Source organism: Diceros bicornis, chromosome 25, assembly GCF_020826845.1.
Source record: "Diceros bicornis minor isolate mBicDic1 chromosome 25, mDicBic1.mat.cur, whole genome shotgun sequence".
Lineage (NCBI taxonomy): Eukaryota > Metazoa > Chordata > Mammalia > Perissodactyla > Rhinocerotidae > Diceros > Diceros bicornis.
In genome coordinates this window covers 49,186,077-49,330,255 of record NC_080764.1, presented here as the reverse complement: position 1 = coordinate 49,330,255, position 144,179 = coordinate 49,186,077, and positions in this window count along the sequence as shown.

The following is a 144,179-nucleotide window of genomic DNA, read 5'->3' as shown; positions in this document are numbered from 1 at the left end:
GGAGCATGAAGTTATTTCTTGGAGTTGGACACATACCAAGTTTAGCTCAGTTCTGGGCATCTTTGAAATACCTATACAAACTTGTTCCTACCTAGTAACTTGCATCTTTGAATGAGAATGTGCTTGCTTGCAGCAACGTGCTATATGTTCTGAATGCCCGAATAGGGAATCTGTGTCAAAACTTTGTTAGGATTTATGTGATCCTTACTAGCTGGAAGTAAGGGAGATGGGGCATGAAGTTATTTCTAGGAGTTGGACACATACCAAGTTTAGCTCAGTTCTGGGCATCTTTGAAATACCTATACAAACTTGTTCCTACCTAGTAACTTGCAACTTTGAATGAGAATGTGCTTGCTTACAGCAACGTGCTATATGTTCTGAATGCCCGAATAGGGAATCTGTGTCAAAACTTTGTTAGGAATTATGTCATCCTTACTAGCTGGAAGTAAGGGAGATGGGGCATGAAGTTATTTCTAGGAGTTGGACACATACCAAGTTTAGCTCAGTTCTGGGCATCTTTGAAATACCTATACAAACTTGTTCCTACCTAGTAACTTGCATCTTTGAATGAAAATGTGCTTGCTTGCAGCAACGTGCTATATGTTCTGAATGCCCGAATAGGGAATCTGTGTCAAAACTTTGTTAGGAATTATGTGATCCTTACTAGCTGGAAGTAAGGGAGATGGGGCATGAAGTTATTTCTAGGAGTTGGACACATACCAAGTTTAGCTCAGTTCTGGGCATCTTTGAAATACCTATACAAACTTGTTCCTACCTAGTAACTTGCATCTTTGAAGGAGAATCTGCTTGCTTACTGCAACGTGCTATATGTTCTGAATGCCCGAATAGGGAATCTGTGTCAAAACTTTGTTAGGAATTATGTGATCCTTACTAGCTGGAAGTAAGGGAGATGGGGCATGAAGTTATTTCTAGGAGTTGGACACATACCAAGTTTAGCTCAGTTCTGGGCATCTTTGAAATACCTATACAAACTTGTTCCTACCTAGTAACTTGCAACTTTGAATGAAAATGTGCTTGCTTACAGCAACGTGCTATATGTTCTGAATGCCCGAATAGGGAATCTGTGTAAAAACTTTGTTAGGAATTATGTGATCCTTACTAGCTGGAAGTAAGGGAGATGGGGCATGAAGTTATTTCTAGGAGTTGGACACATACCAAGTTTAGCTCAGTTCTGGGCATCTTTGAAATACCTATACAAACTTGTTCCTACCTAGTAACTTGCATCTTTGAATGAGAATGTGCTTGCTTACAGCAACGTGCTATATGTTCTGAATGCCCGAATTGGGAATCTGTGTCAAAACTTTGTTAGGAATTATGTGATCCTTACTAGCTGGAAGTAAGGGAGATGGGGCATGAAGTTATTTCTAGGAGTTGGACAGATACCAAGTTTAGCTCAGTTCTGGGCATCTTTGAAATACCTATACAAACTTGTTCCTACCTAGTAACTTGCATCTTTGAATGAGAATCTGCTTGCTTACAGCAACGTGCTATATGTTCTGAATGCCCGAATAGGGAATCTGTGTCAAAACTTTGTTAGGAATTATGTGATCCTTACTAGCTGGAAGTAAGGGAGATGGGGCATGAAGTTATTTCTAGGAGTTGGACACATACCAAGTTTAGCTCAGTTCTGGGCATCTTTGAAATACCTATACAAACTTGTTCCTACATAGTAACTTGCATCTTTGAATGAGAATGTGCTTGCTTACAGCAACGTGCTATATGTTCTGAATGCCCGAATTGGGAATCTGTGTCTAAACTTTGTTACGAATTATGTGATCCTTACTAGCTGGAAGTAAGGGAGATGGGGCATGAAGTTATTTCTTGGAGTTGGACACATACCAAGTTTAGCTCAGTTCTGGGCATCTTTGAAATACCTATACAAACTTGTTCCTACATAGTAACTTGCAACTTTGAATGAGAATGTGCTTGCTTGCAGCAACGTGCTATATGTTCTGAATGCCCGAATAGGGAATCTGTGTCAAAACTTTGTTAGGAATTATGTGATCCTTACTAGCTGGAAGTAAGGGAGATGGGGCATGAAGTTATTTCTAGGAGTTGGACACATACCAAGTTTAGCTCAGTTCTGGGCATCTTTGAAATACCTATACAAACTTGTTCCTACATAGTAACTTGCATCTTTGAATGAGAATGTGCTTGCTTACAGCAACGTGCTATATGTTCTGAATGCCCGAATTGGCAATCTGTGTCAAAACTTTGTTAGGAATTATGTGATCCTTACTAGCTGGAAGTAAGGGAGATGGGGCATGAAGTTATTTCTAGGAGTTGGACACATACCAAGGTTAGCTCAGTTCTGGGCATCTTTGAAATACCTATACAAACTTGTTCCTACCTAGTAACTTGCATCTTTGAATGAGAATGTGCTTGCTTGCAGCAACGTGCTATATGTTCTGAATGCCCGAATAGGGAATCTGTGTCAAAACTTTGTTAGGAATTATGTGATCCTTACAAGCTGGAAGTAAGGGAAATGGGGCATGAAGTTATTTCTAGGAGTTGGACACATACCAAGTTTAGCTCAGTTCTGGGCATCTTTGAAATACCTATACAAACTTGTTCCTACCTAGTAACTTGCATCTTTGAATGAGAATGTGCTTGCTTGCAGCAACGTGCTATATGTTCTGAAGGCCCGAATAGGGAATCTGTGTCAAAACTTTGTTAGGAATTATGTGATCCTTACTAGCTGGAAGTAAGGGAGATGGGGCATGAAGTTATTTCTAGGAGTTGGACACATACCAAGTTTAGCTCAGTTCTGGGCATCTTTGAAATACCTATACAAACTTGTTCCTACATAGTAACTTGCAACTTTGAATGAGAATGTGCTTGCTTACAGCAACGTGCTATATGTTCTGAATGCCCGAATTGGCAATCTGTGTCAAAACTTTGTTAGGAATTATGTGATCCTTACTAGCTGGAAGTAAGGGAGATGGGGCATGAAGTTATTTCTAGGAGTTGGACACATACCAAGTTTAGCTCAGTTCTGGGCATCTTTGAAATACCTATACAAACTTGTTCCTACCTAGTAACTTGCATCTTTGAATGAGAATCTGCTTGCTTACTGCAACGTGCTATATGTTCTGAATGCCCGAATAGGGAATCTGTGTCAAAACTTTGTTAGGAATTATGTGATCCTTACTAGCTGGAAGTAAGGGAGATGGGGCATGAAGTTATTTCTAGGAGTTGGACACATACCAAGTTTAGCTCAGTTCTGGGCATCTTTGAAATACCTATACAAACTTGTTCCTACATAGTAACTTGCATCTTTGAATGAGAATGTGCTTGCTTACAGCAACGTGCTATATGTTCTGAATGCCCGAATTGGGAATCTGTGTCTAAACTTTGTTACGAATTATGTGATCCTTACTAGCTGGAAGTAAGGGAGATGGGGCATGAAGTTATTTCTTGGAGTTGGACACATACCAAGTTTAGCTCAGTTCTGGGCATCTTTGAAATACCTATACAAACTTGTTCCTACATAGTAACTTGCAACTTTGAATGAGAATGTGCTTGCTTGCAGCAACGTGCTATATGTTCTGAATGCCCGAATAGGGAATCTGTGTCAAAACTTTGTTAGGAATTATGTGATCCTTACTAGCTGGAAGTAAGGGAGATGGGGCATGAAGTTATTTCTAGGAGTTGGACACATACCAAGTTTAGCTCAGTTCTGGGCATCTTTGAAATACCTATACAAACTTGTTCCTACATAGTAACTTGCATCTTTGAATGAGAAAGTGCTTGCTTACAGCAACGTGCTATATGTTCTGAATGCCCGAATTGGCAATCTGTGTCAAAACTTTGTTAGGAATTATGTGATCCTTACTAGCTGGAAGTAAGGGAGATGGGGCATGAAGTTATTTCTAGGAGTTGGACACATACCAAGTTTAGCTCAGTTCTGGGCATCTTTGAAATACCTATACAAACTTGTTCCTACCTAGTAACTTGCATCTTTGAGTGAGAATGTGCTTGCTTGCAGCAACGTGCTATATGTTCTGAATGCCCGAATAGGGAATCTGTGTCAAAACTTTGTTAGGAATTATGTGATCCTTACAAGCTGGAAGTAAGGGAAATGGGGCATGAAGTTATTTCTAGGAGTTGGACACATACCAAGTTTAGCTCAGTTCTGGGCATCTTTGAAATACCTATACAAACTTGTTCCTACCTAGTAACTTGCATCTTTGAATGAGAATGTGCTTGCTTGCAGCAACGTGCTATATGTTCTGAAGGCCCGAATAGGGAATCTGTGTCAAAACTTTGTTAGGAATTATGTGATCCTTACTAGCTGGAAGTAAGGGAGATGGGGCATGAAGTTATTTCTAGGAGTTGGACACATACCAAGTTTAGCTCAGTTCTGGGCATCTTTGAAATACCTATACAAACTTGTTCCTACATAGTAACTTGCAACTTTGAATGAGAATGTGCTTGCTTACAGCAACGTGCTATATGTTCTGAATGCCCGAATTGGCAATCTGTGTCAAAACTTTGTTAGGAATTATGTGATCCTTACTAGCTGGAAGTAAGGGAGATGGGGCATGAAGTTATTTCTAGGAGTTGGACACATACCAAGTTTAGCTCAGTTCTGGGCATCTTTGAAATACCTATACAAACTTGTTCCTACCTAGTAACTTGCATCTTTGAATGAGAATCTGCTTGCTTACTGCAACGTGCTATATGTTCTGAATGCCCGAATAGGGAATCTGTGTCAAAACTTTGTTAGGAATTATGTGATCCTTACTAGCTGGAAGTAAGGGAGATGGGGCATGAAGTTATTTCTAGGAGTTGGACACATACCAAGTTTAGCTCAGTTCTGGGCATCTTTGAAATACCTATACAAACTTGTTCCTACATAGTAACTTGCATCTTTGAATGAGAATGTGCTTGCTTACAGCAACGTGCTATATGTTCTGAATGCCCGAATTGGGAATCTGTGTCTAAACTTTGTTACGAATTATGTGATCCTTACTAGCTGGAAGTAAGGGAGATGGGGCATGAAGTTATTTCTTGGAGTTGGACACATACCAAGTTTAGCTCAGTTCTGGGCATCTTTGAAATACCTATACAAACTTGTTCCTACATAGTAACTTGCAACTTTGAATGAGAATGTGCTTGCTTGCAGCAACGTGCTATATGTTCTGAATGCCCGAATAGGGAATCTGTGTCAAAACTTTGTTAGGAATTATGTGATCCTTACTAGCTGGAAGTAAGGGAGATGGGGCATGAAGTTATTTCTAGGAGTTGGACACATACCAAGTTTAGCTCAGTTCTGGGCATCTTTGAAATACCTATACAAACTTGTTCCTACATAGTAACTTGCATCTTTGAATGAGAAAGTGCTTGCTTACAGCAACGTGCTATATGTTCTGAATGCCCGAATTGGCAATCTGTGTCAAAACTTTGTTAGGAATTATGTGATCCTTACTAGCTGGAAGTAAGGGAGATGGGGCATGAAGTTATTTCTAGGAGTTGGACACATACCAAGTTTAGCTCAGTTCTGGGCATCTTTGAAATACCTATACAAACTTGTTCCTACCTAGTAACTTGCATCTTTGAGTGAGAATGTGCTTGCTTGCAGCAACGTGCTATATGTTCTGAATGCCCGAATAGGGAATCTGTGTCAAAACTTTGTTAGGAATTATGTGATCCTTACAAGCTGGAAGTAAGGGAAATGGGGCATGAAGTTATTTCTAGGAGTTGGACACATACCAAGTTTAGCTCAGTTCTGGGCATCTTTGAAATACCTATACAAACTTGTTCCTACCTAGTAACTTGCATCTTTGAATGAGAATGTGCTTGCTTGCAGCAACGTGCTATATGTTCTGAATGCCCGAATTGGCAATCTGTGTCAAAACTTTGTTAGGAATTATGTGATCCTTACTAGCTGGAAGTAAGGGAGATGGGGCATGAAGTTATTTCTAGGAGTTGGACACATACCAAGTTTAGCTCAGTTCTGGGCATCTTTGAAATACCTATACAAACTTGTTCCTACATAGTAACTTACAACTTTGAATGAAAATGTGCTTGCTTACAGCAACGTGCTATATGTTCTGAATGCCCGAATAGGGAATCTGTGTCAAAACTTTGTTAGGAATTATGTGATCCTTACTAGCTGGAAGTAAGGGAGATGGGGCATGAAGTTATTTCTAGGAGTTGGACACATACCAAGTTTAGCTCAGTTCTGGGCATCTTTGAAATACCTATACAAACTTGTTCCTACCTAGTAACTTGCATCTTTGAATGAGAATGTGCTTGCTTACAGCAACGTGCTATATGTTCTGAATGCCCGAATTGGGAATCTGTGTCAAAACTTTGTTAGGAATTATGTGATCCTTACTAGCTGGAAGTAAGGGAGATGGGGCATGAAGTTATTTCTAGGAGTTGGACACATACCAAGTTTAGCTCAGTTCTGGGCATCTTTGAAATACCTATACAAACTTGTTCCTACCTAGTAACTTGCATCTTTGAATGAGAATGTGCTTGCTTACAGCAACGTGCTATATGTTCTGAATGCCCGAATTGGCAATCTGTGTCAAAACTTTGTTAGGAATTATGTGATCCTTACTAGCTGGAAGTAAGGGAGATGGGGCATGAAGTTATTTCTAGGAGTTGGACACACACCAAGTTTAGCTGAGTTCTGGGCATCTTTGAAATACCTATACAAACTTGTTCCTACATAGTAACTTGCATCTTTGAATGAGAATGTGCTTGCTTACAGCAACGTGCTATATGTTCTGAATGCCCGAATTGGGAATCTGTGTCAAAACTTTGTTAGGAATTATGTGATCCTTACTAGCTGGAAGTAAGGGAGATGGGGCATGAAGTTATTTCTAGGAGTTGGACACATACCAAGTTTAGCTCAGTTCTGGGCATCTTTGAAATACCTATACAAACTTGTTCCTACCTAGTAACTTGCATCTTTGAATGAGAATGTGCTTGCTTACAGCAACGTGCTATATGTTCTGAATGCCCGAATTGGGAATCTGTGTCAAAACTTTGTTAGGAATTATGTGATCCTTACTAGCTGGAAGTAAGGGATATGGGGCATGAAGTTATTTCTAGGAGTTGGACACATACCAAGTTTAGCTCAGTTCTGGGCATCTTTGAAATACCTATACAAACTTGTTCCTACATAGTAACTTGCATCTTTGAATGAGAATGTGCGTGCTTACAGCAACGTGCTATATGTTCTGAATGCCCGAATTGGGAATCTGTGTCAAAACTTTGTTAGGAATTATGTGATCCTTACTAGCTGGAAGTAAGGGAGATGGGGCATGAAGTTATTTCTAGGAGTTGGACACATACCAAGTTTAGCTCAGTTCTGGGCATCTTTGAAATACCTATACAAACTTGTTCCTACCTAGTAACTTGCATCTTTGAATGAGAATGTGCTTGCTTACAGCAACGTGCTATATGTTCTGAATGCCCGAATTGGCAATCTGTGTCAAAACTTTGTTAGGAATTATGTGATCCTTACTAGCTGGAAGTAAGGGAGATGGGGCATGAAGTTATTTCTAGGAGTTGGACACACACCAAGTTTAGCTCAGTTCTGGGCATCTTTGAAATACCTATACAAACTTGTTCCTACCTAGTAACTTGCATCTTTGAATGAGAATGTGCTTGCTTACAGCAACGTGCTATATGTTCTGAATGCCCGAATTGGCAATCTGTGTCAAAACTTTGTTAGGAATTATGTGATCCTTACTAGCTGGAAGTAAGGGAGATGGGGCATGAAGTTATTTCTAGGAGTTGGACACACACCAAGTTTAGCTGAGTTCTGGGCATCTTTGAAATACCTATACAAACTTGTTCCTACATAGTAACTTGCATCTTTGAATGAGAATGTGCTTGCTTACAGCAACGTGCTATATGTTCTGAATGCCCGAATTGGGAATCTGTGTCAAAACTTTGTTAGGAATTATGTGATCCTTACTAGCTGGAAGTAAGGGAGATGGGGCATGAAGTTATTTCTAGGAGTTGGACACATACCAAGTTTAGCTCAGTTCTGGGCATCTTTGAAATACCTATACAAACTTGTTCCTACCTAGTAACTTGCATCTTTGAATGAGAATGTGCTTGCTTACAGCAACGTGCTATATGTTCTGAATGCCCGAATTGGGAATCTGTGTCAAAACTTTGTTAGGAATTATGTGATCCTTACTAGCTGGAAGTAAGGGATATGGGGCATGAAGTTATTTCTAGGAGTTGGACACATACCAAGTTTAGCTCAGTTCTGGGCATCTTTGAAATACCTATACAAACTTGTTCCTACATAGTAACTTGCATCTTTGAATGAGAATGTGCGTGCTTACAGCAACGTGCTATATGTTCTGAATGCCCGAATTGGGAATCTGTGTCAAAACTTTGTTAGGAATTATGTGATCCTTACTAGCTGGAAGTAAGGGAGATGGGGCATGAAGTTATTTCTAGGAGTTGGACACATACCAAGTTTAGCTCAGTTCTGGGCATCTTTGAAATACCTATACAAACTTGTTCCTACATAGTAACTTGCATCTTTGAATGAGAATGTGCGTGCTTACAGCAACGTGCTATATGTTCTGAATGCCCGAATTGGGAATCTGTGTCAAAACTTTGTTAGGAATTATGTGATCCTTACTAGCTGGAAGTAAGGGAGATGGGGCATGAAGTTATTTCTAGGAGTTGGACACATACCAAGTTTAGCTCAGTTCTGGGCATCTTTGAAATACCTATACAAACTTGTTCCTACCTAGTAACTTGCATCTTTGAATGAGAATGTGCTTGCTTACAGCAACGTGCTATATGTTCTGAATGCCCGAATTGGCAATCTGTGTCAAAACTTTGTTAGGAATTATGTGATCCTTACTAGCTGGAAGTAAGGGAGATGGGGCATGAAGTTATTTCTAGGAGTTGGACACACACCAAGTTTAGCTCAGTTCTGGGCATCTTTGAAATACCTATACAAACTTGTTCCTACATAGTAACTTGCATCTTTGAATGAGAATGTGCTTGCTTACAGCAACGTGCTATATGTTCTGAATGCCCGAATTGGGAATCTGTGTCAAAACTTTGTTAGGAATTATGTGATCCTTACTAGCTGCAAGTAAGGGAGATGGGGCATGAAGTTATTTCTAGGAGTTGGACACATACCAAGTTTAGCTCAGTTCTGGGCATCTTTGAAATACCTATACAAACTTGTTCCTACCTAGTAACTTGTATCTTTGAATGAGAATGTGCTTGCTTGCAGCAACGTGCTATATGTTCTGAATGCCCGAATTGGGAATCTGTGTCAAAACTTTGTTAGGAATTATGTGATCCTTACTAGCTGGAAGTAAGGGAGATGGGGCATGAAGTTATTTCTAGGAGTTGGACACATACCAAGTTTAGCTCAGTTCTGGGCATCTTTGAAATACCTATACAAACTTGTTCCTACATAGTAACTTGCATCTTTGAATGAGAATGTGCTTGCTTACAGCAACGTGCTATATGTTCTGAATGCCCGAATTGGGAATCTGTGTCAAAACTTTGTTAGGAATTATGTGATCCTTACTAGCTGGAAGTAAGGGAGATGGGGCATGAAGTTATTTCTAGGAGTTGGACACATACCAAGTTTAGCTCAGTTCTGGGCATCTTTGAAATACCTATACAAACTTGTTCCTACATAGTAACTTGCATCTTTGAATGAGAATGTGCTTGCTTACAGCAACGTGCTATATGTTCTGAATGCCCGAATTGGCAATCTGTGTCAAAACTTTGTTAGGAATTATGTGATCCTTACTAGCTGGAAGTAAGGGAGATGGGGCATGAAGTTATTTCTAGGAGTTGGACACATACCAAGTTTAGCTCAGTTCTGGGCATCTTTGAAATACCTATACAAACTTGTTCCTACATAGTAACTTGCAACTTTGAATGAGAATGTGCTTGCTTACAGCAACGTGCTATATGTTCTGAATGCCCGAATTGGGAATCTGTGTCAAAACTTTGTTAGGAATTATGTGATCCTTACTAGCTGGAAGTAAGGGAGATGGGGCATGAAGTTATTTCTAGGAGTTGGACACATACCAAGTTTAGCTCAGTTCTGGGCATCTTTGAAATACCTATACAAACTTGTTCCTACATAGTAACTTGCATCTTTGAATGAGAATGTGCTTGCTTACAGCAACGTGCTATATGTTCTGAATGCCCGAATTGGGAATCTGTGTCAAAACTTTGTTAGGAATTATGTGATCCTTACTAGCTGGAAGTAAGGGAGATGGGGCATGAAGTTATTTCTAGGAGTTGGACACATAGCAAGTTTAGCTCAGTTCTGGGCATCTTTGAAATACCTATACAAACTTGTTCCTACCTAGTAACTTGCAACTTTGAATGAGAATGTGCTTGCTTACAGCAACGTGCTATATGTTCTGAATGCCCGAATTGGGAATCTGTGTCAAAACTTTGTTAGGAATTATGTGATCCTTACTAGCTGAAAGTAAGGGAGATGGGGCATGAAGTTATTTCTAGGAGTTGGACACATAGCAAGTTTCGCTCAGTTCTGGGCATCTTTGAAATACCTATACAAACTTGTTCCTACATAGTAACTTGCAACTTTGAATGAGAATCTGCTTGCTTACAGCAACGTGCTATATGTTCTGAATGCCCGAATTGGGAATCTGTGTCAAAACTTTGTTAGGAATTATGTGATCCTTACTAGCTGGAAGTAAGGGAGATGGGGCATGAAGTTATTTCTAGGAGTTGGACACATACCAAGTTTAGCTCAGTTCTGGGCATCTTTGAAATACCTATACAAACTTGTTCCTACATAGTAACTTGCATCTTTGAATGAGAATGTGCTTGCTTACAGCAACGTGCTATATGTTCTGAATGCCCGAATTGGGAATCTGTGTCAAAACTTTGTTAGGAATTATGTGATCCTTACTAGCTGGAAGTAAGGGAGATGGGGCATGAAGTTATTTCTAGGAGTTGGACACATACCAAGTTTAGCTCAGTTCTGGGCATCTTTGAAATACCTATACAAACTTGTTCCTACATAGTATCTTGCAACTTTGAATGAGAATGTGCTTGCTTGCAGCAACGTGCTACATGTTCTGAATGCCCGAATTGGGAATCTGTGTCAAAACTTTGTTAGGAATTATGTGATCCTTACTAGCTGGAAGTAAGGGAGATGGGGCATGAAGTTATTTCTAGGAGTTGGACACATACCAAGTTTAGCTCAGTTCTGGGCATCTTTGAAATACCTATACAAACTTGATCCTACATAGTAACTTGCAACTTTGAATGAGAATGTGCTTGCTTACAGCAACGTGCTATATGTTCTGAATGCCCGAATTGGGAATCTGTGTCAAAACTTTGTTAGGAATTATGTGATCCTTACTCGCTGGAAGTAAGGGAGATGGGGCATGAAGTTATTTCTAGGAGTTGGACACATACCAAGTTTAGCTCAGTTCTGGGCATCTTTGAAATACCTATACAAACTTGTTCCTACATAGTAACTTGCATCTTTGAATGAGAATGTGCTTGCTTGCAGCAACGTGCTATATGTTCTGAATGCCCGAATAGGGAATCTGTGTCAAAACTTTGTTAGGAATTATGTGATCCTTACTAGCTGGAAGTAAGGGAGATGGGGCATGAAGTTATTTCTAGGAGTTGGACACATACCAAGTTTAGCTCAGTTCTGGGCATCTTTGAAATACCTATACAAACTTGTTCCCACATAGTAACTTGCATCTTTGAATGAGAATGTGCTTGCTTACAGCAACGTGCTATATGTTCTGAATGCCCGAATTGGGAATCTGTGTCAAAACTTTGTTAGGAATTATGTGATCCTTACAAGCTGGAAGTAAGGGAGATGGGGCATGAAGTTATTTCTAGGAGTTGGACACATACCAAGTTTAGCTCAGTTCTGGGCATCTTTGAAATACCTATACAAACTTGTTCCCACATAGTAACTTGCATCTTTGAATGAGAATGTGCTTGCTTACAGCAACGTGCTATATGTTCTGAATGCCCGATTTGGGAATCTGTGTCAAAACTTTGTTAGGAATTATGTGATCCTTACTAGCTGGAAGTAAGGGAGATGGGGCATGAAGTTATTTCTAGGAGTTGGACACATACCAAGTTTAGCTCAGTTCTGGGCATCTTTGAAATACCTATACAAACTTGTTCCTACCTAGTAACTTGCATCTTTGAATGAGAATGTGCTTGCTTACAGCAACGTGCTATATGTTCTGAATGCCCGAATAGGGAATCTGTGTCAATACTTTGTTAGGAATTATGTGATCCTTACTAGCTGGATGTAAGGGAGATGGGGCATGAAGTTATTTCTAGGTGTCGGACACATACCAAGTTTAGCTCAGTTCTGGGCATCTTTGAAATACCTATACAAACTTGTTCCTACATAGTAACTTGCAACTTTGAATGAGAATGTGCTTGCTTACAGCAACGTGCTATATGTTCTGAATGCCCGAATTGGGAATCTGTGTCAAAACTTTGTTAGGAATTATGTGATCCTTACTAGCTGGAAGTAAGGGAGATGGGGCATGAAGTTATTTCTAGGAGTTGGACACATACCAAGTTTAGCTCAGTTCTGGGCATCTTTGAAATACCTATACAAACTTGTTCCTACATAGTAACTTGCAACTTTGAATGAGAATCTGCTTGCTTACAGCAACGTGCTATATGTTCTGAATGCCCGAATTGGGAATCTGTGTCAAAACTTTGTTAGGAATTATGTGATCCTTACTCGCTGGAAGTAAGGGAGATGGGGCATGAAGTTATTTCTAGGAGTTGGACACATACCAAGTTTAGCTCAGTTCTGGGCATCTTTGAAATACCTATACAAACTTGTTCCTACATAGTAACTTGCAACTTTAAATGAGAATCTGCTTGCTTACAGCAACGTGCTATATGTTCTGAATGCCCGAATTGGGAATCTGTGTCAAAACTTTGTTAGGAATTATGTGATCCTTACTAGCTGGAAGTAAGGGAGATGGGGCATGAAGTTATTTCTAGGAGTTGGACACATACCAAGTTTAGCTCAGTTCTGGGCATCTTTGAAATACCTATACAAACTTGTTCCTACATAGTAACTTGCAACTTTGAATGAGAATCTGCTTGCTTACAGCAACGTGCTATATGTTCTGAATGCCCGAATTGGGAATCTGTGTCAAAACTTTGTTAGGAATTATGTGATCCTTACTAGCTGGAAGTAAGGGAGATGGGGCATGAAGTTATTTCTAGGAGTTGGACACATACCAAGTTTAGCTCAGTTCTGGGCATCTTTGAAATACCTATACAAACTTGTTCCTTCCTAGTAACTTGAATCTTTGAATGAGAATGTGCTTGCTTACAGCAACGTGCTATATGTTCTGAATGCCCGAATAGGGAATCTGTGTCAAAACTTTGTTAGGAATTATGTGATCCTTACTAGCTGGATGTAAGGGAGATGGGGCATGAAGTTATTTCTAGGAGTCGGACACATACCAAGTTTAGCTCAGTTCTGGGCATCTTTGAAATACCTATACAAACTTGTTCCTACATAGTAACTTGCAACTTTGAATGAGAATGTGCTTGCTTACAGCAACGTGCTATATGTTCTGAATGCCCGAATTGGGAATCTGTGTCAAAACTTTGTTAGGAATTATGTGATCCTTACTAGCTGGAAGTAAGGGAGATGGGGCATGAAGTTATTTCTAGGAGTTGGACACATACCAAGTTTAGCTCAGTTCTGGGCATCTTTGAAATACCTATACAAACTTGTTCCTACATAGTAACTTGCAACTTTAAATGAAAATGTGCTTGCTTACAGCAACGTGCTATATGTTCTGAATGCCCGAATTGGGAATCTGTGTCAAAACCTTGTTAGGAATTATGTGATCCTTACTAGCTGGAAGTAAGGGAGATGGGGCATGAAGTTATTTCTAGGAGTTGGACACATACCAAGTTTAGCTCAGTTCTGGGCATCTTTGAAATACCTATACAAACTTGTTCCTACATAGTAACTTGCAACTTTGAATGAGAATGTGCTTGCTTACAGCAACGTGCTATATGTTCTGAATGCCCGAATTGGGAATCTGTGTCAAAACTTTGTTAGGAATTATGTGATCCTTACTCGCTGGAAGTAAGGGAGATGGGGCATGAAGTTATTTCTAGGAGTTGGACACATACCAAGTTTAGCTCAGTTCTGGGCATCTTTGAAATACATATACAAACTTGTTCCTACATAGTAACTTGCAACTTTAAATGAGAATCTGCTTGCTTACAGCAACGTGCTATATGTTCTGAATGCCCGAATTGGGAATCTGTGTCAAAACTTTGTTAGGAATTATGTGATCCTTACTAGCTGGAAGTAAGGGAGATGGGGCATGAAGTTATTTCTAGGAGTTGGACACATACCAAGTTTAGCTCAGTTCTGGGCATCTTTGAAATACCTATACAAACTTGTTCCTACATAGTAACTTGCAACTTTGAATGAGAATCTGCTTGCTTACAGCAACGTGCTATATGTTCTGAATGCCCGAATTGGGAATCTGTGTCAAAACTTTGTTAGGAATTATGTGATCCTTACTAGCTGGAAGTAAGGGAGATGGGGCATGAAGTTATTTCTAGGAGTTGGACACATACCAAGTTTAGCTCAGTTCTGGGCATCTTTGAAATACCTATACAAACTTGTTCCTACATAGTAACTTGCATCTTTGAATGAGAATCTAGTTGCCTACAGCAACGTGCTATATGTTCTGAATGCCCGAATTGGGAATCTGTGTCAAAACTTTGTTAGGAATTATGTGATCCTTACTAGCTGGAAGTAAGGGAGATGGGGCATGAAGTTATTTCTAGGAGTTGGACACATACCAAGTTTAGCTCAGTTCTGGGCATCTTTGAAATACCTATACAAACTTGTTCCTACATAGTAACTTGCAACTTTGAATGAGAATGTGCTTGCTTGCAGCAACGTGCTATATGTTCTGAATGCCCGATTTGGGAATCTGTGTCAAAACCTTGTTAGGAATTATGTGATCCTTACTAGCTGGAAGTAAGGGAGATGGGGCATGAAGTTATTTCTAGGAGTTGGACACATACCAAGTTTAGCTCAGTTCTGGGCATCTTTGAAATACCTATACAAACTTGTTCCTACATAGTAACTTGCATCTTTGAATGAGAATGTGCTTGCTTACAGCAACGTGCTATATGTTCTGAATGCCCGAATTGGCAATCTGTGTCAAAACTTTGTTAGGAATTATGTGATCCTTACTAGCTGTAAGTAAGGGAGATGGGGCATGAAGTTATTTCTAGGAGTTGGACACATACCAAGTTTAGCTCAGTTCTGGGCATCTTTCAAATACCTATACAAACTTGTTCCTACATAGTAACTTGCAACTTTAAATGAGAATCTGCTTGCTTACAGCAACGTGCTATATGTTCTGAATGCCCGAATTGGGAATCTGTGTCAAAACTTTGTTAGGAATTATGTGATCCTTACTAGCTGGAAGTAAGGGAGATGGGGCATGAAGTTATTTCTAGGAGTTGGACACATACCAAGTTTAGCTCAGTTCTGGGCATCTTTGAAATACCTATACAAACTTGTTCCTACATAGTAACTTGCAACTTTGAATGAGAATCTGCTTGCTTACAGCAACGTGCTATATGTTCTGAATGCCCGAATTGGGAATCTGTGTCAAAACTTTGTTAGGAATTATGTGATCCTTACTAGCTGGAAGTAAGGGAGATGGGGCATGAAGTTATTTCTAGGAGTTGGACACATACCAAGTTTAGCTCAGTTCTGGGCATCTTTGAAATACCTATACAAACTTGTTCCTACATAGTAACTTGCATCTTTGAATGAGAATCTGCTTGCCTACAGCAACGTGCTATATGTTCTGAATGCCCGAATTGGGAATCTGTGTCAAAACTTTGTTAGGAATTATGTGATCCTTACTAGCTGGAAGTAAGGGAGATGGGGCATGAAGTTATTTCTAGGAGTTGGACACATACCAAGTTTAGCTCAGTTCTGGGCATCTTTGAAATACCTATAAAAACTTGTTCCTACATAGTAACTTGCAACTTTGAATGAGAATGTGCTTGCTTGCAGCAACGTGCTATATGTTCTGAATGCCCGATTTGGGAATCTGTGTCAAAACCTTGTTAGGAATTATGTGATCCTTACTAGCTGGAAGTAAGGGAGATGGGGCATGAAGTTATTTCTAGGAGTTGGACACATACCATGTTTAGCTCAGTTCTGGGCATCTTTGAAATACCTATACAAACTTGTTCCTACATAGTAACTTGCATCTTTGAATGAGAATGTGCTTGCTTACAGCAACGTGCTATATGTTCTGAATGCCCGAATTGGCAATCTGTGTCAAAACTTTGTTAGGAATTATGTGATCCTTACTAGCTGTAAGTAAGGGAGATGGGGCATGAAGTTATTTCTAGGAGTTGGACACATACCAAGTTTAGCTCAGTTCTGGGCATCTTTGAAATACCTATACAAACTTGTTCCTACATAGTAACTTGCAACTTTGAATGAGAATGTGCTTGCTTGCAGCAACGTGCTATATGTTCTGAATGCCCGATTTGGTAATCTGTGTCAAAACTTTGTTAGGAATTATGTGATCCTTACTAGCTGGAAGTAAGGGAGATGGGGCATGAAGTTATTTCTAGGAGTTGGACACATACCAAGTTTAGCTCAGTTCTGGGCATCTTTGAAATACCTATACAAACTTGTTCCTACATAGTAACTTGCAACTTTGAATGAGAATGTGCTTGCTTGCAGCAACGTGCTATATGTTCTGAATGCCCGATTTGGTAATCTGTGTCAAAACTTTGTTAGGAAATATGTGATCCTTACTAGCTGGAAGTAAGGGAGATGGGGCATGAAGTTATTTCTAGGAGTTGGACACATACCAAGTTTAGCTCAGTTCTGGGCATCTTTGAAATACCTATACAAACTTGTTCCTACCTAGTAACTTGCATCTTTGAATGAGAATGTGCTTGCTTACAGCAACGTGCTATATGTTCTGAATGCCCGAATAGTGAATCTGTGTCAAAACTTTGTTAGGAATTATGTGATCCTTACTAGCTGGAAGTAAGGGAGATGGGGCATGAAGTTATTTCTAGGAGTTGGACACATACCAAGTTTAGCTCAGTTCTGGGCATCTTTGAAATACCTATACAAACTTGTTCCTACATAGTAACTTGCATCTTTGAATGAGAATGTGCTTGCTTACAGCAACGTGCTATATGTTCTGAATGCCCGAATAGGGAATCTGTGTCAAAACTTTGTTAGGAATTATGTGATCCTTATTAGCTGGACGTAAGGGAGATGGGGCATGAAGTTATTTCTAGGAGTTGGACACATACCAAGTTTAGCTCAGTTCTGGGCATCTTTGAAATACATATACAAACTTGTTCCTACATAGTAACTTGCAACTTTGAATGAGAATGTGCTTGCTTACAGCAACGTGCTATATGTTCTGAATGCCCGAATTGGGAATCTGTGTCAAAACTTTGTTAGGAATTATGTGATCCTTACTAGCTGGAAGTAAGGGAGATGGGGCATGAAGTTATTTCTAGGAGTTGGACACATACCAAGTTTAGCTCAGTTCTGGGCATCTTTGAAATACCTATACAAACTTGTTCCTACATAGTAACTTGCAACTTTGAATGAAAATGTGCTTGCTTACAGCAACGTGCTATATGTTCTGAATGCCCGAATTGGGAATCTGTGTCAAAACTTTGTTAGGAATTATGTGATCCTTACTAGCTGGAAGTAAGGGAGATGGGGCATGAAGTTATTTCTAGGAGTTGGACACATACCAAGTTTAGCTCAGTTCTGGGCATCTTTGAAATACCTATACAAACTTGTTCCTACATAGTAACTTGCAACTTTGAATGAGAATGTGCTTGCTTACAGCAACGTGCTATATGTTCTGAATGCCCGAATTGGGAATCTGTGTCAAAACTTTGTTAGGAATTATGTGATCCTTACTAGCTGGAAGTAAGGGAGATGGGGCATGAAGTTATTTCTAGGAGTTGGACACATACCAAGTTTAGCTCAGTTCTGGGCATCTTTGAAATACCTATACAAACTTGTTCCTACATAGTAACTTGCAACTTTGAATGAGAATCTGCTTGCTTACAGCAACGTGCTATATGTTCTGAATGCCCGAATTGGGAATCTGTGTCAAAACTTTGTTAGGAATTATGTGATCCTTACTAGCTGGAAGTAAGGGAGATGGGGCATGAAGTTATTTCTAGGAGTTGGACACACACCAAGTTTAGCTCAGTTCTGGGCATCTTTCAAATACCTATACAAACTTGTTCCTACATAGTAACTTGCATCTTTGAATGAGAATCTGCTTGCTTACAGCAACGTGCTATATGTTCTGAATGCCCGAATTGAGAATCTGTGTCAAAACTTTGTTAGGAATTATGTGATCCTTACTAGCTGGAAGTAAGGGAGATGGGGCATGAAGTTATTTCTAGGAGTTGGACACATACCAAGTTTAGCTCAGTTCTGGGCATATTTGAAATACGTATACAAACTTGTTCCTACATAGTAACTTGCAACTTTGAATGAAATTGTGCTTGCTTACAGCAACGTGCTATATGTTCTGAATGCCCGAATTGGGAATCTGTGTCAAAACTTTGTTAGGAATAATGTGATCCTTACTAGCTGGAAGTAAGGGAGATGGGGCATGAAGTTATTTCTAGGAGTTGGACACATACCAAGTTTAGCTCAGTTCTGGGCATCTTTGAAATACCTATACAAACTTGTTCCTACATAGTAACTTGCAACTTTGAATTAGAATGTGCTTGCTTGCAGCAACGTGCTATATGTTCTAAATGCCCGAATTGGGAATCTGTGTCAAAACTTTGTTAGGAATTATGTGATCCTTACTAGCTGGAAGTAAGGGAGATGGGGCATGAAGTTATTTCTTGGAGTTGGACACATACCAATTTTAGCTCAGTTCTGGGCATCTTTGAAATACCTATACAAACTTGTTCCTACATAGTAACTTGCATCTTTGAATGAGAATGTGCTTGCTTACAGCAGCGTGCTATATGTTCTGAATGCCCGAATTGGGAATCTGTGTCAAAACTTTGTTAGGAATTATGTGATCCTTACTAGCTGGAAGTAAGGGAGATGGGGCATGAAGTTATTTCTAGGAGTTGGACACATACCAAGTTTAGCTCAGTTCTGGGCATCTTTGAAATACCTATACAAACTTGTTCCTACATAGTAACTTGCAACTTTGAATGAGAATGTGCTTGCTTGCAGCAACGTGCTATATGTTCTGAATGCCCGATTTGGGAATCTGTGTCAAAACTTTGTTAGGAATTATGTGATCCTTACTAGCTGGAAGTAAGGGAGATGGGGCATGAAGTTATTTCTAGGAGTTGGACACATACCAAGTTTAGCTCAGTTCTGGGCATCTTTGAAATACCTATACAAACTTGTTCCTACCTAGTAACTTGCATCTTAGAATGAGAATGTGCTTGCTTACAGCAACGTGCTATATGTTCTGAATGCCCGAATAGGGAATCTGTGTCAAAACTTTGTTAGGAATTATGTGATCCTTACTAGCTGGAAGTAAGGGAGATGGGGCATAAAGTTATTTCTAGGAGTTGGACACATACCAAGTTTAGCTCAGTTCTGGGCATCTTTGAAATACCTATACAAACTTGTTCCTACATAGTAACTTGCATCTTTGAATGAGAATGTGCTTGCTTACAGCAACGTGCTATATGTTCTGAATGCCCGAATAGGGAATCTGTGTCAAAACTTTGTTAGGAATTATGTGATCCTTATTAGCTGGACGTAAGGGAGATGGGTCATGAAGTTATTTCTAGGAGTTGGACACATACCAAGTTTAGCTCAGTTCTGGGCATCTTTGAAATACCTATACAAACTTGTTCCTTCATAGTAACTTGCAACTTTGAATGAGAATGTGCTTGCTTACAGCAACGTGCTATATGTTCTGAATGCCCGAATTGGGAATCTGTGTCAAAACTTTGTTAGGGATTATGTGATCCTTACTAGCTGGAAGTAAGGGAGATGGGGCATGAAGTTATTTCTAGGAGTTGGACACATACCAAGTTTAGCTCAGTTCTGGGCATCTTTGAAATACCTATACAAACTTGTTCCTACATAGTAACTTGCAACTTTAAATGAAAATGTGCTTGCTTACAGCAACGTGCTATATGTTCTGAATGCCCGAATTGGGAATCTGTGTCAAAACTTTGTTAGGAATTATGTGATCCTTACTAGCTGGAAGTAAGGGAGATGGGGCATGAAGTTATTTCTAGGAGTTGGACACATACCAAGTTTAGCTCAGTTCTGGGCATCTTTGAAATACCTATACAAACTTGTTCCTACATAGTAACTTGCAACTTTGAATGAGAATGTGCTTGCTTACAGCAACGTGCTATATGTTCTGAATGCCCGAATTGGGAATCTGTGTCAAAACTTTGTTAGGAATTATGTGATCCTTACTAGCTGGAAGTAAGGGAGATGGGGCATGAAGTTATTTCTAGGAGTTGGACACATACCAAGTTTAGCTCAGTTCTGGGCATCTTTGAAATACCTATACAAACTTGTTCCTACATAGTAACTTGCAACTTTGAATGAGAATGTGCTTGCTTGCAGCAACGTGCTATATGTTCTGAATGCCCGAATTGGGAATCTGTGTCAAAACTTTGTTAGGAATTATGTGATCCTTACTAGCTGGAAGTAAGGGAGATGGGGCATGAAGTTATTTCTAGGAGTTGGACACATACCAAGATTAGCTCAGTTCTGGGCATCTTTGAAATACCTATACAAACTTGTTCCTACATAGTAACTTGCATCTTTGAATGAGAATCTGCTTGCTGACAGCAACGTGCTATATGTTCTGAATGCCCGAATTGGGAATCTATGTCAAAACTTTGTTAGGAATTATGTCATCCTTACTAGCTGGAAGCAAGGGAGATGGGGCATGAAGTTATTTCTAGGAGTTGGACACATACCAAGTTTAGCTCAGTTCTGGGCATCTTTGAAATACCTATACAAACTTGTTCCTACATAGTAACTTGCATCTTTGAATGAGAATCTGCTTGCTTACAGCAACGTGCTATATGTTCTGAATGCCCGAATTGGGAATCTGGTCAAAACTTTGTTAGGAATTATGTGATCCTTACTAGCTGGAAGTAAGGGAGATGGGGCATGAAGTTATTTCTAGGAGTTGGACACATACCAAGTTTAGCTCAGTTCTGGGCATCATTGAAATACCTATACAAACTTGTTCCTACATAGTAACTTGCAACTTTGAATGAGAATCTGCTTGCTTACAGCAACGTTCTATATGTTCTGAATGCCCGAATTGGGAATCTGTGTCAAAACTTTGTTAGGAATTATGTGATCCTTACTAGCTGGAAGTAAGGGATATGGGGCATGAAGTTATTTCTAGGAGTTGGACACATACCAAGTTTAGCTCAGTTCTGGGCATCTTTGAAATACCTATACAAACTTGTTCCTACATAGTAACTTGCATCTTTTAATGAGAATGTGCTTGCTTACAGCAACGTGCTATATGTTCTGAATGCCCGAATTGGGAATCTGTGTCAAAACTTTGTTAGGAATTAGGTGATCCTTACTAGCTGGAAGTAAGGGAGATGGGGCATGAAGTTATTTCTAGGAGTTGGACACATACCAAGTTTAGCTCAGTTCTGGGCATCTTTGAAATACCTATACAAACTTGTTCCTACATAGTAACTTGCAACTTTGAATGAGAATGTGCTTGCTTGCAGCAACGTGCTATATGTTCTGAATGCCCGAATAGGGAATCTGTGTCAAAACTTTGTTAGGAATTATGTGATCCTTACTAGCTGGAAGTAAGGGAGATGGGGCATGAAGTTATTTCTAGGAGTTGGACACATAACAGGTTTAGCTCAGTTCTGGGCATCTTTGAAATACCTATACAAACTTGTTCCTACATAGTAACTTGCATCTTTGAATGAGAATGTGCTTGCTTGCAGCAAGGTTCTATATGTTCTGAATGCCCGAATAGGGAATCTGTGTCAAAACTTTGTTAGGAATTATGTGATCCTTACTAGCTGGAAGTAAGGGAGATGGGGCATGAAGTTATTTCTTGGAGTTGGACACATACCAAGTTTAGCTCAGTTCTGGGCATCTTTGAAATACCTATACAAACTTGTTCCTACCTAGTAACTTGCATCTTTGAATGAGAATGTGCTTGCTTGCAGCAACGTTCTATATGTTCTGAATGCCCGAATAGGGAATCTGTGTCAAAACTTTGGTAGGATTTATGTGATCCATACTAGCTGGAAGTAAGGGAGATGGGGCATGAAGTTATTTCTAGGAGTTGGACACATACCAAGTTTAGCTCAGTTCTGGGCATCTTTGAAATACCTATACAAACTTGTTCCTACCTAGTAACTTGCATCTTTGAATGACAATGTGCTTGCTTACAGCAACGTGCTATATGTTCTGAATGCCCGAATAGGGAATCTGTGTCAAAACTTTGTTAGGAATTATGTCATCCTTACTAGCTGGAAGTAAGGGAGATGGGGCATGAAGTTATTTCTAGGAGTTGGACACATACCAAGTTTAGCTCAGTTCTGGGCATCTTTGAAATACCTATACAAACTTGTTCCTACCTAGTAACTTGCAACTTTGAATGAAAATGTGCTTGCTTACAGCAACGTGCTATATGTTCTGAATGCCCGAATAGGGAATCTGTGTCAAAACTTTGTTAGGAATTATGTGATCCTTACTAGCTGGAAGTAAGGGAGATGGGGCATGAAGTTATTTCTAGGAGTTGGACACATACCAAGTTTAGCTCAGTTCTGTGTATCTTTGAAATACCTATACAAACTTGTTCCTACATAGTAACTTGCAACTTTGAATGAAAATGTGCTTGCTTACAGCAACGTGCTATATGTTCTGAATGCCCGAATTGGGAATCTGTGTCAAAACTTTGTTAGGAATTATGTGATCCTTACTAGCTGGAAGTAAGGGAGATGGGGCATGAAGTTATTTCTAGGAGTTGGACACATACCAAGTTTAGCTCAGTTCTGGGCATCTTTGAAATACCTATACAAACTTGTTCCTACATAGTAACTTGCATCTTTAATGAGAATGTGCTTGCTTACAGCAACGTGCTATATGTTCTGAATGCCCGAATTGGGAATCTGTGTCAAAACTTTGTTAGGAATTATGTGATCCTTACTAGCTGGAAGTAAGGGAGATGGGGCATGAAGTTATTTCTAGGAGTTGGACACATACCAAGTTTAGCTCAGTTCTGGGCATCTTTGAAATACCTATACAAACTTGTTCCTACATAGTAACTTGCATCTTTGAATGAGAATGTGCTTGCTTACAGCAACGTGCTATATGTTCTGAATGCCCGAATTGGGAATCTGTGTCAAAACTTTGTTAGGAATTATGTGATCCTTACTAGCTGGAAGTAAGGGAGATGGGGCATGAAGTTATTTCTAGGAGTTGGACACATACCAAGTTTAGCTCAGTTCTGGGCATCTTTGAAATACCTATACAAACTTGTTCCTACCTAGTAACTTGCATCTTTGAATGAGAATGTGCTTGCTTACAGCAACGTGCTATATGTTCTGAATGCCCGAATTGGGAATCTGTGTCAAAACTTTGTTAGGAATTATGTGATCCTTACTAGCTGGAAGTAAGGGAGATGGGGCATGAAGTTATTTCTAGGAGGTGGACACATACCAAGTTTAGCTCAGTTCTGGGCATCTTTGAAATACCTATACAAACTTGTTCCTACATAGTAACTTGCATCTTTGAATGAGAATGTGCTTGCTTGCAGCAACGTGCTATATGTTCTGAATGCCCGAATTGGGAATCTGTGTCAAAACTTTGTTAGGAATTATGTGATCCTTACTAGCTGGAAGTAAGGGAGATGGGGCATGAAGTTATTTCTAGGAGTTGGACACATACCAAGTTTAGCTCAGTTCTGGGCATCTTTGAAATACCTATACAAACTTGTTCCTACATAGTAACTTGCATCTTTGAATGAGAATGTGCTTGCTTACAGCAACGTGCTATATGTTCTGAATGCCCGAATTGGCAATCTGTGTCAAAACTTTGTTAGGAATTATGTGATCCTTACTAGCTGGAAGTAAGGGAGATGGGGCATGAAGTTATTTCTAGGAGTTGGACACATACCAAGTTTAGCTCAGTTCTGGGCATCTTTGAAATACCTATACAAACTTGTTCCTACCTAGTAACTTGCATCTTTGAATGAGAATGTGCTTGCTTGCAGCAACGTGCTATATGTTCTGAATGCCCGAATAGGGAATCTGTGTCAAAACTTTGTTAGGAATTATGTGATCCTTACAAGCTGGAAGTAAGGGAAATGGGGCATGAAGTTATTTCTAGGAGTTGGACACATACCAAGTTTAGCTCAGTTCTGGGCATCTTTGAAATACCTATACAAACTTGTTCCTACCTAGTAACTTGCATCTTTGAATGAGAATGTGCTTGCTTGCAGCAACGTGCTATATGTTCTAAAGGCCCGAATAGGGAATCTGTGTCAAAACTTTGTTAGGAATTATGTGATCCTTACTAGCTGGAAGTAAGGGAGATGGGGCATGAAGTTATTTCTAGGAGTTGGACACATACCAAGTTTAGCTCAGTTCTGGGCATCTTTGAAATACCTATACAAACTTGTTCCTACATAGTAACTTGCAACTTTGATTGAGATGTGCTTGCTTACAGCAACGTGCTATATGTTCTGAATGCCCGAATTGGCAATCTGTGTCAAAACTTTGTTAGGAATTATGTGATCCTTACTAGCTGGAAGTAAGGGAGATGGGGCATGAAGTTATTTCTAGGAGTTGGACACATACCAAGTTTAGCTCAGTTCTGGGCATCTTTGAAATACCTATACAAACTTGTTCCTACATAGTAACTTGCAACTTTGAATGAAAATGTGCTTGCTTACAGCAACGTGCTATATGTTCTGAATGCCCGAATAGGGAATCTGTGTCAAAACTTTGTTAGGAATTATGTGATCCTTACTAGCTGGAAGTAAGGGAGATGGGGCATGAAGTTATTTCTAGGAGTTGGACACATACCAAGTTTAGCTCAGTTCTGGGCATCTTTGAAATACCTATACAAACTTGTTCCTACCTAGTAACTTGCATCTTTGAATGAGAATCTGCTTGCTTACAGCAACGTGCTGTATGTTCTGAATGCCCGAATTGGGAATCTGTGTCAAAACTTTGTTAGGAATTATGTGATCCTTACTAGCTGGAAGTAAGGGAGATGGGGCATGAAGTTATTTCTAGGAGTTGGACACATACCAAGTTTAGCTCAGTTCTGGGCATCTTTGAAATACCTATACAAACTTGTTCCTACCTAGTAACTTGCATCTTTGAATGAGAATGTGCTTGCTTACAGCAACGTGCTATATGTTCTGAATGCCCGAATTGGGAATCTGTGTCAAAACTTTGTTAGGAATTATGTGATCCTTACTAGCTGGAAGTAAGGGAGATGGGGCATGAAGTTATTTCTAGGAGTTGGACACATACCAAGTTTAGCTCAGTTCTGGGCATCTTTGAAATACCTATACAAACTTGTTCCTACATAGTAACTTGCATCTTTGAATGACAATGTGCTTGCTTACAGCAACGTGCTATATGTTCTGAATGCCCGAATAGGGAATCTGTGTCAAAACTTTGTTAGGAATTATGTCATCCTTACTAGCTGGAAGTAAGGGAGATGGGGCATGAAGTTATTTCTAGGAGTTGGACACATACCAAGTTTAGCTCAGTTCTGGGCATCTTTGAAATACCTATACAAACTTGTTCCTACCTAGTAACTTGCAACTTTGAATGAAAATGTGCTTGCTTACAGCAACGTGCTATATGTTCTGAATGCCCGAATAGGGAATCTGTGTCAAAACTTTGTTAGGAATTATGTGATCCTTACTAGCTGGAAGTAAGGGAGATGGGGCATGAAGTTATTTCTAGGAGTTGGACACATACCAAGTTTAGCTCAGTTCTGTGTATCTTTGAAATACCTATACAAACTTGTTCCTACATAGTAACTTGCAACTTTGAATGAAAATGTGCTTGCTTACAGCAACGTGCTATATGTTCTGAATGCCCGAATTGGGAATCTGTGTCAAAACTTTGTTAGGAATTATGTGATCCTTACTAGCTGGAAGTAAGGGAGATGGGGCATGAAGTTATTTCTAGGAGTTGGACACATACCAAGTTTAGCTCAGTTCTGGGCATCTTTGAAATACCTATACAAACTTGTTCCTACATAGTAACTTGCATCTTTAATGAGAATGTGCTTGCTTACAGCAACGTGCTATATGTTCTGAATGCCCGAATTGGGAATCTGTGTCAAAACTTTGTTAGGAATTATGTGATCCTTACTAGCTGGAAGTAAGGGAGATGGGGCATGAAGTTATTTCTAGGAGTTGGACACATACCAAGTTTAGCTCAGTTCTGGGCATCTTTGAAATACCTATACAAACTTGTTCCTACATAGTAACTTGCATCTTTGAATGAGAATGTGCTTGCTTACAGCAACGTGCTATATGTTCTGAATGCCCGAATTGGGAATCTGTGTCAAAACTTTGTTAGGAATTATGTGATCCTTACTAGCTGGAAGTAAGGGAGATGGGGCATGAAGTTATTTCTAGGAGTTGGACACATACCAAGTTTAGCTCAGTTCTGGGCATCTTTGAAATACCTATACAAACTTGTTCCTACCTAGTAACTTGCATCTTTGAATGAGAATGTGCTTGCTTACAGCAACGTGCTATATGTTCTGAATGCCCGAATTGGGAATCTGTGTCAAAACTTTGTTAGGAATTATGTGATCCTTACTAGCTGGAAGTAAGGGAGATGGGGCATGAAGTTATTTCTAGGAGTTGGACACATACCAAGTTTAGCTCAGTTCTGGGCATCTTTGAAATACCTATACAAACTTGTTCCTACATAGTAACTTGCATCTTTGAATGAGAATGTGCTTGCTTGCAGCAACGTGCTATATGTTCTGAATGCCCGAATTGGGAATCTGTGTCAAAACTTTGTTAGGAATTATGTGATCCTTACTAGCTGGAAGTAAGGGAGATGGGGCATGAAGTTATTTCTAGGAGTTGGACACATACCAAGTTTAGCTCAGTTCTGGGCATCTTTGAAATACCTATACAAACTTGTTCCTACATAGTAACTTGCATCTTTGAATGAGAATGTGCTTGCTTACAGCAACGTGCTATATGTTCTGAATGCCCGAATTGGCAATCTGTGTCAAAACTTTGTTAGGAATTATGTGATCCTTACTAGCTGGAAGTAAGGGAGATGGGGCATGAAGTTATTTCTAGGAGTTGGACACATACCAAGTTTAGCTCAGTTCTGGGCATCTTTGAAATACCTATACAAACTTGTTCCTACCTAGTAACTTGCATCTTTGAATGAGAATGTGCTTGCTTGCAGCAACGTGCTATATGTTCTGAATGCCCGAATAGGGAATCTGTGTCAAAACTTTGTTAGGAATTATGTGATCCTTACAAGCTGGAAGTAAGGGAAATGGGGCATGAAGTTATTTCTAGGAGTTGGACACATACCAAGTTTAGCTCAGTTCTGGGCATCTTTGAAATACCTATACAAACTTGTTCCTACCTAGTAACTTGCATCTTTGAATGAGAATGTGCTTGCTTGCAGCAACGTGCTATATGTTCTAAAGGCCCGAATAGGGAATCTGTGTCAAAACTTTGTTAGGAATTATGTGATCCTTACTAGCTGGAAGTAAGGGAGATGGGGCATGAAGTTATTTCTAGGAGTTGGACACATACCAAGTTTAGCTCAGTTCTGGGCATCTTTGAAATACCTATACAAACTTGTTCCTACATAGTAACTTGCAACTTTGATTGAGATGTGCTTGCTTACAGCAACGTGCTATATGTTCTGAATGCCCGAATTGGCAATCTGTGTCAAAACTTTGTTAGGAATTATGTGATCCTTACTAGCTGGAAGTAAGGGAGATGGGGCATGAAGTTATTTCTAGGAGTTGGACACATACCAAGTTTAGCTCAGTTCTGGGCATCTTTGAAATACCTATACAAACTTGTTCCTACATAGTAACTTGCAACTTTGAATGAAAATGTGCTTGCTTACAGCAACGTGCTATATGTTCTGAATGCCCGAATAGGGAATCTGTGTCAAAACTTTGTTAGGAATTATGTGATCCTTACTAGCTGGAAGTAAGGGAGATGGGGCATGAAGTTATTTCTAGGAGTTGGACACATACCAAGTTTAGCTCAGTTCTGGGCATCTTTGAAATACCTATACAAACTTGTTCCTACCTAGTAACTTGCATCTTTGAATGAGAATCTGCTTGCTTACAGCAACGTGCTGTATGTTCTGAATGCCCGAATTGGGAATCTGTGTCAAAACTTTGTTAGGAATTATGTGATCCTTACTAGCTGGAAGTAAGGGAGATGGGGCATGAAGTTATTTCTAGGAGTTGGACACATACCAAGTTTAGCTCAGTTCTGGGCATCTTTGAAATACCTATACAAACTTGTTCCTACCTAGTAACTTGCATCTTTGAATGAGAATGTGCTTGCTTACAGCAACGTGCTATATGTTCTGAATGCCCGTATTGGGAATCTGTGTCAAAACTTTGTTAGGAATTATGTGATCCTTACTAGCTGGAAGTAAGGGAGATGGGGCATGAAGTTATTTCTAGGAGTTGGACACATACCAAGTTTAGCTCAGTTCTGGGCATCTTTGAAATACCTATACAAACTTGTTCCTACCTAGTAACTTGCATCTTTGAATGAGAATGTGCTTGCTTACAGCAACGTGCTATATGTTCTGAATGCCCGAATTGGGAATCTGTGTCAAAACTTTGTTAGGAATTATGTGATCCTTACTAGCTGGAAGTAAGGGAGATGGGGCATGAAGTTATTTCTAGGAGTTGGACACATACCAAGTTTAGCTCAGTTCTGGGCATCTTTGAAATACCTATACAAACTTGTTCCTACCTAGTAACTTGCATCTTTGAATGAGAATGTGCTTGCTTACAGCAACGTGCTATATGTTCTGAATGCCCGAATTGGGAATCTGTGTCAAAACTTTGTTAGGAATTATGTGATCCTTACTAGCTGGAAGTAAGGGAGATGGGGCATGAAGTTATTTCTAGGAGTTGGACACATGCCAAGTTTAGCTCAGTTCTGGGCATCTTTGAAATACCTATACAAACTTGTTCGCCCTAGTAACTTGCATCTTTGAATGAGAATGTGCTTGCTTACTGCAACGTGCTATATGTTCTGAATGCCCGAATTGGCAATCTGTGTCAAAACTTTGTTAGGAATTATGTGATCCTTACTAGCTGGAAGTAAGGGAGATGGGGCATGAAGTTATTTCTAGGAGTTGGACACACACCAAGTTTAGCTCAGTTCTGGGCATCTTTGAAATACCTATACAAACTTGTTCGTACATAGTAACTTGCATCTTTGAATGAGAATGTGCGTGCTTACAGCAACGTGCTATATGTTCTGAATGCCCGAATTGGGAATCTGTGTCAAAACTTTGTTAGGAATTATGTGATCCTTACTAGCTGGAAGTAAGGGAGATGGGGCATGAAGTTATTTCTAGGAGTTGGACACATACCAAGTTTAGCTCAGTTCTGGGCATCTTTGAAATACCTATACAAACTTGTTCCTACCTAGTAACTTGCATCTTTGAATGAGAATGTGCTTGCTTACAGCAACGTGCTATATGTTCTGAATGCCCGAATTGGCAATCTGTGTCAAAACTTTGTTAGGAATTATGTGATCCTTACTAGCTGGAAGTAAGGGAGATGGGGCATGAAGTTATTTCTAGGAGTTGGACACACACCAAGTTTAGCTCAGTTCTGGGCATCTTTGAAATACCTATACAAACTTGTTCCTACATAGTAACTTGCATCTTTGAATGAGAATGTGCTTGCTTACAGCAACGTGCTATATGTTCTGAATGCCCGAATTGGGAATCTGTGTCAAAACTTTGTTAGGAATTATGTGATCCTTACTAGCTGGAAGTAAGGGAGATGGGGCATGAAGTTATTTCTAGGAGTTGGACACATACCAAGTTTAGCTCAGTTCTGGGCATCTTTGAAATACCTATACAAACTTGTTCCTACATAGTATCTTGCAACTTTGAATGAGAATGTGCTTGCTTGCAGCAACGTGCTACATGTTCTGAATGCCCGAATTGGGAATCTGTGTCAAAACTTTGTTAGGAATTATGTGATCCTTACTAGCTGGAAGTAAGGGAGATGGGGCATGAAGTTATTTCTAGGAGTTGGACACATACCAAGTTTAGCTCAGTTCTGGGCATCTTTGAAATACCTATACAAACTTGATCCTACATAGTAACTTGCAACTTTGAATGAGAATGTGCTTGCTTACAGCAACGTGCTATATGTTCTGAATGCCCGAATTGGGAATCTGTGTCAAAACTTTGTTAGGAATTATGTGATCCTTACTAGCTGGAAGTAAGGGAGATGGGGCATGAAGTTATTTCTTGGAGTTGGAGACATACCAAGTTTAGCTCAGTTCTGGACATCTTTGAAATACCTATACAAACTTGTTCCTACATAGTAACTTGCAACTTTGAATGAGAATGTGCTTGCTTGCAGCAACGTGCTATATGTTCTGAATGCCCGAATAGGGAATCTGTGTTAAAACGTTGTTAGGAATTATGTGATCCTTACTAGCTGGAAGTAAGGGAGATGGGGCATGAAGTTATTTCTAGGAGTTGGACACATACCAAGTTTAGCTCAGTTCTGGGCATCTTTGAAATACCTATACAAACTTGTTCCTACATAGTAACTTGCATCTTTGAATGAGAATGTGCTTGCTTGCAGCAACGTGCTATATGTTCTGAATGCCCGAATAGGGAATCTGTGTCAAAACTTTGTTAGGAATTATGTGATCCTTACTAGCTGGAAGTAAGGGAGATGGGGCATGAAGTTATTTCTAGGAGTTGGACACATACCAAGTTTAGCTCAGTTCTGGGCATCTTTGAAATACCTATACAAACTTGTTCCTACATAGTAACTTGCAACTTTGAATGAGAATGTGCTTGCTTACAGCAACGTGCTATATGTTCTGAATGCCCGAATTGGGAATCTGTGTCAAAACTTTGTTAGGAATTATGTGATCCTTACTAGCTGGAAGTAAGGGAGATGGGGCATGAAGTTTTTTCTAGGAGTTGGACACATACCAACTTTAGCTCAGTTCTGGGCATCTTTGAAATACCTATACAAACTTGTTCCTACATAGTAACTTGCAACTTTGAATGAGAATGTGCTTGCTTACAGCAACGTGCTATATGTTCTGAATGCCCGAATTGGGAATCTGTGTCAAAACTTTGTTAGGAATTATGTGATCCCTACTAGCTGGAAGTAAGGGAGATGGGGCATGAAGTTTTTTCTAGGAGTTGGACACATACCAAGTTTAGCTCAGTTCTGGGCATCTTTGAAATACCTATACAAACTTGTTCCTACATAGTAACTTGCATCTTTGAATGAGAATGTGCTTGCTTACAGCAACGTGCTATATGTTCTGAATGCCCGAATTGGGAATCTGTGTCAAAACTTTGTTAGGAATTATGTGATCCTTACTAGCTGGAAGTAAGGGAGAAGGGGCATGAAGTTATTTCTAGGAGTTGGACACATACCAAGTTTAGCTCAGTTCTGGGCATCTTTGAAATACCTATACAAACTTGTTCCTACCTAGTAACTTGCATCTTTGAATGAGAATGTGCTTGCTTACAGCAACGTGCTATATGTTCTGAATGCCCGAATTGGCAATCTGTGTCAAAACTTTGTTAGGAATTATGTGATCCTTACTAGCTGGAAGTAAGGGAGATGGGGCATGAAGTTATTTCTAGGAGTTGGACACACACCAAGTTTAGCTCAGTTCTGGGCATCTTTGAAATACCTATACAAACTTGTTCCTACATAGTAACTTGCATCTTTGAATGAGAATGTGCGTGCTTACAGCAACGTGCTATATGTTCTGAATGCCCGAATTGGGAATCTGTGTCAAAACTTTGTTAGGAATTATGTGATCCTTACTAGCTGGAAGTAAGGGAGATGGGGCATGAAGTTATTTCTAGGAGTTGGACACATACCAAGTTTAGCTCAGTTCTGGGCATCTTTGAAATACCTATACAAACTTGTTCCTACCTAGTAACTTGCATCTTTGAATGAGAATGTGCTTGCTTACAGCAACGTGCTATATGTTCTGAATGCCCGAATTGGCAATCTGTGTCAAAACTTTGTTAGGAATTATGTGATCCTTACTAGCTGGAAGTAAGGGAGATGGGGCATGAAGTTATTTCTAGGAGTTGGACACACACCAAGTTTAGCTCAGTTCTGGGCATCTTTGAAATACCTATACAAACTTGTTCCTACATAGTAACTTGCATCTTTGAATGAGAATGTGCTTGCTTACAGCAACGTGCTATATGTTCTGAATGCCCGAATTGGGAATCTGTGTCAAAACTTTGTTAGGAATTATGTGATCCTTACTAGCTGGAAGTAAGGGAGATGGGGCATGAAGTTATTTCTAGGAGTTGGACACATACCAAGTTTAGCTCAGTTCTGGGCATCTTTGAAATACCTATACAAACTTGTTCCTACCTAGTAACTTGCATCTTTGAATGAGAATGTGCTTGCTTACAGCAACGTGCTATATGTTCTGAATGCCCGAATTGGGAATCTGTGTCAAAACTTTGTTAGGAATTATGTTATCCTTACTAGCTGGAAGTAAGGGAGATGGGGCATGAAGTTATTTCTAGGAGTTGGACACATACCAAGTTTAGCTCAGTTCTGGGCATCTTTGAAATACCTATACAAACTTGTTCCTACCTAGTAACTTGCATCTTTGAATGAGAATGTGCTTGCTTGCAGCAACGTGCTATATGTTCTGAATGCCCGAATAGGGAATCTGTGTCAAAACTTTGTTAGGAATTATGTGATCCTTACTAGCTGGAAGTAAGGGAGATGGGGCATGAAGTTATTTCTAGGAGTTGGACACATACCAAGTTTAGCTCAGTTCTGGGCATCTTTGAAATACCTATACAAACTTGTTCCTACATAGTAACTTGCATCTTTGAATGAGAATGTGCTTGCTTACAGCAACGTGCTATATGTTCTGAATGCCCGAATTGGGAATCTGTGTCAAAACTTTGTTAGGAATTATGTGATCCTTACTAGCTGGAAGTAAGGGAGATGGGGCATGAAGTTATTTCTAGGAGTTGGACACATACCAAGTTTAGCTCAGTTCTGGGCATCTTTGAAATACCTATACAAACTTGTTCCTACATAGTAACTTGCATCTTTGAATGAGAATGTGCTTGCTTACAGCAACGTGCTATATGTTCTGAATGCCCGAATTGGGAATCTGTGTCAAAACTTTGTTAGGAATTATGTGATCCTTACTAGCTGGAAGTAAGGGAGATGGGGCATGAAGTTATTTCTAGGAGTTGGACACATACCAAGTTTAGCTCAGTTCTGGGCATCTTTGAAATACCTATACAAACTTGTTCCTACATAGTAACTTGCAACTTTGAATGAGAATGTGCTTGCTTACAGCAACGTGCTATATGTTCTGAATGCCCGAATTGGGAATCTGTGTCAAAACTTTGTTAGGAATTATGTGATCCTTACTCGCTGGAAGTAAGGGAGATGGGGCATGAAGTTATTTGTAGGAGTTGGACACATACCAAGTTTAGCTCAGTTCTGGGCATCTTTGAAATACCTATACAAACTTGTTCCTACATAGTAACTTGCATCTTTGAATGAGAATGTGCTTGCTTACAGCAACGTGCTATATGTTCTGAATGCCCGAATTGGGAATCTGTGTCAAAACTTTGTTAGGAATTATGTGATCCTTACTAGCTGGAAGTAAGGGAGATGGGGCATGAAGTTATTTCTAGGAGTTGGACACATAGCAAGTTTAGCTCAGTTCTGGGCATCTTTGAAATACCTATACAAACTTGTTCCTACATAGTAACTTGCAACTTTGAATGAGAATCTGCTTGCTTACAGCAACGAGCTATATGTTCTGAATGCCCGAATTGGGAATCTGTGTCAAAACTTTGTTAGGAATTATGTGATCCTTACTAGCTGGAAGTAAGGGAGATGGGGCATGAAGTTATTTCTAGGAGTTGGACACATACCAAGTTTAGCTCAGTTCTGGGCATCTTTGAAATACCTATACAAACTTGTTCCTACAGAGTAACTTGCATCTTTGAATGAGAATGTGCTTGCTTACAGCAACGTGCTATATGTTCTGAATGCCCGAATTGGGAATCTGTGTCAAAACTTTGTTAGGAATTATGTGATCCTTACTAGCTGGAAGTAAGGGAGATGGGGCATGAAGTTATTTCTAGGAGTTGGACACATACCAAGTTTAGCTCAGTTCTGGGCATCTTTGAAATACCTATACAAACTTGTTCCTACATAGTATCTTGCAACTTTGAATGAGAATGTGCTTGCTTGCAGCAACGTGCTACATGTTCTGAATGCCCGAATTGGCAATCTGTGTCAAAACTTTGTTAGGAATTATGTGATCCTTACTAGCTGGAAGTAAGGGAGATGGGGCATGAAGTTATTTCTAGGAGTTGGACACATACCAAGTTTAGCTCAGTTCTGGGCATCTTTGAAATACCTATACAAACTTGATCCTACATAGTAACTTGCAACTTTGAATGAGAATGTGCTTGCTTACAGCAACGTGCTATATGTTCTGAATGCCCGAATTGGGAATCTGTGTCAAAACTTTGTTAGGAATTATGTGATCCTTACTAGCTGGAAGTAAGGGAGATGGGGCATGAAGTTATTTCTTGGAGTTGGAGACATACCAAGTTTAGCTCAGTTCTGGACATCTTTGAAATACCTATACAAACTTGTTCCTACATAGTAACTTGCAACTTTGAATGAGAATGTGCTTGCTTGCAGCAACGTGCTATATGTTCTGAATGCCCGAATAGGGAATCTGTGTTAAAACGTTGTTAGGAATTATGTGATCCTTAATAGCTGGAAGTAAGGGAGATGGGGCATGAAGTTATTTCTAGGAGTTGGACACATACCAAGTTTAGCTCAGTTCTGGGCATCTTTGAAATACCTATACAAACTTTTTCCTACATAGTATCTTGCATCTTTGAATGAGAATGTGCTTGCTTGCAGCAACGTGCTATATGTTCTGAATGCCCGAATAGGGAATCTGTGTCAAAACTTTGTTAGGAATTATGTGATCCTTACTAGCTGGAAGTAAGGGAGATGGGGCATGAAGTTATTTCTAGGAGTTGGACACATACCAAGTTTAGCTCAGTTCTGGGCACCTTTGAAATACCTATACAAACTTGTTCCTACATAGTAACTTGCAACTTTGAATGAGAATGTGCTTGCTTACAGCAACGTGCTATATGTTCTGAATGCCCGAATTGGGAATCTGTGTCAAAACTTTGTTAGGAATTATGTGATCCTTACTAGCTGGAAGTAAGGGAGATGGGGCATGAAGTTTTTTCTAGGAGTTGGACACATACCAACTTTAGCTCAGTTCTGGGCATCTTTGAAATACCTATACAAACTTGTTCCTACATAGTAACTTGCAACTTTGAATGAGAATGTGCTTGCTTACAGCAACGTGCTATATGTTCTGAATGCCCGAATTGGGAATCTGTGTCAAAACTTTGTTAGGAATTATGTGATCCTTACTAGCTGGAAGTAAGGGAGATGGGGCATGAAGTTATTTCTAGGAGTTGGACACATACCAAGTTTAGCTCAGTTCTGGGCATCTTTGAAATACCTATACAAACTTGTTCCTACATAGTAATTGCATCTTTGAATGAGAATGTGCTTGCTTACAGCAACGTGCTATATGTTCTGAATGCCCGAATTGGCAATCTGTGTCAAAACTTTGTTAGGAATTATGTGATCCTTACTAGCTGGAAGTAAGGGAGATGGGGCATGAAGTTATTTCTAGGAGTTGGACACATACCAAGTTTAGCTCAGTTCTGGGCATCTTTGAAATACCTATACAAACTTGTTCCTACATAGTAACTTGCAACTTTGAATGAGAATGTGCTTGCTTGCAGCAACGTGCTATATGTTCTGAATGCCCGAATAGGGAATCTGTGTCAAAACTTTGTTAGGAATTATGTGATCCTTACTAGCTGGAAGTAAGGGAGATGGGGCATGAAGTTATTTCTAGGAGTTGGACACATACCAAGTTTAGCTCAGTTCTGGGCATCTTTGAAATACCTATACAAACTTGATCCTACATAGTAACTTGCAACTTTGAATGAGAATGTGCTTGCTTACAGCAACGTGCTATATGTTCTGAATGCCCGAATTGGGAATCTGTGTCAAAACTTTGTTAGGAATTATGTGATCCTTACTAGCTGGAAGTAAGGGAGATGGGGCATGAAGTTATTTCTTGGAGTTGGAGACATACCAAGTTTAGCTCAGTTCTGGACATCTTTGAAATACCTATACAAACTTGTTCCTACATAGTAACTTGCAACTTTGAATGAGAATGTGCTTGCTTGCAGCAACGTGCTATATGTTCTGAATGCCCGAATAGGGAATCTGTGTCAAAACGTTGTTAGGAATTATGTGATCCTTACTAGCTGGAAGTAAGGGAGATGGGGCATGAAGTTATTTCTAGGAGTTGGACACATACCAAGTTTAGCTCAGTTCTGGGCATCTTTGAAATACCTATACAAACTTGTTCCTACATAGTAACTTGCATCTTTGAATGAGAATGTGCTTGCTTGCAGCAACGTGCTATATGTTCTGAATGCCCGAATAGGGAATCTGTGTCAAAACTTTGTTAGGAATTATGTGATCCTTACTAGCTGGAAGTAAGGGAGATGGGGCATGAAGTTATTTCTAGGAGTTGGACACATACCAAGTTTAGCTCAGTTCTGGGCATCTTTGAAATACCTATACAAACTTGTTCCTACATAGTAACTTGCAACTTTGAATGAGAATGTGCTTGCTTACAGCAACGTGCTATATGTTCTGAATGCCCGAATTGGGAATCTGTGTCAAAACTTTGTTAGGAATTATGTGATCCTTACTAGCTGGAAGTAAGGGAGATGGGGCATGAAGTTTTTTCTAGGAGTTGGACACATACCAACTTTAGCTCAGTTCTGGGCATCTTTGAAATACCTATACAAACTTGTTCCTACATAGTAACTTGCAACTTTGAATGAGAATGTGCTTGCTTACAGCAACGTGCTATATGTTCTGAATGCCCGAATTGGGAATCTGTGTCAAAACTTTGTTAGGAATTATGTGATCCTTACTAGCTGGAAGTAAGGGAGATGGGGCATGAAGTTATTTCTAGGAGTTGGACACATACCAATTTTAGCTCAGTTCTGGGCATCTTTGAAATACCTATACAAACTTGTTCCTACATAGTAACTTGCATCTTTGAATGAGAATCTGCTTGCTGACAGCAACGTGCTATATGTTCTGAATGCCCGAATTTGGAATCTGTGTCAAAACTTTGTTAGGAATTATGTGATCCTTACTAGCTGGAAGTAAGGGAGATGGGGCATGAAGTTATTTCTAGGAGTTGGACACATACCAAGTTTAGCTCAGTTCTGGGCATCTTTGAAATACCTATACAAACTTGTTCCTACATAGTAACTTGCAACTTTGAATGAGAATCTGCTTGCTTACAGCAACGTGCTATATGTTCTGAATGCCCGAATTGGGAATCTGTGTCAAAACTTTGTTAGGAATTATGTGATCCTTACTAGCTGGAAGTAAGGGAGATGGGGCATGAAGTTATTTCTAGGAGTTGGACACATACCAAGTTTAGCTCAGTTCTGGGCATCTTTGAAATACCTATACAAACTTGTTCCTACATAGTAACTTGCAACTTTGAATGAGAATGTGCTTGCTTACAGCAACGTGCTATATGTTCTGAATGCCCGAATTGGGAATCTGTGTCAAAACTTTGTTAGGAATTAGGTGATCCTTACTAGCTGGAAGTAAGGGAGATGGGGCATGAAGTTATTTCTAGGAGTTGGACACATACCAAGTTTAGCTCAGTTCTGGGCATCTTTGAAATACCTATACAAACTTGTTCCTACATAGTAACTTGCATCTTTGAATGAGAATGTGCTTGCTTACAGCAACGTGCTATATGTTCTGAATGCCCGAATTGGCAATCTGTGTCAAAACTTTGTTAGGAATTATGTGATCCTTACTAGCTGGAAGTAAGGGAGATGGGGCATGAAGTTATTTCTAGGAGTTGGACACATACCAAGTTTAGCTCAGTTCTGGGCATCTTTGAAATACCTATACAAACTTGTTCCTACATAGTAACTTGCAACTTTGAATGAGAATGTGCTTGCTTGCAGCAACGTGCTATATGTTCTGAATGCCCGAATAGGGAATCTGTGTCAAAACTTTGTTAGGAATTATGTGATCCTTACTAGCTGGAAGTAAGGGAGATGGGGCATGAAGTTATTTCTAGGAGTTGGACACATACCAAGTTTAGCTCAGTTCTGGGCATCTTTGAAATACCTATACAAACTTGTTCCTACATAGTAACTTGCAACTTTGAATGAGAATGTGCTTGCTTACAGCAACGTGCTATATGTTCTGAATGCCCGAATTGGGAATCTGTGTCAAAACTTTGTTAGGAATTATGTGATCCTTACTAGCTGGAAGTAAGGGAGATGGGGCATGAAGTTATTTCTAGGAGTTGGACACATACCAAGTTTAGCTCAGTTCTGGGCATCTTTGAAATACCTATACAAACTTGTTCCTACATAGTAACTTGCATCTTTGAATGAGAATGTGCTTGCTTGCAGCAACGTGCTATATGTTCTGAATGCCCGAATAGGGAATCTGTGTCAAAACTTTGTTAGGAATTATGTGATCCTTACTAGCTGGAAGTAAGGGAGATGGGGCATGAAGTTATTTCTAGGAGTTGGACACATACCAAGTTTAGCTCAGTTCTGGGCATCTTTGAAATACCTATACAAACTTGTTCCTACATAGTAACTTGCATCTTTGAATGAGAATGTGCTTGCTTGCAGCAACGTGCTATATGTTCTGAATGCCCGAATTGGGAATCTGTGTCAAAACTTTGTTAGGAATTATGTGATCCTTACTAGCTGGAAGTAAGGGAGATGGGGCATGAAGTTATTTCTAGGAGTTGGACACATACCAAGTTTAGCTCAGTTCCGGGCATCTTTGAAATACCTATACAAACTTGTTCCTACATAGTAACTTGCATCTTTGAATGAGAATGTGCTTGCTTGCAGCAACGTGCTATATGTTCTGAATGCCCGAATAGGGAATCTGTGTCAAAACTTTGTTAGGAATTATGTGATCCTTACTAGCTGGAAGTAAGGGAGATGGGGCATGAAGTTATTTCTAGGAGTTGGACACATACCAAGTTTAGCTCAGTTCTGGGCATCTTTGAAATACCTATACAAACTTGTTCCTACATAGTAACTTGCATCTTTGAATGAGAATGTGCTTGCTTGCAGCAACGTGCTATATGTTCTGAATGCCCGAATTGGGAATCTGTGTCAAAACTTTGTTAGGAATTATGTGATCCTTACTAGCTGGAAGTAAGGGAGATGGGGCATGAAGTTATTTCTAGGAGTTGGACACATACCAAGTTTAGCTCAGTTCTGGGCATCTTTGAAATACCTATACAAACTTGTTCCTACATAGTAACTTGCATCTTTGAATGAGAATGTGCTTGCTTACAGCAACGTGCTATATGTTCTGAATGCCCGAATTGGGAATCTGTGTCAAAACTTTGTTAGGAATTATGTGATCCTTACTAGCTGGAAGTAAGGGAGATGGGGCATGAAGTTATTTCTAGGAGTTGGACACATAGCAAGTTTAGCTCAGTTCTGGGCATCTTTGAAATACCTATACAAACTTGTTCCTACATAGTAACTTGCAACTTTGAATGAGAATGTGCTTGCTTACAGCAACGTGCTATATGTTCTGAATGCCCGAATTGGGAATCTGTGTCAAAACTTTGTTAGGAATTATGTGATCCTTACTAGCTGGAAGTAAGGGAGATGGGGCATGAAGTTATTTCTAGGAGTTGGACACATACCAAGTTTAGCTCAGTTCTGGGCATCTTTTAAATACCTATACAAACTTGTTCCTACATAGTAACTTGCATCTTTGAATGAGAATGTGCTTGCTTACAGCAACGTGCTATATGTTCTGAATGCTCGAATTGGGAATCTGTGTCAAAACTTTGTTAGGAATTATGTGATCCTTACTAGCTGGAAGTAAGGGAGATGGGGCATGAAGTTATTTCTAGGAGTTGGACACATAGCAAGTTTAGCTCAGTTCTGGGCATCTTTGAAATACCTATACAAACTTGTTCCTACATAGTAACTTGCAACTTTGAATGAGAATCTGCTTGCTTACAGCAACGTGCTATATGTTCTGAATGCCCGAATTGGGAATCTGTGTCAAAACTTTGTTAGGAATTATGTGATCCTTACTAGCTGGAAGTAAGGGAGATGGGGCATGAAGTTATTTCTAGGAGTTGGACACATACCAAGTTTAGCTCAGTTCTGGGCATCTTTGAAATACCTATACAAACTTGTTCCTACATAGTAACTTGCATCTTTGAATGAGAATCTGCTTGCTTACAGCAACGTGCTATATGTTCTGAATGCCCGAATTGGGAATCTGTGTCAAAACTTTGTTAGGAATTATGTGATCCTTACTAGCTGGAAGTAAGGGAGATGGGGCATGAAGTTATTTCTAGGAGTTGGACACATACCAAGTTTAGCTCAGTTCTGGGCATCTTTGAAATACCTATACAAACTTGTTCCTACATAGTAACTTGCAACTTTGAATGAGAATCTGCTTGCTTACAGCAACGTGCTATATGTTCTGAATGCCCGAATTGGAAATCTGTGTCAAAACTTTGTTAGGAATTATGTGATCCTTACTAGCTGGAAGTAAGGGAGATGGGGCATGAAGTTATTTCTAGGAGTTGGACACATACCAAGTTTAGCTCAGTTCTGGGCATCTTTGAAATACCTATACAAACTTGTTCCTACATAGTAACTTGCATCTTTGAATGAGAATGTGCTTGCTTACAGCAACGTGCTATATGTTCTGAATGCCCGAATTGGGAATCTGTGTCAAAACTTTGTTAGGAATTATGTGATCCTTACTAGCTGGAAGTAAGGGAGATGGGGCATGAAGTTATTTCTAGGAGTTGGACACATACCAAGTTTAGCTCAGTTCTGGGCATCTTTGAAATACCTATACAAACTTGCTCCTACATAGTAACTTGCAACTTTGAATGAGAATGTGCTTGCTTGCAGCAACGTGCTATATGTTCTGAATGCCCGAATAGGGAATCTGTGTCAAAACTTTGTTAGGAATTATGTGATCCTTACTAGCTGGAAGTAAGGGAGATGGGGCATGAAGTTATTTCTAGGAGTTGGACACATACCAAGTTTAGCTCAGTTCTGGGAATCTTTGAAATACCTATACAAACTTGATCCTACCTAGTAACTTGCAACTTTGAATGAGAATGTGCTTGCTTGCAGCAACGTGCTGTATGTTCTGAATGCCCGAATAGGGAATCTGTGTCAAATCTTTGTTAGGAATTATGTGATCCTTACTAGCTGGAAGTAAGGGAGATGGGGCATGAAGTTATTTCTAGGAGTTGGACACATACCAAGTTTAGCTCAGTTCTGGGCATCTTTGAAATACCTATACAAACTTGTTCCTACATAGTAACTTGCAACTTTGAATGAGAATGTGCTTGCTTGCAGCAACGTGCTATATGTAATGAATGCCCGAATTGGGAATCTGTGTCAAAACTTTGTTAGGAATTATGTGATCCTTACTAGCTGGAAGTAAGGGAGATGGGGCATGAAGTTATTTCTAGGAGTTGGACACATACCAAGTTTAGCTCAGTTCTGGGCATCTTTGAAATACCTATACAAACTTGTTCCTACATAGTAACTTGCAACTTTGAATGAGAATGTGCTTGCTTACAGCAACGTGCTATATGTTCTGAATGCCCGAATTGGGAATCTGTGTCAAAACTTTGTTAGGAATTATGTGATCCTTACTAGCTGGAAGTAAGGGAGATGGGGCATGAAGTTATTTCTAGGAGTTGGACACATACCAAGTTTAGCTCAGTTCTGGGCATCTTTGAAATACCTATACAAACTTGTTCCTACATAGTAACTTGCAACTTTGAATGAGAATCTGCTTGCTTACAGCAACGTGCTATATGTTCTGAATGCCCGAATTGGGAATCTGTGTCAAAACTTTGTTAGGAATTATGTGATCCTTACTAGCTGGAAGTAAGGGAGATGGGGCATGAAGTTATTTCTAGGAGTTGGACACATACCAAGTTTAGCTCAGTTCTGGGCATCTTTGAAATACCTATACAAACTTGTTCCTACCTAGTAACTTGCAACTTTGAATGAGAATGTGCTTGCTTGCAGCAACGTGCTATATGTTCTGAATGCCCGAATAGGGAATCTGTGTCAAAACTATGTTAGGAATTATGTGATCCTTACTAGCTGGAAGTAAGGGAGATGGGGCATGAAGTTATTTCTAGGAGTTGGACACATACCAAGTTTAGCTCAGTTCTGGGCATCTTTGAAATACCTATACAAACTTGTTCCTACATAGTAACTTGCATCTTTGAATGAGAATGTGCTTGCTTGCAGCAACGTGCTATATGTTCTGAATGCCCGAATTGGGAATCTGTGTCAAAACTTTGTTAGGAATTATGTGATCCTTACTAGCTGGAAGTAAGGGAGATGGGGCATGAAGTTATTTCTAGGAGTTGGACACATACCAAGTTTAGCTCAGTTCTGGGCATCTTTGAAATACCTATACAAACTTGTTCCTACCTAGTAACTTGCATCTTTGAATGAGAATGTGCTTGCTTGCAGCAACGTGCTATATGTTCTGAATGCCCGAATAGGGAATCTGTGTCAAAACTTTGTTAGGAATTATGTGATCCTTACTAGCTGGAAGTAAGGGAGATGGGGCATGAAGTTATTTCTAGGAGTTGGACACATACCAGGTTTAGCTCAGTTCTGGGCATCTTTGAAATACCTATACAAACTTGTTCCTACCTAGTAACTTGCAACTTTGAATGAAAATGTGCTTGCTTACAGCAACGTGCTATATGTTCTGAATGCCCGAATTGGGAATCTGTGTCAAAACTTTGTTAGGAATTATGTGATCCTTACTAGCTGGAAGTAAGGGAGATGGGGCATGAAGTTATTTCTAGGAGTTTGACACATACCAAGTTTAGCTCAGTTCTGGGCATCTTTGAAATACCTATACAAACTTGTTCCTACATAGTAACTTGCAACTTTGAATGAGAATGTGCTTGCTTGCAGCAACGTGCTATATGTTCTGAATGCCCGAATAGGGAATCTGTGTCAAAACTTTGTTAGGAATTATGTGATCCTTACTAGCTGGAAGTAAGGGAGATGGAGCATGAAGTTATTTCTTGGAGTTGGACACATACCAAGTTTAGCTCAGTTCTGGGCATCTTTGAAATACCTATACAAACTTGTTCCTACCTAGTAACTTTCATCTTTGAATGAGAATGTGCTTGCTTGCAGCAACGTGCTATATGTTCTGAATGCCCGAATAGGGAATCTGTGTCAAAACTTTGTTAGGAATTATGTGATCCTTACTAGCTGGAAGTAAGGGAGATGGGGCATGAAGTTATTTCTAGGAGTTGGACACATACCAAGTTTAGCTCAGTTCTGGGCATCTTTGAAATACCTATACAAACTTGTTCCTACCTAGTAACTTGCAACTTTGAATGAGAATGTGCTTGCTTACAGCAACGTGCTATATGTTCTGAATGCCCGAATAGGGAATCTGTGTCAAAACTTTGTTAGGAATTATGTGATCCTTACTAGCTGGAAGTAAGGGAGATGGGGCATGAAGTTATTTCTAGGAGTTGGACACATACCAAGTTTAGCTCAGTTCTGGGCATCTTTGAAATACCTATACAAACTTGTTCCTACATAGTAACTTGCATCTTTGAATGAGAATCTGCTTGCTTACAGCAACGTGCTATATGTTCTGAATGCCCGAATTGGCAATCTGTGTCAAAACTTTGTTAGGAATTATGTGATCCTTACTAGCTGGAAGTAAGGGAGATGGGGCATGAAGTTATTTCTAGGAGTTGGACACATAACAAGTTTAGCTCAGTTCTGGGCATCTTTGAAATACCTATACAAACTTGTTCCTACATAGTAACTTGCAACTTTGAATGAGAATGTGCTTGCTTGCAGCAACGTGCTATATGTTCTGAATGCCCGAATAGGGAATCTGTGTCAAAACTTTGTTAGGAATTATGTGATCCTTACTAGCTGGAAGTAAGGGAGATGGAGCATGAAGTTATTTCTTGGAGTTGGACACATACCAAGTTTAGCTCAGTTCTGGGCATCTTTGAAATACCTATACAAACTTGTTCCTACCTAGTAACTTGCATCTTTGAATGAGAATGTGCTTGCTTGCAGCAACGTGCTATATGTTCTGAATGCCCGAATAGGGAATCTGTGTCAAAACTTTGTTAGGATTTATGTGATCCTTACTAGCTGGAAGTAAGGGAGATGGGGCATGAAGTTATTTCTAGGAGTTGGACACATACCAAGTTTAGCTCAGTTCTGGGCATCTTTGAAATACCTATACAAACTTGTTCCTACCTAGTAACTTGCAACTTTGAATGAGAATGTGCTTGCTTACAGCAACGTGCTATATGTTCTGAATGCCCGAATAGGGAATCTGTGTCAAAACTTTGTTAGGAATTATGTCATCCTTACTAGCTGGAAGTAAGGGAGATGGGGCATGAAGTTATTTCTAGGAGTTGGACACATACCAAGTTTAGCTCAGTTCTGGGCATCTTTGAAATACCTATACAAACTTGTTCCTACCTAGTAACTTGCATCTTTGAATGAAAATGTGCTTGCTTGCAGCAACGTGCTATATGTTCTGAATGCCCGAATAGGGAATCTGTGTCAAAACTTTGTTAGGAATTATGTGATCCTTACTAGCTGGAGGTAAGGGATATGGGGCATGAAGTTATTTCTAGGAGTTGGACACATACCAAGTTTAGCTCAGTTCTGGGCATCTTTGAAATACCTATACAAACTTGTTCCTACATAGTAACTTGCATCTTTGAATGAGAATCTGCTTGCTTACTGCAACGTGCTATATGTTCTGAATGCCCGAATAGGGAATCTGTGTCAAAACTTTGTTAGGAATTATGTGATCCTTACTAGCTGGAAGTAAGGGAGATGGGGCATGAAGTTATTTCTAGGAGTTGGACACATACCAAGTTTAGCTCAGTTCTGGGCATCTTTGAAATACCTATACAAACTTGTTCCTACCTAGTAACTTGCAACTTTGAATGAAAATGTACTTGCTTACAGCAACGTGCTATATGTTCTGAATGCCCGAATAGGGAATCTGTGTCAAAACTTTGTTAGGAATTATGTGATCCTTACTAGCTGGAAGTAAGGGAGATGGGGCATGAAGTTATTTCTAGGAGTTGGACACATACCAAGTTTAGCTCAGTTCTGGGCATCTTTGAAATACCTATACAAACTTGTTCCTACATAGTAACTTGCATCTTTAATGAGAATGTGCTTGCTTACAGCAACGTGCTATATGTTCTGAATGCCCGAATTGGGAATCTGTGTCAAAACTTTGTTAGGAATTATGTGATCCTTACTAGCTGGAAGTAAGGGAGATGGGGCATGAAGTTATTTCTAGGAGTTGGACACATACCAAGTTTAGCTCAGTTCTGGGCATCTTTGAAATACCTATACAAACTTGTTCCTACATAGTAACTTGCAACTTTGAATGAGAATGTGCTTGCTTACAGCAACGTGCTATATGTTCTGAATGCCCGAATTGGGAATCTGTGTCAAAACTTTGTTAGGAATTATGTGATCCTTACTAGCTGGAAGTAAGGGAGATGGGGCATGAAGTTATTTCTAGGAGTTGGACACATACCAAGTTTAGCTCAGTTCTGGGCATCTTTGAAATACCTATACAAACTTGTTCCTACATAGTAACTTGCATCTTTGAATGAGAATGTGCTTGCTTACAGCAACGTGCTATATGTTCTGAATGCCCGAATTGGGAATCTGTGTCAAAACTTTGTTAGGAATTATGTGATCCTTACTAGCTGGAAGTAAGGGAGATGGGGCATGAAGTTATTTCTAGGAGTTGGACACATACCAAGTTTAGCTCAGTTCTGGGCATCTTTGAAATACCTATACAAACTTGTTCCTACATAGTAACTTGCAACTTTGAATGAGAATGTGCTTGCTTACAGCAACGTGCTATATGTTCTGAATGCCCGAATTGGGAATCTGTGTCAAAACTTTGTTAGGAATTATGTGATCCTTACTCGCTGGAAGTAAGGGAGATGGGGCATGAAGTTATTTCTAGGAGTTGGACACATACCAAGTTTAGCTCAGTTCTGGGTATCTTTGAAATACCTATACAAACTTGTTCCTACATAGTAACTTGCATCTTTGAATGAGAATGTGCTTGCTTACAGCAACGTGCTATATGTTCTGAATGCCCGAATTGGGAATCTGTGTCAAAACTTTGTTAGGAATTATGTGATCCTTACTAGCTGGAAGTAAGGGAGATGGGGCATGAAGTTATTTCTAGGAGTTGGACACATACCAAGTTTAGCTCAGTTCTGGGCATCTTTGAAATACCTATACAAACTTGTTCCTACATAGTAACTTGCAACTTTGAATGAGAATGTGCTTGCTTACAGCAACGTGCTATATGTTCTGAATGCCCGAATTGGGAATCTGTGTCAAAACTTTGTTAGGAATTATGTGATCCTTACTAGCTGGAAGTAAGGGAGATGGGGCATGAAGTTATTTCTAGGAGTTGGACACATACCAAGTTTAGCTCAGTTCTGGGCATCTTTGAAATACCTATACAAACTTGTTCCTACATAGTAACTTGCATCTTTGAATGAGAATGTGCTTGCTTACAGCAACGTGCTATATGTTCTGAATGCCCGAATTGGGAATCTGTGTCAAAACTTTGTTAGGAATTATGTGATCCTTACTCGCTGGAAGTAAGGGAGATGGGGCATGAAGTTATTTCTAGGAGTTGGACACATACCAAGTTTAGCTCAGTTCTGGGCATCTTTGAAATACCTATACAAACTTGTTCCTACATAGTATCTTGCAACTTTGAATGAGAATGTGCTTGCTTGCAGCAACGTGCTACATGTTCTGAATGCCCGAATTGGCAATCTGTGTCAAAACTTTGTTAGGAATTATGTGATCCTTACTAGCTGGAAGTAAGGGAGATGGGGCATGAAGTTATTTCTAGGAGTTGGACACATACCAAGTTTAGCTCAGTTCTGGGCATCTTTGAAATACCTATACAAACTTGATCCTACATAGTAACTTGCAACTTTGAATGAGAATGTGCTTGCTTACAGCAACGTGCTATATGTTCTGAATGCCCGAATTGGGAATCTGTGTCAAAACTTTGTTAGGAATTATGTGATCCTTACTAGCTGGAAGTAAGGGAGATGGGGCATGAAGTTATTTCTTGGAGTTGGAGACATACCAAGTTTAGCTCAGTTCTGGACATCTTTGAAATACCTATACAAACTTGTTCCTACATAGTAACTTGCAACTTTGAATGAGAATGTGCTTGCTTGCAGCAACGTGCTATATGTTCTGAATGCCCGAATAGGGAATCTGTGTTAAAACGTTGTTAGGAATTATGTGATCCTTACTAGCTGGAAGTAAGGGAGATGGGGCATGAAGTTATTTCTAGGAGTTGGACACATACCAAGTTTAGCTCAGTTCTGGGCATCTTTGAAATACCTATACAAACTTGTTCCTACATAGTAACTTGCATCTTTGAATGAGAATGTGCTTGCTTGCAGCAACGTGCTATATGTTCTGAATGCCCGAATAGGGAATCTGTGTCAAAACTTTGTTAGGAATTATGTGATCCTTACTAGCTGGAAGTAAGGGAGATGGGGCATGAAGTTATTTCTAGGAGTTGGACACATACCAAGTTTAGCTCAGTTCTGGGCATCTTTGAAATACCTATACAAACTTGTTCCTACATAGTAACTTGCAACTTTGAATGAGAATGTGCTTGCTTACAGCAACGTGCTATATGTTCTGAATGCCCGAATTGGGAATCTGTGTCAAAACTTTGTTAGGAATTATGTGATCCTTACTAGCTGGAAGTAAGGGAGATGGGGCATGAAGTTTTTTCTAGGAGTTGGACACATACCAACTTTAGCTCAGTTCTGGGCATCTTTGAAATACCTATACAAACTTGTTCCTACATAGTAACTTGCAACTTTGAATGAGAATGTGCTTGCTTACAGCAACGTGCTATATGTTCTGAATGCCCGAATTGGGAATCTGTGTCAAAACTTTGTTAGGAATTATGTGATCCTTACTAGCTGGAAGTAAGGGAGATGGGGCATGAAGTTATTTCTAGGAGTTGGACACATACCAATTTTAGCTCAGTTCTGGGCATCTTTGAAATACCTATACAAACTTGTTCCTACATAGTAACTTGCATCTTTGAATGAGAATCTGCTTGCTGACAGCAACGTGCTATATGTTCTGAATGCCCGAATTTGGAATCTGTGTCAAAACTTTGTTAGGAATTATGTGATCCTTACTAGCTGGAAGTAAGGGAGATGGGGCATGAAGTTATTTCTAGGAGTTGGACACATACCAAGTTTAGCTCAGTTCTGGGCATCTTTGAAATACCTATACAAACTTGTTCCTACATAGTAACTTGCAACTTTGAATGAGAATCTGCTTGCTTACAGCAACGTGCTATATGTTCTGAATGCCCGAATTGGGAATCTGTGTCAAAACTTTGTTAGGAATTATGTGATCCTTACTAGCTGGAAGTAAGGGAGATGGGGCATGAAGTTATTTCTAGGAGTTGGACACATACCAAGTTTAGCTCAGTTCTGGGCATCTTTGAAATACCTATACAAACTTGTTCCTACATAGTAACTTGCATCTTTGAATGAGAATGTGCTTGCTTACAGCAACGTGCTATATGTTCTGAATGCCCGAATTGGGAATCTGTGTCAAAACTTTGTTAGGAATTAGGTGATCCTTACTAGCTGGAAGTAAGGGAGATGGGGCATGAAGTTATTTCTAGGAGTTGGACACATACCAAGTTTAGCTCAGTTCTGGGCATCTTTGAAATACCTATACAAACTTGTTCCTACATAGTAACTTGCATCTTTGAATGAGAATGTGCTTGCTTACAGCAACGTGCTATATGTTCTGAATGCCCGAATTGGCAATCTGTGTCAAAACTTTGTTAGGAATTATGTGATCCTTACTAGCTGGAAGTAAGGGAGATGGGGCATGAAGTTATTTCTAGGAGTTGGACACATACCAAGTTTAGCTCAGTTCTGGGCATCTTTGAAATACCTATACAAACTTGTTCCTACATAGTAACTTGCAACTTTGAATGAGAATGTGCTTGCTTGCAGCAACGTGCTATATGTACTGAATGCCCGAATAGGGAATCTGTGTCAAAACTTTGTTAGGAATTATGTGATCCTTACTAGCTGGAAGTAAGGGAGATGGGGCATGAAGTTATTTCTAGGAGTTGGACACATACCAAGTTTAGCTCAGTTCTGGGCATCTTTGAAATACCTATACAAACTTGTTCCTACATAGTAACTTGCAACTTTGAATGAGAATGTGCTTGCTTACAGCAACGTGCTATATGTTCTGAATGCCCGAATTGGGAATCTGTGTCAAAACTTTGTTAGGAATTATGTGATCCTTACTAGCTGGAAGTAAGGGAGATGGGGCATGAAGTTATTTCTAGGAGTTGGACACATACCAAGTTTAGCTCAGTTCTGGGCATCTTTGAAATACCTATACAAACTTGTTCCTACATAGTAACTTGCATCTTTGAATGAGAATGTGCTTGCTTGCAGCAACGTGCTATATGTTCTGAATGCCCGAATAGGGAATCTGTGTCAAAACTTTGTTAGGAATTATGTGATCCTTACTAGCTGGAAGTAAGGGAGATGGGGCATGAAGTTATTTCTAGGAGTTGGACACATACCAAGTTTAGCTCAGTTCTGGGCATCTTTGAAATACCTATACAAACTTGTTCCTACATAGTAACTTGCATCTTTGAATGAGAATGTGCTTGCTTGCAGCAACGTGCTATATGTTCTGAATGCCCGAATTGGGAATCTGTGTCAAAACTTTGTTAGGAATTATGTGATCCTTACTAGCTGGAAGTAAGGGAGATGGGGCATGAAGTTATTTCTAGGAGTTGGACACATACCAAGTTTAGCTCAGTTCTGGGCATCTTTGAAATATCTATACAAACTTGTTCCTACATAGTAACTTGCATCTTTGAATGAGAATGTGCTTGCTTGCAGCAACGTGCTATATGTTCTGAATGCCCGAATAGGGAATCTGTGTCAAAACTTTGTTAGGAATTATGTGATCCTTACTAGCTGGAAGTAAGGGAGATGGGGCATGAAGTTATTTCTAGGAGTTGGACACATACCAAGTTTAGCTCAGTTCTGGGCATCTTTGAAATACCTATACAAACTTGTTCCTACATAGTAACTTGCATCTTTGAATGAGAATGTGCTTGCTTGCAGCAACGTGCTATATGTTCTGAATGCCCGAATTGGGAATCTGTGTCAAAACTTTGTTAGGAATTATGTGATCCTTACTAGCTGGAAGTAAGGGAGATGGGGCATGAAGTTATTTCTAGGAGTAGGACACATACCAAGTTTAGCTCAGTTCTGGGCATCTTTGAAATACCTATACAAACTTGTTCCTACATAGTAACTTGCAACTTTGAATGAGAATCTGCTTGCTTACAGCAACGTGCTATATGTTCTGAATGCCCGAATTGGGAATCTGTGTCAAAACTTTGTTAGGAATTATGTGATCCTTACTAGCTGGAAGTAAGGGAGATGGGGCATGAAGTTATTTCTAGGAGTTGGACACATACCAAGTTTAGCTCAGTTCTGGGCATCTTTGAAATACCTATACAAACTTGTTCCTACATAGTAACTTGCATCTTTGAATGAGAATGTGCTTGCTTACAGCAACGTGCTATATGTTCTGAATGCCCGAATTGGGAATCTGTGTCAAAACTTTGTTAGGAATTATGTGATCCTTACTAGCTGGAAGTAAGGGAGATGGGGCATGAAGTTATTTCTAGGAGTTGGACACATAGCAAGTTTAGCTCAGTTCTGGGCATCTTTGAAATACCTATACTAACTTGTTCCTACATAGTAACTTGCAACTTTGAATGAGAATGTGCTTGCTTACAGCAACGTGCTATATGTTCTGAATGCCCGAATTGGGAATCTGTGTCAAAACTTTGTTAGGAATTATGTGATCCTTACTAGCTGGAAGTAAGGGAGATGGGGCATGAAGTTATTTCTAGGAGTTGGACACATACCAAGTTTAGCTCAGTTCTGGGCATCTTTGAAATACCTATACAAACTTGTTCCTACATAGTAACTTGCATCTTTCAATGAGAATGTGCTTGCTTACAGCAACGTGCTATATGTTCTGAATGCCCGAATAGGGAATCTGTGTCAAAACTTTGTTAGGAATTATGTGATCCTTACTAGCTGGAAGTAAGGGAGATGGGGCATGAAGTTATTTCTAGGAGTTGGACACATAGCAAGTTTAGCTCAGTTCTGGGCATCTTTGAAATACCTATACAAACTTGTTCCTACATAGTAACTTGCAACTTTGAATGAGAATCTGCTTGCTTACAGCAACGTGCTATATGTTCTGAATGCCCGAATTGGGAATCTGTGTCAAAACTTTTTTAGGAATTATGTGATCCTTACTAGCTGGAAGTAAGGGAGATGGGGCATGAAGTTATTTCTAGGAGTTGGACACATACCAAGTTTAGCTCAGTTCTGGGCATCTTTGAAATACCTATACAAACTTGTTCCTACATAGTAACTTGCATCTTTGAATGAGAATCTGCTTGCTTACAGCAACGTGCTATATGTTCTGAATGCCCGAATTGGGAATCTGTGTCAAAACTTTGTTAGGAATTATGTGATCCTTACTAGCTGGAAGTAAGGGAGATGGGGCATGAAGTTATTTCTAGGAGTTGGACACATACCAAGTTTAGCTCAGTTCTGGGCATCTTTGAAATACCTATACAAACTTGTTCCTACATAGTAACTTGCAACTTTGAATGAGAATCTGCTTGCTTACAGCAACGTGCTATATGTTCTGAATGCCCGAATTGGGAATCTGTGTCAAAACTTTGTTAGGAATTATGTGATCCTTACTAGCTGGAAGTAAGGGAGATGGGGCATGAAGTTATTTCTAGGAGTTGGACACATACCAAGTTTAGCTCAGTTCTTGGCATCTTTGAAATACCTATACAAACTTGTTCCTACATAGTAACTTGCAACTTTGAATGAGAATGTGCTTGCTTGCAGCAACGTGCTATATGTTCTGAATGCCCGAATTGGGAATCTGTGTCAAAACTTTGTTAGGAATTATGTGATCCTTACTAGCTGGAAGTAAGGGAGATGGGGCATGAAGTTATTTCTAGGAGTTGGACACATACCAAGTTTAGCTCAGTTCTGGGCATCTTTGAAATACCTATACAAACTTGTTCCTACATAGTAACTTGCAACTTTGAATGAGAATGTGCTTGCTTACAGCAACGTGCTATATGTTCTGAATGCCCGAATTGGGAATCTGTGTCAAAACTTTGTTAGGAATTATGTGATCCTTACTAGCTGGAAGTAAGGGAGATGGGGCATGAAGTTATTTCTAGGAGTTGGACACATACCAAGTTTAGCTCAGTTCTGGGCATCTTTGAAATACCTATACAAACTTGTTCCTACATAGTAACTTGCAACTTTGAATGAGAATCTGCTTGCTTACAGCAACGTGCTATATGTTCTGAATGCCCGAATTGGGAATCTGTGTCAAAACTTTGTTAGGAATTATGTGATCCTTACTAGCTGGAAGTAAGGGAGATGGGGCATGAAGTTATTTCTAGGAGTTGGACACATACCAAGTTTAGCTCAGTTCTGGGCATCTTTGAAATACCTATACAAACTTGTTCCTACCTAGTAACTTGCAACTTTGAATGAGAATGTGCTTGCTTGCAGCAACGTGCTATATGTTCTGAATGCCCGAATAGGGAATCTGTGTCAAAACTATGTTAGGAATTATGTGATCCTTACTAGCTGGAAGTAAGGGAGATGGGGCATGAAGTTATTTCTAGGAGTTGGACACATACCAAGTTTAGCTCAGTTCTGGGCATCTTTGAAATACCTATACAAACTTGTTCCTACATAGTAACTTGCATCTTTGAATGAGAATGTGCTTGCTTGCAGCAACGTGCTATATGTTCTGAATGCCCGAATTGGGAATCTGTGTCAAAACTTTGTTAGGAATTATGTGATCCTTACTAGCTGGAAGTAAGGGAGATGGGGCATGAAGTTATTTCTAGGAGTTGGACACATACCAAGTTTAGCTCAGTTCTGGGCATCTTTGAAATACCTATACAAACTTGTTCCTACCTAGTAACTTGCATCTTTGAATGAGAATGTGCTTGCTTGCAGCAACGTGCTATATGTTCTGAATGCCCGAATAGGGAATCTGTGTCAAAACTTTGTTAGGAATTATGTGATCCTTACTAGCTGGAAGTAAGGGAGATGGGGCATGAAGTTATTTCTAGGAGTTGGACACATACCAGGTTTAGCTCAGTTCTGGGCATCTTTGAAATACCTATACAAACTTGTTCCTACCTAGTAACTTGCAACTTTGAATGAAAATGTGCTTGCTTACAGCAACGTGCTATATGTTCTGAATGCCCGAATTGGGAATCTGTGTCAAAACTTTGTTAGGAATTATGTGATCCTTACTAGCTGGAAGTAAGGGAGATGGGGCATGAAGTTATTTCTAGGAGTTTGACACATACCAAGTTTAGCTCAGTTCTGGGCATCTTTGAAATACCTATACAAACTTGTTCCTACATAGTAACTTGCAACTTTGAATGAGAATGTGCTTGCTTGCAGCAACGTGCTATATGTTCTGAATGCCCGAATAGGGAATCTGTGTCAAAACTTTGTTAGGAATTATGTGATCCTTACTAGCTGGAAGTAAGGGAGATGGAGCATGAAGTTATTTCTTGGAGTTGGACACATACCAAGTTTAGCTCAGTTCTGGGCATCTTTGAAATACCTATACAAACTTGTTCCTACATAGTAACTTGCAACTTTGAATGAGAATGTGCTTGCTTGCAGCAACGTGCTATATGTTCTGAATGCCCGAATAGGGAATCTGTGTCAAAACTTTGTTAGGAATTATGTGATCCTTACTAGCTGGAAGTAAGGGAGATGGGGCATGAAGTTATTTCTAGGAGTTGGACACATACCAAGTTTAGCTCAGTTCTGGGCATCTTTGAAATACCTATACAAACTTGTTCCTACCTAGTAACTTGCAACTTTGAATGAGAATGTGCTTGCTTACAGCAACGTGCTATATGTTCTGAATGCCCGAATAGGGAATCTGTGTCAAAACTTTGTTAGGAATTATGTGATCCTTACTAGCTGGAAGTAAGGGAGATGGGGCATGAAGTTATTTCTAGGAGTTGGACACATACCAAGTTTAGCTCAGTTCTGGGCATCTTTGAAATACCTATACAAACTTGTTCCTACATAGTAACTTGCATCTTTGAATGAGAATCTGCTTGCTTACAGCAACGTGCTATATGTTCTGAATGCCCGAATTGGGAATCTGTGTGAAAACATTGTTAGGAATTATGTGATCCTTACTAGCTGGAAGTAAGGGAGATGGGGCATGAAGTTATTTCTAGGAGTTGGACACATAACAAGTTTAGCTCAGTTCTGGGCATCTTTGAAATACCTATACAAACTTCTTCCTACATAGTAACTTGCAACTTTGAATGAGAATGTGCTTGCTTGCAGCAACGTGCTATATGTTCTGAATGCCCGAATAGGGAATCTGTGTCAAAACTTTGTTAGGAATTATGTGATCCTTACTAGCTGGAAGTAAGGGAGATGGAGCATGAAGTTATTTCTTGGAGTTGGACACATACCAAGTTTAGCTCAGTTCTGGGCATCTTTGAAATACCTATACAAACTTGTTCCTACCTAGTAACTTGCATCTTTGAATGAGAATGTGCTTGCTTGCAGCAACGTGCTATATGTTCTGAATGCCCGAATAGGGAATCTGTGTCAAAACTTTGTTAGGATTTATGTGATCCTTACTAGCTGGAAGTAAGGGAGATGGGGCATGAAGTTATTTCTAGGAGTTGGACACATACCAAGTTTAGCTCAGTTCTGGGCATCTTTGAAATACCTATACAAACTTGTTCCTACCTAGTAACTTGCAACTTTGAATGAGAATGTGCTTGCTTACAGCAACGTGCTATATGTTCTGAATGCCCGAATAGGGAATCTGTGTCAAAACTTTGTTAGGAATTATGTCATCCTTACTAGCTGGAAGTAAGGGAGATGGGGCATGAAGTTATTTCTAGGAGTTGGACACATACCAAGTTTAGCTTAGTTCTGGGCATCTTTGAAATACCTATACAAACTTGTTCCTACCTAGTAACTTGCATCTTTGAATGAAAATGTGCTTGCTTGCAGCAACGTGCTATATGTTCTGAATGCCCGAATAGGGAATCTGTGTCAAAACTTTGTTAGGAATTATGTGATCCTTACTAGCTGGAAGTAAGGGATATGGGGCATGAAGTTATTTCTAGGAGTTGGACACATACCAAGTTTAGCTCAGTTCTGGGCATCTTTGAAATACCTATACAAACTTGTTCCTACCTAGTAACTTGCATCTTTGAATGAGAATGTGCTTGCTTACTGCAACGTGCTATATGTTCTGAATGCCCGAATAGGGAATCTGTGTCAAAACTTTGTTAGGAATTATGTGATCCTTACTAGCTGGAAGTAAGGGAGATGGGGCATGAAGTTATTTCTAGGAGTTGGACACATACCAAGTTTAGCTCAGTTCTGGGCATCTTTGAAATACCTATACAAACTTGTTCCTACCTAGTAACTTGCAACTTTGAATGAGAATGTACTTGCTTACAGCAACGTGCTATATGTTCTGAATGCCCGAATAGGGAATCTGTGTCAAAACTTTGTTAGGAATTATGTGATCCTTACTAGCTGGAAGTAAGGGAGATGGGGCATGAAGTTATTTCTAGGAGTTGGACACATACCAAGTTTAGCTCAGTTCTGGGCATCTTTGAAATACCTATACAAACTTGTTCCTACATAGTAACTTGCATCTTTAATGAGAATGTGCTTGCTTACAGCAACGTGCTATATGTTCTGAATGCCCGAATTGGGAATCTGTGTCAAAACTTTGTTAGGAATTATGTGATCCTTACTAGCCGGAAGTAAGGGAGATGGGGCATGAAGTTATTTCTAGGAGTTGGACACATACCAAGTTTAGCTCAGTTCTGGGCATCTTTGAAATACCTATACAAACTTGTTCCTACATAGTAACTTGCAACTTTGAATGAGAATGTGCTTGCTTACAGCAACGTGCTATATGTTCTGAATGCCCGAATAGGGAATCTGTGTCAAAACTTTGTTAGGAATTATGTGATCCTTACTAGCTGGAAGTAAGGGAGATGGGGCATGAAGTTATTTCTAGGAGTTGGACACATACCAAGTTTAGCTCAGTTCTGGGCATCTTTGAAATACCTATACAAACTTGTTCCTACATAGTAACTTGCAACTTTGAATGAGAATGTGCTTGCTTACAGCAACGTGCTATATGTTCTGAATGCCCGAATTGGGAATCTGTGTCAAAACTTTGTTAGGAATTATGTGATCCTTACTAGCTGTAAGTAAGGGAGATGGGGCATGAAGTTATTTCTAGGAGTTGGACACATACCAAGTTTAGCTCAGTTCTGGGCATCTTTGAAATACCTATACAAACTTGTTCCTACCTAGTAACTTGCAACTTTGAATGAGAATGTGCTTGCTTACAGCAACGTGCTATATGTTCTGAATGCCCGAATTGGGAATCTGTGTCAAAACTTTGTTAGGAATTATGTGATCCTTACTAGCTGGAAGTAAGGGAGATGGGGCATGAAGTTATTTCTAGGAGTTGGACACATACCAAGTTTAGCTCAGTTCTGGGCATCTTTGAAATACCTATACAAACTTGTTCCTACATAGTAACTTGCAACTTTGAATGAGAATGTGCTTGCTTACAGCAACGTGCTATATGTTCTGAATGCCCGAATTGGGAATCTGTGTCAAAACTTTGTTAGGAATTATGTGATCCTTACTAGCTGGAAGTAAGGGAGATGGGGCATGAAGTTATTTCTAGGAGTTGGACACATACCAAGTTTAGCTCAGTTCTGGGCATCTTTGAAATACCTATACAAACTTGTTCCTACATAGTAACTTGCATCTTTGAATGAGAATCTGCTTGCTTACAGCAACGTGCTATATGTTCTGAATGCCCGAATTGAGAATCTGTGTCAAAACTTTGTTAGGAATTATGTGATCCTTACTAGCTGGAAGTAAGGGAGATGGGGCATGAAGTTATTTCTAGGAGTTGGACACATACCAAGTTTAGCTCAGTTCTGGGCCTCTTTGAAATACCTATACAAACTTGTTCCTACATAGTATCTTGCAACTTTGAATGAGAATCTGCTTGCTTACAGCAACGTGCTATATGTTCTGAATGCCCGAATTGGGAATCTGTGTCAAAACTTTGTTAGGAATTATGTGATCCTTACTAGCTGGAAGTAAGGGAGATGGGGCATGAAGTTTTTTCTAGGAGTTGGACACATACCAACTTTAGCTCAGTTCTGGGCATCTTTGAAATACCTATACAAACTTGTTCCTACATAGTAACTTGCAACTTTGAATGAGAATGTGCTTGCTTACAGCAACGTGCTATATGTTCTGAATGCCCGAATTGGGAATCTGTGTCAAAACTTTGTTAGGAATTATGTGATCCTTACTAGCTGGAAGTAAGGGAGATGGGGCATGAAGTTATTTCTAGGAGTTGGACACATAGCAAGTTTAGCTCAGTTCTGGGCATCTTTGAAATACCTATACAAACTTGTTCCTACATAGTAACTTGCATCTTTGAATGAGAATCTGCTTGCTGACAGCAACGTTCTATATGTTCTGATTGCCCGAATTGGGAATCTGTGTCAAAACTTTGTTAGGAATTATGTGATCCTTACTAGCTGGAAGTAAGGGAGATGGGGCATGAAGTTATTTCTAGGAGTTGGACACATACCAAGTTTAGCTCAGTTCTGGGCATCTTTGAAATACCTATACAAACTTGTTCCTACATAGTAACTTGCAACTTTGAATGAGAATCTGCTTGCTTACAGCAACGTGCTATATGTTCTGAATGCCCGAATTGGGAATCTGTGTCAAAACTTTGTTAGGAATTATGTGATCCTTACTAGCTGGAAGTAAGGGAGATGGGGCATGAAGTTATTTCTAGGAGTTGGACACATACCAAGTTTAGCTCAGTTCTGGGCATCTTTGAAATACCTATACAAACTTGTTCCTACATAGTAACTTGCATCTTTGAATGAGAATGTGCTTGCTTACAGCAACGTGCTATATGTTCTGAATGCCCGAATTGGGAATCTGTGTCAAAACATTGTTAGGAATTAGGTGATCCTTACTAGCTGGAAGTAAGGGAGATGGGGCATGAAGTTATTTCTAGGAGTTTGACACATACCAAGTTTAGCTCAGTTCTGGGCATCTTTGAAATACCTATACAAACTTGTTCCTACATAGTAACTTGCATCTTTGAATGAGAATGTGCTTGCTTACAGCAACGTGCTATATGTTCTGAATGCCCGAATTGGCAATCTGTGTCAAAACTTTGTTAGGAATTATGTGATCCTTACTAGCTGGAAGTAAGGGAGATGGGGCATGAAGTTATTTCTAGGAGTTGGACACATACCAAGTTTAGCTCAGTTCTGGGCATCTTTGAAATACCTATACAAACTTGTTCCTACATAGTAACTTGCAACTTTGAATGAGAATGTGCTTGCTTGCAGCAACGTGCTATATGTTCTGAATGCCCGAATAGGGAATCTGTGTCAAAACTTTGTTAGGAATTATGTGATCCTTACTAGCTGGAAGTAAGGGAGATGGGGCATGAAGTTATTTCTAGGAGTTGGACACATACCAAGTTTAGCTCAGTTCTGGGCATCTTTGAAATACCTATACAAACTTGTTCCTACATAGTAACTTGCAACTTTGAATGAGAATGTGCTTGCTTACAGCAACGTGCTATATGTTCTGAATGCCCGAATTGGCAATCTGTGTCAAAACTTTGTTAGGAATTATGTGATCCTTACTAGCTGGAAGTAAGGGAGATGGGGCATGAAGTTATTTCTAGGAGTTGGACACATACCAAGTTTAGCTCAGTTCTGGGCATCTTTGAAATACCTATACAAACTTGTTCCTACATAGTAACTTGCATCTTTGAATGAGAATGTGCTTGCTTGCAGCAACGTGCTATATGTTCTGAATGCCCGAATAGGGAATCTGTGTCAAAACTTTGTTAGGAATTATGTGATCCTTACTAGCTGGAAGTAAGGGAGATGGGGCATGAAGTTATTTCTAGGAGTTGGACACATACCAAGTTTAGCTCAGTTCTGGGCATCTTTGAAATACCTATACAAACTTGTTCCTACATAGTAACTTGCATCTTTGAATGAGAATGTGCTTGCTTACAGCAACGTGCTATATGTTCTGAATGCCCGAATTGGGAATCTGTGTCAAAACTTTGTTAGGAATTATGTGATCCTTACTAGCTGGAAGTAAGGGAGATGGGGCATGAAGTTATTTCTAGGAGTTGGACACATACCAAGTTTAGCTCAGTTCTGGGCATCTTTGAAATACCTATACAAACTTGTTCCTACATAGTAACTTGCAACTTTGAATGAGAATGTGCTTGCTTACAGCAACGTGCTATATGTTCTGAATGCCCGAATTGGGAATCTGTGTCAAAACTTTGTTAGGAATTATGTGATCCTTACTAGCTGGAAGTAAGGGAGATGGGGCATGAAGTTATTTCTAGGAGTTGGACACATACCAAGTTTAGCTCAGTTCTGGGCATCTTTGAAATACCTATACAAACTTGTTCCTACATAGTAACTTGCATCTTTGAATGAGAATGTGCTTGCTTACAGCAACGTGCTATATGTTCTGAATGCCCGAATTGGGAATCTGTGTCAAAACTTTGTTAGGAATTATGTGATCCTTACTAGCTGGAAGTAAGGGAGATGGGGCATGAAGTTATTTCTAGGAGTTGGACACATAGCAAGTTTAGCTCAGTTCTGGGCATCTTTGAAATACCTATACAAACTTGTTCCTACATAGTAACTTGCAACTTTGAATGAGAATGTGCTTGCTTACAGCAACGTGCTATATGTTCTGAATGCCCGAATTGGGAATCTGTGTCAAAACATTGTTAGGAATTATGTGATCCTTACTAGCTGGAAGTAAGGGAGATGGGGCATGAAGTTATTTCTAGGAGTTGGACACATACCAAGTTTAGCTCAGTTCTGGGCATCTTTGAAATACCTATACAAACTTGTTCCTACATAGTAACTTGCATCTTTGAATGAGAATGTGCTTGCTTACAGCAACGTGCTATATGTTCTGAATGCCCGAATTGGGAATCTGTGTCAAAACTTTGTTAGGAATTATGTGATCCTTACTAGCTGGAAGTAAGGGAGATGGGGCATGAAGTTATTTCTAGGAGTTGGACACATACCAAGTTTAGCTCAGTTCTGGGCATCTTTGAAATACCTATACAAACTTGTTCCTACATAGTAACTTGCAACTTTGAATGAGAATGTGCTTGCTTACAGCAACGTGCTATATGTTCTGAATGCCCGAATTGGGAATCTGTGTCAAAATTTTGTTAGGAATTATGTGATCCTTACTAGCTGGAAGTAAGGGAGATGGGGCATGAAGTTATTTCTAGGAGTTGGACACATACCAAGTTTAGCTCCGTTCTGGGCATCTTTGAAATACCTATACAAACTTGTTCCTACCTAGTAACTTGCATCTTTGAATGAGAATGTGCTTGCTTGCAGCAACGTGCTATATGTTCTGAATGCCCGAATAGGGAATCTGTGTCAAAACTTTGTTAGGAATTATGTGATCCTTACTAGCTGGAAGTAAGGGAGATGGGGCATGAAGTTATTTCTAGGAGTTGGACACATACCAAGTTTAGCTCAGTTCTGGGCATCTTTGAAATACCTATACAAACTTGTTCCTACCTAGTAACTTGCATCTTTGAATGAGAATCTGCTTGCTTACAGCAACGTGCTATATGTTCTGAATGCCCGAATAGGGAATCTGTGTCAAAACTTTGTTAGGAATTATGTGATCCTTACTAGCTGGAAGTAAGGGAGATGGGGCATGAAGTTATTTCTAGGAGTTGGACACATACCAAGTTTAGCTCAGTTCTGGGCATCTTTGAAATACCTATAAAAACTTGTTCCTACCTAGTAACTTGCAACTTTGAATGAGAATGTGCTTGCTTGCAGCAACGTGCTGTATGTTCTGAATGCCCGAATAGGGAATCTGTGTCAAATCTTTGTTAGGAATTATGTGATCCTTACTAGCTGGAAGTAAGGGAGATGGGGCATGAAGTTATTTCTAGGAGTTGGACACATAGCAAGTTTAGCTCAGTTCTGGGCATCTTTGAAATACCTATACAAACTTGTTCCTACATAGTAACTTGCAACTTTGAATGAGAATGTGCTTGCTTGCAGCAACTTGCTATATGTTCTGAATGCCCGAATTGGGAATCTGTGTCAAAACTTTGTTAGGAATTATGTGATCCTTACTAGCTGGAAGTAAGGGAGATGGGGCATGAAGTTATTTCTAGGAGTTGGACACATACCAAGTTTAGCTCAGTTCTGGGCATCTTTGAAATACCTATACAAACTTGTTCCTACATAGTAACTTGCAACTTTGAATGAGAATCTGCTTGCTTACAGCAACGTGCTATATGTTCTGAATGCCCGAATTGGGAATCTGTGTCAAAACTTTGTTAGGAATTATGTGACCCTTACTAGCTGGAAGTAAGGGAGATGGGGCATGAAGTTATTTCTAGGAGTTGGACACATACCAAGTTTAGCTCAGTTCTGGGCATCTTTGAAATACCTATACAAACTTGTTCCTACATAGTAACTTGCATCTTTGAATGAGAATGTGCTTGCTTACAGCAACGTGCTATATGTTCTGAATGCCCGAATTGGGAATCTGTGTCAAAACTTTGTTAGGAATTATGTGATCCTTACTAGCTGGAAGTAAGGGAGATGGGGCATGAAGTTATTTCTAGGAGTTGGACACATAGCAAGTTTAGCTCAGTTCTGGGCATCTTTGAAATACCTATACAAACTTGTTCCTACATAGTAACTTGCAACTTTGAATGAGAATGTGCTTGCTTACAGCAACGTGCTATATGTTCTGAATGCCCGAATTGGGAATCTGTGTCAAAACATTGTTAGGAATTATGTGATCCTTACTAGCTGGAAGTAAGGGAGATGGGGCATGAAGTTATTTCTAGGAGTTGGACACATACCAAGTTTAGCTCAGTTCTGGGCATCTTTGAAATACCTATACAAACTTGTTCCTACATAGTAACTTGCATCTTTGAATGAGAATGTGCTTGCTTACAGCAACGTGCTATATGTTCTGAATGCCCGAATTGGGAATCTGTGTCAAAACTTTGTTAGGAATTATGTGATCCTTACTAGCTGGAAGTAAGGGAGATGGGGCATGAAGTTATTTCTAGGAGTTGGACACATACCAAGTTTAGCTCAGTTCTGGGCATCTTTAAAATACCTATACAAACTTGTTCCTACATAGTAACTTGCATCTTTGAATGAGAATGTGCTTGCTTACAGCAACGTGCTATATGTTCTGAATGCCCGAATTGGGAATCTGTGTCAAAACTTTGTTAGGAATTATGTGATCCTTACTAGCTGGAAGTAAGGGAGATGGGGCATGAAGTTATTTCTAGGAGTTGGACACATACCAAGTTTAGCTCAGTTCTGGGCATCTTTGAAATACCTATACAAACTTGTTCCTACATAGTAACTTGCAACTTTGAATGAGAATGTGCTTGCTTGCAGCAACGTGCTATATGATCTGAATGCCCGAATAGGGAATCTGTGTCAAAACTTTGTTAGGAATTATGTGATCCTTACTAGCTGGAAGTAAGGGAGATGGGGCATGAAGTTATTTCTAGGAGTTGCACACATACCAAGTTTAGCTCAGTTCTGGGCATCTTTGAAATACCTATACAAACTTGTTCCTACATAGTAACTTGCAACTTTGAATGAGAATGTGCTTGCTTACAGCAACGTGCTATATGTTCTGAATGCCCGAATAGGGAATCTGTGTCAAAACTTTGTTAGGAATTATGTGATCCTTACTAGCTGGAAGTAAGGGAGATGGGGCATGAAGTTATTTCTAGGAGTTGGACACATACCAAGTTTAGCTCAGTTCTGGGCATCTTTGAAATACCTATACAAACTTGTTCCTACCTAGTAACTTGCATCTTTGAATGAGAATCTGCTTGCTTGCAGCAACGTGCTATATGTTCTGAATGCCCGAATAGGGAATCTGTGTCAAAACTTTGTTAGGAATTATGTGATCCTTACTAGCTGGAAGTAAGGGAGATGGGGCATGAAGTTATTTCTAGGAGTTGGACACATACCAAGTTTAGCTCAGTTCTGGGCATCTTTGAAATACCTATACAAACTTGTTCCTACCTAGTAACTTGCAACTTTGAATGAGAATGTGCTTGCTTGCAGCAACGTGCTGTATGTTCTGAATGCCCGAATAGGGAATCTGTGTCAAATCTTTGTTAGGAATTATGTGATCCTTACTAGCTGGAAGTAAGGGAGATGGGGCATGAAGTTATTTCTAGGAGTTGGACACATACCAAGTTTAGCTCAGTTCTGGGCATCTTTGAAATACCTATACAAACTTGTTCCTACATAGTAACTTGCAACTTTGAATGAGAATGTGCTTGCTTGCAGCAACGTGCTATATGTTCTGAATGCCCGAATTGGGAATCTGTGTCAAAACTTTGTTAGGAATTATGTGATCCTTACTAGCTGGAAGTAAGGGAGATGGGGCATGAAGTTATTTCTAGGAGTTGGACACATACCAAGTTTAGCTCAGTTCTGGGCATCTTTGAAATACCTATACAAACTTGTTCCTACATAGTAACTTGCAACTTTGAATGAGAATGTGCTTGCTTACAGCAACGTGCTATATGTTCTGAATGCCCGAATTGGGAATCTGTGTCAAAACTTTGCTAGGAATTATGTGATCCTTACTAGCTGGAAGTAAGGGAGATGGGGCATGAAGTTATTTCTAGGAGTTGGACACATACCAAGTTTAGCTCAGTTCTGGGCATCTTTGAAATACCTATACAAACTTGTTCCTACATAGTAACTTGCAACTTTGAATGAGAATCTGCTTGCTTACAGCAACGTGCTATATGTTCTGAATGCCCGAATTGGGAATCTGTGTCAAAACTTTGTTAGGAATTATGTGATCCTTACTAGCTGGAAGTAAGGGAGATGGGGCATGAAGTTATTTCTAGGAGTTGGACACATACCAAGTTTAGCTCAGTTCTGGGCATCTTTGAAATACCTATACAAACTTGTTCCTACATAGTAACTTGCAACTTTGAATGAGAATGTGCTTGCTTGCAGCAACGTGCTATATGTTCTGAATGCCCGAATAGGGAATCTGTGTCAAAACTTTGTTAGGAATTATGTGATCCTTACTAGCTGGAAGTAAGGGAGATGGAGCATGAAGTTATTTCTTGGAGTTGGACACATACCAAGTTTAGCTCAGTTCTGGGCATCTTTGAAATACCTATACACACTTGTTCCTACCTAGTAACTTTCATCTTTGAATGAGAATGTGCTTGCTTGCAGCAACGTGCTATATGTTCTGAATGCCCGAATAGGGAATCTGTGTCAAAACTTTGTTAGGAATTATGTGATCCTTACTAGCTGGAAGTAAGGGAGATGGGGCATGAAGTTATTTCTAGGAGTTGGACACATACCAAGTTTAGCTCAGTTCTGGGCATCTTTGAAATACCTATACAAACTTGTTCCTACCTAGTAACTTGCAACTTTGAATGAGAATGTGCTTGCTTACAGCAACGTGCTATATGTTCTGAATGCCCGAATAGGGAATCTGTGTCAAAACTTTGTTAGGAATTATGTGATCCTTACTAGCTGGAAGTAAGGGAGATGGGGCATGAAGTTATTTCTAGGAGTTGGACACATACCAAGTTTAGCTCAGTTCTGGGCATCTTTGAAATACCTATACAAACTTGTTCCTACATAGTAACTTGCATCTTTGAATGAGAATGTGCTTGCTTACAGCAACGTGCTATATGTTCTGAATGCCCGAATTGGCAATCTGTGTCAAAACTTTGTTAGGAATTATGTGATCCTTACTAGCTGGAAGTAAGGGAGATGGGGCATGAAGTTATTTCTAGGAGTTGGACACATAACAAGTTTAGCTCAGTTCTGGGCATCTTTGAAATACCTATACAAACTTGTTCCTACATAGTAACTTGCAACTTTGAATGAGAATGTGCTTGCTTGCAGCAACGTGCTATATGTTCTGAATGCCCGAATAGGGAATCTGTGTCAAAACTTTGTTAGGAATTATGTGATCCTTACTAGCTGGAAGTAAGGGAGATGGAGCATGAAGTTATTTCTTGGAGTTGGACACATACCAAGTTTAGCTCAGTTCTGGGCATCTTTGAAATACCTATACAAACTTGTTCCTACCTAGTAACTTGCATCTTTGAATGAGAATGTGCTTGCTTGCAGCAACGTGCTATATGTTCTGAATGCCCGAATAGGGAATCTGTGTCAAAACTTTGTTAGGATTTATGTGATCCTTACTAGCTGGAAGTAAGGGAGATGGGGCATGAAGTTATTTCTAGGAGTTGGACACATACCAAGTTTAGCTCAGTTCTGGGCATCTTTGAAATACCTATACAAACTTGTTCCTACCTAGTAACTTGCAACTTTGAATGAAAATGTGCTTGCTTACAGCAACGTGCTATATGTTCTGAATGCCCGAATAGGGAATCTGTGTCAAAACTTTGTTAGGAATTATGTCATCCTTACTAGCTGGAAGTAAGGGAGATGGGGCATGAAGTTATTTCTAGGAGTTGGACACATACCAAGTTTAGCTCAGTTCTGGGCATCTTTGAAATACCTATACAAACTTGTTCCTACCTAGTAACTTGCATCTTTGAATGAAAATGTGCTTGCTTGCAGCAACGTGCTATATGTTCTGAATGCCCGAATAGGGAATCTGTGTCAAAACTTTGTTAGGAATTATGTGATCCTTACTAGCTGGAAGTAAGGGATATGGGGCATGAAGTTATTTCTAGGAGTTGGACACATACCAAGTTTAGCTCAGTTCTGGGCATCTTTGAAATACCTATACAAACTTGTTCCTACCTAGTAACTTGCATCTTTGAATGAGAATCTGCTTGCTTACTGCAACGTGCTATATGTTCTGAATGCCCGAATAGGGAATCTGTGTCAAAACTTTGTTAGGAATTATGTGATCCTTACTAGCTGGAAGTAAGGGAGATGGGGCATGAAGTTATTTCTAGGAGTTGGACACATACCAAGTTTAGCTCAGTTCTGGGCATCTTTGAAATACCTATACAAACTTGTTCCTACCTAGTAACTTGCAACTTTGAATGAAAATGTACTTGCTTACAGCAACGTGCTATATGTTCTGAATGCCCGAATAGGGAATCTGTGTCAAAACTTTGTTAGGAATTATGTGATCCTTACTAGCTGGAAGTAAGGGAGATGGGGCATGAAGTTATTTCTAGGAGTTGGACACATACCAAGTTTAGCTCAGTTCTGGGCATCTTTGAAATACCTATACAAACTTGTTCCTACATAGTAACTTGCAACTTTGAATGAAAATGTGCTTGCTTACAGCAACGTGCTATATGTTCTGAATGCCCGAATTGGGAATCTGTGTCAAAACTTTGTTAGGAATTATGTGATCCTTACTAGCTGGAAGTAAGGGAGATGGGGCATGAAGTTATTTCTAGGAGTTGGACACATACCAAGTTTAGCTCAGTTCTGGGCATCTTTGAAATACCTATACAAACTTGTTCCTACATAGTAACTTGCATCTTTAATGAGAATGTGCTTGCTTACAGCAACGTGCTATATGTTCTGAATGCCCGAATTGGGAATCTGTGTCAAAACTTTGTTAGGAATTATGTGATCCTTACTAGCTGGAAGTAAGGGAGATGGGGCATGAAGTTATTTCTAGGAGTTGGACACATACCAAGTTTAGCTCAGTTCTGGGCATCTTTGAAATACCTATACAAACTTGTTCCTACATAGTAACTTGCAACTTTGAATGAGAATGTGCTTGCTTACAGCAACGTGCTATATGTTCTGAATGCCCGAATAGGGAATCTGTGTCAAAACTTTGTTAGGAATTATGTGATCCTTACTAGCTGGAAGTAAGGGAGATGGGGCATGAAGTTATTTCTAGGAGTTGGACACATACCAAGTTTAGCTCAGTTCTGGGCATCTTTGAAATACCTATACAAACTTGTTCCTACATAGTAACTTGCAACTTTGAATGAGAATGTGCTTGCTTACAGCAACTTGCTATATGTTCTGAATGCCTGAATTGGGAATCTGTGTCAAAACTTTGTTAGGAATTATGTGATCCTTACTAGCTGGAAGTAAGGCAGATGGGGCATGAAGTTATTTCTAGGAGTTGGACACATACCAAGTTTAGCTCAGTTCTGGGCATCTTTGAAATACCTATACAAACTTGTTCCTACCTAGTAACTTGCATCTTTGAATGAGAATCTGCTTGCTTACAGCCACGTGCTATATGTTCTGAATGCCCGAATTGGGAATCTGTGTCAAAACTTTGTTAGGAATTATGTGATCCTTACTAGCTGGAAGTAAGGGAGATGGGGCATGAAGTTATTTCTAGGAGTTGGACACATACCAAGTTTAGCTCAGTTCTGGGCATCTTTGAAATACCTATACAAACTTGTTCCTACCTAGTAACTTGCATCTTTAATGAGAATGTGCTTGCTTACAGCAACGTGCTATATGTTCTGAATGCCCGAATTGTGAATCTGTGTCAAAACTTTGTTAGGAATTATGTGATCCTTACCAGCTGGAAGTAAGGGAGATGGGGCATGAAGTTATTTCTAGGAGTTGGACACATACCAAGTTTAGCTCAGTTCTGGGCATCTTTGAAATACCTATACAAACTTGTTCCTACATAGTAACTTGCAACTTTGAATGAGAATGTGCTTGCTTACAGCAACTTGCTATATGTTCTGAATGCCCGAATTGGGAATCTGTGTCAAAACTTTGTTAGGAATTATGTGATCCTTACTAGCTGGAAGTAAGGGAGATGGGGCATGAAGTTATTTCTAGGAGTTGGACACATACCAAGTTTAGCTCAGTTCTGGGCATCTTTGAAATACCTATACAAACTTGTTCCTACATAGTAACTTGCAACTTTGAATGAGAATGTGCTTGCTTACAGCAACGTGCTATATGTTCTGAATGCCCGAATTGGGAATCTGTGTCAAAACTTTGTTAGGAATTATGTGATCCTTACTAGCTGGAAGTAAGGGAGATGGGGCATGAAGTTATTTCTAGGAGTTGGACACATACCAAGTTTAGCTCAGTTCTGGGCATCTTTGAAATACCTATACAAACTTGTTCCTACATAGTAACTTGCATCTTTGAATGAGAATCTGCTTGCTTACAGCAACGTGCTATATGTTCTGAATGCCCGAATTGAGAATCTGTGTCAAAACTTTGTTAGGAATTATGTGATCCTTACTAGCTGGAAGTAAGGGAGATGGGGCATCAAGTTATTTCTAGGAGTTGGACACATACCAAGTTTAGCTCAGTTCTGGGCCTCTTTGAAATACCTATACAAACTTGTTCCTACATAGTATCTTGCAACTTTGAATGAGAATCTGCTTGCTTACAGCAACGTGCTATATGTTCTGAATGCCCGAATTGGGAATCTGTGTCAAAACTTTGTTAGGAATTATGTGATCCTTACTAGCTGGAAGTAAGGGAGATGGGGCATGAAGTTATCTCTAGGAGTTGGACACATACCAAGTTTAGCTCAGTTCTGGGCATCTTTGAAATACCTATACAAACTTGTTCCTACATAGTAACTTGCATCTTTGAATGAGAATGTGCTTGCTTACAGCAACGTGCTATATGTTCTGAATGCCCGAATTGGGAATCTGTGTCAAAACTTTGTTAGGAATTATGTGATCCTTACTAGCTGGAAGTAAGGGAGATGGGGCATGAAGTTATTTCTAGGAGTTGGACACATACCAAGTTTAGCTCAGTTCTGGGCATCTTTGAAATACCTATACAAACTTGTTCCTACATAGTATCTTGCAACTTTGAATGAGAATGTGATTGCTTACAGCAACGTGCTACATGTTCTGAATGCCCGAATTGGGAATCTGTGTCAAAACTTTGTTAGGAATTATGTGATCCTTACTAGCTGGAAGTAAGGGAGATGGGGCATGAAGTTATTTCTAGGAGTTGGACACATACCAAGTTTAGCTCAGTTCTGGGCATCTTTGAAATACCTATACAAACTTGATCCTACATAGTAACTTGCAACTTTGAATGAGAATGTGCTTGCTTACAGCAACGTGCTATATGTTCTGAATGCCCGAATTGGGAATCTGTGTCAAAACTTTGTTAGGAATTATGTGATCCTTACTAGCTGGAAGTAAGGGAGATGGGGCATGAAGTTATTTCTTGGAGTTGGAGACATACCAAGTTTAGCTCAGTTCTGGGCATCTTTGAAATACCTATACAAACTTGTTCCTACATAGTAACTTGCAACTTTGAATGAGAATGTGCTTGCTTACAGCAACTTGCTATATGTTCTGAATGCCCGAATTGGGAATCTGTGTCAAAACTTTGTTAGGAATTATGTGATCCTTACTAGCTGGAAGTAAGGGAGATGGGGCATGAAGTTTTTTCTAGGAGTTGGACACATACCAACTTTAGCTCAGTTCTGGGCATCTTTGAAATACCTATACAAACTTGTTCCTACATAGTAACTTGCATCTTTGAATGAGAATCTGCTTGCTGACAGCAACGTGCTATATGTTCTGAATGCCCGAATTGGGAATCTGTGTGAAAACATTGTTAGGAATTATGTGATCCTTACTAGCTGGAAGTAAGGGAGATGGGGCATGAAGTTATTTCTAGGAGTTGGACACATACCAAGTTTAGCTCAGTCTGGGCATCTTTGAAATACCTATACAAACTTGTTCCTACATAGTAACTTGCATCTTTGAATGAGAATGTGCTTGCTTACAGCAACGTGCTATATGTTCTGAATGCCCGAATTGGGAATCTGTGTCAAAACTTTGTTAGGAATTATGTGATCCTTACTAGCTGGAAGTAAGGGAGATGGGGCATGAAGTTATTTCTAGGAGTTGGACACATACCAACTTTAGCTCAGTTCTGGGCATCTTTGAAATACCTATACAAACTTGTTCCTACATAGTAACTTGCATCTTTGAATGAGAATCTGCTTGCTTACAGCAACGTGCTATATGTTCTGAATGCCCGAATTGGGAATCTGTGTCAAAACTTTGTTAGGAATTATGTGATCCTTACTAGCTGGAAGTAAGGGAGATGGGGCATGAAGTTATTTCAAGGAGTTGGACACATACCAAGTTTAGCTCAGTTCTGGGCATCTTTGAAATACCTATACAAACTTGTTTCTACATAGTAACTTGCATCTTTGAATGAGAATCTGCTTGCTTACAGCAACGTGCTATATATTCTGAATGCCCGAATTAGGAATCTGTGTCAAAACTGTTAGGAATTATGTGATCCTTACTAGCTGGAAGTAAGGGAGATGGGGCATGAAGTTATTTCTAGGAGTTGGACACATACCAAGTTTAGCTCAGTTCTGGGCATCTTTGAAATACCTATACAAACTTGTTCCTACATAGTAACTTGCATCTTTGAATGAGAATCTGCTTGCTTACAGCAACGTGCTATATGTTCTGAATGCCCGAATTGGGAATCTGTGTCAAAACTGTTAGGAATTATGTGATCCTTACTAGCTGGAAGTAAGGGAGATGGGGCATGAAGTTATTTCTAGGAGTTGGACACATACCAAGTTTAGCTCAGTTCTGGGCATCTTTGAAATACCTATACAAACTTGTTCCTACATAGTAACTTGCAACTTTGAATGAAAATGTGCTTGCTTGCAGCAACGTGCTATATGTTCTGAATGCCCGAATTGGGAATCTGTGTCAAAACTTTGTTAGGAATTATGTGATCCTTACTAGCTGGAAGTAAGGGAGATGGGGCATGAAGTTATTTCTAGGAGTTGGACACATACCAAGTTTAGCTCAGTTCTGGGCATCTTTGAAATACCTATACAAACTTGTTCCTACATAGTAACTTGCATCTTTGAATGAGAATGTGCTTGCTTACAGCAACGTGCTATATGTTCTGAATGCCCGAATAGGGAATCTGTGTCAAAACTTTGTTAGGAATTATGTGATCCTTACTAGCTGGAAGTAAGGGAGATGGGGCATGAAGTTATTTCTAGGAGTTGGACACATACCAAGTTTAGCTCAGTTCTGGGCATCTTTGAAATACCTATACAAACTTGTTCCTACCTAGTAACTTGCATCTTTGAATGAGAATGTGCTTGCTTGCAGCAACGTGCTATATGTTCTGAATGCCCGAATAGGGAATCTGTGTCAAAACTTTGTTAGGAATTATGTGATCCTTACTAGCTGGAAGTAAGGGAGATGGGGCATGAAGTTATTTCTAGGAGTTGGACACATACCAAGTTTAGCTCAGTTCTGGGCATCTTTGAAATACCTATACAAACTTGTTCCTACATAGTAACTTGCAACTATGAATGAGAATGTGCTTGCTTACAGCAACGTGCTATATGTTCTGAATGCCCGAATTGGGAATCTGTGTCAAAACTTTGTTAGGAATTATGTGATCCTTACTAGCTGGAAGTAAGGGAGATGGGGCATGAAGTTATTTCTAGGAGTTGGACACATACCAAGTTTAGCTCAGTTCTGGGCATCTTTGAAATACCTATACAAACTTGTTCCTACATAGTAACTTGCATCTTTGAATGAGAATCTGCTTGCTTACAGCAACGTGCTATATGTTCTGAATGCCCGAATTGGGAATCTGTGTCAAAACTTTGTTAGGAATTATGTGATCCTTACTAGCTGGAAGTAAGGGAGATGGGGCATGAAGTTATTTCTAGGAGTTGGACACATACCAAGTTTAGCTCAGTTCTGGGCATCTTTGAAATACCTATACAAACTTGTTCCTACATAGTAACTTGCATCTTTGAATGAGAATCTGCTTGCTGACAGCAACGTGCTATATGTTCTGAATGCCCGAATTGGGAATCTGTGTCAAAACTTTGTTAGGAATTATGTCATCCTTACTAGCTGGAAGTAAGGGAGATGGGGCATGAAGTTATTTCTAGGAGTTGGACACATACCAAGTTTAGCTCAGTTCTGGGCATCTTTGAAATACCTATACAAACTTGTTCCTACATAGTAACTTGCATCTTTGAATGAGAATCTGCTTGCTTACAGCAACGTGCTATATGTTCTGAATACCCGAATTGGGAATCTGTGTCAAAACTTTGTTAGGAATTATGTGATCCTTACTAGCTGGAAGTAAGGGAGATGGGGCATGAAGTTATTTCTAGGAGTTGGACACATACCAAGTTTAGCTCAGTTCTGGGCATCATTGAAATACCTATACAAACTTGTTCCTACATAGTAACTTGCAACTTTGAATGAGAATCTGCTTGCTTACAGCAACGTGCTATATGTTCTGAATGCCCGAATTGGGAATCTGTGTCAAAACTTTGTTAGGAATTATGTGATCCTTACTAGCTGGAAGTAAGGGAGATGGGGCATGAAGTTATTTCTAGGAGTTGGACACATACCAAGTTTAGCTCAGTTCTGGGCATCTTTGAAATACCTATACAAACTTGTTCCTACATAGTATCTTGCATCTTTGAATGAGAATGTGCTTGCTTACAGCAACGTGCTATATGTTCTGAATGCCCGAATTGGGAATCTGTGTCAAAACTTTGTTAGGAATTATGTGATCCTTACTAGCTGGAAGTAAGGGAGATGGGGCATGAAGTTATTTCTAGGAGTTGGACACATACCAAGTTTAGCTCAGTTCTGGGCATCTTTGAAATACCTATACAAACTTGTTCCTACATAGTAACTTGCAACTTTGAATGAGAATGTGCTTGCTTGCAGCAACGTGCTATATGTTCTGAATGCCCGAATAGGGAATCTGTGTCAAAACTTTGTTAGGAATTATGTGATCCTTACTAGCTGGAAGTAAGGGAGATGGGGCATGAAGTTATTTCTAGGAGTTGGACACATACCAAGTTTAGCTCAGTTCTGGGCATCTTTGAAATACCTATACAAACTTGTTCCTACCTAGTAACTTGCATCTTTGAATGAGAATGTGCTTGCTTGCAGCAACGTGCTATATGTTCTGAATGCCCGAATAGGGAATCTGTGTCAAAACTTTGTTAGGAATTATGTGATCCTTACTAGCTGGAAGTAAGGGAGATGGGGCATGAAGTTATTTCTAGGAGTTGGACACATACCAAGTTTAGCTCAGTTCTGGGCATCTTTGAAATACCTATACAAACTTGTTCCTACATAGTAACTTGCAACTATGAATGAGAATGTGCTTGCTTACAGCAACGTGCTATATGTTCTGAATGCCCGAATTGGGAATCTGTGTCAAAACTTTGTTAGGAATTATGTGATCCTTACTAGCTGGAAGTAAGGGAGATGGGGCATGAAGTTATTTCTAGGAGTTGGACACATACCAAGTTTAGCTCAGTTCTGGGCATCTTTGAAATACCTATACAAACTTGTTCCTACATAGTAACTTGCATCTTTGAATGAGAATCTGCTTGCTTACAGCAACGTGCTATATGTTCTGAATGCCCGAATTGGGAATCTGTGTCAAAACTTTGTTAGGAATTATGTGATCCTTACTAGCTGGAAGTAAGGGAGATGGGGCATGAAGTTATTTCTAGGAGTTGGACACATACCAAGTTTAGCTCAGTTCTGGGCATCTTTGAAATACCTATACAAACTTGTTCCTACATAGTAACTTGCATCTTTGAATGAGAATCTGCTTGCTGACAGCAACGTGCTATATGTTCTGAATGCCCGAATTGGGAATCTGTGTCAAAACTTTGTTAGGAATTATGTCATCCTTACTAGCTGGAAGTAAGGGAGATGGGGCATGAAGTTATTTCTAGGAGTTGGACACATACCAAGTTTAGCTCAGTTCTGGGCATCTTTGAAATACCTATACAAACTTGTTCCTACATAGTAACTTGCATCTTTGAATGAGAATCTGCTTGCTTACAGCAACGTGCTATATGTTCTGAATGCCCGAATTGGGAATCTGTGTCAAAACTTTGTTAGGAATTATGTGATCCTTACTAGCTGGAAGTAAGGGAGATGGGGCATGAAGTTATTTCTAGGAGTTGGACACATACCAAGTTTAGCTCAGTTCTGGGCATCATTGAAATACCTATACAAACTTGTTCCTACATAGTAACTTGCAACTTTGAATGAGAATCTGCTTGCTTACAGCAACGTGCTATATGTTCTGAATGCCCGAATTGGGAATCTGTGTCAAAACTTTGTTAGGAATTATGTGATCCTTACTAGCTGGAAGTAAGGGAGATGGGGCATGAAGTTATTTCTAGGAGTTGGACACATACCAAGTTTAGCTCAGTTCTGGGCATCTTTGAAATACCTATACAAACTTGTTCCTACATAGTAACTTGCATCTTTGAATGAGAATGTGCTTGCTTACAGCAACGTGCTATATGTTCTGAATGCCCGAATTGGGAATCTGTGTCAAAACTTTGTTAGGAATTAGGTGATCCTTACTAGCTGGAAGTAAGGGAGATGGGGCATGAAGTTATTTCTAGGAGTTGGACACATACCAAGTTTAGCTCAGTTCTGGGCATCTTTGAAATACCTATACAAACTTGTTCCTACATAGTAACTTGCATCTTTGAATGAGAATGTGCTTGCTTACAGCAACGTGCTATATGTTCTGAATGCCCGAATTGGCAATCTGTGTCAAAACTTTGTTAGGAATTATGTGATCCTTACTAGCTGGAAGTAAGGGAGATGGGGCATGAAGTTATTTTTAGGAGTTGGACACATACCAAGTTTAGCTCAGTTCTGGGCATCTTTGAAATACCTATACAAACTTGTTCCTACATAGTAACTTGCAACTTTGAATGAGAATGTGCTTGCTTACAGCAACGTGCTATATGTTCTGAATGCCCGAATTGGGAATCTGTGTCAAAACTTTGTTAGGAATTATGTGATCCTTACTAGCTGGAAGTAAGGGAGATGGGGCATGAAGTTATTTCTAGGAGTTGGACACATACCAAGTTTAGCTCAGTTCTGGGCATCATTGAAATACCTATACAAACTTGTTCCTACATAGTAACTTGCAACTTTGAATGAGAATCTGCTTGCTTACAGCAACGTGCTATATGTTCTGAATGCCCGAATTGGGAATCTGTGTCAAAACTTTGTTAGGAATTATGTGATCCTTACTAGCTGGAAGTAAGGGAGATGGGGCATGAAGTTATTTCTAGGAGTTGGACACATACCAAGTTTAGCTCAGTTCTGGGCATCTTTGAAATACCTATACAAACTTGTTCCTACATAGTAACTTGCATCTTTGAATGAGAATGTGCTTGCTTACAGCAACGTGCTATATGTTCTGAATGCCCGAATTGGGAATCTGTGTCAAAACTTTGTTAGGAATTAGGTGATCCTTACTAGCTGGAAGTAAGGGAGATGGGGCATGAAGTTATTTCTAGGAGTTGGACACATACCAAGTTTAGCTCAGTTCTGGGCATCTTTGAAATACCTATACAAACTTGTTCCTACATAGTAACTTGCATCTTTGAATGAGAATGTGCTTGCTTACAGCAACGTGCTATATGTTCTGAATGCCCGAATTGGCAATCTGTGTCAAAACTTTGTTAGGAATTATGTGATCCTTACTAGCTGGAAGTAAGGGAGATGGGGCATGAAGTTATTTTTAGGAGTTGGACACATACCAAGTTTAGCTCAGTTCTGGGCATCTTTGAAATACCTATACAAACTTGTTCCTACATAGTAACTTGCAACTTTGAATGAGAATGTGCTTGCTTGCAGCAACGTGCTATATGTTCTGAATGCCCGAATAGGGAATCTGTGTCAAAACTTTGTTAGGAATTATGTGATCCTTACTAGCTGGATGTAAGGGAGATGGGGCATGAAGTTATTTCTAGGAGTTGGACACATACCAAGTTTAGCTCAGTTCTGGGCATCTTTGAAATACCTATACAAACTTGTTCCTACATAGTAACTTGCAACTTTGAATGAGAATGTGCTTGCTTACAGCAACGTGCTATATGTTCTGAATGCCCGAATTGGGAATCTGTGTCAAAACTTTGTTAGGAATTATGTGATCCTTACTAGCTGGAAGTAAGGGAGATGGGGCATGAAGTTATTTCTAGGAGTTGGACACATACCAAGTTTAGCTCAGTTCTGGGCATCTTTGAAATACCTATACAAACTTGTTCCTACCTAGTAACTTGCATCTTTGAATGAGAATGTGCTTGCTTGCAGCAACGTGCTATATGTTCTGAATGCCCGAATAGGGAATCTGTGTCAAAACTTTGTTAGGAATTATGTGATCCTTACTAGCTGGAAGTAAGGGAGATGGGGCATGAAGTTATTTCTAGGAGTTGGACACATACCAAGTTTAGCTCAGTTCTGGGCATCTTTGAAATACCTATACAAACTTGTTCCTACATAGTAACTTGCATCTTTGAATGAGAATGTGCTTGCTTGCAGCAACGTGGTATATGTTCTGAATGCCCGAATAGGGAATCTGTGTCAAAACTTTGTTAGGAATTATGTGATCCTTACTAGCTGGAAGTAAGGGAGATGGGGCATGAAGTTATTTCTAGGAGTTGGACACATACCAAGTTTAGCTCAGTTCTGGGCATCTTTGAAATACCTATACAAACTTGTTCCTACATAGTAACTTGCATCTTTGAATGAGAATGTGCTTGCTTACAGCAACGTGCTATATGTTCTGAATGCCCGAATTGGGAATCTGTGTCAAAACTTTGTTAGGAATTATGTGATCCTTACTAGCTGGAAGTAAGGGAGATGGGGCATGAAGTTATTTCTAGGAGTTGGACACATACCAAGTTTAGCTCAGTTCTGGGCATCTTTGAAATACCTATACAAACTTGTTCCTACATAGTAACTTGCAACTTTGAATGAGAATGTGCTTGCTTACAGCAACGTGCTATATGTTCTGAATGCCCGAATTGGGAATCTGTGTCAAAACTTTGTTAGGAATTATGTGATCCTTACTAGCTGGAAGTAAGGGAGATGGGGCATGAAGTTATTTCTAGGAGTTGGACACATACCAAGTTTAGCTCAGTTCTGGGCATCTTTGAAATACCTATACAAACTTGTTCCTACATAGTAACTTGCATCTTTGAATGAGAATGTGCTTGCTTACAGCAACGTGCTATATGTTCTGAATGCCCGAATTGGGAATCTGTGTCAAAACTTTGTTAGGAATTATGTGATCCTTACTAGCTGGAAGTAAGGGAGATGGGGCATGAAGTTATTTCTAGGAGTTGGACACATAGCAAGTTTAGCTCAGTTCTGGGCATCTTTGAAATACCTATACAAACTTGTTCCTACATAGTAACTTGCATCTTTGAATGAGAATCTGCTTGCTTACAGCAACGTGCTATATGTTCTGAATGCCCGAATTGGGAATCTGTGTCAAAACTTTGTTAGGAATTATGTGATCCTTACTACCTGGAAGTAAGGGAGATGGGGCATGAAGTTATTTCTAGGAGTTGGACACATACCAAGTTTAGCTCAGTTCTGGGCATCTTTGAAATACCTATACAAACTTGTTCCTACATAGTAACTTGCATCTTTGAATGAGAATGTGCTTGCTTACAGCAACGTGCTATATGTTCTGAATGCCCGAATTGGCAATCTGTGTCAAAACTTTGTTAGGAATTATGTGATCCTTACTAGCTGGAAGTAAGGGAGATGGGGCATGAAGTTATTTTTAGGAGTTGGACACATACCAAGTTTAGCTCAGTTCTGGGCATCTTTGAAATACCTATACAAACTTGTTCCTACATAGTAACTTGCAACTTTGAATGAGAATGTGCTTGCTTGCAGCAACGTGCTATATGTTCTGAATGCCCGAATAGGGAATCTGTGTCAAAACTTTGTTAGGAATTATGTGATCCTTACTAGCTGGAAGTAAGGGAGATGGGGCATGAAGTTATTTCTAGGAGTTGGACACATACCAAGTTTAGCTCAGTTCCGGGCATCTTTGAAATACCTATACAAACTTGTTCCTACATAGTAACTTGCAACTTTGAATGAGAATGTGCTTGCTTACAGCAACGTGCTATATGTTCTGAATGCCCAAATTGGGAATCTGTGTCAAAACTTTGTTAGGAATTATGTGATCCTTACTAGCTGGAAGTAAGGGAGATGGGGCATGAAGTTATTTCTAGGAGTTGGACACATACCAAGTTTAGCTCAGTTCTGGGCATCTTTGAAATACCTATACAAACATGTTCCTACCTAGTAACTTGCATCTTTGAATGAGAATGTGCTTGCTTGCAGCAACGTGCTATATGTTCTGAATGCCCGAATAGGGAATCTGTGTCAAAACTTTGTTAGGAATTATGTGATCCTTACTAGCTGGAAGTAAGGGAGATGGGGCATGAAGTTATTTCTAGGAGTTGGACACATACCAAGTTTAGCTCAGTTCTGGGCATCTTTGAAATACCTATACAAACTTGTTCCTACATAGTAACTTGCATCTTTGAATGAGAATGTGCTTGCTTGCAGCAACGTGCTATATGTTCTGAATGCCCGAATAGGGAATCTGTGTCAAAACTTTGTTAGGAATTATGTGATCCTTACTAGCTGGAAGTAAGGGAGATGGGGCATGAAGTTATTTCTAGGAATTGGACACATACCAAGTTTAGCTCAGTTCTGGGCATCTTTGAAATACCGATACAAACTTGTTCCTACATAGTATCTTGCATCTTTGAATGAGAATGTGCTTGCTTACAGCAACGTGCTATATGTTCTGAATGCCCGAATTGGGAATCTGTGTCAAAACTTTGTTAGGAATTATGTGATCCTTACTAGCTGGAAGTAAGGGAGATGGGGCATGAAGTTATTTCTAGGAGTTGGACACATACCAAGTTTAGCTCAGTTCTGGGCATCTTTGAAATACCTATACAAACTTGTTCCTACATAGTAACTTGCAACTTTGAATGAGAATGTGCTTGCTTGCAGCAACGTGCTATATGTTCTGAATGCCCGAATAGGGAATCTGTGTCAAAACTTTGTTAGGAATTATGTGATCCTTACTAGCTGGAAGTAAGGGAGATGGGGCATGAAGTTATTTCTAGGAGTTGGACACATACCAAGTTTAGCTCAGTTCTGGGCATCTTTGAAATACCTATACAAACTTGTTCCTACCTAGTAACTTGCATCTTTGAATGAGAATGTGCTTGCTTGCAGCAACGTGCTATATGTTCTGAATGCCCGAATAGGGAATCTGTGTCAAAACTTTGTTAGGAATTATGTGATCCTTACTAGCTGGAAGTAAGGGAGATGGGGCATGAAGTTATTTCTAGGAATTGGACACATACCAAGTTTAGCTCAGTTCTGGGCATCTTTGAAATACCTATACAAACTTGTTCCTACATAGTAACTTGCAACTTTGAATGAGAATGTGCTTGCTTGCAGCAACGTGCTATATGTTCTGAATGCCCGAATTGGGAATCTGTGTCAAAACTTTGTTAGGAATTATGTGATCCTTACTAGCTGGAAGTAAGGGAGATGGGGCATGAAGTTATTTCTAGGAGTTGGACACATACCAAGTTTAGCTCAGTTCTGGGCATCTTTGATATACCTATACAAACTTGTTCCTACCTAGTAACTTGCATCTTTGTATGAGAATGTGCTTGCTTGCAGCAACGTGCTATATGTTCTGAATGCCCGAATTGGGAATCTGTGTCAAAACTTTGTTAGGAATTATGTGATCCTTACTAGCTGGAAGTAAGGGAGATGGGGCATGAAGTTATTTCTAGGAGTTGGACACATACCAAGTTTAGCTCAGTTCTGGGCATCTTTGAAATACCTATACAAACTTGTTCCTACATAGTAACTTGCAACTTTGAATGAGAATCTGCTTGCTTACAGCAACGTGCTATATGTTCTGAATGCCCGAATTGGGAATCTGTGTCAAAACTTTGTTAGGAATTATGTGATCCTTACTAGCTGGAAGTAAGGGAGATGGGGCATGAAGTTATTTCTAGGAGTTGGACACATACCAAGTTTAGCTCAGTTCTGGGCATCTTTGAAATACCTATACAAACTTGTTCCTACATAGTAACTTGCATCTTTGAATGAGAATCTGCTTGCTGACAGCAACGTGCTATATGTTCTGAATGCCCGAATTGGGAATCTGTGTCAAAACTTTGTTAGGAATTATGTGATCCTTACTAGCTGGAAGTAAGGGAGATGGGGCATGAAGTTATTTCTAGGAGTTGGACACATACCAAGTTTAGCTCAGTTCTGGGCATCTTTGAAATACCTATACAAACTTGTTCCTACATAGTAACTTGCATCTTTGAATGAGAAACTGCTTGCTTACAGCAACGTGCTATATGTTCTGAATGCCCGAATTGGGAATCTGGTCAAAACTTTGTTAGGAATTATGTGATCCTTACTAGCTGGAAGTAAGGGAGATGGGGCATGAAGTTATTTCTACGAGTTGGACACATACCAAGTTTAGCTCAGTTCTGGGCATCATTGAAATACCTATACAAACTTGTTCCTACATAGTAACTTGCAACTTTGAATGAGAATCTGCTTGCTTACAGCAACGTGCTATATGTTCTGAATGCCCGAATTGGGAATCTGTGTCAAAACTTTGTTAGGAATTATGTGATCCTTACTAGCTGGAAGTAAGGGAGATGGGGCATGAAGTTATTTCTAGGAGTTGGACACATACCAAGTTTAGCTCAGTTCTGGGCATCTTTGAAATACCTATACAAACTTGTTCCTACATAGTAACTTGCATCTTTGAATGAGAATGTGCTTGCTTACAGCAACGTGCTATATGTTCTGAATGCCCGAATTGGCAATCTGTGTCAAAACTTTGTTAGGAATTATGTGATCCTTACTAGCTGGAAGTAAGGGAGATGGGGCATGAAGTTATTTTTAGGAGTTGGACACATACCAAGTTTAGCTCAGTTCTGGGCATCTTTGAAATACCTATACAAACTTGTTCCTACATAGTAACTTGCAACTTTGAATGAGAATGTGCTTGCTTGCAGCAACGTGCTATATGTTCTGAATGCCCGAATAGGGAATCTGTGTCAAAACTTTGTTAGGAATTATGTGATCCTTACTAGCTGGAAGTAAGGGAGATGGGGCATGAAGTTATTTCTAGGAGTTGGACACATACCAAGTTTAGCTCAGTTCTGGGCATCTTTGAAATACCTATACAAACTTGTTCCTACATAGTAACTTGCAACTTTGAATGAGAATGTGCTTGCTTACAGCAACGTGCTATATGTTCTGAATGCCCAAATTGGGAATCTGTGTCAAAACTTTGTTAGGAATTATGTGATCCTTACTAGCTGGAAGTAAGGGAGATGGGGCATGAAGTTATTTCTAGGAGTTGGACACATACCAAGTTTAGCTCAGTTCTGGGCATCTTTGAAATACCTATACAAACATGTTCCTACCTAGTAACTTGCATCTTTGAATGAGAATGTGCTTGCTTGCAGCAACGTGCTATATGTTCTGAATGCCCGAATAGGGAATCTGTGTCAAAACTTTGTTAGGAATTATGTGATCCTTACTAGCTGGAAGTAAGGGAGATGGGGCATGAAGTTATTTCTAGGAGTTGGACACATACCAAGTTTAGCTCAGTTCTGGGCATCTTTGAAATACCTATACAAACTTGTTCCTACATAGTAACTTGCATCTTTGAATGAGAATGTGCTTGCTTGCAGCAACGTGCTATATGTTCTGAATGCCCGAATAGGGAATCTGTGTCAAAACTTTGTTAGGAATTATGTGATCCTTACTAGCTGGAAGTAAGGGAGATGGGGCATGAAGTTATTTCTAGGAATTGGACACATACCAAGTTTAGCTCAGTTCTGGGCATCTTTGAAATACCGATACAAACTTGTTCCTACATAGTATCTTGCATCTTTGAATGAGAATGTGCTTGCTTACAGCAACGTGCTATATGTTCTGAATGCCCGAATTGGGAATCTGTGTCAAAACTTTGTTAGGAATTATGTGATCCTTACTAGCTGGAAGTAAGGGAGATGGGGCATGAAGTTATTTCTAGGAGTTGGACACATACCAAGTTTAGCTCAGTTCTGGGCATCTTTGAAATACCTATACAAACTTGTTCCTACATAGTAACTAGCAACTTTGAATGAGAATGTGCTTGCTTGCAGCAACGTGCTATATGTTCTGAATGCCCGAATAGGGAATCTGTGTCAAAACTTTGTTAGGAATTATGTGATCCTTACTAGCTGGAAGTAAGGGAGATGGGGCATGAAGTTATTTCTAGGAGTTGGACACATACCAAGTTTAGCTCAGTTCTGGGCATCTTTGAAATACCTATACAAACTTGTTCCTACCTAGTAACTTGCATCTTTGAATGAGAATGTGCTTGCTTGCAGCAACGTGCTATATGTTCTGAATGCCCGAATAGGGAATCTGTGTCAAAACTTTGTTAGGAATTATGTGATCCTTACTAGCTGGAAGTAAGGGAGATGGGGCATGAAGTTATTTCTAGGAGTTGGACACATACCAAGTTTAGCTCAGTTCTGGGCATCTTTGAAATACCTATACAAACTTGTTCCTACATAGTAACTTGCAACTTTGAATGAGAATGTGCTTGCTTGCAGCAACGTGCTATATGTTCTGAATGCCCGAATTGGCAATCTGTGTCAAAACTTTGTTAGGAATTATGTGATCCTTACTAGCTGGAAGTAAGGGAGATGGGGCATGAAGTTATTTCTAGGAGTTGGACACATACCAAGTTTAGCTCAGTTCTGGGCATCTTTGAAATACCTATACAAACTTGTTCCTACCTAGTAACTTGCATCTTTGAATGAGAATGTGCTTGCTTGCAGCAACGTGCTATATGTTCTGAATGCCCGAATTGGGAATCTGTGTCAAAACTTTGTTAGGAATTATGTGATCCTTACTAGCTGGAAGTAAGGGAGATGGGGCATGAAGTTATTTCTAGGAGTTGGACACATACCAAGTTTAGCTCAGTTCTGGGCATCTTTGAAATACCTATACAAACTTGTTCCTACATAGTAACTTGCAACTTTGAATGAGAATCTGCTTGCTTACAGCAACGTGCTATATGTTCTGAATGCCCGAATTGGGAATCTGTGTCAAAACTTTGTTAGGAATTATGTGATCCTTACTAGCTGGAAGTAAGGGAGATGGGGCATGAAGTTATTTCTAGGAGTTGGACACATACCAAGTTTAGCTCAGTTCTGGGCATCTTTGAAATACCTATACAAACTTGTTCCTACATAGTAACTTGCATCTTTGAATGAGAATCTGCTTGCTGACAGCAACGTGCTATATGTTCTGAATGCCCGAATTGGGAATCTGTGTCAAAACTTTGTTAGGAATTATGTGATCCTTACTAGCTGGAAGTAAGGGAGATGGGGCATGAAGTTATTTCTAGGAGTTGGACACATACCAAGTTTAGCTCAGTTCTGGGCATCTTTGAAATACCTATACAAACTTGTTCCTACATAGTAACTTGCATCTTTGAATGAGAAACTGCTTGCTTACAGCAACGTGCTATATGTTCTGAATGCCCGAATTGGGAATCTGGTCAAAACTTTGTTAGGAATTATGTGATCCTTACTAGCTGGAAGTAAGGGAGATGGGGCATGAAGTTATTTCTACGAGTTGGACACATACCAAGTTTAGCTCAGTTCTGGGCATCATTGAAATACCTATACAAACTTGTTCCTACATAGTAACTTGCAACTTTGAATGAGAATCTGCTTGCTTACAGCAACGTGCTATATGTTCTGAATGCCCGAATTGGGAATCTGTGTCAAAACTTTGTTAGGAATTATGTGATCCTTACTAGCTGGAAGTAAGGGAGATGGGGCATGAAGTTATTTCTAGGTGTTGGACACATACCAAGTTTAGCTCAGTTCTGGGCATCTTTGAAATACCTATACAAACTTGTTCCTACCTAGTACTTGCATCTTTGAATGAGAATGTGCTTGCTTAAAGCAACGTGCTATATGTTCTGAATGCCCGAATAGGGAATCTGTGTCAAAACTTTGTTAGGAATTATGTGATCCTTACTAGCTGGAAGTAAGGGAGATGGGGCATGAAGTTATTTCTAGGAGTTGGACACATACCAAGTTTAGCTCAGTTCTTGGCATCTTTGAAATACCGATACAAACTTGTTCCTACATAGTATCTTGCATCTTTGAATGAGAATGTGCTTGCTTACAGCAACGTGCTATATGTTCTGAATGCCCGAATTGGGAATCTGTGTCAAAACTTTGTTAGAAATTATGTGATCCTTACTAGCTGGAAGTAAGGGAGATGGGGCATGAAGTTATTTCTAGGAGTTGGACACATACCAAGTTTAGCTCAGTTCTGGGCATCTTTGAAATACCTATACAAACTTGTTCCTACATAGTAACTTGCAACTTTGAATGAGAATGTGCTTGCTTACAGCAACGTGCTATATGTTCTGAATGCCCGAATAGGGAATCTGTGTCAAAACTTTGTTAGGAATTATGTGATCCTTACTAGCTGGAAGTAAGGGAGATGGGGCATGAAGTTATTTCTAGGAGTTGGACACATACCAAGTTTAGCTCAGTTCTGGGCATCTTTGAAATACCTATACAAACTTGTTCCTACCTAGTAACTTGCATCTTTGAATGAGAATGTGCTTGCTTGCAGGAACGTGCTATATGTTCTGAATGCCCGAATAGGGAATCTGTGTCAAAACTTTGTTAGGAATTATGTGATCCTTACTAGCTGGAAGTAAGGGAGATGGGGCATGAAGTTATTTCTAGGAGTTGGACACATACCAAGTTTAGCTCAGTTCTGGGCATCTTTGAAATACCTATACAAACTTGTTCCTACATAGTAACTTGCAACTATGAATGAGAATGTGCTTGCTTACAGCAACGTGCTATATGTTCTGAATGCCCGAATTGGGAATCTGTGTCAAAACTTTGTTAGGAATTATGTGATCCTTACTAGCTGGAAGTAAGGGAGATGGGGCATGAAGTTATTTCTAGGAGTTGGACACATACCAAGTTTAGCTCAGTTCTGGGCATCTTTGAAATACCTATACAAACTTGTTCCTACATAGTAACTTGCATCTTTGAATGAGAATCTGCTTGCTTGCAGCAACGTGCTATATGTTCTGAATGCCCGAATTGGGAATCTGTGTCAAAACTTTGTTAGGAATTATGTGATCCTTACTAGCTGGAAGTAAGGGAGATGGGGCATGAAGTTATTTCTAGGAGTTGGACACATACCAAGTTTAGCTCAGTTCTGGGCATCTTTGAAATACCTATACAAACTTGTTCCTACATAGTAACTTGCATCTTTGAATGAGAATGTGCTTGCTTACAGCAACGTGCTATATGTTCTGAATGCCCGAATTGGCAATCTGTGTCAAAACTTTGTTAGGAATTATGTGATCCTTACTAGCTGGAAGTAAGGGAGATGGGGCATGAAGTTATTTCTAGGAGTTGGACACATACCAAGTTTAGCTCAGTTCTGGGCATCTTTGAAATACCTATACAAACTTGTTCCTACATAGTAACTTGCAACTTTGAATGAGAATGTGCTTGCTTACAGCAACGTGCTATATGTTCTGAATGCCCGAATTGGGAATCTGTGTCAAAACTTTGTTAGGAATTATGTGATCCTTACTAGCTGGAAGTAAGGGAGATGGGGCATGAAGTTATTTCTAGGAGTTGGACACATACCAAGTTTAGCTCAGTTCTGGGCATCTTTGAAATACCTATACAAACTTGTTCCTACATAGTAACTTGCATCTTTGAATGAGAATGTGCTTGCTTACAGCAACGTGCTATATGTTCTGAATGCCCGAATTGGGAATCTGTGTCAAAACTTTGTTAGGAATTATGTGATCCTTACTAGCTGGAAGTAAGGGAGATGGGGCATGAAGTTATTTCTAGGAGTTGGACACATAGCAAGTTTAGCTCAGTTCTGGGCATCTTTGAAATACCTATACAAACTTGTTCCTACATAGTAACTTGCATCTTTGAATGAGAATCTGCTTGCTTACAGCAACGTGCTATATGTTCTGAATGCCCGAATTGGGAATCTGTGTCAAAACTTTGTTAGGAATTATGTGATCCTTACTAGCTGGAAGTAAGGGAGATGGAGCATGAAGTTATTTCTAGGAGTTGGACACATACCAAGTTTAGCTCAGTTCTGGGCATCTTTGAAATACCTATACAAACTTGTTCCTACATAGTAACTTGCAACTCTGAATGTGAATCTGCTTGCTTACAGCAACGTGCTATATGTTCTGAATGCCCGAATTGGGAATCTGTGTCAAAACTTTGTTAGGAATTATGTGATCCTTACTAGCTGGGAGTAAGGGAGATGGGGCATGAAGTTATTTCTAGGAGTTGGACACATACCAAGTTTAGCTCAGTTCTGGGCATCTTTGAAATACCTATACAAACTTGTTCCTACATAGTAACTTGCATCTTTGAATGAGAATGTGCTTGCTTACAGCAACGTGCTATATGTTCTGAATGCCCGAATTGGGAATCTGTGTCAAAACTTTGTTAGGAATTATGTGATCGTTACTAGCTGGAAGTAAGGGAGATGGGGCATGAAGTTATTTCTAGGAGTTGGACACATACCAAGTTTAGCTCAGTTCTGGGCATCTTTGAAATACCTATACAAACTTGTTCCTACATAGTAACTTGAATCTTTGAATGAGAATCTGCTTGCTTACAGCAACGTGCTATATGTTCTGAATGCCGGAATTGGCAATCTGTGTCAAAACTTTGTTAGGAATTATGTGATCCTTACTAGCTGGAAGTAAGGGAGATGGGGCATGAAGTTATTTCTAGGAGTTGGACACATACCAAGTTTAGCTCCGTTCTGGGCATCTTTGAAATACCTATACAAACTTGTTCCTACATAGTAACTTGCAACTTTGAATGAGAATGTGCTTGCTTGCAGCAACGTGCTATATGTTCTGAATGCCCGAACAGGGAATCTGTGTCAAAACTTTGTTAGGAATTATGTGATCCTTACTAGCTGGAAGTAAGGGAGATGGGGCATGAAGTTATTTCTAGGAGTTGGACACATACCAAGTTTAGCTCAGTTCTGGGCATCTTTGAAATACCTATACAAACTTGTTCCTACATAGTAACTTGCAACTTTGAATGAGAATGTGCTTGCTTACAGCAACGTGCTATATGTTCTGAATGCCCAAATTGGGAATCTGTGTCAAAACTTTGTTAGGAATTATGTGATCCTTACTAGCTGGAAGTAAGGGAGATGGGGCATGAAGTTATTTCTAGGAGTTGGACACATACCAAGTTTAGCTCAGTTCTGGGCATCTTTGAAATACCTATACAAACTTGTTCCTACCTAGTAACTTGCATCTTTGAATGAGAATGTGCTTGCTTACAGCAACGTGCTATATGTTCTGAATGCCCGAATTGGGAATCTGTGTCAAAACTTTGTTAGGAATTATGTGATCCTTACTAGCTGGAAGTAAGGGAGATGGGGCATGAAGTTATTTCTAGGAGTTTGACACATACCAAGTTTAGCTCAGTTCTGGGCATCTTTGAAATACCTATACAAACTTGTTCCTACATAGTAACTTGCAACTTTGAATGAGAATGTGCTTGCTTACAGCAACGTGCTATATGTTCTGAATGCCCGAATTGGGAATCTGTGTCAAAACTTTGTTAGGAATTATGTGATCCTTACTAGCTGGAAGTAAGGGAGATGGGGCATGAAGTTATTTCTAGGAGTTGGACACATACCAAGTTTAGCTCAGTTCTGGGCATCTTTGAAATACCTATACAAACTTGTTCCTACATAGTAACTTGCAACTTTGAATGAGAATGTGCTTGCTTGCAGCAACGTGCTATATGTTCTGAATGCCCGAATAGGGAATCTGTGTCAAAACTATGTTAGGAATTATGTGATCCTTACTAGCTGGAAGTAAGGGAGATGGGGCATGATGTTATTTCTATGAGTTGGACACATACCAAGTTTAGCTCAGTTCTGGGCATCTTTGAAATACCTATACAAACTTGTTCCTACATAGTAACTTGCATCTTTGAATGAGAATGTGCTTGCTTGCAGCAACGTGCTATATGTTTTGAATGCCCGAATTGGGAATCTGTGTCAAAACTTTGTTAGGAATTATGTGATCCTTACTAGCTGGAAGTAAGGGAGATGGGGCATGAAGTTATTTCTAGGAGTTGGACACATATCAAGTTTAGCTCAGTTCTGGGCATCTTTGAAATACCTATACAAACTTGTTCCTACCTAGTAACTTGCATCTTTGAATGAGAATGTGCTTGCTTGCAGCAACGTGCTATATGTTCTGAATGCCCGAATAGGGAATCTGTGTCAAAACTTTGTTAGGAGTTATGTGATCCTTACTAGCTGGAAGTAAGGGAGATGGGGCATGAAGTTATTTCTAGGAGTTGGACACATACCAAGTTTAGCTCAGTTCTGGGCATCTTTGAAATACCTATACAAACTTGTTCCTACCTAGTAACTTGCATCTTTGAATGAGAATCTGCTTGCTTACAGCAACGTGCTATATGTTCTGAATGCCCGAATAGGGAATCTGTGTCAAAACTTTGTTAGGAATTATGTGATCCTTACTAGCTGGAAGTAAGGGAGATGGGGCATGAAGTTATTTCTAGGAGTTGGACACATACCAAGTTTAGCTCAGTTCTGGGCATCTTTCAAATACCTATACAAACTTGTTCCTACCTAGTAACTTGCAACTTTGAATGAAAATGTGCTTGCTTACAGCAACGTGCTATATGTTCTGAATGCCCGAATAGGGAATCTGTGTCAAAACTTTGTTAGGAATTATGTGATCCTTACTAGCTGGAAGTAAGGGAGATGGGGCATGAAGTTATTTCTAGGAGTTGGACACATGCCAAGTTTAGCTCAGTTCTGGGCATCTTTGAAATACCTATACAAACTTGTTCCTACATAGTAACTTGCAACTTTGAATGAAAATGTGCTTGCTTGCAGCAACGTGCTATATGTACTGAATGCCCGAATACGGAATCTGTGTCAAAACTTTGTTAGGAATTATGTGATCCTTACTAGCTGGAAGTAAGGGAGATGGGGCATGAAGTTATTTCTAGGAGTTGGACACATACCAAGATTAGCTCAGTTCTGGGCATCTTTGAAATACCTATACAAACTTGTTCCTACATAGTAACTTGCATCTTTGAATGAGAATGTGCTTGCTTACAGCAACGTGCTATATGTTCTGAATGCCCGAATTGGGAATCTGTGTCAAAACTTTGTTAGGAATTATGTGATCCTTACTAGCTGGAAGTAAGGGAGATGGGGCATGAAGTTATTTCTAGGAGTTGGACACATAGCAAGTTTAGCTCAGTTCTGGGCATCTTTGAAATACCTATACAAACTTGTTCCTACATAGTAACTTGCATCTTTGAATGAGAATGTGCTGGCTTACAGCAACGTGCTATATGTTCTGAATGCCCGAATTGGGAATCTGTGTCAAAACTTTGTTAGGAATTATGTGATCCTTACTAGCTGGAAGTAAGGGAGATGGGGCATGAAGTTATTTCTAGGAGTTGGACACATACCAAGTTTAGCTCAGTTCTGGGCATCTTTGAAATACCTATACAAACTTGTTCCTACATAGTAACTTGCAACTCTGAATGTGAATCTGCTTGCTTACAGCAACGTGCTATATGTTCTGAATGCCCGAATTGGGAATCTGTGTCAAAACTTTGTTAGGAATTATGTGATCCTTACTAGCTGGGAGTAAGGGAGATGGGGCATGAAGTTATTTCTAGGAGATGGACACATACCAAGTTTAGCTCAGTTCTGGGCATCTTTGAAATACCTATACAAACTTGTTCCTACATAGTAACTTGCATCTTTGAATGAGAATGTGCTTGCTTACAGCAACGTGCTATATGTTCTGAATGCCCGAATTGGGAATCTGTGTCAAAACTTTGTTAGGAATTATGTGATCGTTACTAGCTGGAAGTAAGGGAGATGGGGCATGAAGTTATTTCTAGGAGTTGGACACATACCAAGTTTAGCTCAGTTCTGGGCATCTTTGAAATACCTATACAAACTTGTTCCTACATAGTAACTTGAATCTTTGAATGAGAATCTGCTTGCTTACAGCAACGTGCTATATGTTCTGAATGCCGGAATTGGCAATCTGTGTCAAAACTTTGTTAGGAATTATGTGATCCTTACTAGCTGGAAGTAAGGGAGATGGGGCATGAAGTTATTTCTAGGAGTTGGACAGATACCAAGTTTAGCTCCGTTCTGGGCATCTTTGAAATACCTATACAAACTTGTTCCTACATAGTAACTTGCAACTTTGAATGAGAATGTGCTTGCTTGCAGCAACGTGCTATATGTTCTGAATGCCCGAACAGGGAATCTGTGTCAAAACTTTGTTAGGAATTATGTGATCCTTACTAGCTGGAAGTAAGGGAGATGGGGCATGAAGTTATTTCTAGGAGTTGGACACATACCAAGTTTAGCTCAGTTCTGGGCATCTTTGAAATACCTATACAAACTTGTTCCTACATAGTAACTTGCAACTTTGAATGAGAATGTGCTTGCTTACAGCAACGTGCTATATGTTCTGAATGCCCAAATTGGGAATCTGTGTCAAAACTTTGTTAGGAATTATGTGATCCTTACTAGCTGGAAGTAAGGGAGATGGGGCATGAAGTTATTTCTAGGAGTTGGACACATACCAAGTTTAGCTCAGTTCTGGGCATCTTTGAAATACCTATACAAACTTGTTCCTACCTAGTAACTTGCATCTTTGAATGAGAATGTGCTTGCTTGCAGCAACGTGCTATATGTTCTGAATGCCCGAATAGGGAATCTGTGTCAAAACTTTGTTAGGAATTATGTGATCCTTACTAGCTGGAAGTAAGGGAGATGGGGCATGAAGTTATTTCTAGGAGTTGGACACATACCAAGTTTAGCTCAGTTCTGGGCATCTTTGAAATACCTATACAAACTTGTTCCTACATAGTAACTTGCAACTTTGAATGAGAATGTGCTTGCTTACAGCAACGTGCTATATGTTCTGAATGCCCGAATTGGGAATCTGTGTCAAAACTTTGTTAGGAATTATGTGATCCTTACTAGCTGGAAGTAAGGGAGATGGGGCATGAAGTTATTTCTAGGAGTTGGACACATACCAAGTTTAGCTCAGTTCTGGGCATCTTTGAAATACCTATACAAACTTGTTCCTACATAGTAACTTGCAACTTTGAATGAGAATGTGCTTGCTTACAGCAACGTGCTATATGTTCTGAATGCCCGAATTGGGAATCTGTGTCAAAACTTTGTTAGGAATTATGTGATCCTTACTAGCTGGAAGTAAGGGAGATGGGGCATGAAGTTATTTCTAGGAGTTGGACACATACCAAGTTTAGCTCAGTTCTGGGCATCTTTGAAATACCTATACAAACTTGTTCCTACATAGTAACTTGCAACTTTGAATGAGAATGTGCTTGCTTGCAGCAACGTGCTATATGTTCTGAATGCCCGAATAGGGAATCTGTGTCAAAACTATGTTAGGAATTATGTGATCCTTACTAGCTGGAAGTAAGGGAGATGGGGCATGATGTTATTTCTAGGAGTTGGACACATACCAAGTTTAGCTCAGTTCTGGGCATCTTTGAAATACCTATACAAACTTGTTCCTACATAGTAACTTGCATCTTTGAATGAGAATGTGCTTGCTTGCAGCAACGTGCTATATGTTCTGAATGCCCGAATTGGGAATCTGTGTCAAAACTTTGTTAGGAATTATGTGATCCTTACTAGCTGGAAGTAAGGGAGATGGGGCATGAAGTTATTTCTAGGAGTTGGACACATATCAAGTTTAGCTCAGTTCTGGGCATCTTTGAAATACCTATACAAACTTGTTCCTACCTAGTAACTTGCATCTTTGAATGAGAATGTGCTTGCTTGCAGCAACGTGCTATATGTTCTGAATGCCCGAATAGGGAATCTGTGTCAAAACTTTGTTAGGAGTTATGTGATCCTTACTAGCTGGAAGTAAGGGAGATGGGGCATGAAGTTATTTCTAGGAGTTGGACACATACCAAGTTTAGCTCAGTTCTGGGCATCTTTGAAATACCTATACAAACTTGTTCCTACCTAGTAACTTGCATCTTTGAATGAGAATCTGCTTGCTTACAGCAACGTGCTATATGTTCTGAATGCCCGAATAGGGAATCTGTGTCAAAACTTTGTTAGGAATTATGTGATCCTTACTAGCTGGAAGTAAGGGAGATGGGGCATGAAGTTATTTCTAGGAGTTGGACACATACCAAGTTTAGCTCAGTTCTGGGCATTTTTCAAATACCTATACAAACTTGTTCCTACCTAGTAACTTGCAACTTTGAATGAAAATGTGCTTGCTTACAGCAACGTGCTATATGTTCTGAATGCCCGAATAGGGAATCTGTGTCAAAACTTTGTTAGGAATTATGTGATCCTTACTAGCTGGAAGTAAGGGAGATGGGGCATGAAGTTATTTCTAGGAGTTGGACACATGCCAAGTTTAGCTCAGTTCTGGGCATCTTTGAAATACCTATACAAACTTGTTCCTACATAGTAACTTGCAACTTTGAATGAGAATGTGCTTGCTGGCAGCAACGTGCTATATGTACTGAATGCCCGAATACGGAATCTGTGTCAAAACTTTGTTAGGAATTATGTGATCCTTACTAGCTGGAAGTAAGGGAGATGGGGCATGAAGTTATTTCTAGGAGTTGGACACATACCAAGTTTAGCTCAGTTCTGGGCATCTTTGAAATACCTATACAAACTTGTTCCTACATAGTAACTTGCATCTTTGAATGAGAATGTGCTTGCTTACAGCAACGTGCTATATGTTCTGAATGCCCGAATTGGGAATCTGTGTCAAAACTTTGTTAGGAATTAGGTGATCCTTACTAGCTGGAAGTAAGGGAGATGGGGCATGAAGTTATTTCTAGGAGTTGGACACATACCAAGTTTAGCTCAGTTCTGGGCATCTTTGAAATACCTATACAAACTTGTTCCTACCTAGTAACTTGCAACTTTGAATGAGAATGTGCTTGCTTACAGCAACGTCCTATGTGTTCTGAATGCCCGAATAGGGAATCTGTGTCAAAACTTTGTTAGGAATTATGTGATCCTTACTAGCTGGAAGTAAGGGAGATGGGGCATGAAGTTATTTCTAGGAGTTGGACACATACCAAGTTTAGCTCAGTTCTGGGCATCTTTGAAATACCTATACAAACTTGTTCCTACATAGTAACTTGCATCTTTGAATGAGAATGTGCTTGCTTACAGCAACGTGCTATATGTTCTGAATGCCCGAATTGGCAATCTGTGTCAAAACTTTGTTAGGAATTATGTGATCCTTACTAGCTGGAAGTAAGGGAGATGGGGCATGAAGTTATTTCTAGGAGTTGGACACATAACAAGTTTAACTCAGTTCTGGGCATCTTTGAAATACCTATACAAACTTGTTCCTACATAGTAACTTGCAACTTTGAATGAGAATGTGCTTGCTTGCAGCAACGTGCTATATGTTCTGAATGCCCGAATAGGGAATCTGTGTCAAAACTTTGTTAGGAATTATGTGATCCTTACTAGCTGGAAGTAAGGGAGCTGGAGCATGAAGTTATTTTTTGGAGTTGGACACATACCAAGTTTAGCTCAGTTCTGGGCATCTTTGAAATACCTATACAAACTTGTTCCTACCTAGTATCTTGCATCTTTGAATGAGAATGTGCTTGCTTGCAGCAACGTGCTATATGTTCTGAATGCCCGAATAGGGAATCTGTGTCAAAACTTTGTTAGGAATTATGTGATCCTTACTAGCTGGAAGTAAGGGAGATGGGGCATGAAGTTATTTCTAGGAGTTGGACACATACCAAGTTTAGCTCAGTTCTGGGCATCTTTGAAATACCTATACAAACATGTTCCCACCTAGTAACTTGCAACTTTGAATGAAAATTTGCTTGCTTACAGCAACGTGCTATATGTTCTGAATGCCCGAATAGGGAATCTGTGTCAAAACTTTGTTAGGAATTATGTGATCCTTACTAGCTGGAAGTAAGGGAGATGGGGCATGAAGTTATTTCTAGGAGTTGGACACATACCAAGTTTAGCTCAGTTCTGGGCATCTTTGAAATACCTATACAAACTTGTTCCTACCTAGTAACTTGCATCTTTGAATGAAAATGTGCTTGCTTGCAGCAACGTGCTATATGTTCTGAATGCCCGAATAGGGAATCTGTGTCAAAACTTTGTTAGGAATTATGTGATCCTTACTAGCTGGAAGTAAGGGAGATGGGGCATGAAGTTATTTCTAGGAGTTGGACACATACCAAGTTTAGCTCAGTTCTGGGCATCTTTGAAATACCTATACAAACTTGTTCCTACCTAGTAACTTGCATCTTTGAATGAGAATGTGCTTGCTTACAGCAACGTGCTATATGTTCTGAATGCCCGAATTGGCAATCTGTGTCAAAACTTTGTTAGGAATTATGTGATCCTTACTAGCTGGAAGTAAGGGAGATGGGGCATGAAGTTATTTCTAGGAGTTGGACACATAACAAGTTTAGCTCAGTTCTGGGCATCTTTGAAATACCTATACAAACTTGTTCCTACCTAGTAACTTGCAACTTTGAATGAGAATGTGCTTGCTTGCAGCAACGTGCTATATGTTCTGAATGCCCGAATAGGGAATCTGTGTCAAAACTTTGTTAGGAATTATGTGATCCTTACTAGCTGGAAGTAAGGGAGATGGGGCATGAAGTTATTTCTTGGAGTTGGACACATACCAAGTTTAGCTCAGTTCTGGGCATCTTTGAAATACCTATACAAACTTGTTCCTACCTAGTAACTTGCATCTTTGAATGAAAATGTGCTTGCTTACAGCAACGTGCTATATGTTCTGAATGCCCGAATTGGGAATCTGTGTCAAAACTTTGTTAGGAATTATGTGATCCTTACTAGCTGGAAGTAAGGGAGATGGGGCATGAACTTATTTCTAGGAGTTGGACACATACCAAGTTTAGCTCAGTTCTGGGCATCTTTGAAATACCTATACAAACTTGTTCCTACATAGTAACTTGCATCTTTAATGAGAATGTGCTTGCTTACAGCAACGTGCTATATGTTCTGAATGCCCGAATTGGGAATCTGTGTCAAAACTTTGTTAGGAATTATGTGATCCTTACTAGCTGGAAGTAAGGGAGATGGGGCATGAAGTTATTTCTAGGAGTTGGACACATACCAAGTTTAGCTGAGTTCTGGGCATCTTTGAAATACCTATACAAACTTGTTCCTACATAGTAACTTGCAACTTTGAATGAGAATGTGCTTGCTTACAGCAACTTGCTATATGTTCTGAATGCCCGAATAGGGAATCTGTGTCAAAACTTTGTTAGGAATTATGTGATCCTTACTAGCTGGAAGTAAGGGAGATGGGGCATGAAGTTATTTCTAGGAGTTGGACACATACCAAGTTTAGCTCAGTTCTGGGCATCTTTGAAATACCTATACAAACTTGTTCCTACATAGTAACTTGCAACTTTGAATGAGAATGTGCTTGCTTACGGCAACGTGCTATATGTTCTGAATGCCCTAATTGGGAATCTGTGTCAAAACTTTGTTAGGAATTATGTGATCCTTACTAGCTGGAAGTAAGGGAGATGGGGCATGAAGTTATTTCTAGGAGTTGGACACATACCAAGTTTAGCTCAGTTCTGGGCATCTTTGAAATACCTATACAAACTTGTTCCTACATAGTAACTTGCAACTTTGAATGAGAATCTGCTTGCTTACAGCAACGTGCTATATGTTCTGAATGCCCGAATTGGGAATCTGTGTCAAAACTTTGTTAGGAATTATGTGATCCTTACTAGCTGGAAGTAAGGGAGATGGGGCATGAAGTTATTTCTAGGAGTTGGACACATACCAAGTTTAGCTCAGTTCTGGGCATCTTTGAAATACCTATACAAACTTGTTCCTACCTAGTAACTTGCAACTTTGAATGAGAATGTGCTTGCTTACAGCAACGTGCTATATGTTCTGAATGCCCGAATTGGGAATCTGTGTCAAAACTTTGTTAGGAATTATGTGATCCTTACTAGCTGGAAGTAAGGGAGATGGGGCATGAAGTTATTTCTAGGAGTTGGACACATACCAAGTTTAGCTCAGTTCTGGGCATCTTTGAAATACCTATACAAACTTGTTCCTACCTAGTAACTTGCAACTTTGAATGAGAATGTGCTTGCTTACAGCAACGTCCTATGTGTTCTGAATGCCCGAATAGGGAATCTGTGTCAAAACTTTGTTAGGAATTATGTGATCCTTAATAGCTGGAAGTAAGGGAGATGGGGCATGAAGTTATTTCTAGGAGTTGGACACATACCAAGTTTAGCTCAGTTCTGGGCATCTTTGAAATACCTATACAAACTTGTTCCTACATAGTAACTTGCATCTTTGAATGAGAATGTGCTTGCTTACAGCAACGTGCTATATGTTCTGAATGCCCGAATTGGCAATCTGTGTCAAAACTTTGTTAGGAATTATGTGATCCTTACTAGCTGGAAGTAAGGGAGATGGGGCATGAAGTTATTTCTAGGAGTTGGACACATACCAAGTTTAACTCAGTTCTGGGCATCTTTGAAATACCTATACAAACTTGTTCCTACATAGTAACTTGCAACTTTGAATGAGAATGTGCTTGCTTGCAGCAACGTGCTATATGTTCTGAATGCCCGAATAGGGAATCTGTGTCAAAACTTTGTTAGGAATTATGTGATCCTTACTAGCTGGAAGTAAGGGAGATGGAGCATGAAGTTATTTCTTGGAGTTGGACACATACCAAGTTTAGCTCAGTTCTGGGCATCTTTGAAATACCTATACAAACTTGTTCCTACCTAGTAACTTGCATCTTTGAATGAGAATGTGCTTGCTTGCAGCAACGTGCTATATGTTCTGAATGCCCGAATAGGGAATCTGTGTCAAAACTTTGTTAGGAATTATGTGATCCTTACTAGCTGGAAGTAAGGGAGATGGGGCATGAAGTTATTTCTAGGAGTTGGACACATACCAAGTTTAGCTCAGTTCTGGGCATCTTTGAAATACCTATACAAACTTGTTCCTACCTAGTAACTTGCAACTTTGAATGAGAATGTGCTTGCTTACAGCAACGTGCTATATGTTCTGAATGCCCGAATAGGGAATCTGTGTCAAAACTTTGTTAGGAATTATGTGATCCTTACTAGCTGGAAGTAAGTTAGATGGGGCATGAAGTTATTTCTAGGAGTTGGACACATACCAAGTTTAGCTCAGTTCTGGGCATCTTTGAAATACCTATACAAACTTGTTCCTACATAGTAACTTGCAACTTTGAATGAGAATGTGCTTGCTTACAGCAACGTGCTATATGTTCTGAATGCCCGAATAGGGAATCTGTGTCAAAACTTTGTTAGGAATTATGTGATCCTTACTAGCTGGAAGTAAGGGAGAGGGAGCATGAAGTTATTTCTTTGAGTTGGACACATACCAAGTTTAGCTCAGTTCTGGGCATCTTTGAAATACCTATACAAACTTGTTCCTACATAGTAACTTGCAACTTTGAATGAGAATGTGCTTGCTTGCAGCAACGTGCTATATGTTCTGAATGCCCGAATTGGGAATCTGTGTCAAAACTTTGTTAGGAATTATGTGATCCTTACTAGCTGGAAGTAAGGGAGAGGGAGCATGAAGTTATTTCTTGGAGTTGGACACATACCAAGTTTAGCTCAGTTCTGGGCATCTTTGAAATACCTATACAAACTTGTTCCTACATAGTAACTTGCATCTTTGAATGAGAATGTGCTTGCTTGCAGCAACGTGCTATATGTTCTGAATGCCCGAATAGGGAATCTGTGTCAAAACTTTGTTAGGAATTATGTGATCCTTACTAGCTGGAAGTAAGGGAGATGGGGCATGAAGTTATTTCTAGGAGTTGGACACATACCAAGTTTAGCTCAGTTCTGGGCATCTTTGAAATACCTATACAAACTTGTTCCTACCTAGTAACTTGCAACTTTGAATGAGAATGTGCTTGCTTACAGCAACGTGCTATATGTTCTGAATGCCCGAATTGGCAATCTGTGTCAAAACTTTGTTAGGAATTATGTGATCCTTACTAGCTGGAAGTAAGGGAGATGGGGCATGAAGTTATTTCTAGGAGTTGGACACATAACAAGTTTAGCTCAGTTCTGGGCATCTTTGAAATACCTATACAAACTTGTTCCTACATAGTAACTTGCAACTTTGAATGAGAATGTGCTTGCTTGCAGCAACGTGCTATATGTTCTGAATGCCCGAATAGGGAATCTGTGTCAAAACTTTGTTAGGAATTATGTGATCCTTACTAGCTGGAAGTAAGGGAGATGGAGCATGAAGTTATTTCTTGGAGTTGGACACATACCAAGTTTAGCTCAGTTCTGGGCATCTTTGAAATACCTATACAAACTTGTTCCTACCTAGTAACTTGCATCTTTGAATGAGAATGTGCTTGCTTGGAGCAACGTGCTATATGTTCTGAATGCCCGAATAGGGAATCTGTGTCAAAACTTTGTTAGGAATTATGTGATCCTTACTAGCTGGAAGTAAGGGAGATGGGGCATGAAGTTATTTCTAGGAGTTGGACACATACCAAGTTTAGCTCAGTTCTGGGCATCATTGGAATACCTATACAAACTTGTTCCTACCTAGTAACTTGCAACTTTGAATGAAAATGTGCTTGCTTACAGCAACGTGCTATATGTTCTGAATGCAAGAATAGGGAATCTGTGTCAAAACTTTGTTAGGAATTATGTGATCCTTACTAGCTGGAAGTAAGGGAGATGGGGCATGAAGTTATTTCTAGGAGTTGGACACATACCAAGTTTAGCTAAGTTCTTGGCATCTTTGAAATACCTATACAAACTTGTTCCTACCTAGTAACTTGCATCTTTGAATGAAAATGTGCTTGCTTGCAGCAACGTGCTATATGTTCTGAATGCCCGAATAGGGAATCTGTGTCAAAACTTTGTTAGGAATTATGTGATCCTTACTAGCTGGAAGTAAGGGATATGGGGCATGAAGTTATTTCTAGGAGTTGGACACATACCAAGTTTAGCTCAGTTCTGGGCATCTTTGAAATACCTATACAAACTTGTTCCTACCTAGTAACTTGCATCTTTGAATGAGAATCTGCTTGCTTACAGCAACGTGCTATATGTTCTGAATGCCCGAATTGGGAATCTGTGTCAAAACTTTGTTAGGAATTATGTGATCCTTACTAGCTGGAAGTAAGGGAGATGGGGCATGAAGTTATTTCTAGGAGTTGGACACATACCAAGTTTAGCTCAGTTCTGGGCATCTTTGAAATACCTATACAAACTTGTTCCTACCTAGTAACTTGCAACTTTGAATGAGAATGTGCTTGCTTACAGCAACTTGCTATATGTTCTGAATGCCCGAATAGGGAATCTGTGTCAAAACTTTGTTAGGAATTATGTGATCCTTACTAGCTGGAAGTAAGGGAGATGGGGCATGAAGTTATTTCTAGGAGTTGGACACATACCAAGTTTAGCTCAGTTCTGGGCATCTTTGAAATACCTATACAAACTTGTTCCTGCATATTAACTTGCAACTTTGAATGAGAATGTGCTTGCTTACAGCAACGTGCTATATGTTCTGAATGCCCGAATAGGGAATCTGTGTCAAAACTTTGTTAGGAATTATGTGATCCTTACTAGCTGGAAGTAAGGGAGATGGGGCATGAAGTTATTTCTAGGAGTTGGACACATACCAAGTTTAGCTCAGTTCTGGGCATCTTTGAAATACCTATACAAACTTGTTCCTACATAGTAACTTGCAACTTTGAATGAGAATGTGCTTGCTTACAGCAACGTGCTATATGTTCTGAATGCCCGAATTGGGAATCTGTGTCAAAACTTTGTTAGGAATTATGTGATCCTTACTCGCTGGAAGTAAGGGAGATGGGGCATGAAGTTATTTCTAGGAGTTGGACACATACCAAGTTTAGCTCAGTTCTGGGCATCTTTGAAATACCTATACAAACTTGTTCCTACATAGTAACTTGCATCTTTGAATGAGAATGTGCTTGCTTACAGCAACGTGCTATATGTTCTGAATGCCCGAATTGAGAATCTGTGTCAAAACATTGTTAGGAATTATGTGATCCTTACTAGCTGGAAGTAAGGGAGATGGGGCATGAAGTTATTTCTAGGAGTTGGACACATACCAAGTTTAGCTCAGTTCTGGGCCTCTTTGAAATACCTATACAAACTTGTTCCTACATAGTATCTTGCAACTTTGAATGAGAATCTGCTTGCTTACAGCAACGTGCTATATGTTCTGAATGCCCGAATAGGGAATCTGTGTCAAAACTTTGTTAGGAATTATGTGATCCTTACTAGCTGGAAGTAAGGGAGATGGGGCATGAAGTTATTTCTAGGAGTTGGACACATACCAAGTTTAGCTCAGTTCTGGGCATCTTTGAAATACCTATACAAACTTGTTCCTACCTAGTAACTTGCATCTTTGAATGAGAATGTGCTTGCTTGCAGGAACGTGCTATATGTTCTGAATGCCCGAATAGGGAATCTGTGTCAAAACTTTGTTAGGAATTATGTGATCCTTACTAGCTGGAAGTAAGGGAGATGGGGCATGAAGTTATTTCTAGGAGTTGGACACATACCAAGTTTAGCTCAGTTCTGGGCATCTTTGAAATACCTATACAAACTTGTTCCTACATAGTAACTTGCAACTATGAATGAGAATGTGCTTGCTTACAGCAACGTGCTATATGTTCTGAATGCCCGAATTGGGAATCTGTGTCAAAACTTTGTTAGGAATTATGTGATCCTTACTAGCTGGAAGTAAGGGAGATGGGGCATGAAGTTATTTCTAGGAGTTGGACACATACCAAGTTTAGCTCAGTTCTGGGCATCTTTGAAATACCTATACAAACTTGTTCCTACATAGTAACTTGCATCTTTGAATGAGAATCTGCTTGCTTGCAGCAACGTGCTATATGTTCTGAATGCCCGAATTGGGAATCTGTGTCAAAACTTTGTTAGGAATTATGTGATCCTTACTAGCTGGAAGTAAGGGAGATGGGGCATGAAGTTATTTCTAGGAGTTGGACACATACCAAGTTTAGCTCAGTTCTGGGCATCTTTGAAATACCTATACAAACTTGTTCCTACATAGTAACTTGCATCTTTGAATGGGAATGTGCTTGCTTACAGCAACGTGCTATATGTTCTGAATGCCCGAATTGGCAATCTGTGTCAAAACTTTGTTAGGAATTATGTGATCCTTACTAGCTGGAAGTAAGGGAGATGGGGCATGAAGTTATTTCTAGGAGTTGGACACATACCAAGTTTAGCTCAGTTCTGGGCATCTTTGAAATACCTATACAAACTTGTTCCTACATAGTAACTTGCATCTTTGAATGAGAATCTGCTTGCTTGCAGCAACGTGCTATATGTTCTGAATGCCCGAATTGGGAATCTGTGTCAAAACTTTGTTAGGAATTATGTGATCCTTACTAGCTGGAAGTAAGGGAGATGGGGCATGAAGTTATTTCTAGGAGTTGGACACATACCAAGTTTAGCTCAGTTCTGGGCATCTTTGAAATACCTATACAAGCTTGTTCCTACATAGTAACTTGCATCTTTGAATGGGAATGTGCTTGCTTACAGCAACGTGCTATATGTTCTGAATGCCCGAATTGGCAATCTGTGTCAAAACTTTGTTAGGAATTATGTGATCCTTACTAGCTGGAAGTAAGGGAGATGGGGCATGAAGTTATTTCTAGGAGTTGGACACATACCAAGTTTAGCTCAGTTCTGGGCATCTTTGAAATACCTATACAAACTTGTTCCTACATAGTAACTTGCAACTTTGAATGAGAATGTGCTTGCTTACAGCAACGTGCTATATGTTCTGAATGCCCGAATTGGGAATCTGTGTCAAAACTTTGTTAGGAATTATGTGATCCTTACTAGCTGGAAGTAAGGGAGATGGGGCATGAAGTTATTTCTAGGAGTTGGACACATAGCAAGTTTAGCTCAGTTCTGGGCATCTTTGAAATACCTATACAAACTTGTTCCTACATAGTAACTTGCATCTTTGAATGAGAATCTGCTTGCTTACAGCAACGTGCTATATGTTCTGAATGCCCGAATTGGGAATCTGTGTCAAAACTTTGTTAGGAATTATGTGATCCTTACTAGCTGGAAGTAAGGGAGATGGGGCATGAAGTTATTTCTAGGAGTTGGACACATACCAAGTTTAGCTCAGTTCTGGGCATCTTTGAAATACCTATACAAACTTGTTCCTAGATAGTAACTTGCAACTCTGAATGTGAATCTGCTTGCTTACAGCAACGTGCTATATGTTCTGAATGCCCGAATTGGGAATCTGTGTCAAAACTTTGTTAGGAATTATGTGATCCTTACTAGCTGGGAGTAAGGGAGATGGGGCATGAAGTTATTTCTAGGAGTTGGACACATACCAAGTTTAGCTCAGTTCTGGGCATCTTTGAAATACCTATACAAACTTGTTCCTACATAGTAACTTGCATCTTTGAATGAGAATGTGCTGGCTTACAGCAACGTGCTATATGTTCTGAATGCCCGAATTGGGAATCTGTGTCAAAACTTTGTTAGGAATTATGTGATCGTTACTAGCTGGAAGTAAGGGAGATGGGGCATGAAGTTATTTCTAGGAGTTGGACACATACCAAGTTTAGCTCAGTTCTGGGCATCTTTGAAATACTTATACAAACTTGTTCCTACATAGTAACTTGAATCTTTGAATGAGAATCTGCTTGCTTACAGCAACGTGCTATATGTTCTGAATGCCGGAATTGGCAATCTGTGTCAAAACTTTGTTAGGAATTATGTGATCCTTACTAGCTGGAAGTAAGGGAGATGGGGCATGAAGTTATTTCTAGGAGTTGGACACATACCAAGTTTAGCTCCGTTCTGGGCATCTTTGAAATACCTATACAAACTTGTTCCTACATAGTAACTTGCAACTTTGAATGAGAATGTGCTTGCTTGCAGCAACGTGCTATATGTTCTGAATGCCCGAACAGGGAATCTGTGTCAAAACTTTGTTAGGAATTATGTGATCCTTACTAGCTGGAAGTAAGGGAGATGGGGCATGAAGTTATTTCTAGGAGTTGGACACATACCAAGTTTAGCTCAGTTCTGGGCATCTTTGAAATACCTATACAAACTTGTTCCTACATAGTAACTTGCAACTTTGAATGAGAATGTGCTTGCTTACAGCAACGTGCTATATGTTCTGAATGCCCAAATTGGGAATCTGTGTCAAAACTTTGTTAGGAATTATGTGATCCTTACTAGCTGGAAGTAAGGGAGATGGGGCATGAAGTTATTTCTAGGAGTTGGACACATACCAAGTTTAGCTCAGTTCTGGGCATCTTTGAAATACCTATACAAACTTGTTCCTACCTAGTAACTTGCATCTTTGAATGAGAATGTGCTTGCTTGCAGCAACGTGCTATATGTTCTGAATGCCCGAATAGGGAATCTGTGTCAAAACTTTGTTAGGAATTATGTGATCCTTACTAGCTGGAAGTAAGGGAGATGGGGCATGAAGTTATTTCTAGGAGTTGGACACATACCAAGTTTAGCTCAGTTCTGGGCATCTTTGAAATACCTATACAAACTTGTTCCTACATAGTAACTTGCAACTTTGAATGAGAATGTGCTTGCTTACAGCAACGTGCTATATGTTCTGAATGCCCGAATTGGGAATCTGTGTCAAAACTTTGTTAGGAATTATGTGATCCTTACTAGCTGGAAGTAAGGGAGATGGGGCATGAAGTTATTTCTAGGAGTTTGACACATACCAAGTTTAGCTCAGTTCTGGGCATCTTTGAAATACCTATACAAACTTGTTCCTACATAGTAACTTGCAACTTTGAATGAGAATGTGCTTGCTTACAGCAACGTGCTATATGTTCTGAATGCCCGAATTGGGAATCTGTGTCAAAACTTTGTTAGGAATTATGTGATCCTTACTAGCTGGAAGTAAGGGAGATGGGGCATGAAGTTATTTCTAGGAGTTGGACACATACCAAGTTTAGCTCAGTTCTGGGCATCTTTGAAATACCTATACAAACTTGTTCCTACATAGTAACTTGCAACTTTGAATGAGAATGTGCTTGCTTGCAGCAACGTGCTATATGTTCTGAATGCCCGAATAGGGAATCTGTGTCAAAACTATGTTAGGAATTATGTGATCCTTACTAGCTGGAAGTAAGGGAGATGGGGCATGATGTTATTTCTATGAGTTGGACACATACCCAGTTTAGCTCAGTTCTGGGCATCTTTGAAATACCTATACAAACTTGTTCCTACATAGTAACTTGCATCTTTGAATGAGAATGTGCTTGCTTGCAGCAACGTGCTATATGTTCTGAATGCCCGAATTGGGAATCTGTGTCAAAACTTTGTTAGGAATTATGTGATCCTTACTAGCTGGAAGTAAGGGAGATGGGGCATGAAGTTATTTCTAGGAGTTGGACACATATCAAGTTTAGCTCAGTTCTGGGCATCTTTGAAATACCTATACAAACTTGTTCCTACCTAGTAACTTGCATCTTTGAATGAGAATGTGCTTGCTTGCAGCAACGTGCTATATGTTCTGAATGCCCGAATTGGGATTCTGTGTCAAAACTTTGTTAGGAATTATGTGATCGTTACTAGCTGGAAGTAAGGGAGATGGGGCATGAAGTTATTTCTAGGAGTTGGACACATACCAAGTTTAGCTCAGTTCTGGGCATCTTTGAAATACCTATACAAACTTGTTCCTACATAGTAACTTGAATCTTTGAATGAGAATCTGCTTGCTTACAGCAACGTGCTATATGTTCTGAATGCCGGAATTGGCAATCTGTGTCAAAACTTTGTTAGGAATTATGTGATCCTTACTAGCTGGAAGTAAGGGAGATGGGGCATGAAGTTATTTCTAGGAGTTGGACACATACCAAGTTTAGCTCCGTTCTGGGCATCTTTGAAATACCTATACAAACTTGTTCCTACATAGTAACTTGCAACTTTGAATGAGAATGTGCTTGCTTGCAGCAACGTGCTATATGTTCTGAATGCCCGAACAGGGAATCTGTGTCAAAACTTTGTTAGGAATTATGTGATCCTTACTAGCTGGAAGTAAGGGAGATGGGGCATGAAGTTATTTCTAGGAGTTGGACACATACCAAGTTTAGCTCAGTTCTGGGCATCTTTGAAATACCTATACAAACTTGTTCCTACATAGTAACTTGCAACTTTGAATGAGAATGTGCTTGCTTACAGCAACGTGCTATATGTTCTGAATGCCCGAATTGGGAATCTGTGTCAAAACTTTGTTAGGAATTATGTGATCCTTACTAGCTGGGAGTAAGGGAGATGGGGCATGAAGTTATTTCTAGGAGTTGGACACATACCAAGTTTAGCTCAGTTCTGGGCATCTTTGAAATACCTATACAAACTTGTTCCTACATAGTAACTTGCATCTTTGAATGAGAATGTGCTGGCTTACAGCAACGTGCTATATGTTCTGAATGCCCGAATTGGGAATCTGTGTCAAAACTTTGTTAGGAATTATGTGATCGTTACTAGCTGGAAGTAAGGGAGATGGGGCATGAAGTTATTTCTAGGAGTTGGACACATACCAAGTTTAGCTCAGTTCTGGGCATCTTTGAAATACTTATACAAACTTGTTCCTACATAGTAACTTGAATCTTTGAATGAGAATCTGCTTGCTTACAGCAACGTGCTATATGTTCTGAATGCCGGAATTGGCAATCTGTGTCAAAACTTTGTTAGGAATTATGTGATCCTTACTAGCTGGAAGTAAGGGAGATGGGGCATGAAGTTATTTCTAGGAGTTGGACACATACCAAGTTTAGCTCCGTTCTGGGCATCTTTGAAATACCTATACAAACTTGTTCCTACATAGTAACTTGCAACTTTGAATGAGAATGTGCTTGCTTGCAGCAACGTGCTATATGTTCTGAATGCCCGAATTGGCAATCTGTGTCAAAACTTTGTTAGGAATTATGTGATCCTTACTAGCTGGAAGTAAGGGAGATGGGGCATGAAGTTATTTCTAGGAGTTGGACACATACCAAGTTTAGCTCAGTTCTGGGCATCTTTGAAATACCTATACAAACTTGTTCCTACATAGTAACTTGCAACTTTGAATGAGAATGTGCTTGCTTACAGCAACGTGCTATATGTTCTGAATGCCCAAATTGGGAATCTGTGTCAAAACTTTGTTAGGAATTATGTGATCCTTACTAGCTGGAAGTAAAGGAGATGGGGCATGAAGTTATTTCTAGGAGTTGGACACATACCAAGTTTAGCTCAGTTCTGGGCATCTTTGAAATACCTATACAAACTTGTTCCTACCTAGTAACTTGCATCTTTGAATGAGAATGTGCTTGCTTGCAGCAACGTGCTATATGTTCTGAATGCCCGAATAGGGAATCTGTGTCAAAACTTTGTTAGGAATTATGTGATCCTTACTAGCTGGAAGTAAGGGAGATGGGGCATGAAGTTATTTCTAGGAGTTGGACACATACCAAGTTTAGCTCAGTTCTGGGCATCTTTGAAATACCTATACAAACTTGTTCCTACATAGTAACTTGCAACTTTGAATGAGAATGTGCTTGCTTACAGCAACGTGCTATATGTTCTGAATGCCCGAATTGGGAATCTGTGTCAAAACTTTGTTAGGAATTATGTGATCCTTACTAGCTGGAAGTAAGGGAGATGGGGCATGAAGTTATTTCTAGGAGTTTGACACATACCAAGTTTAGCTCAGTTCTGGGCATCTTTGAAATACCTATACAAACTTGTTCCTACATAGTAACTTGCAACTTTGAATGAGAATGTGCTTGCTTACAGCAACGTGCTATATGTTCTGAATGCCCGAATTGGGAATCTGTGTCAAAACTTTGTTAGGAATTATGTGATCCTTACTAGCTGGAAGTAAGGGAGATGGGGCATGAAGTTATTTCTAGGAGTTGGACACATACCAAGTTTAGCTCAGTTCTGGGCATCTTTGAAATACCTATACAAACTTGTTCCTACATAGTAACTTGCAACTTTGAATGAGAATGTGCTTGCTTGCAGCAACGTGCTATATGTTCTGAATGCCCGAATAGGGAATCTGTGTCAAAACTATGTTAGGAATTATGTGATCCTTACTAGCTGGAAGTAAGGGAGATGGGGCATGATGTTATTTCTATGAGTTGGACACATACCCAGTTTAGCTCAGTTCTGGGCATCTTTGAAATACCTATACAAACTTGTTCCTACATAGTAACTTGCATCTTTGAATGAGAATGTGCTTGCTTGCAGCAACGTGCTATATGTTCTGAATGCCCGAATTGGGAATCTGTGTCAAAACTTTGTTAGGAATTATGTGATCCTTACTAGCTGGAAGTAAGGGAGATGGGGCATGAAGTTATTTCTAGGAGTTGGACACATATCAAGTTTAGCTCAGTTCTGGGCATCTTTGAAATACCTATACAAACTTGTTCCTACCTAGTAACTTGCATCTTTGAATGAGAATGTGCTTGCTTGCAGCAACGTGCTATATGTTCTGAATGCCCGAATTGGGAATCTGTGTCAAAACTTTGTTAGGAATTATGTGATCGTTACTAGCTGGAAGTAAGGGAGATGGGGCATGAAGTTATTTCTAGGAGTTGGACACATACCAAGTTTAGCTCAGTTCTGGGCATCTTTGAAATACCTATACAAACTTGTTCCTACATAGTAACTTGAATCTTTGAATGAGAATCTGCTTGCTTACAGCAACGTGCTATATGTTCTGAATGCCGGAATTGGCAATCTGTGTCAAAACTTTGTTAGGAATTATGTGATCCTTACTAGCTGGAAGTAAGGGAGATGGGGCATGAAGTTATTTCTAGGAGTTGGACACATACCAAGTTTAGCTCCGTTCTGGGCATCTTTGAAATACCTATACAAACTTGTTCCTACATAGTAACTTGCAACTTTGAATGAGAATGTGCTTGCTTGCAGCAACGTGCTATATGTTCTGAATGCCCGAACAGGGAATCTGTGTCAAAACTTTGTTAGGAATTATGTGATCCTTACTAGCTGGAAGTAAGGGAGATGGGGCATGAAGTTATTTCTAGGAGTTGGACACATACCAAGTTTAGCTCAGTTCTGGGCATCTTTGAAATACCTATACAAACTTGTTCCTACATAGTAACTTGCAACTTTGAATGAGAATGTGCTTGCTTACAGCAACGTGCTATATGTTCTGAATGCCCAAATTGGGAATCTGTGTCAAAACTTTGTTAGGAATTATGTGATCCTTACTAGCTGGAAGTAAGGGAGATGGGGCATGAAGTTATTTCTAGGAGTTGGACACATACCAAGTTTAGCTCAGTTCTGGGCATCTTTGAAATACCTATACAAACTTGTTCCTACCTAGTAACTTGCATCTTTGAATGAGAATGTGCTTGCTTGCAGCAACGTGCTATATGTTCTGAATGCCCGAATAGGGAATCTGTGTCAAAACTTTGTTAGGAATTATGTGATCCTTACTAGCTGGAAGTAAGGGAGATGGGGCATGAAGTTATTTCTAGGAGTTGGACACATACCAAGTTTAGCTCAGTTCTGGGCATCTTTGAAATACCTATACAAACTTGTTCCTACATAGTAACTTGCAACTTTGAATGAGAATGTGCTTGCTTACAGCAACGTGCTATATGTTCTGAATGCCCGAATTGGGAATCTGTGTCAAAACTTTGTTAGGAATTATGTGATCCTTACTAGCTGGAAGTAAGGGAGATGGGGCATGAAGTTATTTCTAGGAGTTGGACACATACCAAGTTTAGCTCAGTTCTGGGCATCTTTGAAATACCTATACAAACTTGTTCCTACATAGTAACTTGCAACTTTGAATGAGAATGTGCTTGCTTACAGCAACGTGCTATATGTTCTGAATGCCCGAATTGGGAATCTGTGTCAAAACTTTGTTAGGAATTATGTGATCCTTACTAGCTGGAAGTAAGGGAGATGGGGCATGAAGTTATTTCTAGGAGTTGGACACATACCAAGTTTAGCTCAGTTCTGGGCATCTTTGAAATACCTATACAAACTTGTTCCTACATAGTAACTTGCAACTTTGAATGAGAATGTGCTTGCTTGCAGCAACGTGCTATATGTTCTGAATGCCCGAATAGGGAATCTGTGTCAAAACTATGTTAGGAATTATGTGATCCTTACTAGCTGCAAGTAAGGGAGATGGGGCATGATGTTATTTCTAGGAGTTGGACACATACCAAGTTTAGCTCAGTTCTGGGCATCTTTGAAATACCTATACAAACTTGTTCCTACATAGTAACTTGCATCTTTGAATGAGAATGTGCTTGCTTGCAGCAACGTGCTATATGTTCTGAATGCCCGAATTGGGAATCTGTGTCAAAACTTTGTTAGGAATTATGTGATCCTTACTAGCTGGAAGTAAGGGAGATGGGGCATGAAGTTATTTCTAGGAGTTGGACACATATCAAGTTTAGCTCAGTTCTGGGCATCTTTGAAATACCTATACAAACTTGTTCCTACCTAGTAACTTGCATCTTTGAATGAGAATGTGCTTGCTTGCAGCAACGTGCTATATGTTCTGAATGCCCGAATAGGGAATCTGTGTCAAAACTTTGTTAGGAGTTATGTGATCCTTACTAGCTGGAAGTAAGGGAGATGGGGCATGAAGTTATTTCTAGGAGTTGGACACATACCAAGTTTAGCTCAGTTCTGGGCATCTTTGAAATACCTATACAAACTTGTTCCTACCTAGTAACTTGCATCTTTGAATGAGAATCTGCTTGCTTACAGCAACGTGCTATATGTTCTGAATGCCCGAATAGGGAATCTGTGTCAAAACTTTGTTAGGAATTATGTGATCCTTACTAGCTGGAAGTAAGGGAGATGGGGCATGAAGTTATTTCTAGGAGTTGGACACATACCAAGTTTAGCTCAGTTCTGGGCATCTTTCAAATACCTATACAAACTTGTTCCTACCTAGTAACTTGCAACTTTGAATGAAAATGTGCTTGCTTACAGCAACGTGCTATATGTTCTGAATGCCCGAATAGGGAATCTGTGTCAAAACTTTGTTAGGAATTATGTGATCCTTACTAGCTGGAAGTAAGGGAGATGGGGCATGAAGTTATTTCTAGGAGTTGGACACATGCCAAGTTTAGCTCAGTTCTGGGCATCTTTGAAATACCTATACAAACTTGTTCCTACATAGTAACTTGCAACTTTGAATGAGAATGTGCTTGCTGGCAGCAACGTGCTATATGTACTGAATGCCCGAATACGGAATCTGTGTCAAAACTTTGTTAGGAATTATGTGATCCTTACTAGCTGGAAGTAAGGGAGATGGGGCATGAAGTTATTTCTAGGAGTTGGACACATACCAAGTTTAGCTCAGTTCTGGGCATCTTTGAAATACCTATACAAACTTGTTCCTACATAGTAACTTGCATCTTTGAATGAGAATGTGCTTGCTTACAGCAACGTGCTATATGTTCTGAATGCCCGAATTGGGAATCTGTGTCAAAACTTTGTTAGGAATTAGGTGATCCTTACTAGCTGGAAGTAAGGGAGATGGGGCATGAAGTTATTTCTAGGAGTTGGACACATACCAAGTTTAGCTCAGTTCTGGGCATCTTTGAAATACCTATACAAACTTGTTCCTACCTAGTAACTTGCAACTTTGAATGAGAATGTGCTTGCTTACAGCAACGTCCTATGTGTTCTGAATGCCCGAATAGGGAATCTGTGTCAAAACTTTGTTAGGAATTATGTGATCCTTACTAGCTGGAAGTAAGGGAGATGGGGCATGAAGTTATTTCTAGGAGTTGGACACATACCAAGTTTAGCTCAGTTCTGGGCATCTTTGAAATACCTATACAAACTTGTTCCTACATAGTAACTTGCATCTTTGAATGAGAATGTGCTTGCTTACAGCAACGTGCTATATGTTCTGAATGCCCGAATTGGCAATCTGTGTCAAAACTTTGTTAGGAATTATGTGATCCTTACTAGCTGGAAGTAAGGGAGATGGGGCATGAAGTTATTTCTAGGAGTTGGACACATAACAAGTTTAACTCAGTTCTGGGCATCTTTGAAATACCTATACAAACTTGTTCCTACATAGTAACTTGCAACTTTGAATGAGAATGTGCTTGCTTGCAGCAACGTGCTATATGTTCTGAATGCCCGAATAGGGAATCTGTGTCAAAACTTTGTTAGGAATTATGTGATCCTTACTAGCTGGAAGTAAGGGAGCTGGAGCATGAAGTTATTTCTTGGAGTTGGACACATACCAAGTTTAGCTCAGTTCTGGGCATCTTTGAAATACCTATACAAACTTGTTCCTACCTAGTATCTTGCATCTTTGAATGAGAATGTGCTTGCTTGCAGCAACGTGCTATATGTTCTGAATGCCCGAATAGGGAATCTGTGTCAAAACTTTGTTAGGAATTATGTGATCCTTACTAGCTGGAAGTAAGGGAGATGGGGCATGAAGTTATTTCTAGGAGTTGGACACATACCAAGTTTAGCTCAGTTCTGGGCATCTTTGAAATACCTATACAAACATGTTCCCACCTAGTAACTTGCAACTTTGAATGAAAATTTGCTTGCTTACAGCAACGTGCTATATGTTCTGAATGCCCGAATAGGGAATCTGTGTCAAAACTTTGTTAGGAATTATGTGATCCTTACTAGCTGGAAGTAAGGGAGATGGGGCATGAAGTTATTTCTAGGAGTTGGACACATACCAAGTTTAGCTCAGTTCTGGGCATCTTTGAAATACCTATACAAACTTGTTCCTACCTAGTAACTTGCATCTTTGAATGAGAATGTGCTTGCTTACAGCAACGTGCTATATGTTCTGAATGCCCGAATTGGCAATCTGTGTCAAAACTTTGTTAGGAATTATGTGATCCTTACTAGCTGGAAGTAAGGGAGATGGGGCATGAAGTTATTTCTAGGAGTTGGACACATAACAAGTTTAGCTCAGTTCTGGGCATCTTTGAAATACCTATACAAACTTGTTCCTACCTAGTAACTTGCAACTTTGAATGAGAATGTGCTTGCTTGCAGCAACGTGCTATATGTTCTGAATGCCCGAATAGGGAATCTGTGTCAAAACTTTGTTAGGAATTATGTGATCCTTACTAGCTGGAAGTAAGGGAGATGGGGCATGAAGTTATTTCTTGGAGTTGGACACATACCAAGTTTAGCTCAGTTCTGGGCATCTTTGAAATACCTATACAAACTTGTTCCTACCTAGTAACTTGCATCTTTGAATGAAAATGTGCTTGCTTACAGCAACGTGCTATATGTTCTGAATGCCCGAATTGGGAATCTGTGTCAAAACTTTGTTAGGAATTATGTGATCCTTACTAGCTGGAAGTAAGGGAGATGGGGCATGAACTTATTTCTAGGAGTTGGACACATACCAAGTTTAGCTCAGTTCTGGGCATCTTTGAAATACCTATACAAACTTGTTCCTACATAGTAACTTGCATCTTTAATGAGAATGTGCTTGCTTACAGCAACGTGCTATATGTTCTGAATGCCCGAATTGGGAATCTGTGTCAAAACTTTGTTAGGAATTATGTGATCCTTACTAGCTGGAAGTAAGGGAGATGGGGCATGAAGTTATTTCTAGGAGTTGGACACATACCAAGTTTAGCTGAGTTCTGGGCATCTTTGAAATACCTATACAAACTTGTTCCTACATAGTAACTTGCAACTTTGAATGAGAATGTGCTTGCTTACAGCAACTTGCTATATGTTCTGAATGCCCGAATAGGGAATCTGTGTCAAAACTTTGTTAGGAATTATGTGATCCTTACTAGCTGGAAGTAAGGGAGATGGGGCATGAAGTTATTTCTAGGAGTTGGACACATACCAAGTTTAGCTCAGTTCTGGGCATCTTTGAAATACCTATACAAACTTGTTCCTACATAGTAACTTGCAACTTTGAATGAGAATGTGCTTGCTTACAGCAACGTGCTATATGTTCTGAATGCCCGAATTGGGAATCTGTGTCAAAACTTTGTTAGGAATTATGTGATCCTTACTAGCTGGAAGTAAGGGAGATGGGGCATGAAGTTATTTCTAGGAGTTGGACACATACCAAGTTTAGCTCAGTTCTGGGCATCTTTGAAATACCTATACAAACTTGTTCCTACCTAGGAACTTGCAACTTTGAATGAGAATGTGCTTGCTTACAGCAACGTGCTATATGTTCTGAATGCCCGAATTGGGAATCTGTGTCAAAACTTTGTTAGGAATTATGTGATCCTTACTAGCTGGAAGTAAGGGAGATGGGGCATGAAGTTATTTCTAGGAGTTGGACACATACCAAGTTTAGCTCAGTTCTGGGCATCTTTGAAATACCTATACAAACTTGTTCTTACCTAGTAACTTGCAACTTTGAATGAGAATGTGCTTGCTTACAGCAACGTCCTATGTGTTCTGAATGCCCGAATAGGGAATCTGTGTCAAAACTTTGTTAGGAATTATGTGATCCTTACTAGCTGGAAGTAAGGGAGATGGGGCATGAAGTTATTTCTAGGAGTTGGACACATACCAAGTTTAGCTCAGTTCTGGGCATCTTTGAAATACCTATACAAACTTGTTCCTACATAGTAACTTGCATCTTTGAATGAGAATGTGCTTGCTTACAGCAACGTGCTATATGTTCTGAATGCCCGAATTGGCAATCTGTGTCAAAACTTTGTTAGGAATTATGTGATCCTTACTAGCTGGAAGTAAGGGAGATGGGGCATGAAGTTATTTCTAGGAGTTGGACACATAACAAGTTTAACTCAGTTCTGGGCATCTTTGAAATACCTATACAAACTTGTTCCTACATAGTAACTTGCAACTTTGAATGAGAATGTGCTTGCTTGCAGCAACGTGCTATATGTTCTGAATGCCCGAATAGGGAATCTGTGTCAAAACTTTGTTAGGAATTATGTGATCCTTACTAGCTGGAAGTAAGGGAGATGGAGCATGAAGTTATTTCTTGGAGTTGGACACATACCAAGTTTAGCTCAGTTCTGGGCATCTTTGAAATACCTATACAAACTTGTTCCTACCTAGTAACTTGCATCTTTGAATGAGAATGTGCTTGCTTGCAGCAACGTGCTATATGTTCTGAATGCCCGAATAGGGAATCTGTGTCTAAACTTTGTTAGGAATTATGTGATCCTTACTAGCTGGAAGTAAGGGAGATGGGGCATGAAGTTATTTCTAGGAGTTGGACACATACCAAGTTTAGCTCAGTTCTGGGCATCTTTGAAATACCTATACAAACTTGTTCCTACCTAGTAACTTGCAACTTTGAATGAGAATGTGCTTGCTTACAGCAACGTGCTATATGTTCTGAATGCCCGAATAGGGAATCTGTGTCAAAACTTTGTTAGGAATTATGTGATCCTTACTAGCTGGAAGTAAGTTAGATGGGGCATGAAGTTATTTCTAGGAGTTGGACACATACCAAGTTTAGCTCAGTTCTGGGCATCTTTGAAATACCTATACAAACTTGTTCCTACATAGTAACTTGCAACTTTGAATGAGAATGTGCTTGCTTACAGCAACGTGCTATATGTTCTGAATGCCCGAATAGGGAATCTGTGTCAAAACTTTGTTAGGAATTATGTGATCCTTACTAGCTGGAAGTAAGGGAGAGGGAGCATGAAGTTATTTCTTTGAGTTGGACACATACCAAGTTTAGCTCAGTTCTGGGCATCTTTGAAATACCTATACAAACTTGTTCCTACATAGTAACTTGCAACTTTGAATGAGAATGTGCTTGCTTGCAGCAACGTGCTATATGTTCTGAATGCCCGAATTGGGAATCTGTGTCAAAACTTTGTTAGGAATTATGTGATCCTTACTAGCTGGAAGTAAGGGAGAGGGAGCATGAAGTTATTTCTTGGAGTTGGACACATACCAAGTTTAGCTCAGTTCTGGGCATCTTTGAAATACCTATACAAACTTGTTCCTACATAGTAACTTGCATCTTTGAATGAGAATGTGCTTGCTTGCAGCAACGTGCTATATGTTCTGAATGCCCGAATAGGGAATCTGTGTCAAAACTTTGTTAGGAATTATGTGATCCTTACTAGCTGGAAGTAAGGGAGATGGGGCATGAAGTTATTTCTAGGAGTTGGACACATACCAAGTTTAGCTCAGTTCTGGGCATCTTTGAAATACCTATACAAACTTGTTCCTACCTAGTAACTTGCAACTTTGAATGAGAATGTGCTTGCTTACAGCAACGTGCTATATGTTCTGAATGCCCGAATTGGCAATCTGTGTCAAAACTTTGTTAGGAATTATGTGATCCTTACTAGCTGGAAGTAAGGGAGATGGGGCATGAAGTTATTTCTAGGAGTTGGACACATAACAAGTTTAGCTCAGTTCTGGGCATCTTTGAAATACCTATACAAACTTGTTCCTACATAGTAACTTGCAACTTTGAATGAGAATGTGCTTGCTTGCAGCAACGTGCTATATGTTCTGAATGCCCGAATAGGGAATCTGTGTCAAAACTTTGTTAGGAATTATGTGATCCTTACTAGCTGGAAGTAAGGGAGATGGAGCATGAAGTTATTTCTTGGAGTTGGACACATACCAAGTTTAGCTCAGTTCTGGGCATCTTTGAAATACCTATACAAACTTGTTCCTACCTAGTAACTTGCATCTTTGAATGAGAATGTGCTTGCTTGGAGCAACGTGCTATATGTTCTGAATGCCCGAATAGGGAATCTGTGTCAAAACTTTGTTAGGAATTATGTGATCCTTACTAGCTGGAAGTAAGGGAGATGGGGCATGAAGTTATTTCTAGGAGTTGGACACATACCAAGTTTAGCTCAGTTCTGGGCATCATTGAAATACCTATACAAACTTGTTCCTACCTAGTAACTTGCAACTTTGAATGAAAATGTGCTTGCTTACAGCAACGTGCTATATGTTCTGAATGCAAGAATAGGGAATCTGTGTCAAAACTTTGTTAGGAATTATGTGATCCTTACTAGCTGGAAGTAAGGGAGATGGGGCATGAAGTTATTTCTAGGAGTTGGACACATACCAAGTTTAGCTCAGTTCTTGGCATCTTTGAAATACCTATACAAACTTGTTCCTACCTAGTAACTTGCATCTTTGAATGAAAATGTGCTTGCTTGCAGCAACGTGCTATATGTTCTGAATGCCCGAATAGGGAATCTGTGTCAAAACTTTGTTAGGAATTATGTGATCCTTACTAGCTGGAAGTAAGGGATATGGGGCATGAAGTTATTTCTAGGAGTTGGACACATACCAAGTTTAGCTCAGTTCTGGGCATCTTTGAAATACCTATACAAACTTGTTCCTACCTAGTAACTTGCATCTTTGAATGAGAATCTGCTTGCTTACAGCAACGTGCTATATGTTCTGAATGCCCGAATTGGGAATCTGTGTCAAAACTTTGTTAGGAATTATGTGATCCTTACTAGCTGGAAGTAAGGGAGATGGGGCATGAAGTTATTTCTAGGAGTTGGACACATACCAAGTTTAGCTCAGTTCTGGGCATCTTTGAAATACCTATACAAACTTGTTCCTACCTAGTAACTTGCAACTTTGAATGAAAATGTGCTTGCTTACAGCAACTTGCTATATGTTCTGAATGCCCGAATAGGGAATCTGTGTCAAAACTTTGTTAGGAATTATGTGATCCTTACTAGCTGGAAGTAAGGGAGATGGGGCATGAAGTTATTTCTAGGAGTTGGACACATACCAAGTTTAGCTCAGTTCTGGGCATCTTTGAAATACCTATACAAACTTGTTCCTGCATATTAACTTGCAACTTTGAATGAGAATGTGCTTGCTTACAGCAACGTGCTATATGTTCTGAATGCCCGAATAGGGAATCTGTGTCAAAACTTTGTTAGGAATTATGTGATCCTTACTAGCTGGAAGTAAGGGAGATGGGGCATGAAGTTATTTCTAGGAGTTGGACACATACCAAGTTTAGCTCAGTTCTGGGCATCTTTGAAATACCTATACAAACTTGTTCCTACATAGTAACTTGCAACTTTGAATGAGAATGTGCTTGCTTACAGCAACGTGCTATATGTTCTGAATGCCCGAATTGGGAATCTGTGTCAAAACTTTGTTAGGAATTATGTGATCCTTACTCGCTGGAAGTAAGGGAGATGGGGCATGAAGTTATTTCTAGGAGTTGGACACATACCAAGTTTAGCTCAGTTCTGGGCATCTTTGAAATACCTATACAAACTTGTTCCTACATAGTAACTTGCATCTTTGAATGAGAATCTGCTTGCTTACAGCAACGTGCTATATGTTCTGAATGCCCGAATTGAGAATCTGTGTCAAAACATTGTTAGGAATTATGTGATCCTTACTAGCTGGAAGTAAGGGAGATGGGGCATGAAGTTATTTCTAGGAGTTGGACACATACCAAGTTTAGCTCAGTTCTGGGCCTCTTTGAAATACCTATACAAACTTGTTCCTACATAGTATCTTGCAACTTTGAATGAGAATCTGCTTGCTTACAGCAACGTGCTATATGTTCTGAATGCCCGAATAGGGAATCTGTGTCAAAACTTTGTTAGGAATTATGTGATCCTTACTAGCTGGAAGTAAGGGAGATGGGGCATGAAGTTATTTCTAGGAGTTGGACACATACCAAGTTTAGCTCAGTTCTGGGCATCTTTGAAATACCTATACAAACTTGTTCCTACCTAGTAACTTGCATCTTTGAATGAGAATGTGCTTGCTTGCAGGAACGTGCTATATGTTCTGAATGCCCGAATAGGGAATCTGTGTCAAAACTTTGTTAGGAATTATGTGATCCTTACTAGCTGGAAGTAAGGGAGATGGGGCATGAAGTTATTTCTAGGAGTTGGACACATACCAAGTTTAGCTCAGTTCTGGGCATCTTTGAAATACCTATACAAACTTGTTCCTACATAGTAACTTGCAACTATGAATGAGAATGTGCTTGCTTACAGCAACGTGCTATATGTTCTGAATGCCCGAATTGGGAATCTGTGTCAAAACTTTGTTAGGAATTATGTGATCCTTACTAGCTGGAAGTAAGGGAGATGGGGCATGAAGTTATTTCTAGGAGTTGGACACATACCAAGTTTAGCTCAGTTCTGGGCATCTTTGAAATACCTATACAAACTTGTTCCTACATAGTAACTTGCATCTTTGAATGAGAATCTGCTTGCTTGCAGCAACGTGCTATATGTTCTGAATGCCCGAATTGGGAATCTGTGTCAAAACTTTGTTAGGAATTATGTGATCCTTACTAGCTGGAAGTAAGGGAGATGGGGCATGAAGTTATTTCTAGGAGTTGGACACATACCAAGTTTAGCTCAGTTCTGGGCATCTTTGAAATACCTATACAAACTTGTTCCTACCTAGTAACTTGCAACTTTGAATGAGAATGTGCTTGCTTACAGCAACGTGCTATATGTTCTGAATGCCCGAATAGGGAATCTGTGTCAAAACTTTGTTAGGAATTATGTGATCCTTACTAGCTGGAAGTAAGTTAGATGGGGCATGAAGTTATTTCTAGGAGTTGGACACATACCAAGTTTAGCTCAGTTCTGGGCATCTTTGAAATACCTATACAAACTTGTTCCTACATAGTAACTTGCAACTTTGAATGAGAATGTGCTTGCTTACAGCAACGTGCTATATGTTCTGAATGCCCGAATAGGGAATCTGTGTCAAAACTTTGTTAGGAATTATGTGATCCTTACTAGCTGGAAGTAAGGGAGAGGGAGCATGAAGTTATTTCTTTGAGTTGGACACATACCAAGTTTAGCTCAGTTCTGGGCATCTTTGAAATACCTATACAAACTTGTTCCTACATAGTAACTTGCAACTTTGAATGAGAATGTGCTTGCTTGCAGCAACGTGCTATATGTTCTGAATGCCCGAATTGGGAATCTGTGTCAAAACTTTGTTAGGAATTATGTGATCCTTACTAGCTGGAAGTAAGGGAGAGGGAGCATGAAGTTATTTCTTGGAGTTGGACACATACCAAGTTTAGCTCAGTTCTGGGCATCTTTGAAATACCTATACAAACTTGTTCCTACATAGTAACTTGCATCTTTGAATGAGAATGTGCTTGCTTGCAGCAACGTGCTATATGTTCTGAATGCCCGAATAGGGAATCTGTGTCAAAACTTTGTTAGGAATTATGTGATCCTTACTAGCTGGAAGTAAGGGAGATGGGGCATGAAGTTATTTCTAGGAGTTGGACACATACCAAGTTTAGCTCAGTTCTGGGCATCTTTGAAATACCTATACAAACTTGTTCCTACCTAGTAACTTGCAACTTTGAATGAGAATGTGCTTGCTTACAGCAACGTGCTATATGTTCTGAATGCCCGAATTGGCAATCTGTGTCAAAACTTTGTTAGGAATTATGTGATCCTTACTAGCTGGAAGTAAGGGAGATGGGGCATGAAGTTATTTCTAGGAGTTGGACACATAACAAGTTTAGCTCAGTTCTGGGCATCTTTGAAATACCTATACAAACTTGTTCCTACATAGTAACTTGCAACTTTGAATGAGAATGTGCTTGCTTGCAGCAACGTGCTATATGTTCTGAATGCCCGAATAGGGAATCTGTGTCAAAACTTTGTTAGGAATTATGTGATCCTTACTAGCTGGAAGTAAGGGAGATGGAGCATGAAGTTATTTCTTGGAGTTGGACACATACCAAGTTTAGCTCAGTTCTGGGCATCTTTGAAATACCTATACAAACTTGTTCCTACCTAGTAACTTGCATCTTTGAATGAGAATGTGCTTGCTTGGAGCAACGTGCTATATGTTCTGAATGCCCGAATAGGGAATCTGTGTCAAAACTTTGTTAGGAATTATGTGATCCTTACTAGCTGGAAGTAAGGGAGATGGGGCATGAAGTTATTTCTAGGAGTTGGACACATACCAAGTTTAGCTCAGTTCTGGGCATCATTGAAATACCTATACAAAGTTGTTCCTACCTAGTAACTTGCAACTTTGAATGAAAATGTGCTTGCTTACAGCAACGTGCTATATGTTCTGAATGCAAGAATAGGGAATCTGTGTCAAAACTTTGTTAGGAATTATGTGATCCTTACTAGCTGGAAGTAAGGGAGATGGGGCATGAAGTTATTTCTAGGAGTTGGACACATACCAAGTTTAGCTCAGTTCTTGGCATCTTTGAAATACCTATACAAACTTGTTCCTACCTAGTAACTTGCATCTTTGAATGAAAATGTGCTTGCTTGCAGCAACGTGCTATATGTTCTGAATGCCCGAATAGGGAATCTGTGTCAAAACTTTGTTAGGAATTATGTGATCCTTACTAGCTGGAAGTAAGGGATATGGGGCATGAAGTTATTTCTAGGAGTTGGACACATACCAAGTTTAGCTCAGTTCTGGGCATCTTTGAAATACCTATACAAACTTGTTCCTACCTAGTAACTTGCATCTTTGAATGAGAATCTGCTTGCTTACAGCAACGTGCTATATGTTCTGAATGCCCGAATTGGGAATCTGTGTCAAAACTTTGTTAGGAATTATGTGATCCTTACTAGCTGGAAGTAAGGGAGATGGGGCATGAAGTTATTTCTAGGAGTTGGACACATACCAAGTTTAGCTCAGTTCTGGGCATCTTTGAAATACCTATACAAACTTGTTCCTACCTAGTAACTTGCAACTTTGAATGAAAATGTGCTTGCTTACAGCAACTTGCTATATGTTCTGAATGCCCGAATAGGGAATCTGTGTCAAAACTTTGTTAGGAATTATGTGATCCTTACTAGCTGGAAGTAAGGGAGATGGGGCATGAAGTTATTTCTAGGAGTTGGACACATACCAAGTTTAGCTCAGTTCTGGGCATCTTTGAAATACCTATACAAACTTGTTCCTGCATATTAACTTGCAACTTTGAATGAGAATGTGCTTGCTTACAGCAACGTGCTATATGTTCTGAATGCCCGAATAGGGAATCTGTGTCAAAACTTTGTTAGGAATTATGTGATCCTTACTAGCTGGAAGTAAGGGAGATGGGGCATGAAGTTATTTCTAGGAGTTGGACACATACCAAGTTTAGCTCAGTTCTGGGCATCTTTGAAATACCTATACAAACTTGTTCCTACATAGTAACTTGCAACTTTGAATGAGAATGTGCTTGCTTACAGCAACGTGCTATATGTTCTGAATGCCCGAATTGGGAATCTGTGTCAAAACTTTGTTAGGAATTATGTGATCCTTACTCGCTGGAAGTAAGGGAGATGGGGCATGAAGTTATTTCTAGGAGTTGGACACATACCAAGTTTAGCTCAGTTCTGGGCATCTTTGAAATACCTATACAAACTTGTTCCTACATAGTAACTTGCATCTTTGAATGAGAATCTGCTTGCTTACAGCAACGTGCTATATGTTCTGAATGCCCGAATTGAGAATCTGTGTCAAAACATTGTTAGGAATTATGTGATCCTTACTAGCTGGAAGTAAGGGAGATGGGGCATGAAGTTATTTCTAGGAGTTGGACACATACCAAGTTTAGCTCAGTTCTGGGCCTCTTTGAAATACCTATACAAACTTGTTCCTACATAGTATCTTGCAACTTTGAATGAGAATCTGCTTGCTTACAGCAACGTGCTATATGTTCTGAATGCCCGAATAGGGAATCTGTGTCAAAACTTTGTTAGGAATTATGTGATCCTTACTAGCTGGAAGTAAGGGAGATGGGGCATGAAGTTATTTCTAGGAGTTGGACACATACCAAGTTTAGCTCCGTTCTGGGCATCTTTGAAATACCTATACAAACTTGTTCCTACCTAGTAACTTGCATCTTTGAATGAGAATGTGCTTGCTTGCAGGAACGTGCTATATGTTCTGAATGCCCGAATAGGGAATCTGTGTCAAAACTTTGTTAGGAATTATGTGATCCTTACTAGCTGGAAGTAAGGGAGATGGGGCATGAAGTTATTTCTAGGAGTTGGACACATACCAAGTTTAGCTCAGTTCTGGGCATCTTTGAAATACCTATACAAACTTGTTCCTACATAGTAACTTGCAACTATGAATGAGAATGTGCTTGCTTACAGCAACGTGCTATATGTTCTGAATGCCCGAATTGGGAATCTGTGTCAAAACTTTGTTAGGAATTATGTGATCCTTACTAGCTGGAAGTAAGGGAGATGGGGCATGAAGTTATTTCTAGGAGTTGGACACATACCAAGTTTAGCTCAGTTCTGGGCATCTTTGAAATACCTATACAAACTTGTTCCTACATAGTAACTTGCATCTTTGAATGAGAATCTGCTTGCTTGCAGCAACGTGCTATATGTTCTGAATGCCCGAATTGGGAATCTGTGTCAAAACTTTGTTAGGAATTATGTGATCCTTACTAGCTGGAAGTAAGGGAGATGGGGCATGAAGTTATTTCTAGGAGTTGGACACATACCAAGTTTAGCTCAGTTCTGGGCATCTTTGAAATACCTATACAAACTTGTTCCTACATAGTAACTTGCATCTTTGAATGGGAATGTGCTTGCTTACAGCAACGTGCTATATGTTCTGAATGCCCGAATTGGCAATCTGTGTCAAAACTTTGTTAGGAATTATGTGATCCTTACTAGCTGGAAGTAAGGGAGATGGGGCATGAAGTTATTTCTAGGAGTTGGACACATACCAAGTTTAGCTCAGTTCTGGGCATCTTTGAAATACCTATACAAACTTGTTCCTACATAGTAACTTGCAACTTTGAATGAGAATGTGCTTGCTTACAGCAACGTGCTATATGTTCTGAATGCCCGAATTGGGAATCTGTGTCAAAACTTTGTTAGGAATTATGTGATCCTTACTAGCTGGAAGTAAGGGAGATGGGGCATGAAGTTATTTCTAGGAGTTGGACACATACCAAGTTTAGCTCAGTTCTGGGCATCTTTGAAATACCTATACAAACTTGTTCCTACATAGTAACTTGCATCTTTGAATGAGAATGTGCTTGCTTACAGCAACGTGCTATATGTTCTGAATGCCCGAATTGGGAATCTGTGTCAAAACTTTGTTAGGAATTATGTGATCCTTACTAGCTGGAAGTAAGGGAGATGGGGCATGAAGTTATTTCTAGGAGTTGGACACATAGCAAGTTTAGCTCAGTTCTGGGCATCTTTGAAATACCTATACAAACTTGTTCCTACATAGTAACTTGCATCTTTGAATGAGAATCTGCTTGCTTACAGCAACGTGCTATATGTTCTGAATGCCCGAATTGGGAATCTGTGTCAAAAATTTGTTAGGAATTATGTGATCCTTACTAGCTGGAAGTAAGGGAGATGGGGCATGAAGTTATTTCTAGGAGTTGGACACATACCAAGTTTAGCTCAGTTCTGGGCATCTTTGAAATACCTATACAAACTTGTTCCTAGATAGTAACTTGCAACTCTGAATGTGAATCTGCTTGCTTACAGCAACGTGCTATATGTTCTGAATGCCCGAATTGGGAATCTGTGTCAAAACTTTGTTAGGAATTATGTGATCCTTACTAGCTGGGAGTAAGGGAGATGGGGCATGAAGTTATTTCTAGGAGTTGGACACATACCAAGTTTAGCTCAGTTCTGGGCATCTTTGAAATACCTATACAAACTTGTTCCTACATAGTAACTTGCATCTTTGAATGAGAATGTGCTTGCTTACAGCAACGTGCTATATGTTCTGAATGCCCGAATTGGGAATCTGTGTCAAAACTTTGTTAGGAATTATGTGATCGTTACTAGCTGGAAGTAAGGGAGATGGGGCATGAAGTTATTTCTAGGAGTTGGACACATACCAAGTTTAGCTCAGTTCTGGGCATCTTTGAAATACTTATACAAACTTGTTCCTACATAGTAACTTGAATCTTTGAATGAGAATCTGCTTGCTTACAGCAACGTGCTATATGTTCTGAATGCCGGAATTGGCAATCTGTGTCAAAACTTTGTTAGGAATTATGTGATCCTTACTAGCTGGAAGTAAGGGAGATGGGGCATGAAGTTATTTCTAGGAGTTGGACACATACCAAGTTTAGCTCCGTTCTGGGCATCTTTGAAATACCTATACAAACTTGTTCCTACATAGTAACTTGCAACTTTGAATGAGAATGTGCTTGCTTGCAGCAACGTGCTATATGTTCTGAATGCCCGAACAGGGAATCTGTGTCAAAACTTTGTTAGGAATTATGTGATCCTTACTAGCTGGAAGTAAGGGAGATGGGGCATGAAGTTATTTCTAGGAGTTGGACACATACCAAGTTTAGCTCAGTTCTGGGCATCTTTGAAATACCTATACAAACTTGTTCCTACATAGTAACTTGCAACTTTGAATGAGAATGTGCTTGCTTACAGCAACGTGCTATATGTTCTGAATGCCCAAATTGGGAATCTGTGTCAAAACTTTGTTAGGAATTATGTGATCCTTACTAGCTGGAAGTAAGGGAGATGGGGCATGAAGTTATTTCTAGGAGTTGGACACATACCAAGTTTAGCTCAGTTCTGGGCATCTTTGAAATACCTATACAAACTTGTTCCTACCTAGTAACTTGCATCTTTGAATGAGAATGTGCTTGCTTGCAGCAACGTGCTATATGTTCTGAATGCCCGAATAGGGAATCTGTGTCAAAACTTTGTTAGGAATTATGTGATCCTTACTAGCTGGAAGTAAGGGAGATGGGGCATGAAGTTATTTCTAGGAGTTGGACACATACCAAGTTTAGCTCAGTTCTGGGCATCTTTGAAATACCTATACAAACTTGTTCCTACATAGTAACTTGCAACTTTGAATGAGAATGTGCTTGCTTACAGCAACGTGCTATATGTTCTGAATGCCCGAATTGGGAATCTGTGTCAAAACTTTGTTAGGAATTATGTGATCCTTACTAGCTGGAAGTAAGGGAGATGGGGCATGAAATTATTTCTAGGAGTTTGACACATACCAAGTTTAGCTCAGTTCTGGGCATCTTTGAAATACCTATACAAACTTGTTCCTACATAGTAACTTGCAACTTTGAATGAGAATGTGCTTGCTTACAGCAACGTGCTATATGTTCTGAATGCCCGAATTGGGAATCTGTGTCAAAACTTTGTTAGGAATTATGTGATCCTTACTAGCTGGAAGTAAGGGAGATGGGGCATGAAGTTATTTCTAGGAGTTGGACACATACCAAGTTTAGCTCAGTTCTGGGCATCTTTGAAATACCTATACAAACTTGTTCCTACATAGTAACTTGCAACTTTGAATGAGAATGTGCTTGCTTGCAGCAACGTGCTATATGTTCTGAATGCCCGAATAGGGAATCTGTGTCAAAACTATGTTAGGAATTATGTGATCCTTACTAGCTGGAAGTAAGGGAGATGGGGCATGATGTTATTTCTATGAGTTGGACACATACCGAGTTTAGCTCAGTTCTGGGCATCTTTGAAATACCTATACAAACATGTTCCTACATAGTAACTTGCATCTTTGAATGAGAATGTGCTTGCTTGCAGCAACGTGCTATATGTTCTGAATGCCCGAATTGGGAATCTGTGTCAAAACTTTGTTAGGAATTATGTGATCCTTACTAGCTGGAAGTAAGGGAGATGGGGCATGAAGTTATTTCTAGGAGTTGGACACATATCAAGTTTAGCTCAGTTCTGGGCATCTTTGAAATACCTATACAAACTTGTTCCTACCTAGTAACTTGCATCTTTGAATGAGAATGTGCTTGCTTGCAGCAACGTGCTATATGTTCTGAATGCCCGAATAGGGAATCTGTGTCAAAACTTTGTTAGGAGGTATGTGATCCTTACTAGCTGGAAGTAAGGGAGATGGGGCATGAAGTTATTTCTAGGAGTTGGACACATACCAAGTTTAGCTCAGTTCTGGGCATCTTTGAAATACCTATACAAACTTGTTCCTACCTAGTAACTTGCATCTTTGAATGAGAATCTGCTTGCTTACAGCAACGTGCTATATGTTCTGAATGCCCGAATAGGGAATCTGTGTCAAAACTTTGTTAGGAATTATGTGATCCTTACTAGCTGGAAGTAAGGGAGATGGGGCATGAAGTTATTTCTAGGAGTTGGACACATACCAAGTTTAGCTCAGTTCTGGGCATCTTTGAAATACCTATACAAACTTGTTCCTACCTAGTAACTTGCATCTTTGAATGAGAATCTGCTTGCTTACAGCAACGTGCTATATGTTCTGAATGCCCGAATTGGCAATCTGTGTCAAAACTTTGTTAGGAATTATGTGATCCTTACTAGCTGGAAGTAAGGGAGATGGGGCATGAAGTTATTTCTAGGAGTTGGACACATACCAAGTTTAGCTCAGTTCTGGGCATCTTTGAAATACCTATACAAACTTCTTCCTACCTAGTAACTTGCAACTTTGAATGAAAATGTGCTTGCTTACAGCAACGTGCTATATGTTCTGAATGCCCGAATAGGGAATCTGTGTCAAAACTTTGTTAGGAATTATGTGATCCTTACTAGCTGGAAGTAAGGGAGATGGGGCATGAAGTTATTTCTAGGAGTTGGACACATACCAAGTTTAGCTCAGTTCTGGGCATCTTTGAAATACCTATACAAACTTGTTCCTACATAGTAACTTGCAACTTTGAATGAAAATGTGCTTGCTTACAGCAACGTGCTATATGTTCTGAATGCCCGAATTGGGAATCTGTGTCAAAACTTTGTTAGGAATTATGTGATCCTTACTAGCTGGAAGTAAGGGAGATGGGGCATGAACTTATTTCTAGGAGTTGGACACATACCAAGTTTAGCTCAGTTCTGGGCATCTTTGAAATACCTATACAAACTTGTTCCTACATAGTAACTTGCATCTTTAATGAGAATGTGCTTGCTTACAGCAACGTGCTATATGTTCTGAATGCCCGAATTGGGAATCTGTGTCAAAACTTTGTTAGGAATTATGTGATCCTTACTAGCTGGAAGTAAGGGAGATGGGGCATGAAGTTATTTCTAGGAGTTGGACACATACCAAGTTTAGCTCAGTTCTGGGCATCTTTGAAATACCTATACAAACTTGTTCCTACATAGTAACTTGCAACTTTAAATGAGAATGTGCTTGCTTACAGCAACTTGCTATATGTTCTGAATGCCCGAATAGGGAATCTGTGTCAAAACTTTGTTAGGAATTATGTGATCCTTACTAGCTGGAAGTAAGGGAGATGGGGCATGAAGTTATTTCTAGGAGTTGGACACATACCAAGTTTAGCTCAGTTCTGGGCATCTTTGAAATACCTATACAAACTTGTTCCTACATAGTAACTTGCAACTTTGAATGAGAATGTGCTTGCTTACAGCAACGTGCTATATGTTCTGAATGCCCGAATTGGGAATCTGTGTCAAAACTTTGTTAGGAATTATGTGATCCTTACTAGCTGGAAGTAAGGGAGATGGGGCATGAAGTTATTTCTAGGAGTTGGACACATACCAAGTTTAGCTCAGTTCTGGGCATCTTTGAAATACCTATACAAACTTGTTCCTACATAGTAACTTGCAACTTTGAATGAGAATGTGCTTGCTTACAGCAACGTGCTATATGTTCTGAATGCCCGAATTGGCAATCTGTGTCAAAACTTTGTTAGGAATTATGTGATCCTTACTAGCTGGAAGTAAGGGAGATGGGGCATGAAGTTATTTCTAGGAGTTGGACACATACCAAGTTTAGCTCAGTTCTGGGCATCTTTGAAATACCTATACAAACTTGTTCCTACCTAGTAACTTGCAACTTTGAATGAGAATGTGCTTGCTTACGGCAACGTGCTATATGTTCTGAATGCCCGAATTGGGAATCTGTGTCAAAACTTTGTTAGGAATTATGTGATCCTTACTAGCTGGAAGTAAGGGAGATGGGGCATGAAGTTATTTCTAGGAGTTGGACACATACCAAGTTTAGCTCAGTTCTGGGCATCTTTGAAATACCTATACAAACTTGTTCCTACCTAGTAACTTGCAACTTTGAATGAGAATGTGCTTGCTTACAGCAACGTCCTATGTGTTCTGAATGCCCGAATAGGGAATCTGTGTCAAAACTTTGTTAGGAATTATGTGATCCTTACTAGCTGGAAGTAAGGGAGATGGGGCATGAAGTTATTTCTAGGAGTTGGACACATACCAAGTTTAGCTCAGTTCTGGGCATCTTTGAAATACCTATACAAACTTGTTCCTACATAGTAACTTGCATCTTTGAATGAGAATGTGCTTGCTTACAGCAACGTGCTATATGTTCTGAATGCCCGAATTGGCAATCTGTGTCAAAACTTTGTTAGGAATTATGTGATCCTTACTAGCTGGAAGTAAGGGAGATGGGGCATGAAGTTATTTCTAGGAGTTGGACACATAACAAGTTTAACTCAGTTCTGGGCATCTTTGAAATACCTATACAAACTTGTTCCTACATAGTAACTTGCAACTTTGAATGAGAATGTGCTTGCTTGCAGCAACGTGCTATATGTTCTGAATGCCCGAATAGGGAATCTGTGTCAAAACTTTGTTAGGAATTATGTGATCCTTACTAGCTGGAAGTAAGGGAGATGGAGCATGAAGTTATTTCTTGGAGTTGGACACATACCAAGTTTAGCTCAGTTCTGGGCATCTTTGAAATACCTATACAAACTTGTTCCTACCTAGTAACTTGCATCTTTGAATGAGAATGTGTTTGCTTGCAGCAACGTGCTATATGTTCTGAATGCCCGAATAGGGAATCTGTGTCAAAACTTTGTTAGGAATTATGTGATCCTTACTAGCTGGAAGTAAGGGAGATGGGGCATGAAGTTATTTCTAGGAGTTGGACACATACCAAGTTTAGCTCAGTTCTGGGCATCTTTGAAATACCTATACAAACTTGTTCCTACCTAGTAACTTGCAACTTTGAATGAGAATGTGCTTGCTTACAGCAACGTGCTATATGTTCTGAATGCCCGAATAGGGAATCTGTGTCAAAACTTTGTTAGGAATTATGTGATCCTTACTAGCTGGAAGTAAGGTAGATGGGGCATGAAGTTATTTCTAGGAGTTGGACACATACCAAGTTTAGCTCAGTTCTGGGCATCTTTGAAATACCTATACAAACTTGTTCCTACATAGTAACTTGCAACTTTGAATGAGAATGTGCTTGCTTACAGCAACGTGCTATATGTTCTGAATGCCCGAATAGGGAATCTGTGTCAAAACTTTGTTAGGAATTATGTGATCCTTACTAGCTGGAAGTAAGGGAGAGGGAGCATGAAGTTATTTCTTTGAGTTGGACACATACCAAGTTTAGCTCAGTTCTGGGCATCTTTGAAATACCTATACAAACTTGTTCCTACATAGTAACTTGCAACTTTGAATGAGAATGTGCTTGCTTGCAGCAACGTGCTATATGTTCTGAATGCCCGAATAGGGAATCTGTGTCAAAACTTTGTTAGGAATTATGTGATCCTTACTAGCTGGAAGTAAGGGAGAGGGAGCATGAAGTTATTTCTTGGAGTTGGACACATACCAAGTTTAGCTCAGTTCTGGGCATCTTTGAAATACCTATACAAACTTGTTCCTACCTAGTAACTTGCATCTTTGAATGAGAATGTGCTTGCTTGCAGCAACGTGCTATATGTTCTGAATGCCCGAATAGGGAATCTGTGTCAAAACTTTGTTAGGAATTATGTGATCCTTACTAGCTGGAAGTAAGGGAGATGGGGCATGAAGTTATTTCTAGGAGTTGGACACATACCAAGTTTAGCTCAGTTCTGGGCATCTTTGAAATACCTATACAAACTTGTTCCTACCTAGTAACTTGCAACTTTGAATGAGAATGTGCTTGCTTACAGCAACGTGCTATATGTTCTGAATGCCCGAATTGGCAATCTGTGTCAAAACTTTGTTAGGAATTATGTGATCCTTACTAGCTGGAAGTAAGGGAGATGGGGCATGAAGTTATTTCTAGGAGTTGGACACATACCAAGTTTAGCTCAGTTCTGGGCATCTTTGAAATACCTATACAAACTTGTTCCTACATAGTAACTTGCAACTTTGAATGAGAATGTGCTTGCTTGCAGCAACGTGCTATATGTTCTGAATGCCCGAATAGGGAATCTGTGTCAAAACTTTGTTAGGAATTATGTGATCCTTACTAGCTGGAAGTAAGGGAGATGGAGCATGAAGTTATTTCTTGGAGTTGGACACATACCAAGTTTAGCTCAGTTCTGGGCATCTTTGAAATACCTATACAAACTTGTTCCTACCTAGTAACTTGCATCTTTGAATGAGAATGTGCTTGCTTGGAGCAACGTGCTATATGTTCTGAATGCCCGAATAGGGAATCTGTGTCAAAACTTTGTTAGGAATTATGTGATCCTTACTAGCTGGAAGTAAGGGAGATGGGGCATGAAGTTATTTCTAGGAGTTGGACACATACCAAGTTTAGCTCAGTTCTGGGCATCTTTGAAATACCTATACAAACTTGTTCCTACCTAGTAACTTGCAACTTTGAATGAAAATGTGCTTGCTTACAGCAACGTGCTATATGTTCTGAATGCAAGAATAGGGAATCTGTGTCAAAACTTTGTTAGGAATTATGTGATCCTTACTAGCTGGAAGTAAGGGAGATGGGGCATGAAGTTATTTCTAGGAGTTGGACACATACCAAGTTTAGCTCAGTTCTGGGCATCTTTGAAATACCTATACAAACTTGTTCCTACCTAGTAACTTGCATCTTTGAATGAAAATGTGCTTGCTTGCAGCAACGTGCTATATGTTCTGAATGCCCGAATAGGGAATCTGTGTCAAAACTTTGTTAGGAATTATGTGATCCTTACTAGCTGGAAGTAAGGGATATGGGGCATGAAGTTATTTCTAGGAGTTGGACACATACCAAGTTTAGCTCAGTTCTGGGCATCTTTGAAATACCTATACAAACTTGTTCCTACCTAGTAACTTGCATCTTTGAATGAGAATCTGCTTGCTTACAGCAACGTGCTATATGTTCTGAATGCGCGAATTGGGAATCTGTGTCAAAACTTTGTTAGGAATTATGTGATCCTTACTAGCTGGAAGTAAGGGAGATGGGGCATGAAGTTATTTCTAGGAGTTGGACACATACCAAGTTTAGCTCAGTTCTGGGCATCTTTGAAATACCTATACAAACTTGTTCCTACCTAGTAACTTGCAACTTTGAATGAAAATGTGCTTGCTTACAGCAACGTGCTATATGTTCTGAATGCCCGAATAGGGAATCTGTGTCAAAACTTTGTTAGGAATTATGTGATCCTTACTAGCTGGAAGTAAGGGAGATGGGGCATGAAGTTATTTCTAGGAGTTGGACACATACCAAGTTTAGCTCAGTTCTGGGCATCTTTGAAATACCTATACAAACTTGTTCCTACATAGTAACTTGCAACTTTGAATGAAAATGTGCTTGCTTACAGCAACGTGCTATATGTTCTGAATGCCCGAATTGGGAATCTGTGTCAAAACTTTGTTAGGAATTATGTGATCCTTACTAGCTGGAAGTAAGGGAGATGGGGCATGAAGTTATTTCTAGGAGTTGGACACATACCAAGTTTAGCTCAGTTCTGGGCCTCTTTGAAATACCTATACAAACTTGTTCCTACATAGTAACTTGCATCTTTGAATGAGAATGTGCTTGCTTACAGCAACGTGCTATATGTTCTGAATGCCCGAATTGGGAATCTGTGTCAAAACTTTGTTAGGAATTATGTGATCCTTACTAGCTGGAAGTAAGGGAGATGGGGCATGAAGTTATTTCTAGGAGTTGGACACATACCAAGTTTAGCTCAGTTCTGGGCCTCTTTGAAATACCTATACAAACTTGTTCCTACATAGTAACTTGCAACTTTGAATGAGAATGTGCTTGCTTACAGCAACGTGCTATATGTTCTAATGCCCGAATTGGGAATCTGTGTCAAAACTTTGTTAGGAATTATGTGATCCTTACTAGCTGGAAGTAAGGGAGATGGGGCATGAAGTTATTTCTAGGAGTTGGACACATACCAAGTTTAGCTCAGTTCTGGGCATCTTTGAAATACCTATACAAACTTGTTCCTACATAGTAACTTGCAACTTTGAATGAGAATGTGCTTGCTTGCAGCAACGTGCTATATGTTCTGAATGCCCGAATAGGGAATCTGTGTCAAAACTATGTTAGGAATTATGTGATCCTTACTAGCTGGAAGTAAGGGAGATGGGGCATGATGTTATTTCTAGGAGTTGGACACATACCAAGTTTAGCTCAGTTCTGGGCATCTTTGAAATACCTATACAAACTTGTTCCTACATAGTAACTTGCATCTTTGAATGAGAATGTGCTTGCTTGCAGCAACGTGCTATATGTTCTGAATGCCCGAATTGGGAATCTGTGTCAAAACTTTGTTAGGAATTATGTGATCCTTACTAGCTGGAAGTAAGGGAGATGGGGCATGAAGTTATTTCTAGGAGTTGGACACATACCAAGTTTAGCTCAGTTCTGGGCATCTTTGAAATACCTATACAAACTTGTTCCTACCTAGTAACTTGCATCTTTGAATGAGAATGTGCTTGCTTGCAGCAACGTGCTATATGTTCTGAATGCCCGAATAGGGAATCTGTGTCAAAACTTTGTTAGGAATTATGTGATCCTTACTAGCTGGAAGTAAGGGAGATGGGGCATGAAGTTATTTCTAGGAGTTGGACACATACCAAGTTTAGCTCAGTTCTGGGCATCTTTGAAATACCTATACAAACTTGTTCCTACCTAGTAACTTGCATCTTTGAATGAGAATCTGCTTGCTTACAGCAACGTGCTATATGTTCTGAATGCCCGAATAGGGAATCTGTGTCAAAACTTTGTTAGGAATTATGTGATCCTTACTAGCTGGAAGTAAGGGAGATGGGGCATGAAGTTATTTCTAGGAGTTGGACACATACCAAGTTTAGCTCAGTTCTGGGCATCTTTGAAATACCTATACAAACTTGTTCCTACCTAGTAACTTGCAACTTTGAATGAAAATGTGCTTGCTTACAGCAACGTGCTATATGTTCTGAATGCCCGAATAGGGAATCTGTGTCAAAACTTTGTTAGGAATTATGTGATCCTTACTAGCTGGAAGTAAGGGAGATGGGGCATGAAGTTATTTCTAGGAGTTGGACACATACCAAGTTTAGCTCAGTTCTGGGCATCTTTGAAATACCTATACAAACTTGTTCCTACATAGTAACTTGCATCTTTGAATGAGAATGTGCTTGCTTGCAGCAACGTGCTATATGTTCTGAATGCCCGAATAGGGAATCTGTGTCAAAACTTTGTTAGGAATTATGTGATCCTTACTAGCTGGAAGTAAGGGAGATGGAGCATGAAGTTATTTCTTGGAGTTGGACACATACCAAGTTTAGCTCAGTTCTGGGCATCTTTGAAATACCTATACAAACTTGTTCCTACCTAGTAACTTGCATCTTTGAATGAGAATGTGCTTGCTTGCAGCAACGTGCTATATGTTCTGAATGCCCGAATAGGGAATCTGTGTCAAAACTTTGTTAGGAATTATGTGATCCTTACTAGCTGGAAGTAAGGGAGATGGGGCATGAAGTTATTTCTAGGAGTTGGACACATACCAAGTTTAGCTCAGTTCTGGGCATCTTTGAAATACCTATACAAACTTGTTCCTACCTAGTAACTTGCATCTTTGAATGAGAATCTGCTTGCTTACAGCAACGTGCTATATGTTCTGAATGCCCGAATAGGGAATCTGTGTCAAAACTTTGTTAGGAATTATGTGATCCTTACTAGCTGGAAGTAAGGGAGATGGGGCATGAAGTTATTTCTAGGAGTTGGACACATACCAAGTTTAGCTCAGTTCTGGGCATCTTTGAAATACCTATACAAACTTGTTCCTACCTAGTAACTTGCATCTTTGAATGAGAATCTGCTTGCTTACAGCAACGTGCTATATGTTCTGAATGCCCGAATAGGGAATCTGTGTCAAAACTTTGTTAGGAATTATGTGATCCTTACTAGCTGGAAGTAAGGGAGATGGGGCATGAAGTTATTTCTAGGAGTTGGACACATACCAAGTTTAGCTCAGTTCTGGGCATCTTTGAAATACCTATACAAACTTGTTCCTACATAGTAACTTGCAACTTTGAATGAAAATGTGCTTGCTTACAGCAACGTGCTATATGTTCTGAATGCCCGAATTGGGAATCTGTGTCAAAACTTTGTTAGGAATTATGTGATCCTTACTAGCTGGAAGTAAGGGGGATGGGGCATGAAGTTATTTCTAGGAGTTGGACACATACCAAGTTTAGCTCAGTTCTGGGCATCTTTGAAATACCTATACAAACTTGTTCCTACCTAGTAACTTGCATCTTTGAATGAGAATGTGCTTGCTTGCAGCAACGTGCTATATGTTCTGAATGCCCGAATAGGGAATCTGTGTCAAAACTTTGTTAGGAATTATGTGATCCTTACTAGCTGGAAGTAAGGGAGATGGGGCATGAAGTTATTTCTAGGAGTTGGACACATACCAAGTTTAGCTCAGTTCTGGGCATCTTTGAAATACCTATACAAACTTGTTCCTACCTAGTAACTTGCAACTTTGAATGAGAATGTGCTTGCTTACAGCAACGTGCTATGTGTTCTGAATGCCCGAATAGGGAATCTGTGTCAAAACTTTGTTAGGAATTATGTGATCCTTACTAGCTGGAAGTAAGGGAGATGGGGCATGAAGTTATTTCTAGGAGTTGGACACATACCAAGTTTAGCTCAGTTCTGGGCATCTTTGAAATACCTATACAAACTTGTTCCTACCTAGTAACTTGCAACTTTGAATGAGAATGTGCTTGCTTACAGCAACGTGCTATATGTTCTGAATGCCCGAATAGGGAATCTGTGTCAAAACTTTGTTAGGAATTATGTGATCCTTACTAGCTGGAAGTAAGGTAGATGGGGCATGAAGTTATTTCTAGGAGTTGGACACATACCAAGTTTAGCTCAGTTCTGGGCATCTTTGAAATACCTATACAAACTTGTTCCTACATAGTAACTTGCAACTTTGAATGAGAATGTGCTTGCTTACAGCAACGTGCTATATGTTCTGAATGCCCGAATAGGGAATCTGTGTCAAAACTTTGTTAGGAATTATGTGATCCTTACTAGCTGGAAGTAAGGGAGAGGGAGCATGAAGTTATTTCTTTGAGTTGGACACATACCAAGTTTAGCTCAGTTCTGGGCATCTTTGAAATACCTATACAAACTTGTTCCTACATAGTAACTTGCAACTTTGAATGAGAATGTGCTTGCTTGCAGCAACGTGCTATATGTTCTGAATGCCCGAATAGGGAATCTGTGTCAAAACTTTGTTAGGAATTATGTGATCCTTACTAGCTGGAAGTAAGGGAGAGGGAGCATGAAGTTATTTCTTGGAGTTGGACACATACCAAGTTTAGCTCAGTTCTGGGCATCTTTGAAATACCTATACAAACTTGTTCCTACCTAGTAACTTGCATCTTTGAATGAGAATGTGCTTGCTTGCAGCAACGTGCTATATGTTCTGAATGCCCGAATAGGGAATCTGTGTCAAAACTTTGTTAGGAATTATGTGATCCTTACTAGCTGGAAGTAAGGGAGATGGGGCATGAAGTTATTTCTAGGAGTTGGACACATACCAAGTTTAGCTCAGTTCTGGGCATCTTTGAAATACCTATACAAACTTGTTCTTACCTAGTAACTTGCAACTTTGAATGAGAATGTGCTTGCTTACAGCAACGTGCTATATGTTCTGAATGCCCGAATTGGCAATCTGTGTCAAAACTTTGTTAGGAATTATGTGATCCTTACTAGCTGGAAGTAAGGGAGATGGGGCATGAAGTTATTTCTAGGAGTTGGACACATAACAAGTTTAGCTCAGTTCTGGGCATCTTTGAAATACCTATACAAACTTGTTCCTACATAGTAACTTGCAACTTTGAATGAGAATGTGCTTGCTTGCAGCAACGTGCTATATGTTCTGAATGCCCGAATAGGGAATCTGTGTCAAAACTTTGTTAGGAATTATGTGATCCTTACTAGCTGGAAGTAAGGGAGATGGAGCATGAAGTTATTTCTTGGAGTTGGACACATACCAAGTTTAGCTCAGTTCTGGGCATCTTTGAAATACCTATACAAACTTGTTCCTACCTAGTAACTTGCATCTTTGAATGAGAATGTGCTTGCTTGGAGCAACGTGCTATATGTTCTGAATGCCCGAATAGGGAATCTGTGTCAAAACTTTGTTAGGAATTATGTGATCCTTACTAGCTGGAAGTAAGGGAGATGGGGCATGAAGTTATTTCTAGGAGTTGGACACATACCAAGTTTAGCTCAGTTCTGGGCATCTTTGAAATACCTATACAAACTTGTTCCTACCTAGTAACTTGCAACTTTGAATGAAAATGCGCTTGCTTACAGCAACGTGCTATATGTTCTGAATGCAAGAATAGGGAATCTGTGTCAAAACTTTGTTAGGAATTATGTGATCCTTACTAGCTGGAAGTAAGGGAGATGGGGCATGAAGTTATTTCTAGGAGTTGGACACATACCAAGTTTAGCTCAGTTCTGGGCATCTTTGAAATACCTATACAAACTTGTTCCTACCTAGTAACTTGCATCTTTGAATGAAAATGTGCTTGCTTGCAGCAACGTGCTATATGTTCTGAATGCCCGAATAGGGAATCTGTGTCGAAACTTTGTTAGGAATTATGTGATCCTTACTAGCTGGAAGTAAGGGATATGGGGCATGAAGTTATTTCTAGGAGTTGGACACATACCAAGTTTAGCTCAGTTCTGGGCATCTTTGAAATACCTATACAAACTTGTTCCTACCTAGTAACTTGCATCTTTGAATGAGAATCTGCTTGCTTACAGCAACGTGCTATATGTTCTGAATGCCCGAATTGGGAATCTGTGTCAAAACTTTGTTAGGAATTATGTGATCCTTACTAGTTGGAAGTAAGGGAGATGGGGCATGAAGTTATTTCTAGGAGTTGGACACATACCAAGTTTAGCTCAGTTCTGGGCATCTTTGAAATACCTATACAAACTTGTTCCTACCTAGTAACTTGCAACTTTGAATGAAAATGTGCTTGCTTACAGCAACGTGCTATATGTTCTGAATGCCCGAATAGGGAATCTGTGTCAAAACTTTGTTAGGAATTATGTGATCCTTACTAGCTGGAAGTAAGGGAGATGGGGCATGAAGTTATTTCTAGGAGTTGGACACATACCAAGTTTAGCTCAGTTCTGGGCATCTTTGAAATACCTATACAAACTTGTTCCTACATAGTAACTTGCAACTTTGAATGAAAATGTGCTTGCTTACAGCAACGTGCTATATGTTCTGAATGCCCGAATTGGGAATCTGTGTCAAAACTTTGTTAGGAATTATGTGATCCTTACTAGCTGGAAGTAAGGGAGATGGGGCATGAAGTTATTTCTAGGAGTTGGACACATACCAAGTTTAGCTCAGTTCTGGGCCTCTTTGAAATACCTATACAAACTTGTTCCTACATAGTAACTTGCATCTTTGAATGAGAATGTGCTTGCTTACAGCAACGTGCTATATGTTCTGAATGCCCGAATTGGGAATCTGTGTCAAAACTTTGTTAGGAATTATGTGATCCTTACTAGCTGGAAGTAAGGGAGATGGGGCGTGAAGTTATTTCTAGGAGTTGGACACATACCAAGTTTAGCTCAGTTCTGGGCCTCTTTGAAATACCTATACAAACTTGTTCCTACATAGTAACTTGCAACTTTGAATGAGAATGTGCTTGCTTACAGCAACGTGCTATATGTTCTGAATGCCCGAATTGGGAATCTGTGTCAAAACTTTGTTAGGAATTATGTGATCCTTACTAGCTGGAAGTAAGGGAGATGGGGCATGAAGTTATTTCTAGGAGTTGGACACATACCAAGTTTAGCTCAGTTCTGGGCATCTTTGAAATACCTATACAAACTTGTTCCTACATAGTAACTTGCAACTTTGAATGAGAATGTGCTTGCTTGCAGCAACGTGCTATATGTTCTGAATGCCCGAATAGGGAATCTGTGTCAAAACTATGTTAGGAATTATGTGATCCTTACTAGCTGGAAGTAAGGGAGATGGGGCATGATGTTATTTCTAGGAGTTGGACACATACCAAGTTTAGCTCATTTCTGGGCATCTTTGAAATACCTATACAAACTTGTTCCTACATAGTAACTTGCATCTTTGAATGAGAATGTGCTTGCTTGCAGCAACGTGCTATATGTTCTGAATGCCCGAATTGGGAATCTGTGACAAAACTTTGTTAGGAATTATGTGATCCTTACTAGCTGGAAGTAAGGGAGATGGGGCATGAAGTTATTTCTAGGAGTTGGACACATACCAAGTTTAGCTCAGTTCTGGGCATCTTTGAAATACCTATACAAACTTGTTCCTACCTAGTAACTTGCATCTTTGAATGAGAATGTGCTTGCTTGCAGCAACGTGCTATATGTTCTGAATGCCCGAATAGGGAATCTGTGTCAAAACTTTGTTAGGAATTATGTGATCCTTACTAGCTGGAAGTAAGGGAGATGGGGCATGAAGTTATTTCTAGGAGTTGGACACATACCAAGTTTAGCTCAGTTCTGGGCATCTTTGAAATACCTATACAAACTTGTTCCTACCTAGTAACTTGCATCTTTGAATGAGAATCTGCTTGCTTACAGCAACGTGCTATATGTTCTGAATGCCCGAATAGGGAATCTGTGTCAAAACTTTGTTAGGAATTATGTGATCCTTACTAGCTGGAAGTAAGGGAGATGGGGCATGAAGTTATTTCTAGGAGTTGGACACATACCAAGTTTAGCTCAGTTCTGGGCATCTTTGAAATACCTATACAAACTTGTTCCTACCTAGTAACTTGCAACTTTGAATGAAAATGTGCTTGCTTACAGCAACGTGCTATATGTTCTGAATGCCCGAATAGGGAATCTGTGTCAAAACTTTGTTAGGAATTATGTGATCCTTACTAGCTGGAAGTAAGGGAGATGGGGCATGAAGTTATTTCTAGGAGTTGGACACATACCAAGTTTAGCTCAGTTCTGGGCATCTTTGAAATACCTATACAAACTTGTTCCTACATAGTAACTTGCATCTTTGAATGAGAATGTGCTTGCTTGCAGCAACGTGCTATATGTTCTGAATGCCCGAATAGGGAATCTGTGTCAAAACTTTGTTAGGAATTATGTGATCCTTACTAGCTGGAAGTAAGGGAGATGGAGCATGAAGTTATTTCTTGGAGTTGGACACATACCAAGTTTAGCTCAGTTCTGGGCATCTTTGAAATACCTATACAAACTTGTTCCTACCTAGTAACTTGCATCTTTGAATGAGAATGTGCTTGCTTGCAGCAACGTGCTATATGTTCTGAATGCCCGAATAGGGAATCTGTGTCAAAACTTTGTTAGGAATTATGTGATCCTTACTAGCTGGAAGTAAGGGAGATGGGGCATGAAGTTATTTCTAGGAGTTGGACACATACCAAGTTTAGCTCAGTTCTGGGCATCTTTGAAATACCTATACAAACTTGTTCCTACATAGTAACTTGCATCTTTGAATGAGAATGTGCTTGCTTACAGCAACGTGCTATATGTTCTGAATGCCCGAATAGGGAATCTGTGTCAAAACTTTGTTAGGAATTATGTGATCCTTACTAGCTGGAAGTAAGGGAGATGGGGCATGAAGTTATTTCTAGGAGTTGGACACATACCAAGTTTAGCTCAGTTCTGGGCATCTTTGAAATACCTATACAAACTTGTTCCTACCTAGTAACTTGCATCTTTGAATGAGAATCTGCTTGCTTACAGCAACGTGCTATATGTTCTGAATGCCCGAATAGGGAATCTGTGTCAAAACTTTGTTAGGAATTATGTGATCCTTACTAGCTGGAAGTAAGGGAGATGGGGCATGAAGTTATTTCTAGGAGTTGGACACATACCAAGTTTAGCTCAGTTCTGGGCATCTTTGAAATACCTATACAAACTTGTTCCTACCTAGTAACTTGCAACTTTGAATGAAAATGTGCTTGCTTACAGCAACGTGCTATATGTTCTGAATGCCCGAATTGGGAATCTGTGTCAAAACTTTGTTAGGAATTATGTGATCCTTACTAGCTGGAAGTAAGGGGGATGGGGCATGAAGTTATTTCTAGGAGTTGGACACATACCAAGTTTAGCTCAGTTCTGGGCATCTTTGAAATACCTATACAAACTTGTTCCTACATAGTAACTTGCATCTTTGAATGAGAATGTGCTTGCTTGCAGCAACGTGCTATATGTTCTGAATGCCCGAATAGGGAATCTGTGTCAAAACTTTGTTAGGAATTATGTGATCCTTACTAGCTGGAAGTAAGGGAGATGGAGCATGAAGTTATTTCTTGGAGTTGGACACATACCAAGTTTAGCTCAGTTCTGGGCATCTTTGAAATACCTATACAAACTTGTTCCTACCTAGTAACTTGCATCTTTGAATGAGAATGTGCTTGCTTGCAGCAACGTGCTATATGTTCTGAATGCCCGAATAGGGAATCTGTGTCAAAACTTTGTTAGGAATTATGTGATCCTTACTAGCTGGAAGTAAGGGAGATGGGGCATGAAGTTATTTCTAGGAGTTGGACACATACCAAGTTTAGCTCAGTTCTGGGCATCTTTGAAATACCTATACAAACTTGTTCCTACCTAGTAACTTGCAACTTTGAATGAGAATGTGCTTGCTTACAGCAACGTGCTATGTGTTCTGAATGCCCGAATAGGGAATCTGTGTCAAAACTTTGTTAGGAATTATGTGATCCTTACTAGCTGGAAGTAAGGGAGATGGGGCATGAAGTTATTTCTAGGAGTTGGACACATACCAAGTTTAGCTCAGTTCTGGGCATCTTTGAAATACCTATACAAACTTGTTCCTACATAGTAACTTGCATCTTTGAATAAGAATGTGCTTGCTTACAGCAACGTGCTATATGTTCTGAATGCCCGAATTGGCAATCTGTGTCAAAACTTTGTTAGGAATTATGTGATCCTTACTAGCTGGAAGTAAGGGAGATGGGGCATGAAGTTATTTCTAGGAGTTGGACACATAACAAGTTTAGCTCAGTTCTGGGCATCTTTGAAATACCTATACAAACTTGTTCCTACATAGTAACTTGCAACTTTGAATGAGAATGTGCTTGCTTGCAGCAACGTGCTATATGTTCTGAATGCCCGAATATGGAATCTGTGTCAAAACTTTGTTAGGAATTATGTGATCCTTACTAGCTGGAAGTAAGGGAGATGGAGCATGAAGTTATTTCTTGGAGTTGGACACATACCAAGTTTAGCTCAGTTCTGGGCATCTTTGAAATACCTATACAAACTTGTTCCTACCTAGTAACTTGCATCTTTGAATGAGAATGTGCTTGCTTGCAGCAACGTGCTATATGTTCTGAATGCCCGAATAGGGAATCTGTGTCAAAACTTTGTTAGGAATTATGTGATCCTTACTAGCTGGAAGTAAGGGAGATGGGGCATGAAGTTATTTCTAGGAGTTGGACACATACCAAGTTTAGCTCAGTTCTGGGCATCTTTGAAATACCTATACAAACTTGTTCCTACCTAGTATCTTGCAACTTTGAATGAATATTTGCTTGCTTACAGCAACGTGCTATATGTTCTGAATGCCCGAATAGGGAATCTGTGTCAAAACTTTGTTAGGAATTATGTGATCCTTACTAGCTGGAAGTAAGGGAGATGGGGCATGAAGTTATTTCTAGGAGTTGGATACATACCAAGTTTAGCTCAGTTCTGGGCATCTTTGAAATACCTATACAAACTTGTTCCTACATAGTAACTTGCAACTTTGAATGAAAATGTGCTTGCTTACAGCAACGTGCTATATGTTCTGAATGCCCGAATTGGGAATCTGTGTCAAAACTTTGTTAGGAATTATGTGATTCTTACTAGCTGGAAGTAAGGGAGATGGGGCATGAAGTTATTTCTAGGAGTTGGACACATACCAAGTTTAGCTCAGTTCTGGGCATCTTTGAAATACCTATACAAACTTGTTCCTACATAGTAACTTGCATCTTTAATGAGAATGTGCTTGCTTACAGCAACGTGCTATATGTTCTGAATGCCCGAATTGGGAATCTGTGTCAAAACTTTGTTAGGAATTATGTGATCCTTACTAGCTGGAAGTAAGGGAGATGGGGCATGAAGTTATTTCTAGGAGTTGGACACATACCAAGTTTAGCTCAGTTCTGGGCATCTTTGAAATACCTATACAAACTTGTTCCTACATAGTAACTTGCAACTTTGAATGAGAATGTGCTTGCTTACGGCAACTTGCTATATGTTCTGAATGCCCGAATAGGGAATCTGTGTCAAAACTTTGTTAGGAATTATGTGATCCTTACTAGCTGGAAGTAAGGGAGATGGGGCATGAAGTTATTTCTAGGAGTTGGACACATACCAAGTTTAGCTCAGTTCTGGGCATCTTTGAAATACCTATACAAACTTGTTCCTACATAGTAACTTGCAACTTTGAATGAGAATGTGCTTGCTTACGGCAACGTGCTATATGTTCTGAATGCCCGAATAGGGAATCTGTGTCAAAACTTTGTTAGGAATTATGTGATCCTTACTAGCTGGAAGTAAGGGAGATGGGGCATGAAGTTATTTCTAGGAGTTGGACACATACCAAGTTTATCTCAGTTCTGGGCATCTTTGAAATACCTATACAAACTTGTTGCTACATAGTAACTTGCAACTTTGAATGAGAATGTGCTTGCTTACAGCAACGTGCTATATGTTCTGAATGCCCGAATTGGGAATCTGTGTCAAAACTTTGTTAGGAATTATGTGATCCTTACTAGCTGGAAGTAAGGGAGATGGGGCATGAAGTTATTTCTAGGAGTTGGACACATACGAAGTTTAGCTCAGTTCTGGGCATCTTTGAAATACCTATACAAACTTGTTCCTACATAGTATCTTGCAACTTTGAATGAGAATGTGCTTGCTTACAGCAACGTGCTATATGTTCTGAATGCCCGAATTGGGAATCTGTGTCAAAACTTTGTTAGGAATTATGTGATCCTTACTAGCTGGAAGTAAGGGAGATGGGGCATGAAGTTATTTCTAGGAGTTGGACACATACCAAGTTTAGCTCAGTTCTGGGCATCTTTGAAATACCTATACAAACTTGTTCCTACCTAGTAACTTGCATCT